The sequence below is a fragment of the Anoplophora glabripennis genome, unplaced genomic scaffold, assembly GCF_000390285.2.
Source record: "Anoplophora glabripennis isolate ALB-LARVAE unplaced genomic scaffold, Agla_2.0 scaffold561, whole genome shotgun sequence".
NCBI lineage: Eukaryota > Metazoa > Arthropoda > Insecta > Coleoptera > Cerambycidae > Anoplophora > Anoplophora glabripennis.
In genome coordinates this window covers 79,272-223,450 of record NW_019416670.1, presented here as the reverse complement: position 1 = coordinate 223,450, position 144,179 = coordinate 79,272, and the positions used below count along the sequence as shown (strand labels likewise).

At 33.2% G+C, this 144,179-nt stretch overlaps 3 protein-coding genes across 3 annotated transcripts in view; all 3 read right to left on the bottom strand.

The window, feature by feature from the left end:
* The window catches only part of LOC108913999, a 23,806-nt gene extending 12,351 nt beyond the window's left edge, over positions 1-11,455 (bottom strand). The window contains exons 1-3 of the mRNA XM_018719690.1: positions 11,390-11,455; positions 9,680-10,380; positions 8,961-9,090 (exon numbers count right to left, since the gene is read on the bottom strand). Coding sequence (XP_018575206.1) covers positions 8,961-9,090; positions 9,680-10,380; positions 11,390-11,394 — 836 coding nt within the window. The 5' untranslated portion in view covers positions 11,395-11,455. The remainder of the gene's footprint in view (positions 1-8,960; positions 9,091-9,679; positions 10,381-11,389) is intronic.
* A 19,680-nt stretch (positions 11,456-31,135) lies between these two features.
* Positions 31,136-47,460, bottom strand: LOC108913992. Its single transcript, XM_018719684.1, has 3 exons — positions 47,442-47,460; positions 44,671-45,054; positions 31,136-31,377 (listed from the first exon to the last, which is right to left on the bottom strand). Exons 1-3 carry the CDS (start codon positions 47,458-47,460, stop codon positions 31,136-31,138), a joined length of 645 nt encoding a protein of 214 aa, XP_018575200.1.
* A 9,450-nt stretch (positions 47,461-56,910) lies between these two features.
* On the bottom strand, positions 56,911-119,033 carry LOC108913995 (guanine nucleotide-binding protein subunit gamma-e). Its single transcript, XM_018719688.1, has 3 exons — positions 118,930-119,033; positions 106,664-106,881; positions 56,911-58,644 (listed from the first exon to the last, which is right to left on the bottom strand). Exons 2-3 carry the CDS (start codon positions 106,774-106,776, stop codon positions 58,539-58,541), a joined length of 219 nt encoding a protein of 72 aa, XP_018575204.1. The 5' UTR covers positions 106,777-106,881; positions 118,930-119,033; the 3' UTR covers positions 56,911-58,538.
* Between the last annotated feature and the right edge of the window lie 25,146 nt (positions 119,034-144,179).

Genomic DNA, 144,179 nt, shown 5'->3' with positions numbered 1-144,179 from the left:
GAATGATGATACATTCACAATAAGGAGAAACAAACATATTTTTACTTCTTATGTTTACCATTACGTTTCCTGAACTATAAAGGCCTGTTGAATATACACATAAAACCGCGTAAGATCATATAAACATAATCACACCACGCAAAATGCTTTTATGAAACTATTAACACATAAATTAACAATAATTATTGAGTATTTTTATAAAATTATCGACAAAACAGGAACGGTACATTCCGATGTTTACATGGGTGCCTATGATCTTTCACAATAAGGCCACTTGAAAGAACAATCCTCACAAAATGCAGAAATATAAAATCGTGGTTATTTCTGCGAGTTGGTCTTTATCGAAAGTGATGTTAGAACAACAAGAATTCTTTGAATTATTACATTATTTAGTGATTTCAATATCAGGCATGTTTTTTTTTTCAATTAATAATATTTAAATATATTATTTTTAATTTTTACTTTGCATAATTATTAATTACAAGCTATTTACTGGGTTTTCCATTGACAGGATTTTTTGAAAATTTATTTGAATTTATTTAAATTATTTTAATACCTTTATAGATTAGGGCGGATCTGTTTTGAGGTGGATGTGAGAGGGGGACAAGCAAATTTTTTCTGGATTACCTTCAGTACAACTCACATAATAAAAATGTAGATCCCTAGATCTAGGCGAGGTCCGGAACATTTTCAAAATTGCAAAAATGTTTAAAAAATTTAAAAAAATACCTATTTTATCTGAGTTTTTTACTTATATCTTGGTACCTAAGCGCTTTGGAAGAATATTGAAGAGGAAAACAGTTTTAGAATTGAATTTTGTAAGTTAAAATTTATTACCGATGTTGCAAAATAGCAAAAATTGATAAAGAAAAGGCAAAATAATAAAGTTTTTTGGATAATCTTTTTAAAATATTTTAATTGCTCCGAGGGCATTTTAATTTTGTTAAAAAAAACTAGAGTATAATAAAACAACACACCAAATTTCATTAAAATCGGTTAGTTAGTTTCCGCAAAAAAATGTTTTGAAAAAAATTTCAAGTATCTAGATGCTTTATTTGAGGCTGTGTAACATTTAGAAAATTTGGAACTTTTTTTCAAAAAATTATTTTGCGAAAACTATCTAACCGATTTTAATGAAATTTGCTGTGTTGTTTTATAATACTCTAAAGTTTTTTTTACCGAAATCAGAATGCACTCGGAGTAATTAAAATATTAAACAAAAATTATCCAAAAAGCTTGATTATTTTGCCTATTTTGCAACATCGGTAATAAATTTAAACATTTCTAACTTACAGTATATTGTGCAAAATTCAATTCTAAAACTTTTTTCCTCTTCAATATTTTTCCAAAATGCATAGGTTCCAAGATTATATGTAAACAACTCGGATAAAATAAGCATTTTTTAAATTTTTTAAACATTTTTGCAATTTTCAAAATTTTCGGACCTCGCCTAGATCTAGGGATCTACACTTTTATTATGTGAATTGTACTGAAGGTATTAGCTTACATCCAAAAAGTGGGATATTTCGACAGATCGTTCCTGGTCTATTAAGTTAAAGAAAATAAGACAATAACAAGAGCTAATAGCTGAATACATTTTAAAAAAATCAATAAGGCAATCAGTAACTTATTAATTTTGACAAACACTTTTACATCTTTCGCAAAAAAGCGTACCAAAACACGAATTTCTAATCCACACGCCGACGCCCGAAAAAGAAACCGAGAGTGCCACTTTCCCTTGCACCTAAACCTACCAAGCCACCAAAATCTCGCGCTCTACTAACCTAAAAACTCCCCAACTTTCCAAAGCTTCAGATGGCGGAGAAGATGCGGTTCGAACTCTTTCACCTCACTATTTCGACTAACGGTTGCGGCCGACGTCCATTCTATAAAAACAATGTTTTTCCACCCCACCCCGGGCGATAGAAACTTCTTCCCACCAGCCGCGGATTTTTTCGGCCCAAACAGCGACGCCTTAATAGAGAAGACGGGCGGCACTTTCTTTTCCACGGCTGACTAGATCTAGTGCGACACGGTGGGTTCGATGGTACAACGCAAGGGACTGAGACCGGATTCTCAGTCTTATGATAGATATTTAGTTTTGGAAGAGTAACATACCGTGTGTTCCAAATTCCCCAGCGTCGTTAAACAAATAGTGACCAAACTTTAGAATATTTTATCAATCCCTGACATAGGTACTATTAGAACGACAGAGAACATTAGAAGAAAAAACGAAATAAAAGTTTTACGGTCATACAATGCAAAGAGATAAACGTATAAACGTTTGGTGTGGAAGACCAAACATCAGAATAAATAGTTCTTTCTTCTTTGAGGGTAATTTGAATACGAATGCGTTTTCAAATTATCTTTTTGGAACGAATTAGATGATTTACCATAAATGAACCTCCTTAATTTAAAGTTGAGTTAGATGGTAATCCTATTTATAATGCTGTTTTGGTAAGAAAATGGTTAAATGAACATTGTTGGATAGGGCGAATAGGTCCTTTGATCGAGTAGCCACGGAACTTTCCAGACTTGCCACCACTAGATTATTTTTGGGGTCTACTGAAAACAAATTTTATAAATCAAGACGACAAACTGTACAAAAATTAAGGTCTAGGATAAAACAAGCCTGCATAGAAATGACTCGAACACCTTTTTTTAATTTAAAAGTACCATTATATTTTCCTCGTTTTTCAGAAAAATTGCGCTCTACCTATATTTTACAAGTGAATTTTTTTTGAAGTTTTTATTTTGGATAATTATTTATTGCTAGCTGTTTACTGGCTATTGGGAGTATAACTCAATGCAGTCAGTGCATGTGGTCCGTCGAGTAGTTGTGTCTCGTAATATCAACAATTACGAATCTTTTGATATATTTTAAGAATAATTTCCATCATTTCTTTTTTAATTTGTTTGAATTAACTTAAGGTAAAAAAGAATTGACAACAATTAAACATATACTTTTCTCGGTGTACCTACTTCAATATTCGACATTTCTGTCCCGGAGGACCTTGGAACAATTCGCGCGAACTTTCAACTCGCGCCTAATTCGCGACCTGCGTGTCGCAACTACTCGGATCTAGGAGATTCCAAAACCTTAACTAGAAATTTCCTGCACACGCAACTCGAGCCAGGAAAGAAAGTCACCGGTGAATTTGCATGGACTGTCGGTTAGGTGGCTGTAATTGCATTTGTCAACAATCCCAGTCTCCATTGAACCGAGCCACACGATTAAAGTACGCAACAAAAAATGATAATGATGAATGGAACCAGGCCGCGTGGATAATCGCGATTTTTCGAAAGAATTGCCACCGGTTGCTGGTACGGCGGCGTACCATCGCGGATTAGAGAGCGGTGGTCGGATGGTTGTCACCTGATTGCCACGAACTAGCCTTGTTAGAGACTGTCAAGCAATAAACAATAATTTCTTAAATTATCTATTGATAATAATAGACCGCCACTTCTCCCACACAAGGCTTTATATATTTTAATCTTATATGCTTGAAATTCAAATTTATTCAACAAACACTATAGTTCATACTACTAAATATTTATGTTAAATGTAGAGCAGTATTAGTGAAACACTTAGCACCATTGGCACAGAATATACAGTTAAATATATAGTGCTTTTCTAAATTGAACCGAAAAATGATATATCCTGTGTATTTTTACCACTCTGCTACTAATATCAAATTTAAACGAGAGGCCTTTTCGAATTTCGCACTTTTTCTCTCTAAAAGAAATCTCTCTCCCAAATTTGAAAGAGGTCTCTCTAAAAAAGAGACCTCTAATGACGCTGCTTTTTTTGATACACTCTATCTTTCAAATTTGAAAGAGATCTCTAATAGAGGGCCGATTTCAAGCTTTGCACTTTTCCTCTTTAAACAAACCTCATAGATTTAGAAATTAAATTATAGTATATTTATAAAAATAAAAAAGGCAAGGAGCGCATTTAAAAAAAATTCTTATGTCAATTCTACTTTGAAATAGTATACCCTCTGTATTTTAAATCCAATTGTTATTAAACTTCTCTACACCTCTCTTAAAAAGAGTATCTAAAATTTGAAAGAGAACTCTCTAAAAAGAGAGCATTTTAAAAACATTTTGATGTTAATTTTTGTTTTGAAATAGCACACCCTCTGTATTTTTAACCCATTTGTTATTAAACTTCTCTATACCTCTTTTAAAAAGAGTATCTAAAATTTGAAAGAGGACTCTCTAAAAAGAGAGACCTCTATCAAATTATGTTCTATTGAAGGTGATATTTTTCAAGTACACTACCAGTGAAGAAAATACAAGAAAAGAGCATACTTTGAAACAGGTTACATTCCAATATTAATTGTATTCTTAAATAACATATCCTGTGTATTGTATTTTTACCCATTTGCTACAAATATACATTTCTAAGAAAGAGGGGTATTTCAAATTAAACGAATTCTTATAAAGGAGAGGCTTATTTTAAAATTTGCGTTTTTCTCTTTTAAAAAGTTTGTCTCAAATTTAAAAGATGCCTCTCTGAAACAGAAAGCTCTAAAGTTGCTGTTGTTTTTTGAAACACTTTATCTTTCAAATTTGAAAGATTCCCTTTAAAAGAGAGTCTCGTTTAAGAATTTATACTTTTCCTCTCTAGAAGAGGCCTCTGAGGCATTTCTTCAATTTGGTACGCCGTATCTTGATTTTATTCAATAAGAATTATAGTTTACAATTTTACTACATGTGTTTCAGTCATTGAGGACGTTGACTAGTTCCATCAATCTCTATAACAAAGGAAAAACGCAAGGCGTTTACTAAAAAGAAATGTTATATTACGTTTTTAAATAGCACATTCTCTCAAAAAGAGGGGCTCCCATCTGACGTCTGCACTTCTCTGATCCAGGTTGAATATGTTTTATTACCAAGGTAAGGGGTTGGTCTATGTTAGGTGATGTAACAACAATTATCTAAGTTTCAAGTCTCTCTCAAATTGGAAAGAGACTTTTCTAAAAAGAAAGACTCATTTGACAAGTTTTGTCACACTCAATAAAAAGATCAGTATCTCTCTTTCCAATTTACAAAATAACTTTTTAAAAAGACAGGCCAATTTCAATTTTCTTTCTGATGCTCTTTGTATCGCTATCAATATGGTGGCATCTTTTATAAAAATGTACATTTGTTGATGTTAACGTGATACTAATAAAAACTTTTTAAAAGTTGTTATAATAAATAACGAAATGTCTATTTCTTACTACAAACTTGATTCATTAATTTAGAAACGCATTGTACGTTTTTTGTACGCACTCAATAATAACCATTGAATCGAAAGGAGAACATTCCTCAGATTCGGTCTGTGTAAATTGGATTCAAATTTGTTTGTATTAGACCAAATATAATTATCTAAGTTCCACATCTAGAGAAATCGGGCCCCGAATTAGCTGGGAGATATCCAATTAATTTTTTATTATTTTAATTAAATCGTTCGCCACAGATGGATTTCATAAAAATTATTATTATGAGGCTATATGCCTCATAATAATAATTTGTCGATTCTATTTATAGGAACTTTGCACCATATCCAAACGAAAGTTTCTAGCCCAAATATTCTCATAATTATTATTTTCTTGAAGAAATATATGCCATCGAAGAAGTCATTGCAAATTTAAGACAAAAAGTTGAAGTTTCGCTTTCTTAGGTACCTTACGGAACACCATTTTAATTATTTGTGTTATCAGTGTGCAGTTTCTTAAACAACAGTTTTACGTTTCTGGACAATCATTGCCTAATTGTAACCCAATTGCTATTGCTATCTAGGCTCCAACGAATTTCCCCATCCACCACGTAGTCCAGATTTGTCTCCACCTGACTGGAGTCTTTCTGAACCTCCCTTGTACTTTAAATTAATTATTATAAAACCTGAGGTCTTAAATTCGTTTTAATAGTGCTGTACGAACCAAATAACAGTTTAAAGAAGTTCATCTCCTCTAATATATAGCGAATCTGTCGCCCAAACGGCCACTAAGACCAGATTTACGTCGAGGCAGTAAAATTTATATCGCTGGGAGGCAGGCTTTATTATCATTGTTAATTAAACGATTAAGATTGTTTACGTACCTTGAAAACCTCGTAAAGACTTAATAATCCCCATTGTGTTTCAGAATTATTGGAGTTTCTAAATGAATATGTAATTTGATGGACCCCGCCTAAGTACACTTAACTGAAATTAAAAACGTGAACATTCATTATGAAATATAATAATCACCTGCTTATTCGTGTCTATGAAGTTCATGAAATCCCTTTTACTACGAATGTCCGTCCATTTTGTCACAATTAAAATATCGACATTGTGACAAAATCGCTTTGCCTAACGACGTTCTCACTATAATTAATCCAGATTCGTCAACTCCCTGGTAGACCGAGCTAACGACTCTTTGTCTTAAATGTGATTCAAAGTACCGTTTGACCCCGTCGCCAGTTGATTGTTTTTTAAATCGATTTCGCTCCAGCTCTAATTGAAGTCGAAGTTGATTATTATTTAATGCAACGCCAGCTGAGGATATTCCCGGAAGACAAGTCCGTTTGTTCTTGTTTAATGAAGTTAAGAGAGCATTTAGAGTTGGAATGATTTGAATGCGGTACTCGCGAATTCCGGTTCAGGTATTTCACCGAAATTAGAACAAAAAAAGTACAAAGCCAGAGGTGAATGTTAAATTTAGGTTTTAAACAGAATTATAATGGGGGAGCTCGAGGATACGGAAGCCTCATATAACAATCACTACCATGATAAACAGTTCAACATTGTAAATAAGTTTTTTAGTAGTCTTCTTGCAATAGGACGATGACATTTTGAATTCCGTTTCCATTTCTTGCTGCAATAACATCGTTCTAGATGCATTTACAGAAACTGAAGTGTTTGCTGATATTTAAGAATAGAAGAATAAAATGACGTTTGGACCGGGTGATATTACTTTTATTGTGAAAGGCTGTGTTGCAATTTTAGCCCTCCCCTATATATAATAATAGTGACAAGTTGAAAACTGTTGAGGAAAAGCGTCTATATTACTCTCTTTGAACTTTGTTAACATCTGCAGAGGAAACTTTGAAGTACAGAAATATTTTCCATTTACATATGCCGTTCATGAATTGATCTCTAAGAAAGAGACGTCTCCTCGACGTCATTTTTTGTACGACTCTTAATAGATTGTCGAGCTTGTTTCTTTTTTAGTTGACGCTTTTTTCAGTACATGAATTTTTATGAATTAAAGAAAAATTGTTCAATAGACGCGTTTTAGACGTTTTCCTGAACAAATTTAAGTACAACGCTTGTCATGCTTCTTGAAAAGTGTTTAATAAATTGAATTCTTAATTAACTGAATTCTTTTAGAAGAAAAAATTTAAAAGGCTCTTATTAACGTCTTCTTAAGATATTTCTTAACTTTCAACTGTCAAGAAAGTTTTCTCTAATGATAAATTATTCAATAGTCGTCTTTTAGACGTCTTCTGAACCAATATACAGGGTGTTCCACCTAAGAGGGATTCTTCCGCAACTCTGCAACTATAAAATTTATAAAAAAATGGTTTTAATAAATGTTGCTTGGAATAATGTGGGCCATGTAAAGAAAATTGCATGCAGAGTTATAGAAGAATCCCTCTTAGATCGAACACCCTGTATATGTTTTACGTCAGTCATAATTTGAAAATTAGATGTCTTTTTGGCGATACTATGTTGAAACATAAATGAACTGTCTCTATTTCGTCTTCTGAGCAATTTTTTGTCTACAGCTATCAAGAATCTGTTCTTTACTGAAAAATCGTCCCGTAGACGTCTTTTATACGTCTCTGTGAAGAAATTATATGAATCTACCTTTTCCGATGTCTTTAAGAATATTTTTTTCTGTTCGTGAAAACTCTTTTTTACTTGCTCGAATCAGCAAAGCCATCAACAATATGTTATTTAGCGAAAAATCGTCTTAAAGACGTCTATTGTACGTCATTATAAAGCAACTGTTTTTCCTGACGTTTTAAGAACGTTTTTTGTGTTCGAAAACGCTTGAAATCAAGCCGTGGTATCTTTGAAGTATTTCCAAACGTTACTTAGACGTCACAACGTCGACGTAAGTCAATTATATGGTAAAATCGTGTTGTTTGTTAATTTCCGAATATCCAGTGTTACTTTTAACGTATCGAAAAGCGTACCTCAGCACTCTGTCCATAAAAGAGACATCGCTGTGACACGGATCCGCTAAAAGGTCTGCGTCGGTTACACGTTTTCGGTATCTGACGGTTGCACAACCCAACGCAGGAAATCATGGCACGTAACGATGATTATCCGTTGCGAAACGGAGTAAAGAACATTACGATCAAATCCGCCGACGACCGTCGAACCAGAAACGCCCGATGTCACGTCTAATTAACGTATCTATTCCGTTCGAACTTCTAACCGCAATGTTTACCAAGCTCTCGTGGAATATGTACGAGAAATAAAGAAACAAACCACAAAAGTCGTCACCTCTATACAACCGCGAACCGTCGAAGACCCAGAGACCAAGGATTTGTGCGGGACGGGGATGGTATATTAATATTTTTATGAAATTAGTAAAAACAATAATAATTTGATAACTCTGTTGGTTTCCTTTGGTGTTATCCAAATAGCTGGTGTCTTTGGCACACGTTGTTTGAAGCAATAAAAGTAAGGAACGGCGCAATGTGGCGCCTGAGGAAATATGTAATTATAATCCATCTGGGGTCATTAACTTCGCCGAAAAAAGGCGTCCCAGTTCAGTTCTCCGTTGCCTTAGCAACGCTATTATTAATATTACTCGCTTTGCGAACCTTTAAATTAGAATGAACTAAAAAAATCAATTAGATTCGTTTGCCGAATAATTGCTTTAACGACAACATGCGGCGCAACTGTCTTTGTCGACTTACTACAGGGTCAGCAAGTACATAAATAGAATAGGTAGTAAGTAAGTAAAGGTACTTACGATTCCGCCATTTTTTTGCTGGCTTCTAAGGTTAGGAATCCGTATTTTGAGACTTCCAAGGCGAAATCGTTTATGGGTTTTCCAAAAGCTGCAACTTTGCTGGCGGGATCGGCTTTGTCCAGGAATAGGCCTGAAACATAAATGTATGCAGGTGTCTACTAGTACTGTAAGAAATCGTATGCAACGAGTCTACTTTGTGACGGTGTGGTGCTTTTATTTTAAAATTGTATGAATTCTTTCTGTATGATTCTTATAAACAACTTATCCAAAAAAAATTGGCAATAGATGCGTAATGAAAAATGGAGTGAATATCGTACAATTTTTTTTTGTAAAATCCTTATAGTTTCCGAGAAAAAAATATTGTTAAGTTGTAGTATTTTCAACCTTTACATCACTGGGCTACTGTAGTTTCTAGCGTCGTTCCGATTTTAGTATTATCGTTGTTGCGATAGTGTTTACATTAGTTTTTCAATTGTCAAAAACGTGCATAGCAACTCGGAGTTGATGGATGTCGTTTTATTTTATGATAAAGCAAGACAACATTTGTGTTATGGCGAAGCAAAGAAAAACTATCACTTTTGGTATGATCGTATATAAAAAAACAAACAAAATTAGATCTCACAAATAATCAAAGTAGCTGCATTTTACAATATAATTTTTTTGTACAAAAAAGAAAACGCAGAGATTGCATTGTACATTTAATGAAAACATTGACTCACCCATGTTGTACCACAATGGTTCCTTCACCCTGATCAAATCCTCCACAGATTGCATCCCAAATTCCACGGCATTGTCCAGTTCCTTTTCTTCCAAATGAATGTGGGTGACCCTAGCTTTGTCATCATCAGTATCTTCATCTATAATTTCCACTACTATCTCCTCGTTCTCTCCCTCTTCATGGAAAACATGTATCTCTTCCACGAATCCCAAATTGTTGTTTATCCCAAATATTTTCTGCTCACGATTGGAGTCGTTAGTACCATTCGTCCTATTTCGGCTTTGATCTAGATCATCGCTGGTGATTTCTTTGTCATCGTTGCGTTGTTGTCTTAGATCTGTACCAGTTTCTTTAGAGTTTCTAGAAGCGTTTCTATTTTTATCTGATCCATCATCAGCAGTCGCTTCAGCATTTTCTCTTTCACTACCGTGGGTACTGTTCACTTTAAAATAATCGTCGTTCTTTTGTTCGTTTAATGATTGCGTCGCACTTTCGTTTTCCTTAATTGTCGGCGTATTCACATCTGTCGCTCTTCCCTCGCTGTTTGCCAATATTTTGCGGTACGTGAGAATATTCCGATCGTCTATTGTTGTTCCTGGGCGTCCGTTAATTGTCTTGTAGCTTTCGTTTGTTTCGTCCGTGGCGTGTGTGGTTAGTAGCGTCGTCAGCAGTAGCATGGTCGTCCATAGTCCGCGCTGGCTCCTGAAACAAAGAGAGCTGCGATAAGTTAAAACCACAAGCAGAGGTCTTTCACTATTTTGAGTAATGGTTTTGACATTCGCCCAAAAATTAATTTAGGAAAATGGTGCAAGCTAAAGTTTAAAAATTGTAACTTGAGCTTCATTGTATTGTACCTGTACGTATAAGTATTAGTGAAGGGAATAGATGTTCCAATCGCATCCTGTATTACACAATTTGATACCAAAATCGTAGTGAAAAGTAGGCGCTGTAAAAACAGTCGATTGATAACAGTTGACGTCTCGATTATTCTAATGGAGAACCAGGAGTCATTGTCCTGACCGTAGACGATTTCTACGTTATGTAAAGAGGCTTTTTTGGCGCAAAAACAGGCGGCAAAAAGCCGCGGGATCGCGGAACGCTTCATGATGGTTTGAGGTTTCACCCGATTCAGGGCAAAAAAGAAAGAAGAAAGATAGTAAGCCTTGCGGTATGACGAAATAATTAATTCATAATTATTCGATTATTCTGTTTGGATTATATAAATAAATGCGTTTTTCGTGGTTTATATAAATAAATATGGTTGGAAGTAGATCATTTAAATGGGATTATATAAATTATTACGCTTTTTTTTTCTAGAATCTGTATTTATTTATTTGCATTAAAATACATTTCTAACGGGAATAGAACTCGCTTCAAAGATAAGTGGTAGTATACAAAAAATTACTCCAAAACAATTTAGAAGTGGCAACCATCATTTTTATTTATCAGTCTACTTTGATTGAAATATGAAATTATATATTTTAAAATGCTAAACGAAAACGAATCGGACCTCTTTCAAAGTTTGTCATAGAGCTTGTAGAACAAACACCCTGTATACCGTTTTTGCTTTCTTATTCGATACTCAAGTCTTTGGAGCCATTGTGGAATTGTGGGGTAATTGTTTAACTGCTCACTAATCGACTAAACAGTAAACAGTTTAGCTATTTTACGGAATACGCTGTGATTTTAACTAAACGTGAAAGAAACATACCTCATTTTGCGAAATTTCCCCCGTTCTCAACACTAGAGCATTATCTGCACGACAACGATGAGAACCTCTCGCACAATTTCTACAGTCACACACGATACTGCCAGAAAGCTAAATTGTTAGTGACCAAGCAGATCTTCTGGAAGAACAGTTATAGCGCTTCGGGGCTCCTAGGGATTTTTTGCGATTCCTTCCAGTTTTTTTGTGAGACGCTCGTTCTCATCATCATGCTAATGGAGCTATCGAACGGCTCTTTTCGGAACCACGGGCAGTTTGGAGATCTTAAGGCAGCGGCGTGGCTTCGAGAGGGGCACCTTCGGATGTGTTTGTCTAAAGTCGGTCGGACTTGCACGAAATTGGAAATAATTCGTAAAAAGGGATTAGAGGGTGCAACAGAGACAGCCAATTTTCTTAAAACGATTGTTGGGAAATATAATCCTTGGAAAACGAAACACAGTAGTATTATAATCTTGTACTTTTAATCATGGTAGAAACGGCCCTTCCAAATATAAAAAAATCCCTATTTACGTCAAAAACATTTTTTTGGACAGTTTGAGCCCCTTCGAATCCCTCCTAATTCTGACGCCACTGGCTTTCTTCAGTCGATACCTACTGCAATGAAACTGCACCGTATCAGTCTTAAAATACATGTCTCACGCATCCAAAATATATATTTGAGGATCTCAGTCGCGGCGAAGCTTTTGCAGGGTCACAACTGAAGATGTCGACAGTGAAGAACGACGGTTCCATCATTAGCGGCCTTAAAACCAACAACAAGAGCGGAAATGAATATTAGGGCGGTAGTAGGGGTCCTGATGGCGGGTCTGCCCCACAGAGCCTCGCCTGAGACCAACAAGGGCGGGTTAAAGATTTCTAGCTAAAGCTAAGAACGTGAGTCTGTAACCATGGCATCATAATCCGAAAAATTATCGCACCTTACAACTAATACTGGTTTATTCTACGATGAAGAGAAAGCAGGGAACTATCTTGTATCAACAATGAATAATGAGCGGTTCACAGTTCACGAATTACTGAACAAAAAAAATAATTAGATCAATTTGAGGTTAATGGTATTAGAAGATTAAAAACTTTTTAGATTGAAGTCTCAAAACTTTGTAACTAATTAGCAAGTACAAAAGGCATACGTCACATCAGAACTGGGATATGATAAGATTTAAAAAGAGATCTTCTGAAATTTTTAAAAATTCGATAGGCTATTGCATGGCTAATAAAGGATTCAACATTTCGGTAATTTAAGATCTTTGGTCGATATTTCTATATTCCTGAAGCTGCGACTAGAAAATCTAGAAACGTATACATGTCATTAATTTCGTAGATCAACTGCTACTTAGCAGATTATGGTGCAGAATTTATTTTACATTTGACTTTTTTTACTTCTACTTTATACATTAATTGAATATTCCACACGATATTACTGTTTATAATATATGTTCAAGTGGCAAAATATATAAATACAGGGTGATTCACAACTTATCCAAAAAAAATCAATATCATAAAAAAATGTTTTGTAAAATCCTTATAGTTTCCGAGACAAAAATTATTGAAGTTGAAGTACTTTCAATCCTTACATAGCTGGGCTATTGTAGTCTCTAGCGTCATTCGCGTTGTGCGCTCTTTCTCTCCACGTGACCCTAGGCGATTCCGAATACTGAATTCCGATTTTAGTATTAACGTTTTCGCGATAGTGTTTACATTAGTTTTTCAAGTGTCAAAAGTGACTTACGTGTACAGCAACTCGGAGTTGATGGATATCGTTTTAATTTATGGTGAAGCAAGATAATATCTGTGTTATGGTGAAGCATTTGTGTTATGGTGAAGCAAGACAACATTTGTGTTATTTCGTAGAAACTGGGTAAATCGGGTCCAAATGTCGTTGGTGGACAAAATTTTGAACAGTTGTTTCATCAGGTATGTCAAATTTCTCTGCAGTACTCGAATTGCTGAATTTTTTGATTTTGGGCCCGCATAATTTTATGGGGGCGGTATTTATATTTATATATGTAACGTCGTAATAATTTTACTTTGGCTTATTTCTAACTGTCTTGAAGCATTTAGTGTGGACTCTTGTGGCCTTTCTACAATAATTTAATAGTTGAATTTACCATTGTAAACCTCGAATGAATATTTTCTTACCTTGAAAATATAGTAATATAGTTACTTAGTTCCAATTGTTTATTTGGAATAATTCTTCGTTTCTGTCTTCCAATTGATTTTGTTTCTCTAAAACGTCGGTCAACGTCGTAAAATGCAGCTCGAGATGGAATTGAAAACCCGGGATTCAAACGAGAATACTCGGCGCGCGCTGCATTCACATTATTATTATTCTTGTAAAATAAACGCATAACTTAAGACATAAATTTCCCTTTTGCTTTTTCAGAAATAGTTTTAAACTGAAATATGTCGAAAAGTCCTGAATCAAACAGGAACATATTATATATTTTTGAAAAGAGAAAAATTTAAAGAAGCTAAATATGCACTAATATATAGGATGTTCCATTAAAAAAATATTTAATTTAGTGATTTCCGTTATTCAATTGTTTTTTCTAATACTGTATTATAAAAAAGCTAAAACTTTTGTATTAAAAACTTATTTGTAATTTCAATAATAAATTCACAATAAGTTGTCAGATTATAGTGACTACCTAACTCTGTACATTCAGTATTTTATTTGGATAAGTTCTGAATCACCCTGTATAATAGAAGAGATAATAGGAAACAATACCACCAAATAAATAACAGCGGCCTACGCCACTGGCCGTGTCAATTTATCACACTTTAAATAAACGATGATTTCTCGCAACTAGACTATAAAAAGAATATATTAAGATAGATTTTAATAAGCCGGATTACAGGGTGATTACACGGAAATTGAAAGTGTTTATCTTTCAATTACCGCCTAGATTATTAAAGCTGAAACAATTAAGAAATCGGTAAATTTCTCACGCCGTTCTTTTCCATTGGCGTTGATTTATAGACCCAATCGATCCTCTATCTAAGCTTGTATTTCGTCGGGTAAATTAGTAAAAAAAATAACGACATGTGCTGAACAAGTTTTGGCGCTGAGGTTCATCTTAACGGTAAAAGACTTGCGTAGACACTACTCTGTTTATACGGTGTGGCCCAAATTGGTCACTTTCACCCGATAGGCTCGTGTAAAATTTTGTCGTAATTTTTTTTGGCGCACCCTGTACACGTTATAATAATAACGATGACGAAACAAGTAATATTTCCAAAATTTCAGTTTCTTCACTGTTTCTTAACACTATTTATGATATAAATAACAAAGTATTTCTAATTCATTGCATCTATTAGTTCTGCATATTTGGCAAAACTGATTTTTACATCATCACCATTTAATATTTCCGTTATCAATTTGATTTATTATATTTTTTTTGTAATTATTATAGTACGCTACTTAAATGAGCTGTTTAGTAAGCAGTTCAATTTGTAATTTCCTGTAGAAATAGGGTATTAGAAGTGATGTTTTGAAAAAGGCAGTCGAAACAATTCGTTTCAAAATCTAAATTATAATCAGTTTCACTGAACACAAAGTTAAGAAATGGTGGCACAATGTAGACAGTACCGAAAGTAATATAACTTATAACAACTCTTCATTAAATGTCAATTTAAACCAAAATTTGGAATCAAAACAAACAAAAGTGTAAAATAACAATAAGTTGCGAATAACTGTAATTCGGTGAATAAGTCAAAATGAAATGGTAGCTCAGACTGTCACGAATAATTTAGGAATACTCCACCGGACTTGCAAGGGGAAGCTAGCAATATTTCTCTGAATTTGTTATCTACAAAGGCAAGACAATGGTACGAAAAGTATTATGAATTGTTCAATAAATGGAAAGGGAATAAAAAAAGTCAAAAACTTGTACTTCTGGCTTACCTACCAGAAAGATCAAAGATTGTAAATTCAGGTACACTATGGTCGGAATTTTCAATGTTGAAAAGCACTTTTAAAGTAAAGGAAAATATTAATTTTGATAATTTTCATAAAGTTTCAGCATTTTTGAACCAGAATTCTGTAAATTACCAACCCAGGAAGTCTAAAAGTTTGACTCAACAACATTGTCTTAAATTTTTTAAGGAAGCACGTGATTCGGAATATCTTACGATGAAAGTAAACTAAGTTGAATTAATTATGTTTTTTTATTAGCATTGAATTATAGGTTTCTCTTATTAAGGGACTAATAGAGGAGACATTTTAATTCTTACAGTTTCACAAACAAAAAATAATATTACAAGAACGTTTACAGTCATTTACAATATACAACAATATGTTTCTCTTAGACTTACTCACACTCTTCAAAATCGCCTGTTGCAAGAATTAAATTACACCAGGAAAATTAGCGAAAATAAAAAAGAAACTCGAAAAAAGTCCTATCCGCGAGATTATTGTAAAATTGTCTAAAGGAACATAATACAAGACAGCTCTCATTTCGTGAGTCAAAAACTTTTATTAGTTAACTTTTCTATTTAAACAAATAAGTGAGGAAAACAGTTTTTTCACTTTGCAGGGAAAATCATCAACTTTAGCGAAAAGTGACTCACAGACAGCTTGTAGGGAGTAAAATTATCTACAAAATGAGACTTGTTAAATTAAAATCGGTTACTAAACGAAAATAATTTGTGAATTTTACATTTAAATCAAATTAAATAACTAACAAAATATTGAAAAAATAAGTTTACTTTGGCTTAATATGAAAAAAAATAAACTTTTTAAATGAACGATACCTTCATTTATTGATTTAATAATAGTAAAATAATTCCAAAATTGAAATTTTAATTAATATTTCGTTTAACAATAATTTTTGTGACATTTTTGTAAATTAAAAAAAATTAAGTATAAAAGATGCATTTTTTCTGGGTTTCATGGATATTCTACGAATTCGTAAATATGCCCATTGTTATGTTTTCGTCAAGCTACCCCAGTTTAAAAATAAGTTTCTACGGTGAATAGAAGCCGAGATATTGCAAAATTTACAGCGCGCATCAATTTGAACTTCGAGCTTCCCCCACCACCACGCCGCCGGCCGCCGAACAGTTTACTTAGCAAGTACCTTCTCTTTAAAGGGCTCGTGAGTCGTTAATTTTCCACATTTTTCAATGTAAATCACGGGAAATCTTAGTTTACGTCTTAAACTTTATTTTGCGAAAAATTCAAGTCTTAATAAACAATTGCGCTACGATTTTAAAAAAAAATTCTTATCTTGGCCCCTGTTGCTTGTTTTTGTCAGCTATACATTGCATCTATTTTCGGTGAGGTAGCATAAATAGCAACAATTTTATTCAAATTGTTTATAAGCGAAAAACGCACGGTTTTTTAATGCACAATTTGAGAATGTTAATGTCAAAAAAAACGGTGATATTTTTTAATAGGTCGCTTAATTACGTATTTAAGATTACAATGACGCTTTCAGAATCAAGTTTGGTTGAAAATTAACGACCGTACAGAGACTTAAAGATCATAACTTTTGGAGCCTCCGTTATAAACAAACTGAATTGTGTGAAAACTATTGCACCTACAGCGCCCACTTTTGGCACACTTTTAAAGTATGACAAAACCCTCAACTTGTCATAGGTTTTTATAAAATTTTAATAATAAATGCGATAGTTATAAACAAATTAAAACATGGGCACTTTCCTTGTTTTTTTTGCAATCACTTTTTTGTTTATTAACCGATTTTAATTTAACAAGTCTCATTTTGTAGATAATTTTACTCCCTATAAGCTGTCTGTGAATCACTTTTCGCTAAAATTGATGGTTTTCCCTGAAAAGTGAAAAAACTGTTTTCCTCTGTTTAAATAGAAAAGTTGGCTAATAAAAGTTTTTGACTCACGAGATGAGAGATGTCCTGTATTATGTTCCTTTAGACAATTTTACAATAATCTCGCGGATAGGACTTTTTTCGAGTAAAAATCTTATTTGCTTGGCAACAGTGCAACCGATCGGAAAAAATGTATCTAGCAAAATTCCAAGCGAAATGGCCGCATTTGTCTCGTTATGTTTGCGTACCACACACGATGGATTTTATTGAACAAATTGCATATTCTAAACTGCAAACTGAACATTTTGAAAGTATCAAGAGAAAATATAATTAATATCCGCTTTAAGGAATTAAGTATTCACGGTAATGAAAACATATCTCATGACAACAGTGGTGATTATTAATAGAAACAGGTGTGTCACTTTCCAAAGCGTAGGTCAATGTCAATGCTACGCAGTTCTGATCTTTCACATTGCAAGTTCTTTGTAGAAAGTCCCACAGAAATTGGTTCAATTGATTTCTAGCGATATTTCTTGTATATTAGCAAAGTTACTTTGATTTTTTTTAGGAAATTTTTGCTTTTCTGTATCTAAAGTTTGTTTTACATGGACCAACCGTTGATTCAGCAAATTGTTAAAAAAATTCACACAATTTCTTTAACCAACTTATTGAGTCAAAAAAATTAATCAATGTAAAACAGGTTTAGAAAACAATGAAATAATACAATATAAATTTCATGGCATACAAAATAAGTTAAAATATACTGTATATTTTGTATATAGTGACAGTAATTCAGTTAATTTGACATTCGATGATATTTTTTTTATTCTAATCAAGCATATTCTGTGTTTGGGAAAAGACATCATTTTGTTTACGCCTAAAAGGAAACTCAACTGCGTCTACCTATTAATAGTTTTTCCACGTTTATTAAAATTCAATAAAAAAGGAGGCTTTTCATTTGGCAGCAATGAAAACAATGAGTTTGTTTGTTAGGCGATTGTTTATAAGCTTTACAAGTGCTGCCATTAAATATTTATGAACAATAAATATTGAATGGAGACGATTTTTATGTTATTTTTAGAAGAAGGAATTAACTATTGATTTTTTTAAATCGTAATAATAGTCGTTATTAATTATTCCAATAAATATCTTCTATAGTTAAGAGAGATTTATTGATTTAATAGAAAAATATACTTTGTTTGTAAACAACGTTTTTATCAGTAATAATGAACTGTTATAGGTTCACATAATGTTCTTTTTGCTTTCAAAGTAAAAATGTGCATTTTGTTTATTAACAAGTGAAGTTTGATAGTTTTCTCTTTTTAATAAGTATTTAATACTAAATTATACAGGGTGTTATTTAAGTACGTGGCCAAACTTCAAGGGGTGATTCTTTGAGTGATTCTAAGTCAAAAAGTTTATATAAACAGGTCCGGTAATGCTTCGTTTTCAGGATATAGTGTATCAAACTTTCTTTAATAAAATCCTTTTTTTGTAAAAATCTTAATAATTCTTTAGACGATTTTGTTGAAATTTGGCAATGTTATTTATGGTAGAAAGTTGCTAATTTAGTCCTAACTGGATTAAAATTATTAACCCCAGTGTCCCTTGGGGCACCTTAACCAATATTTTTGACAAAAAAAATGTGCGCCATCAACTTTTTAATCTTTTATAATTTTTTTCGCATTAATTAACTAAAAATATAACTTATTTGTCTTTTGAATTTTTTTCGCATCTTGCTTCCTTGGTCACAGGTGCACCTCAGTTTTTGATAGTTTGGTAGTTTTAATTTTTTATTATGTTGTCCCAGGGACATCATGATTTTTATTTTTTTCTCCAAAAAGGAAGCAAGACCAGAAAAAAATTCGAGAAACAAAAAAGTTGTATTTTTAGTTGCTTAATGCGGAAAAAGGTATAAAAGTTTTAAAAAAGTCAGTGGCGCGCATTTTTTTGTTATAAATATTGGTTGCCCCCGGGACGTCACTGGACTTAATAATTTTAATCTAGTTAGGGCTAAATTAGCCCCTTTCTACCAAAAATAACACTGCTAAATTTTAACAAAATAATAGTATTCAGATGTATACCTAGAAGAAAATTAAAAAAAAGTAATAGTAGGGATAGTCTTCTCGATCTCAATTGTAGAACCAAGAGGTTGGCAGTATGTATCAGATTCGGTCGCTGACGTAGCAACTCGGCATTGAAATATTTGAATTTAGCCATACCCATAATATACAGGTCTGGTCGCCCAGTTGAAGAATGAGCGCGCTGGCAAACGCGGCACAAACACAGCCGCACTGGGCGACTGGGCAATAAATCTCAGTTGTTGACAAGTGATTGACAAATTGCCTAGCAGTGCAGTGCAACAATGCGGAATTTGGTATGATTCAGGTAATTTTAGTTTATTAAGGCATCTTCTATTCATCATTCATACTACAATTGCAAAAGCGATAAATGAGAGGGATATTTTGTTCACTAATATTATCACATGGCATTTTCGAGACCTTTTGAAACGGAACAAAACGAAATTTACCATCAATATAATAAAATTGTTTGAGGACATAAATAATTAAAATATTTTGTTGGTCAAATGAACATATAATAGAAATTTTTTACATTATATGCAAATTATTATACAATTTTTTTTTAAATCTGTGAGTATAAGTCCATAAAAACGTTACTTTTGAGTGTGCAACCATTATTTTTGCATAACTTTAACTCAAATTCATAGGAAGCTGACCAGGAAACCTGAAAACCCAACCTCAAATCCAAAATAATTAAGTTAAAAATCCACAGAAACAGTATATTTTCTTCAACAAAGGAAATTGAGTATGTTCGCTTTAGGTTAAGATTTATAAATTTGAGGTTATGTTTTTGGTCTAGATTCATGATTTAGGAATATGTTTAATATTTACGATTTTTTTTTGCTTGGCAGCCTTTAGTACATAATTTACCTTTTTTTTTTCATTGTTAGATACCGAATATGTAATACTTCGTATGATTGAGTTTGAGGCTAGAGATTACTCTACTATTTTGAAAAAATTCTAGGAATATGTTCCAATTACTTCACCGGAACTTTATAATACAGGTAATTTCGGAAAGAATAAAAAAATCAGTACTATTTTATTAATTTTTTTTTAGATATTTAAAAATGAAAATAAAAGTACTTTCACAATATTTGAAAGGGTCATGTGATCTTTTAATTGCGCCTATTTTTGAATTCTGCGGAATTCAATCAAGCTTTTTGAGAAGGTTAGGTTTTTAGAAGGTTAAATTTTGGCGTTTATTTCTGGGACGACCTGTATAGGTAGATTGCTGCATCTCTGTATATTGTATCGATTTTAACTTAAGAAAAAGTAGTTCCTTAATTAATTTTTTCTAGATGCCTAGGAAGGCTTTGTCAGTGAAATGTGGTCAAATGTGAAAGTGAGGTTTTTATTTCAACATAATTTGTGATCTCGATACATCCGTCAAAAACGCGCTTTCTTTCAAGTAAACAATTTAATTTCAAATTTCCAATCAGCACGAAAAACAAAATAAACGCGTTTTGGGAAAGGATTGCGTCTTTTTGCGGGTGATTGCAGCGGTTATCCTCGAGCAGCGAAACAGTTATTGCACTGATAACGTTAATTTATTTTACGGCAGAAAAAAGCTTTTACTTTCTACAGCCGGGAACCTACTTTTCTCGCAGAGAAAAATGCCCGCAGTCGTTCTGCCGCGGATGCGGCGTGTCTTTTATCGTAAAATTTTGCTTTCTCTCCGCCATTGGGTCAAGCGGGACTTTCTTCGACACTTTTCCAATCGATCTGGCCTTGATTCCGTGAAACTGACCTTAAATCCGCCTCGGCCCGTAAAAATTAAATGTTTACGCATTTCGCGGGATCCTTGAACTTTCCAGATTCACGACTCGAGGGAGATGCATCGATTTCGAATGCCGTGACGGTGCAATTAACGGGTATAATACACGTGGAGAGCATTGCGGCGCGATTTTTTTTTCGGTCGCGACGCTCGAGGCTGCTCGTTTCGCGTCTCGAAAGTAGGTATCACTTCGAGCTAAATTTGTGCAACATTGTGTGAGAAGACTTTGTAGCGATTTTTTTAAACAGCTGGAAAATTCAGGGAAAGAACGTTGTAGAGTTTTGTACGTTTCAATTATACAGGATGGACCAAATTCAACAAGTTTGGTTGCACTAGAAGAATCAGTTAGGGGTTATTTTGCCCAAAAAAAATCTCATACTGAAAAAAGCTGACAAATAATTATACCAAATAACTATACAGGTTTAATTGTCCACTACAGGTATCTTTTTTATTGTAAGTGATACAGAAATAGTTATAGGCTATTGATTATAGGATTTTAAAAGGAACTATGACGTTCGAGACAGTTTATTACATGAATCGTTCAAATGGTTATTTTAGATGAAAAAACCGCGGAGTGCTATTAAATTAGAGGGTGGAAATTGGAGATAGGGGTGAAAATGCACCCCTTTCAGTTTTTTAATTGTAGCTCGAAAACGAAGCAAAATTTTGCTATAGTTTATAGGAAAAATTATTTAGAGAATTGAATTTCCCATCGAAATGACTTATTTCAAAAATTTAAAAGAAAAATTTTATGCAAAAAATCGTTAAAACAATTTGAAAAAAGCAAAAAATTCGATTTTTTCATTTTTTATTACTTTTTATACTCTAATTTTTGGCTAAAGATAGGCATTGCTTCATAAATAAAAGTAGATAAAATTTCTTTCAAAAAAAGAGGTTGTACAGTATTTTTGGATGAAAATTAACTGATATACTTCGCTTATACGTTTTAATTCTCATTTTTTGCAAAAAACAAGGAAAAGTTCATGAAGAACATTACTTGTTCGAAGGGTCATTAAAAATGAAAAACTGCAGGGTGCTATTAAATTAGAGGGTTGAAATTGAAGATAGGGGTGAAAATGCACTTCTACAGTTTTTTAAATATAGCACGAAAACGAAGAAAAATTTCGGTATTGCTCATAGGAAAAATTTTGTAGATAATTTAATTTCTCATCGAAATGGCTTATTTAAAAAATGTAAAGGGACAATTTATGCAAAAAATCGTTCATTTTTTTATTTTTTTTTACTTTTTTAATAAAATAATTTAGTAAAAACTTGAAAATTTAAGTACAATAAAGTTTATTAATAATGTGTATGCAGTGTGTCCACGGATGGAGTTGACAAGAGGAGAAACTCTTCTGTTTTTGACTTTATCGAAAAATGTCACTCTTTATAAAAAGTTCTGCCCCTCGAAAAAATGAGACTATCATACAAACATCTTAGATTAGATGTACAGGGTGCTCATAAATAAAAAAAACACGAAAATACTCAAGAGAGAACTATTATTTATTATTTTACACAACATTTTTATATAACAAATCTGTTTCTAACCTTAAATAATGTCCTAATAGAAATTTTAAAATAAAAATTTCAATTCTGACTTTTACTTTATATGTATAGCTACTTCCCTCCCCAAAAATTGAAATTTTTATTTTAAAATTTGTAGTAGGACATTTCTTTTATAAAAATATTGTGTAAAATAATAAATAACGGTACTTCTCTCTTGAGTATTTTCGTGTTTTTTTTTAATTTATGAGCACTCTGTACATCTAATCTAAGATATTTGTATAATAGTCTCATTTTTTCGAGGGGAAGAACTTTTTATAAAGAGTGAGATTTTTCGATAAAGTCAAAAACAAAAGAGTTTCTCCTCTTGTCAACTCCATCCGTGGACACACTGTGTTTACATTATTAATAAACTTTATTGTACTTAAATTCTCAAGTTTTTACTAAATTATTTTATTAAAAAAGTAAAAAAAATCAAACTAATAATCTTATTTTTTGCTTTCTTTAAAATTGTCTATTAACAATTTTTTTGCTTAAAATTTTTCTTTTACATTTTTTAAATAAGCCGTTTCGATGAGAAATTAAATTCTCCACAAAATTTTTCCTATGAACTATACCGAAATTTTTCTTCGTTTTCGTGCTACTTATATTTAAAAAACTGCAAAAGTGCATTTTTACCTCTATCTTCAATTTCAACCCTCTAATTTAATAGCACCCTGCGGTTTTTTCATTTTTAATGACCCTTCGAACAAGTTATGTTATGAAACTCCTTGAACTAATCCTTGTTTTTTGCAAAAAATGAGAATTAAAACGTATAAGGGTAAACGAAAATCGAAAAATTGGCGGCCATATATATTCTCATCCAAAAATACTTCTTTTTTTTTTGTAGGAAATTTTATCTTTTTTTCTATGAAGAAATGCCTATACCCATCTTTAATAAAAAAAAACTAAAGGCAAAAAAGCAAAAAAAAATTAACAAATCGAATTTTTTGCCTTTTTTTATCAAATTGTTTATTAACGATTTTTCGCATATAGTTTTCCTTTAAAGTTTTTTAAATAAGTCATTTCGATGGGATATTCAATGAACTATAGCTAAATTTTGCTTCGTTTTCGAGCTACAATTAAAAAACTGAAAGGGGTGCATTTTCACCCTTATCTCCAATTTCCACCCTCTAATTTACTAGCACTCGTTTTTTTCATCTAAAATGACCCTTTGAACGATTCATGTAATAAAATTGCTTGAATGTCATAGTTCCTTTTAATCCTGTATTTTTTGGATATAATCAATAGCCTAATTGAGCAAAAATGTGCAGAATTTTATGCCGATCATGGATTTGTTTTTAAATTTGTAAAATTCCGAATAGTTCCGAAGATGTTCGAAACAAACCGATTTTATGCTATTTCTTTTTCAGTCGTATCTCATTTATTTTTCAAACTTTTAGGATAAAAATGTATAGTCTGACATAAAATGATGCGAGGAATCGATTTTTGCTGTCAGTATTAACGTATCTTTAAAAATGTGTTGACTTTTGGTTTCATTACGGACGCCATATTGAATTTTTGCCTCATTAGAGGAAAAGGGAATTTTTCTTTATAACGATGTATAATTTATGGGGCTTTTATAAATAAATTACCAAAATATTGAATATAATTATAATTTTAATAAAAAAATTCAAGTAGCCATGTGAAACATTTTACTTTTTAACACAGTAATCTTTATTTATGTAACAAAAACAAGAGCAACGAACAGAACAACATAGATAAAGCGAAACAAAATTAAGAAGGATCGAGTCCTTCATCGAAATAAATGCCACGAGTTGTTAAAACAAAGACTCGACAACAGCGCACGAGGTGCTGACTTAATTATTTGTAAGTTGGCAATCCTTGTCATGTATGCAGGAATACGATACTATGTGATCGCTCGCACAGCTGATTACCTTAACCTATAAAATGTCGAATGAAAAAGCAGGAGAAAAGCTGTTGAAGAGAATATTGTTGAGCCAGAACCTCCGCACACCGTTCGAGGGTATCAACTAATCGACATAGTAGATAACAAAGCATGCACTGGTCTTTCTGCACGGATTTTTTTTTTGGTTACATGCATAAGTAGCATACTACTGGATGCACTTATGTGAATACAAATGCTCTTTATAAGACAAGGGTTAAAAGCGATTGCACTTATAAAAGTATAATACAGTTTTATGTACATATATAGTACCTATTATACTGTAATATGTTATTGCAGCCAAAAATATTATACAAAATATACTGAAATCATTGAAATGTTAATGTTAAAATGAAGAATGAAATTAAAAATGTCATAATTTATTTAAATGCATAAGATTTTTGTATGCGCTGTGATGCAAAATATAAATATTTCGTTGTTTATATGCTGCTGTATTTTTTATTTCTTGTATTGAAAGTTTATCGTACTTTATAAATAAAAAAGGTTTCAAGAAATTTGAAAATTTCCCATTTTATTTTATTATTCCAAATTCCAAACGTTTATTTAAATTTCCCGCCACCTATCCTCATTCATACTCTATATTGCGCTGTTGCCGTTACTCCTTCGCGTTTATTACTTGGCGGAGACAAGTCAGAGCTTTTAATGTTTCACAATTTATTTCTCTGCGAAATGTGCGGTAATCTACTTTTTTATTTCTCTCATCTATTAATTAATGATTCAGGTATATTTTTTTCGTCTTACCGTTTGCGTTTTTTTTACCCGTTATTCGATTGTAAGGGTATGAATCATAGTATTTCCCATAAGAATCTATGTTAAATATGTATGTTTTTGGGATTAATTGAAAACAAAAATAATTCGATAAGTAATCCAAGAATAAGAACACAGAATTTGATTTCGCATTACAAAAATAATATATCTCAATAAAACGAAATCGGTTGCATTTTTTCGTAGCACCAGATCCTCCTAAAATGGTAAATTTAAATTTTATCACAAATGTTCGAAGAGCATTCCATTATTTGGCGATCCAGTTACTTGGCCGCTGAGTAGTCCTGATTTGAACATCATGGACTTCTTTTATAGTTATGTTAAGGATCAACTATACACAAGGTGATTCGACAAGGAGAAAGAATTGAGAATAAATATTTCAAGAGCAGAAGTGTATAAATAAAATTAGTGGTAGTATTTATTTAAAAGTTTTTAAAAACTTGTGATGCATTTCTAATACAATTCTTCTTAAATATAAATAAATTGCATTTCATCAGCAGAATTTTTTTCTAGAGGTAATTTTTCCGTCCTCGTATATTATGTAAGACTACCGTCTCAAGCGTGAGAACATTACATGCAAGTAATTAATTATTTTAATTAGCGGCTACTGACGAACTTTTTTCAGCAGCGAGATGCAAATGTCAGCGCTTCTGTGCGGTTTATCTTCGTCGCCCGCGAAGGTTTTAATGAATTAATCGACTTACGAAATGAAAGGAAAAAAAGACGCCAAACGACTCCTTGTTTACTTCATAAGCAGCATTGGCTTTGACGGGGATATATTTGATCGTTGGATTGAAAAATATCTTGACTTTTCTGTAGTTTTTTGCTACTTTGAGATATTTAACCAATATAGATGTACAGGGTGTCTCAGTTTAAAAAAATTGACTGCGCAAAAATCTTGAAAGGCCCTTCAAATACAGTAGTAATCTATATTGTTCACCGGCAATCCAGGCCGACGGGTAGGCATTAAAGTGGCGCTTCATATGTATCGAATAAATTGATCGATGCGAAGCTTCAGAATGGAAGCAGATATGTACATGTTACTGTAAAATGGCGCGGATAGTGAGATTCCTAAAATGTGAAGAAGTTGATGCTTTGCCACCTTACATCTATTAAAAACTTCGACTGCCTTAGAGATGCGCCTGTGACTGTTCATTATTTTCTACAATCGCTTTCCTTATGAGTAGAAAATTATTATTTTGTTAACTTTTCTGATATTTATTGCCTACAGCCAACCCTGTAGATGTCAGATTGCTAAAATTGAATAAAAAAAAATACTGATTTTTGTTGATAGACTCTTTAACTGAAATAGTGCACAGGCTCTTATAAAAGTTTTTTTATATTGGAAAGTATGTAAAAAACTAAATAAATTTGTCTGTGGCCGGATTTCAAGTATGCAAATACGGCCCTATTAATAATTGCCTTTGAGAATCAGGGGAGCTACTTGTATTTATTTTTTATTAAAAAATAACTACATCACTGCCTTCAGCATACATAGTGCCTTTCTGTGCCTTCAGCTGCACCCAGCTGCTTTGGAGGATATTAAAAAATACGTTGATTCAGCTCTTATCTTACGCAACAAAAGGAACAAAACAAAAAACGAAAAAATCGAAAGCTCGACTGTATTCTATTAATATTTCAATCAATTAATACACATAATTTGCCTTCGGCGTTATATAAGTAGTTAATTGGTACAGGTAATAAAAAATACAATTAATAAATTCATATAGATTGTCAGGAGCAATTATTATTATTATTATTTTTATGCATATGTCTGTGTCTAACAGAGCGTTAAATTATGGAAAAGCTTGTCTACGTTTAATGAAATGACAAATGTATAGCAATTTCCTCGTTAATGTATGTTAGGTTTTCACAATACGATCAATTACAGTTTTCTTTTTTCGCAACAAATCACTGCAAATTATTTCATATCAAAAATTGCTAAAAATACTTACCATTTTGTTAGTTCCGTGATAAGCATAATGTTCCTATGATCGTGAAACAGGTCGATTAAAAGCTCTGTACATACAAAGATACAAAAACATAAGTTAAATTCAATTAATTTTTAATTTAAAAAATTGTAGTAGCTTTTTTTTAATCAATGGGTCAGCTTCTTAATGTTAGTAACCAACGTGGTGACTGTTTTAAAAATATATGATACATTTAAAAGGACCAACTTAGTAACGCAACTTAGCTAGTTGTTTTTATGCCACTACTGATGTCGTTGTGTCTTCCTCCTCTTTTTTTAGTTACACCGTTGTATATATTGTCGTATTATAAAAAAAATCTTAAAATAAAACGGAAAAATGTCTGTTTTTAGTTTCATTTTTTTTATTTACTGTTGGTTCATTTATTTTTCATTTGAGCCCTTGTATACAGGGTCGGAAAGTCCCCATGGTTCATCGGCCGTTACGTGAGAGCGATAAAGTAAGTCATAGAAATCCGTACGGTAGAGAAGGATGGCTATAATGAAGGCGTCTCATAGTCACCGCCCGTTTCGCCCTTCCACAAATAAGATCCACTTGTAATTCAGCGACCGGTGATCATCTTTGTTTTCGTCGTTTGGCTTTTCTTTAATAGATGTTACTACTTATACAATTTCGACTTCGGTATTCCGATATGTTAATACCATCCGTTAAAGGTTTTGACGCTTTGAATCCGGCTCCAGAATTGCTCTGTCATGTCAGGTTTTTGAAATATCCTAACCCAAGGTTACATCACTCTCATAAATCTCGTTAGAGCATTTGATAATACCTACTACTCTTTCCTTTCAAAATCCATTTTGAGTCGTTCGGATAGTCTGTTGAATTTGATTAGCTTGTTGTATTCGTCGATTTTCGGAAAATGAGTGGCATCGGAAGAGTCAAGTTACAAACACCTAAATTCCTACTGGTTCTTTAAGTTTTTTCTTCTTTTCTGTCATTTTACATCTGCCATTCTTAATTTTGTAATTCTATCTCGAGATTCGTAATCAGCGACCCTGAAAATTTGTACAATCAATGGGAATTGGGAATGCATCAACTTCTGGATATCGACAAGAAAACTAAACCAATCAAATCAAACAAACTTCTCGGAGAGGGAAAGAGACATTCGAAATGGATTTTGAAGAAGAAGAGCAGTACCTTCAAATACCGTTACGAGTTTTGTAGAGAAAAATTACCTCGTGATGATCTAATTTCAAATATAGTGAAAAAAGTGTTCCACGCACATTTAGGCTAGGATATCTCGGAAACCTGAAGTGATGAAGCATATATGAGGTCTTGTTCCCGATTCCGAAGGTCAGTCATATTTTTAGTCCAATCACTGAAGGCGAAAATAGAGTAAAAGCTCCCATTTTTTTCGGATAGCATGGATTTTCCTGAAAATTTGCATATAAGCTCATCTGACCCCCCACTTCAAAAGTTATGTTGTCTAGATGTGTGCTTTTATCTATTTGTTGGTGAAAACTACCCTTGTACGAAAAAAATGCGAAAATCGCAGATTTACGTATTTTAAAAATTCAATTCATGTTCAAATATGTTGGATAAAGTTTCGTTCATGTTTTTTAATATAATTTATGAAATTTAATTACTTTTCAACCCTTAAAAATCCTTAAAAACTAACCTTCCATGGCCAAAAGAATTGAAATAAAAAATTTTTTAACAGTTTAAAATATTCTTTTGGTGCATTCACAATGTATTGTATTTCTTTTGTTATTCATTAGAAAGCTTACGACTCATTACAAAGTTGCAACCCTTAAAAACTATCCCTTATAATAAAATAAAATATTATTGAAAGCTTGAGATGTTTTAATGGTATGCATATGTTGAATTATAAATTTTTTATTGGTTTTCAAATGATCTATGATATATTGCAACTTTTCAGCCACCCAAAAAATCCTTATGGATGACCTACCCCTTACAGAAAAATCTACTAAAAATTATATGTGAGTATGATGATATAATTATTATTTTTTTTAATTTTATTGAATTTATTTTTAATATTTTTTTATTAAATTTATACAAATAAAAAATTACATTATAAATGGATACGTGTGTGTATGTATATTATTAAAATACTTACTCAAATCAGTTCACAAGTGCTCTAAAATACACAAATATGATGGTAATTTACCCGCACCGAAAATTTTATTAATTTTTTTACTATAACTTTTGTAATTTTAAAGTCATAAATTTACTCAAAGAAACATTTTGTAGGTAGTTTAAAGCACTTTAAGTTCTGCGATTTGCAGTTTTTTGAGCCCTTCGTTTTTTAGATTTGTAAGCTAAAAGGTCTCATTAAAGGCAATCTTGGAGTTTAGTTTTGAGCTTCTAACGGTCATAATTCAGTCAAATTTGGTCCTACAAAAATTTTAAAAAAAGCAAATTGTTCAGTAAGAAAAAAACCTACAATTTCTTATTCTATAATTTTTTTTTGTAATATTTTGAAAAAAGGCGATTTTTAAAAAATTTTAAAAATTTTTTTCAAAGGTAAATGAAATTTTTTTTTAAATTTAGGCTTTTAAAATCGTTCAAATTCCCAGAATCTACTGTTAATACATAAATAAAGTAAATTGCAGAAGGAATACGTTTAATTTTTTTTCCGTCAAGTCATTAATTTTAATACCGATTTTTTTTTTCTCAAAAATCAAAACAATAATTTTATTTTGATTGTAACTTCATTAGTTTTCATGCTAACGACTTCTACCGTCACTCAATTTAAAGGTATTTTCAAGAACTTTAATAGGTGGTATATAAGTTTTCCTCGAAAAACCTTTAATTTTTCCACTACAGGACGTTGAACGTTTCGATTATAGTTTTCTTCGAAATTGACTTCAACTTCTGGAAGTCATACCTCGGATTCTATACCATCTACAAAAATTAAAAAAAGCAATCTCTTTGCTACTTAATTACCTTCATTTTTGCTTATGATTATTTTATTGATAAAACTTGTAGTTTCTGAGACATTCGCGAAAAATGGCTCAAAAACATGCATTATTTGGGCTAAAAACGAACATGTTTATGCGCAAATAACTCAAAAAGTATTGACTGTACAAAAAATTCTTATAGGACATTTTTTTGCTTAGAATCGTGAGGTTATTTTTAATAAAAAAAATTCCCACCCTCCAGAAGGGGTGGCATCCAATCCTAGAGTAAAAGCACACATCGGCACTATATAACTTTTGTTTCTTGAGCTATTCCCTAGCTACAGTTCAAACTTCACGTCAATCCATTCCATCCTAAAAAATTGGTAGCCAAAATGCTTCAGTGATTGGACTATTTGTCGGCCTGTGTTATTGGAAGAAAAATTCTTTCTAAAACCATAATTAAGATTGTTCCCTATTTGGTGCCAATTTTATGGTGGCCAGTATACAATATTCGGAATAACCAAACTTTTAAAAATCTACCTGGGAGATAAAAAAGAAATTTTAATGACCGAAAAATAGAAACTAATAGAGTAATCTTCGCAAAATTGGAAAATTGGGAAAAAAATAAAAAAAACACACAGAAAACCTGGAAATGGAAGGAATTTTTTTGCTCAAAATTTATTACACCCCCTGACACTGGCAAACGAAATAATTTTGGCCAAATTTTTCAAGACTATCGTAAAATTAAAAATTACTAAAATAGTAAGATCAAGGTTATATTAAAACACAACGTTCTGTTTCCAATATCTGTGATTGGTATAATTTTTCACGAGATACTATTCAATCATTCAGAGATCGAACGTAACGTAACAGTTTGTCATTGTTCATTGTAAACGAATCATTAATGTGGCTTGTAAACATTTATAAAGGCTCTGAATGTGCTTCATAGTTCTCGCCCTCTTTTTTTGGCTCACCCAGCGAAAAAGAAAGAAAACTAAAAACTAATCCTCACCCTATATCCTCTTATTCTCCCTGGCGGCCTTCTCCTCCTGCTTGAGCCTGTTGATGGCCTGCACGGACCCGAACAGCACCTTAGCCGTGACTTGGATGTTCCGCTGCTTGGGGGCCCCTGGGGGCCGGCCGCCCCTGTCGGCGGGGACGGCGCTCGCGGGGACGGTGTAGGTGTTATTGTTGGCGTCGCGCAAGGTGATTGATTTGCAGTTCTCGGGCATCGTTGGGGATGGGAAGTGTCGAGCTGCGAAAAGAAAAATATCGGGTGAGTGGGCGCGAGGCGACAACGGCGTTTGATCATAGATGAATTTCATGCATAAAATGTTTATTTTTTATTGTTGCGACGTATCGCTTTGTATTCGAGATTGGAGATTATTCCGAGTGCAAAAGAGTGAAAAACCGTTCGAGAAAATATTTGTTCGATAAACGCTTCGAAATATTGCTGGAACTGGCGGAAAATGGGATTGATATTTAGTATTTACGATAAATTAATTTGATATTTATACCACAACTGTGCAATGTAAAAAAGTTAAATGAAATTACACTCAACTTACGCCCATTAATGTGTCAATTAGCGAAAAAAAAGAGAAACTCGAAAAAATTCCTATCCGCGATATTATTGTAAAATTGTCTAAAAGAACATAACACAAGACATCTCTCATCTCCTGAGTCAAAAAATTTTAATAGCTAACTTTTCTATTTAAACAAATAAGTGAGGAAAACAGTTTTTTCACTTTGCAGGGAAAACCAACAATTTTAGCGAAAAGTGAAAGCTTGTAGGGAATAAAATTATCTACAAAATGAGACTTGTTAAATTAAAATCGGTTAATAAACAAAAAAGTTATTGCAAAAAAACAAGAAATGTGCCCATTTTTTAATTTGTTTATAACTATCGCATTTATTGTTAAAATTTTATAAAACCAACCACAAGTTGAGGGTTTTGTCATACTTTAAAAGTGTGCCAAAAGTAGGCGCTGTAGGTGCAATAGTTTTCGCGCAATTCAATTTGTTTATAGCGTAGGCTTCAAAAGTTACGAACTTTAAGCCTCTGTACAGGCTTTTCAACCAAACATGATTCTGAAAGCGTCATTGTAACCTTAAAGACGTAATTAAGCGACCTATTAAAAAATATCACCGTTTTTTTGATATTAACATTCTCAAATTGTTGCTATTTATGTTACCTCACCGAAAATAGATGCAATGGATAGCTGGCAAAAAAATATAAATTTTAAAAAAAAACACCCTCTACGACCAACAGGAGTCAAGATAAGATTTATTTTTTAAATCGTAGAGCAATTGTTTATAAACATTAAGACTTTTTTCGCAAAATAAAGTTTACGACGTAAACTACGATTTCTCGTGAATTGCATTGAAAAATTTGGGAAATTAACGACTCACGAGCCCTTTAAAGAGAAGGTACTTGCTAAGTAAACTATCCAGCGCGGCGTGGTGATGGGGGAAGCTCATCCAAGCTAGTCGCGCGCGCGTGAAAAGTTCAAATTGATGCGCGCTGTAAAATTTTGCAATATCTCGGCTTCTATTCATCGTACAAACTTCTTTTTTCTTGAACTGGGATAGCTTGACGAAAAAATAACAATGGGCATATTTACGAATTCGTAGAATAGCCCTAAACCTCAGAAAAAATGCATCTTTTACACTGATTTTTTTTTTAATTTACAAAAATGTCACAAAAATTGTTATTAAAGGAAATATTAATTAAAATTTCAATTTTGGAATTATTTTACTATTATTAAATAAATAAATGAAGCTATCGTTCATTTAAAAAGTTATTTTTTTACATATTAAGTAAAAATGATGCAAAATAGGTGAAAAATTCCTCCAAATATGCACAAAAACAGCCAAGCGCGCCTATGCGGTCGAGTAGTGGAGGAAGTTTAGGAGATGAGGGGCAATGGATATACAGGGAGTCCCGTTCATGTTTCAAAAAAATGTGTGTGCAAGTTCCTCATGGGAAAATGACAGGAGTAGTTCATGTAAAGTTTTTTTTCTTAGACGCTCTGTTTTCGAGATACAGGGTGTTGAAGTTGTTACTTTACAAAAGGTTTTTCTTAATTATCTTTAAATCGGCTAAAGATAAAAATGTCACAATTTGTACACGAGTAAACATCAACTGGATGTTAAGAATAATGTGCAAACAGTCTCTTTCTGAAAAGCAGTGTCGCCGTTACAGGTAGTTGCAGGGATACAATCGAAAAAAAATATGTTAAAATTCAAAATTTGTTATATTTCTAAACGGTTTTGTGAACTCTAAAGGATAGTGCAAAAAAAGGTATATTTGTCGAAATTCGGTAGCATCTACCATTTTCGAGAAAAATGAAGTTGCATTTTTTTTGTGCACATAAAGCGGTACAAGTACATTAACAAAATATTAAATTGAAAGAGGACCTTACCATTGAATGAGCTGAAGACATTTATCTACCAACAGTATTTGCATTTAAGACTATAATTTTCTTTCTTACGTATCACAAGAAACAGCTAAATTGTAAAACATTCTATTAAATAAATAAAAAAAAAATTAAAATTTATTTTGTTTCAGTTTAAAAAAAAATTTATAAAAGTAAATCAAAATAAACAGATTATGGTAATTAAGTATCTATTATAAACTAATTTTAGATTTTGTAAACTACCACACTACCATTACTAAAATAAACAATTAATTGTTGAATGGACTGAATTGTTGGTGGATATGAATGCTTAAAAAAGTGATAAAAGCAGAAAAATATTAGGAAACAGACTCGGAGACATACAGAACAATTGCTGCACAATTAAATAAATGTACAAACTCGAAATACATACTACAGTAGATACTGAAATTGTCCCCCATTTCCTTCTATGCAACTTCATTTTTCTCGAAAATATCGAATTTCGACAAGTATACCTTTTTTTGCTTTAGAGTTTACAGAACCGTTTAGAAATGTAATAAATTTTGACTTTTAACATATATTTTTTTTCGATTGTACCCCTCCAATTACCTGTATGGGCGACACTGCTTTTCAGAAAGAAACCGTTTGCAAATTATTCTTAACGCACAGTTGATTTTTACTAGTGTACAAATTTTGACGTTTTTATCTTTAGCCGATTTAAAGATAATTAAAATTTCCTTAACAAGGACACCCAAATATGTCTATTATTTGGACCAGAAAAGTACATTTTGTAAGAAAACATTGAAATTCACGTTTGATGTCAAGATTTCGCGTAAATGTCAAAAAATGCAGGAATAAAACAAGGAATGTCCACAGGTTCTACATCATTGTGATTCTGTGTATTGGTATTATTTATTGCTATATGTTACCCCTTAGAATAATATTAAACTATAATTAACAATATTAAACTATAATAAACAATAATCAAAATTGTATACCTAGGTAGGTCGTTCATCTTCCTACCTTCCCCCACTACAAGTACGCTCGGACGTTTTTTGAGCATGTTCGGAGGAATTTTTCACCTATTTTGCATCATTTTATAGGAAAATTAGTATATACTTTTTGTAGTACTATACCTCTACTTTTAAAATCCGGATGAAAAATTAAAATCGAACCACCTAATGGTCTAATAATAAAATGTCTCTTCATCCACATTTAGATCATAAATGTGATCATGAACAGAACCGTATGAAAGTATGTGCACCTTGCGGAAAAAAAATGTTTTTCAAAATAAGCCATCTAAACATTTATTATTAAATAAAAAATATGTTGCATTAATTAAAAATAATATTAGTGATCAATTTGATGTTTATAATGAGAAATTCATTTGTATTAGTTGCAGATTAACTATTAGTGAACTAGAAAAACATGGTAATTCGAAAAGACCTTCCTTCTATGCCTAATTACGAGGATATAAAGTTGGTAAAAGCAACCAGCCAGATGGCGATTTGCGACTGATTACATTTGCCTAACAGCTCGAAGTATTAATCATCCAACAGTAAAACAAGATAGAGGTTTTATTCGGCAGGTTTCCACTAAAATTAATATTAAATAAGGGTCCTGAAAACACTTTGCAAACTGCTTCTTCAAAAACAAATAAAAATAAAGAGAGAACCTCCTTAGAAATTCGTTACCCTTGTTTTCAAGAAATTGTAAAGGTCCTTGTTTCTCAAGTGCTCGTGACAATATTCTCAATTTAGTGGAAAAACTACCTGATAAACAGCAAAATCAAATCGTAACTGGTTTTTTAAGAAGAAAAATTAAGGCTAATATCAATGACATTGATGAGCTCCTTTTGAATAATACAGCAGGTAAGAAATTTCGAATATCTGTTAATAAAAAAAAGAATCTGAAATAATCTTCTCTGTGGAAAGTTTAAATAACTTTTAAGCAACAACAGCTTCATGAACGAATTATATGAAAAACGCCTGTGAATGAGTGGCCCTCACACACAATGATATGCCTAGCCTTATTTATATTCTTTGAATATTTTATACTAAATATATAGTTTTTCATAGTTTAATTCATTATTTATTGAAAATTTGGCATAAAAAAGTTTTTAACCATCTTGATTCTTAAATATTGTATATACCACAAATTCTTGCTATAAAAAACGAAAAATTTGAATAACTTACAAACAAGAGCAGCTAGGATTTCAATTCACTCATTTTGAATCTATTTTCAAGTACAAATGCATGGCCGTTTTCAGTTTTTGTCGTAATTTTTAAGCGATATAAAGTTGCTTCCTGCCCACCGTAAACTCTCTATTGATTGGCCTACTAGTCAAAGTTACTACGAAAATAAAACAGAGGCACATTTTTTAACATTTTCCAATTTATTTATTCCTCAAAAACATTTTTTTTTTGTAAAACAGAATCCAAGATATAAACAAAACGGGATACTTACACTGCACTTGCAGATAAATAACTTCTTTTAGACACAGTAAAATAAAAATAGCAAACAAACGAATGCCACCGTACGCGCAAAGTGGTGGTTTTACGAACCGAACCCTACCATTGGCCAACGCCGTACTACTGAACCAATCATAGAAGAACTGGAGTCGAGGTACCTAGGAAAAGTTGGCCGTTCTTCGTGATGTGCGTTACCTTGAAAAAAGCATCGCTCGCCATGGGACTCCAATAAAAAGTTCGCTATAAATCAAATTAAGCGAAGAGCCTGTTCCCATCCTTGATATTTGTTTTAAATTTATTTATGTAACGTGGTGGAATAACTGTACGATGGCTACGTCGGAGGTGTACAGGGTGGCCTGAATCAAACTGGCCAAACGCGTGAACCCTTGGACATTTTCAGAGTAAAGGAAAATACAAGTAGACCTCTCGAGACTCAGTTGTTTAACAGTTGAAAGAGAACAAAACACCTGCAAGTGGACAGAAATAATAATGAAGATGTCTTCTTGTACATTTGGAACGAAAATGTGACGGGAGTTGTACTTGCTTTAATACTTTTTATACTCCACTGATTCAACTTCATTGTAGACTTTGGTATACTTAACCCCAGTTGAAGTAAACTAAAATAACTCTTGAAAAGACAGAATAAAATAGCTATTTTAGAAGAAGGCCTCCCAAAGTTCAATTGTTTAACAGTTGAAACTAAGAAAAGCAGAAGGTACAAATAATGATTTCTAATCTATTTAGAATTAAAATATTATAATAGCAGCACCTAGAGAAACTAGAAACCTTTTAAGACATTACTGATTTAGTGTTAGTGTAGATTCATGGACATTTTAGGATAGAGGATAGTCAGAGTGTGCTGACTTAGCAAAAGAAGCATTATTAACCTCACATCTTGATCCCTGAAAGTGTGTTTAACCACAATATGAAGTCAAATAAAGGAATCATCGAAAGATAAAATAAAATAACCAGATTTAAATGGGAAGGACTATCCTAAAAGTAAATTGACCAAAACTCAATTGTTTAACAGTTGACAGTGAAGAGAAACCCTCAAGCAGAAGATTCTTGTAGAAATAATGATCAAGACGACTTCCTACTTACAGAATCATAATCTGACAGTACCAGTACCTACATAAACTAAATCAACTGATTCCGTTTTATTGTAGATTCATGGACACTTTGGAACAGATGATAAGAAACGTGTGAAACGCTAACAAAAGAAGTTAGAAATAATGATCTAGACGACTTCCTACCTATAGAATCAGAATCTGAGAGTAACAGTACCTACAGGAACTAAATCAACTGATTCAGTTTTATTATAGATTCATGCACACTTTGGAACAGATGATAATAAAAGTGTGATGAGATTGCAAAAGAAGTTGGAAATAATGATCAAGACGACTTCCTACCTATAGAATCAGAATCTGACAATAACAGTTCCTAAAGAAAGTAGAGACCGTATTAAAATCAGCCGATTCAGTTTTATTTTAGATTCATGGACATTTTGGGGTAGAGGATAATCAGAGTGTGATGAGTTAGCAAAAGAAGCATTATTAACTTCACTGTATGGGGTCAAATAAAGGAATCATCAAAAGATCAAATAAAGTGACCATATTTAAATGGGAAGGACTATCCTAAAAGTAAATTGACCAAAACTCAATTGTTTAACAGTTGACAGTGAAGAGAAACCCTCAAGCAGAAGATTCTTGTAGAAATAATGATTAACACGACTTCCTACCTACAATCATAATCTGACAGTAGCAGTACCTACAGAAACTAAATCAACTGATTCCGTTTTATTGTAGATTCATGGACACTTTAGAACAGATGATAAGAAACGTGTGATGAGCTAGCAAAAGAAGTTAGAAATAATGATCAAGACGACTTTCTACCTACAGAATCAGAATGGACACTTTGGAACAGATTATAACAAAAGTGTGATGAGTTGGTAAAATAAGTTAGAAATAATGATCAACACGACTTCCTACCTACACAATCACAATCTGACAATAGCAGTACCTACAGAAACTAGAGACCGTATTAAAATCGGCCGATTCAGTTTTATTTTAGATTCATGGACATTTTGGGGGTAGAGGATAATCAGAGTGTGATGATATAGCAAAAGAAGCATTATTAACTTCACGGTATGGGGTCAAATAAAGGAATCATCAAAAGATAAAATAAAGTGACCATATTTAAATGGGAAGGACTATCCTAAAAGTAAATTGACTAAAACTCAATTGTTTAACAGTTGACAGTGAAAAGAAACCCTCAAGCAGAAGATTCTTGTAGAAATAATGATTAAGACGACTTCCTACCTATAGGATCAGAACTTGACAATAGCAGTACCTAGAGAAACTAGGAACCGTTTTAAACCTACTGATTCAGTTTTATTGTAGATTCATGGACATTTTGGAACAGACGATAGCTAAAGTCTGATGATGCATGTTAGCAAAAGGAGCATTATTAACTTCACATGTTGACCCGAAGAAGGATATTGTCTCTGGAAGAGCTATCTCAAAGTGAATGATTCATTATTACAAAGAGCTAGTGATGGTAAGTATGTTGCTACATCTTTGGAACTTAAATGTGTAACTGCATAGAACAGATCGATATTGCAAAGCTAAAAATAACCCTAGTCTTCTGAGAGAATGAAGCTTTTGATTAATATAGTTTCCTCTCAATCAAAATTTGATTGAGAGGAAGAATGTATGACTCAACAGTAGATCGCAAATTGAGTCTATAAGAATTCTGAGATGAGAATAATGTCTATAATAGCACTTTTAATGGACTGTATTACCTCTAGATTGTAGATACGGGTTCCGAACTACTTTTAGTATTCCTCTACATTCTCTTGATGATCCAGGCGACCTACGTGTGTCAAATAAAAAAGAAAATTGAAACGATACTTTAAAATTTTAATTTTATGCATATGGTAGCAGGCTAACGCCTTGACATTTCAATATAAAATAAAAATTAACGCGTTAATTATGACAAACGATAACGAAAAAAGTCTGTGTGGGTGTCTGCGACATTATCAAAATTATGTAACTGCGGTAATATATACGAGAGGGTATTGATTATTCAACTTTTACATATTTTAGAATAATATTTATGGTGACATGTTATTAAATTGATTTGTCGTTAATAAATCAAATGACAAAACATGTTTTCAAGAAAATCTCCACGTTTTAGTACCATGTTGTAAGAGTACTGAGTATCATCACCAGTATTTTCGATCTAAATATGTGCTTTTGGATGTTACTATCCCCCCCTCAAAAATTTTCCTGGGGTTTTCCTTGAAATCCTAACATTCTACCACATTCAAATTCTTAGTACCAAATTTCAGCCAATCGCGAAAGCTAGGAAAATTTTACAAGAAAATTCTGCTAATCATTTCACAATTGGTTCATAGGTGCGTTCCTTCTACCGAATATTCCATGTAATTTGCGCACAGTCTCAACTACACACTCTCCGTCGGTATTAAAAAACAAGTGAAAGTTCCCAGAGCGAAGAAAGATATAAGGAATTTTCGAAACGCTTGCATCTGTCAAATTTTTTGTAAAATGACGATTACCTCGGAAACGGTTAGATTTAGGTACAGGAAAGCCATAACATTTTTGACTTATTTTTAATTTATTTTGCCGATAATGCAATAATATATAGGGTGTTCCATTTAAAATAACGAAGTTGACAGCTACTTCCGGTATAACCGGAAGTGCTACGTTGATGGCATTATTTTCATTGAAGAGAACATATCTGATAACCCCCGTAAACACAATTTCAGAGTCATGTTGTCTTTGGTTCTTCTGAAACGTCTAATAGGCCAATTACCGTGAAGAACCCTGTATATTCTCTGTTAAATTTACATATTAATGGTGTCTTATTGTCTGCAGATAATATAGTCTTATTTCTTAAAGATGCAACTTGAGAAAATGCAAGAGATAAGGGGGGTAATTAAAGGGTTAGGAAAAAAATAAGGTTCGGATTGTCCATTAGTAAGTTAACAATTTAGTAAAACTTCGAATTTTTACTTATACAAATACATCAGTTTTTACCCACTACTTGCTACCAAGTCGATGAACCAAATTGAGACTAAAATGGGTATACCAAATTTGTACATTTTTAAAACAATCAGAATCCACGCGGTTTACTCTACATAACGGCTTCTATCTTTTTACGCGAAGATCTAGTTGGCGGGCGAAGCAACTGTAGCATCTTAACCGATTGCTTTGGACAAAAACAATTGGTTCTTCGGCGAAATACCGTCGATAACATGCAACACTAAGCCTAACCTAAATTGCTAAAGTAGGTTAGGTGATTCGACCATTTTGATGATTAATATGCTGACAGAAAAACACACGAACGGTTTCTAGTCCGAAGGTAAGACAATCTCGGCTGTTTTTGTACGCGCCTTGTTAATTTTGGACCGTACGATTGTCTAGGCTCAACAGTTCCGCACAGTTCCACAATTTTTTTTATCGGGAAGTTGTCGTTACTGTAAAGTTTCATTATAATAACGTAGACGTTGGTTTTGTCGTTCTGCTTCTACAGTTGATACTTAATTGCCACAAAAATAATAGAAGCAAATGTAAAAGAATCTAATAACGGTATTACGGTTAAAAGGTGCGGTGTTGCCAACTTTTCGTTTTTTAGGTAAATACAGGGTGTCACCTAACGAATGTTACATACTTCAAGGGTATCATCTAGAACCCAAATGGTGTCGATTTAACCAATTTGTTCGACCGAGCATAATTTCGATTTTTGATAGGTATACATTTTTTGTTCTCTACCTATCTCTGATAGTTGCGAGTAAAAATTGAAACGTACAAAAAATTTACAGAAGAATATTCACAAAGGGTTGTAGTAAAATGAACGCCCTGTATGATTTAACCTAATTGGAACGTAATCACTTCATATTTCATGAAGAAGAACTAAGCAACAGCAAATTTTGCTCAAATCGGTGAACTGGGTTCTGAGTTAAGGAGAAAACAAGAAATAAAGAAAGAAATTTTAACACCCTGTAACTTTTTTGCGGCATTTTTCGTTTAAGCAAGTTTGGTTCAATCGACCCTTGAAGTATGTAACATTCATTAGGTAACACCCTGTATAATATAAAATGAAATTTCTTTGAAGAAAATTATGTCATTACTCAAAAATAATTCAAAAACTAAAAAAAAATAATGTTTCCCTTTACTTTTTCCAGTTGACCACGCTGTTGCCCAGATTTGACATATATTTAGTTTTATTTTAACTTGATCCTAAGAAAAAATTAAAGTGCATTGTGAAAGTTACTCTATGTTTTACAATGATAATATATCTGTCAAACCTTTCGTATAAAAAAGCTAAAATATTGATTTGCGTTGAATGTCAATAAAGTAAAAATGTGTTATTATTAACAGAGACATGTTTTTTTTTTTACTTTGGCTGACGGTATATTTTATGTATGTCGTCACGAAAAAGCATATAAATTTGAAAATTATACTTAATATAAACAAATATTCGTCTGAGCAAATCAATGAGTTGAGAGGTTCATATATCTTCATAAAAAAACTTGTCCCTATGCAATTTTTTACAAAACAAAATTTACATTTTTAATTGTCTAGTTCTAGAAATATATACATAATTTTATATGCAAAAATATATATCTTTTGTATAGATTGTGAGTAGGTTAATGTAAGTTATAAGACCTATTTTTTATTTTGTCTTACGTATATGATGGGCAATTAGTAAATTATGCTGATGTATGCAACATGAAGACACTTGCGGTTACTGACATCCTTTTAAATCAAGAATGTCATGAAGGCATACAGTGCTGCAGGTGATTGCACCGAGAAATATAATTGGTGGTTAGATTTTTCATTGGTATACTATACACTGTGTCCACCTAGTGCACGTAAGTTCAATATCTGGGTTAATAAAAGATGTAACTTAATTTTTTTTTCTACAGAGTTACCTACTTTCCCGAGCTGCACAAAATGAAAATATATATACAGGGTGTTCTGTTTTTGCTGGGCAGTTACCAACTAATTTTTTTTTAATTGGAACCTATATGTTTTATGGCATTATCGAATTCTACGTGAAAAATTAATGGGACTTTGTGTTATGATCCCTATTAAAATATTGATAGTTTTCGAGATAATCGATTTTTAATTTTTTTTCTTATGTTTCGTAACTTCTAGTAGTTGACATAATTATGATTGTATGACAGCTACAAATTTTTTTTTTTTCAGGAACTGTAGAGTGAAGATGGCCCTTTCAAAAAACGTATCAAAAGTTGACCTGCGATATACAGGGGGCAAAAAAAATCGTGCCAAACCTGATAATTTAAAATTTGAAAAATCTCGACTTTTTTAAATAGAACACCATGTGTTTTATGATTTCATTAGATACCTTTCTGTAGACCCTACAATTCTTTAATAGCATTCCCTATACTTAAGTTGCGTAGTTTTTGAAAAAAAAAAACAACATTTTTATGTAAAATACCGGATTTGCGCCCGTTCCTTTGTCGGGAAAAATATTGTAAGCGTATTTATTTTTATTAAATTTATTAATTGTCTAGCTACACTATTTAAAATAAAAATTAATAACTGAAAAACTTTGATATTTTGTTCTCTAACCTGAAAGATAAATGGGTAATAGGAAAAGTATAATAAAATAAAATAATCACATTACAGCCAAAGGAACGGGTGCAAATCCGGTATTTTACATAAAAATGTTTTTTTTGCAAAAACTACGCAACTTAGGTATAGGGAAAGCTATTAAAAATTGTAGGGTCTACAGAAAGGCATATAATGAAATCATAAAACACAGGGTGTTCTATTTGAAAAAGTCGAGATTTTTCAAATTTTAAATTATCAGGTTTGGCACGATTTTTTTTGCCCCTTGTATATCGCTGGCCAACTTTTGATACGTTTTTTGAAAGAGCCATCTTCACTCTACAGTTCCTGAAAAAAAATAATTTCTAGCTGTCATACAATCATAATTATGTTAACTACTAGAAGTGACGAAACATAAGAAAAAAAAATTAAAAGTCGATTATCTCGAAAATTATCAATATTTTAATAGTGATCATAACACAAAGTCCCGTTAATTTTTCACGTAGAATTCGGTAATGCCATAAAAAATATAGGTTTCCATTTAAAAAAATTAAGTTGGTACCTGCCCAGGAAAAACTGAACACCCTGGTATATGCAAATATATTTTCATTTTGTGTAGCTTTGACACGGTGTATAGTGTTTTTTCTACAGTTGTATATCACACGATGAGACAGATGATTATTATGTAAACACCGTATATTATCTATTTAGCAATACAAATTAAAATACATATATTCATATATTATACATCCCAGACAATTTTTTAAAGAGAACACAAATAGTTCAAGATTATACTGATTTTTATATCGCACTGTCAGATGTTTTAGAGAAGAAATGTGTCAACTGAAGTGCCAGAAATTCTACAACTTTTTTCTTGGCGGGAATACATTGTTACACAAGAGTTGTTAGGTTAGGTTAGGTAATTTTAATATTATAATTTTAATTATATTTAAATATCAAGTTCTGCAAACACCTGATGTCCCTGATACTTAATTTTATGCGTCTGGTTACGGTTACTTTAAAATATTAAAGGCAAGTAAAAAAAATATATAAACTTCTCCTTTTGTACTTGAAGAACTGTTCATGTGGTTTTAATTTTTTTTAATCAATTAAAATGCGTAATGAAGGTGCATTAATTATCCCAATGCCCTATAATTTGTCCACCTTCAAGGGTTAAAACCAGCTACAGCGCCATCTACTGCTGTTGGTTGTCAATGTAAGTTTGCAACCATCACACAGATGGCGCTAGCAAGTTTGAGGTTAACTCTTCAAAATTTTCTAATATTGAATGATGAGGAAAAAATGATTTGACTTATATTTTTATAACAAATCGTATATTAATGTATGATGAATGTCTATTATTTATCTATTTCATCGGTATAAATTTTGTGTTAAGAAATGACAATAGTTCAAATTTCTAGTACAAACCAGCACCATCTGTTGTTTTTCGCCGTCAATATAAGCTCGCTGCAGATGGCGCTAGCAACTTTGAGGTTAACTCTCTCCAACACTGTGAAATATTCAAATGGGAGGATGATATTCGGCGACAAAAAGAAAAGATAAATGCACTTTGATAATACAAATGTAGGAGGCAAGTGATTGGTATGCATACCTCGAGAAAGGCTCTTAGGGAAAGGAAGTTACGGGATTGTCACATCCGGAGGAATCTAGTAGCTATTGTTTCTCGTTTTGGGAAAGTCATGGTCTAGACAGTTCCACAAGAGATGGGGAATGATAAGGTAAGGCAAAATTCCACACAAAAGAATTGTGTGTAACAAACGAAAAGCGTGATCTAATTCTTAACTTTGTGGTGACGTAATTCCTTCAGAAGCTGCAGCAAAACGAATCTTACATATGAAGTACATCCGGTAACTGATTTTGGATTCCAGTTCCAGGATTGGGCCAAAATTCTTACTGGAATCGGCCCAATATTTACTGAAAGTTCTGTCTGCTGCTACCTGGTGGTATATTTCGTAAATTTGGAAATAGATTTGCAAATTCTATCTCAAAATAGTGGTTTTACTGATTTTTAGCTACGCTTGTGGTTAAAAAAGGTTGTTAAATCAAAACTAGCAGGACTTACCTTTCAGATCCTGGTGGTCATTCCCGTACTGGAGCCCGCGACAACAACAAGAGCATATCCTGGTTCTCTCGAAGCAGGTTACGTGCTGAACACACCGACACACTGACTGACTGAACCGGTGGTTACCTTTGCCGTGGTGTCGAAATGTACTCTCTCCGGCACTCCGGCAGTCGGTCAGTCCAGTCGGTTGCTCGCCGCGACCGAGGTTCTGACTCCTCCGCGAGGAATCAGCAGGTGAAAGGTTCAGCTGGCACCGGGTTACGAGGGTACGGCTGTTAAGAGGCCTACGGACGAAGGCTGGACCGCCCACGGACGACGAGAAAGGATACTGCGTCACGGAGGGCGTGAGGCAGACAAAGGCAAGGGTTTCTGGTGGTCGTGCAACTGGAAAAGTGATTTTTTTGAGAAAATTGTCATGAAATTTTGATATTTTGATTGTTTTTTTTTAATTTAACAACTCAAAGTAACTAACTGTCATTGAGGTTTCCCAGTCATGGTGGCAAGGCAAACTCTTAGGTAAGCCATAGCAGCTCCGGTTATGATGTGAATATAATCAGAAACTTCAAATCATTTTGAAGCTATTCTATTTGGTTTTTGGATTTTATTCTCAATAGAGCCTTCAATGTTCCATTCCGCCACCGAAGTAGACTTCCAACCCCCATGTATTTTGATGGAGGTAATGTAATAAAAATGACGCCCGTCCTTATGGGTTTTGATTAATGGGACAAAAACAAATCGAAAATCAAGAGTGGAAAATGTTCCGATTGTTTTTCTTTGCCGAGTTATTCAAAAAATTATTCAAAAAAAACATTTGGACTGGGTTATTAAATATTTATGTGGTTCAAAGCTGTATTTGTTGCAGCTGTATGTTTTTAAATGAAAACTTACCATTGCCATTGCTGCATGACGTTCCGTTAGCAGTTAGACTAAATTATTGGTTTCAACATGATGTAGCTCCATCACATTATGGTTTACGAATATAAAATTATCTGAATCAAAACTTCAGAGACAGATGGATTGGAAGAGGAGAACCATGGCCTCCTGGATCACCAGATCTGAATCTCCTAGATTTTTCTTTTGGGGTTATTTAAAAGAAAAGATTTATAATCCGTATATTCGCTGCTGTCGCGTGAATAGACCAAGAGATGCTAGAAAGAGTTCATGCTTCAATGTTGAATCGTGATAATCTTTGTCTTGAAGTAGAAGGCAACTTATTTGAATACCTTTTGTAAAAACAATTTCTATTATTTATGCACATTATGGTTTTAGTTTAATGTTTTATTATTAAAATGTTTTTCTCTATCCTTTTCAGGTTCCTTACACCCAGGTACAACCGACAATCGAAAACTATACTTATCTACTGTTGGTTATAAATTATATGTCTTGTTCGCCATAAGCACAGACCTGTTTTGAGACAAAAAAACTGGATTTTCACTTTTTTTAGTTTTTTGAATATTTTTGAATAACTCAACAATGGAAAACAATCGGAAAATTTCCCAGTCTTGATTGTCAATTCGTTTTTGTCTCCGTAATCAAATCTCAAAAGGACGGGCGTCACTTTTGGGGCACTCTGTATTGTATACATCTGAAATGACAAATATCTTCTGAGTATTGTCTTGCTGTCAGGAATGTTTACGATAACCATCAGTCTTATTTATTTATTTATTTATTTATTTATTTATTTATTTATTTAGAAGTTACAATATCCAACGGGACAAAGTCCCAATTATAGGATAAGGTAAAACAGAAAATCTTAACTAAATTAAAAAAAAAAAGACAAACTAACATTAAATATGTATAAAAGTATAAATATTATATAATATAGAGCTATCAAAATATAAAATCCAGACAAAGAACTTAAGGATAAACAATAAAAGACAAATAAAACAAATAAGCTAACTAACATATACAAGATAAGGATTACATTTACTAGACAAACAATTTTTTTATGTCACTCATACAATGAAAAAATATATCAGTCTTGTATACCCTTATACTATCATAGTTTACTATTTAATGTTAAATAACCTCAAAGGAAATAGCATAATTAGAGAAACAAGTATGTTCTAATACACCGAGCGATCCAGAATAATTGAAGCTGACGTCACATGTAAATGTACCAAAGGTATTAAAATTTACTTCCATTTGATCAAAATTACTTTCCGTTTTAATAGATTTCCGACCGACACAATCTGTCAATTCAGATACGTCTGTGTTTTCAGTATATGTTTTCATTTGAATTTATCGTTAATCTTCTAAATAATCAGTGTTTTTCAACGCAAATCGTCTGTTAACTGTTAGTTTTGTGGTAAGGAAGCAAATACTGATGGTTTCTTAGACATAAAGTACTCGAACTGTTTTTGGTTAGAAAATGGTATTTTCGTTAGAAGACGATAAATTTATTGTAGAGGCCTACTTTCGGAGTTGTCAACGAGATGAAAATGGATGGAATTATTCAATCCATTCATGTCTTTTGCAATTCCAAGAAAAGTTTCCAAATTATGAAGGCGCAGATTTTAACATTTTTGCTCAGCATGTTCGACATTTGATGACAAGATTCAGAAATACTGGCAGTGTTTGTAAAAAGAAGTCACTTGGAAGAAAGTCAGTTTTAACTGAAAATAAACTGGAGGATGTTAGAGAGCGTTTAGAAGCAGCTCAGGCGGGTAAATGTAAATATTTATAAAAAGTTAAATATCAGTATATAAAAATATTAATTATAGGAATTTTATATGGTTCAGTATACAGACCTGTAAGAAAATTACATTTACATCCATATAAGGTCTCCATAGTACAAGAACTGTTACCATCAGATAATGAAAAAAGAGTGAACTATTGTAACTGGTTTAACAACAACTTAAACGATGATAATCTTTCAGAGATAACTTTTTTTACCGATGAGGCATCAGTTCGTCTTAGTGGACACATAAATTCACAAAATTATCGTATATGGTCCGGAGAATCCACACGTATTGATGGAAACGACTTTACATCCTGTTAAAATGTAATGTATTTAGGTGAAAAATGATCGTATCTGGAATTAAAAAAGCATTTTGAAGCTCCAATATTCCAGTTTTTAGATCTTTCGGTCGAAATTTTAGGAGCTACAGTTATCATGCAATTTTAAGAAATAGCGCGACAAAAAAATTTTGCAAATTTTTTTTCACGGACCTGAAAAATTTTGTTCAGTTAAGCCATTACATGGACCAGATTGTTTATTCAGCTTCAATTTCTTTTGTCTTCAATCGTCGATATCTCGGTGACAAATGGTCGTACAGAGAATTGAAGGGCAGTTTCAGAAACTGGAATAAATTTCCTATAACATGATGATTTTCTCACATTTTTTATCGCAAATAACGTTTGATGAAAAAAAAATTTTCGAAAGTTGTTTTCTGTTTTTTTGGAAAACCTTCCGGACACTGAAGGAAACAAAATCCAACTGTTTCCATCACGATTCGGCTTTTCCGTCCTATTATCCTTCTGTTCACCAACTTTTAATTAAATTAAAATTAATTAATGTTTCGACTCCGATTCGTACCGGTTTTTGAGACAAATTTTTAATTAATTTTTCTGCAGTCTGTAATCATTTAAAAAATAGTTTTTCAAAATTACCCTTTTTCTTTAAAAAAAAATTTTTTGAATTTTTTTCCATCAATTTAAACGTCATTTGCGGTAAAAATGTGAGAAAACCTCAGACAAATTTTTTTCCATTTTAATCATAATTATGAAGTGACCCTTTAATTTTTTTAAAAGTTTGTTTGAAACAAAGAAACGGTTCGCTAGATCGAGATGAAACTTCACAGGGTTCTTCTGGGTATATCGAACTGTAAAAGTCACGCTTAACATTAGTCATTTCGTGAATATTTCTAATTTAGCCGTCAATTGTCTAAAAAACTATAAATTATCCTTTTTTTCGTTTTTTAAATTCGTGTAAAAGATGAAAAAAAAAAAATCCTAAATGTTGCAGCAGTATGTTATAGGAAACTTATTCCAGCTTTCGAAACTGTCGAATTTGCAAAATTTTATTGTCTCGCTATTCAAAATGCTTTTTTTTTATTCCCTATACGACCATTTTTCAACTAAATACAGTCTGTAAAAAATCACGGAAAAATTTCGAAAATTCTTTTCACCCTTTAATTTTTTGCATTACTTTATTCACTTAAGTTAACTTTAACCCAATAAAGCAATTATTTTAAAAATTTTTATAGGTAACATGTTCTTTTTATGTTAGAATTTAAGAAATTTCAAATCGATTTTTTATTCGTATTTCTAAATGATGAAAGTAAACGTAAATTCATTTAAAAATTGTTGCTCTTACGTTGAAGTTCGCATAAAAAAACAAGATAGATAAAGAATTGTTAAAAATTGATTCTTATGTTAGTTTTGAGGTTAATAATAATAATAATATCTAAATCATTTTTATTTAATTCATTCCTTTAACAAATTAATAAACCCCTGCTCAGATTAAATAATGCCAACATTCTGCTTTTTGTGTTATATTTCTGTGATTAAAATGAATATATGACCCTATTGCCACTACAATTAACCCGCCACTGAACGAAGTATATCACTGATACTGTTGCCAACTAGGAAGAGTGAAAATAATATGAGAGCGGCACATATATTTAACATTTACAAGAACTGATTTAGTTCTGCAAACTGACAATATGAAAGATTGAAAGATTGAAGATTGAGAGTCTTACTAGAATTTAAAGATCTAAGATAAAATGTTTCTTTATTACATTCACGCGGGTATTAACCAACCAGTTGTTCAATAAATAATGACTTTTTAATCTCAGATCTTAAATGACTTTTAAGACTTCCGAGCAGATTTAAAAAAGTTCTCTCGAAGCACTCACTTATTTACTAATACTGGTTGAATCATTTTGATGATATAATATGCATGGCTTCCAACTTGGTTCAAACCACAACACAAAATTGAAACTTCTACAATTTCATTTACAAAATTTATTTCTAAACATTTTCTAGACGTTACGAAACGACAGGAGTCTCCTTCTTCACTACAAAATTCCTCAAAACGAACACCCCTTCCAACGACTTGGGTATAACCTTGGGTTTCTTTCTCGTACTCTTCATAATCTCGAAAGTTGTGTAGTTGCAAAACTTGGTGATCTTGGTGATGGCGTACCGGACCTTGACACATTCAGCTTCAACATCGCCCACTGGAGAAGCTGCAGATTTGTTCGATTCATCAGAAACTACAGGACTGGAGACGGGAGTAGGGGGCGCAGGGGGCGTAGGACTGCAGTCACAGCACAGCATGCCGTGTTCTTTTTTAGACGGCATGGTGAGAGAATTCCTGAAAGACGAAAAATAGTAGCACAAGGAGATGTGTTATTGGTTGGTGGATATTGATTTATTTACCTGCTGCTAAATGAGCCACATTTGCATTTGGTGGCCTTGAGGCATGATTTCTTAACTGCAGGTCTTGTACAATTACTCTTTACTTTACAGCGACAGCAAGGACATGTGGCGGGATCCTTCCCATTGCTCGTAGCACCACCGCATTGAGAACATGGATAGCAAATACAATTGGGATAACTTTTATTTTCTGCCGATTGTTCAATCCTGTCGGATTGGTTCGTTGGGCTTGTCCTCGCAGTAGATCCGCCCGCCTTTAATCTGGAGTGTGTTTGTGACTCTGCGTCCGATATTGAAATCTGCGAGGTCTGAGAGCTGCCCGCCTCGAGAGAGGATCCGACAGTTTGGGAATACGAGGTACCGGTGCTTCCTGTTTGGGAATCATCGTCTCTCATACTGGGATCGGTTTGAGACTGTTGACTAGAAGCCGAGCTGGCTGTTTGGAACTCGGAAGAATTTTTCGAAGGTGAGTTCGTTTGGGATTCCCCAGTCCGACCGCTGGCACCTTCAGATTCACTATTTTCTTCTTCTTCATTCGTATCTTCCTCTTGTTCTTCCTGAACTTCACTAACTTCACCGTTGTTTATCAAAGATTGTTCCTTTTCAGATTCATTTTCTTCAGGTTCCTCTTCTATTGGTGATTCCATTGAGAAAGCCTCAAATGTTTTGTTTACAGAATAAGCTTTTGATGATTCCTTCGATATCTCCTTAACGGAATATTCTCTTGAAGAGGGACTTTTTCCGGACAATTCTTTGATATACGATTCTTGTACAGATGGTTCTTTGATAGAAGAATCCTTTACTGATGGTTCTTTTAGAGACGATTCTTTTATGGATGGTTCTTTAAGAGAAGAAGCCTGTATGGATGGTTCTTTAAGAGAAGAAGCCTGTATGGATGGGTTTTTAAGAGAAGAAGCTTGTATGGATGGTTCTTTAAGAGAATATTCCTTTACAGACAGTTCTTTGACGGAAGAGGGACTTTTTCCGGACAATTTTTTGATAGATGATTCTTGTACAGATGGTCCTCTGATAGAAGAATCCTTTACTGATGGTTCTTTTAGAGACGATTCTTTTATGGATGGTTCTTTAAGAGAAGAAGCCTGTATGGATGGTTCTTTAAGATATGATTCCTTTACAGACAGTTCTTTGACGGAAGAGGGATTTTTTCCGGTTAATTTTTTGATGGATGATTCTTGTACAGATGGTCCTTTGATAGAAGAATCCTTTACTGATGGTTCTTTTAGAGACGATTCTTTTATGGATGGTTCTTTAAGATAAGAAGCCTGTATGGATGGTTCTTTAAGAGAAGATTCCTTTACAGACAGTTCTTTGACGGAAGATTCTTTTATAGATGGCTCCTTGATTGGAGATTCCCTTATAGAAGGCTCCTTGGGAGGAAAACTCTCTATATCTGGCTCATCGATTGGTGATTCTTTAATAGACACACTTCTTGTAGAAGACTCTCTCACAGGTTCTTCATCTAGATCTACATTGGATACTAATTCCTCTTTCTCAGGTGTGTCTGTTGCGGATTGATCTTCTAGGTATAAGTTGTTTTCGGATGCTTGCCCGTCAGTGTTAGTTGGTGTAGAATCTTTAGTAGACAAGCCCGTTCCACTATCTACGAGAAGACTTTCCTGGTCGGGACGCTCTTGGCAGAACTTCATGAAGGTTTCCAAGCCTACCAGGATAGTTTCATCAGCTGTGGGTCCTAAAACGTGGGCGTAAAAGTCTGGACCGCCCACGCAAGGGTCATTTTTCGTCGAAACCCTCTTTAAACTGGATTTTTTACTTAGGATTACACTTTCTTCTTTGCTTTTCTTGGTAGGGACTTTGGGCTTGGATTTCTTTGTTGGTAGAGCGCTCTTGCTTCGTTTTTTGGACGAAGATCTGGACAAGGACTTTTGGGATTTTTTCTTTCTGCTAGATTTGCTCGAGGACTTTTCTGCGGATTTGGACTTACTTGAACTACTCGCTTGTCTTTTAGAGTCCTTTTCTACTGGTCTACTTCTTGAGCTCATGTTGTTCGATGAAACTGAATCGTATATATTATTGAGAGATCTGAAAAATTGAAAAACATTAGATGTGAGTTTATCTCTTTGCCGTACTTACCTGGATGTGATGAATTGAAGATACTACAATTTTTAGACTTGCTTTGCTTGTGGCTCAAAAACTTTTTGGTTATCAAATTTGACAAGGACATCGTTGTCAGAAGTTGTGTTTTTCTGACAGCTTGTCTCGTGTTACTATTTTATATTCGTTTTTTATTCTAATAAAGTTTAAGACAATCGTATAATATTTTTCAGCTGTGAGGGAATGGAATTTTTGAAAGTGACTGTATAGAACTTCACCCGCTCAGTAAATTCCAGATCGTAACCTTAGGTTGAATTATAATTTGTGCTTGGTCAGCCTGCAATTCTATCTGTCTATTAATAGAACAGCAATTGGTGCCAGAGATATGACCTATTAATATACAATTTTTTTTGTCACTGTAATAATTGTGCACACATCGTAATGAACACTAATTTTTGTCCGTTTGTCGAATACAAGAAAGATAAACATAGACGATACTGAATTTTCCTCAACGCGTCTACATTACTTCGTCTTCAATTAATAATTTGTTTTCGACAGTGTCTTTTATTATTATATACATCTCTTTTAATAAACATAAGAACTACTTTGTAATAAATTTAGTGTAGATACTATAGAAACAGTTTACTAATTACTACTGCATCTTCAACAGTTAATATCTAAATAACATCCTACATATATCAGAATAAAATAATTTATGTCAGCTTTTACTAGTAAGACTTTAACAGGTTACTATTAAATTTTTTAGTAGGTGTTCCAAGAAATTTCGCAATGTTCTACCACACATATTAAATTCTGTAGTCTAGTGGTGGTATTGAGATATTCGAATCGTCTTTCTCTAACAACTTTGCGGTTGCATTTGTTAAATTAGAAAAAGGTTGGATTAAATTGCTCAGATAAATCAAAGCAAGGTAATTACTTGAAAGGTCATCCGCATAGCTAGCATCGCGGATAGATTCACATCTATGGGATGGGTAATTAGAAAACTGACCAAACTTACTCAAAAATTGTTGGATCGGGGTCAGTTACGTCACGCAGGTATACATTCAAGAGTTTCTTGCAAGTATTTATTTTAAAATAAGCATATATTTTTGTGTAATATCATATTTTGTACTATGCAGCAATATTTTTCACTAATTTTAGCCTTTAGAGTTTTAAAATTGCTTTGTAACACAAATTCAGTCGGTGGAGGTCCAAAATATCGTGACTGTGGTCGTTTTCTATAAACCCCAACATTTTTCCACAAATCTACTACAAATATTGAGAAATTCTTACAAGAGGTACTAGATGAATGCTTCTTATTAATGAAGGTGAGTCATAATAATTCATTAGAAATTATATAGATTTGTTAATAATTTACTTATATTGTTTCGGGTTATTTTAATATTTGGCATATACAGGGTGTTAAAAAAGAGTGTATTTCAGGAGGTAATAGTATAAACCAAAATAAGCAGAAAAGTCTTAATAAACATAGGTCCGCAAAGTAACGGTTGCGGAGATATGGACCACTATTCGTTTGTCAAACATTTTATTTTATTAGGAATAAACCGACAAAGGAAGCTTTTAACAAACAAAAAACAAAGTTACACAAGATGTTCAAAGTGCCCTTCGTCCATTTCCAAGCAGGCACGACATCTTCGTCTCAACGATATTCGAACTCTTTCGAAAACTCCCTCCTTGGTTTGGATTTCTTGGCACTTTTGATTAATCCGTAGCTGCAGCTCTTCCAGGCTATTTACAGGAGTACCATACACTAATGTCTTCAAATATTCCCAAACAAAGAAATCTAGAGGGTTCAGATCAGGCGATCTTGGAGGCCATAAAACAGGTCCGGCCCTTCCTACCCATCTATGTGGAAAAGTTTGGTGTAAATGCTCTCTGACGGCCATGGAAAATGAGCTGGAGCACCACCATGCTGGAACCACATTTGTTGCCTCTGATTCAAAGGAATATCTTCCAAAAACTCATACAGTGTGTTCTGCAGAAAGTTGAAATAAGCAGCGCCTGTTAATCGGTTCTCCGCACACTCGTACCTGGATTCTGCTCTACCAGTGCTAGAATTTCTTCTTCTGCTCTAGGAGTGGATACCGACCTTGGTCTTCCGGATAAATGGCACTGTTTGCTCAAGGAACCGGTATCACGCAATCTTTGGTAAATTCTTCCAAACATGCGTTGTGAAGGAATCTGGCGATTTGGATAAGCGTCAACATAATGACGTCACGCTTCGGTGGCGTTCCCATTAGCACGACCATACATGAAATGCATGTCTGTTAATTCTGCGTTAGAGTAACCAGCCATAGCGAAAGAAAACTTGTGACTGAGAACAACTGTCAAATACGTACCGTTTATTTCACTAAACATCAACCAACTATTATAAGAAAATACACAACGTTTTTGCAAAATAAAAAAAAGGGCTAAAAAACATAAAACATTCCATATCTCCGCAACCGTTACTTTGCGGACCCATGTTTATTTATTTTGGTTCATACTATTACCTCCTTAAATATTGTACACTCTTTTTTTAACACCCTGTATATGGGGCATGAACAAGAAGAGAAAGATTGAATTTAACAATAGATGATATTGAGGATAAGAACAGTTTTCGAAAAGCTTAGTTTTCTGCATATAAATTTGATTTTCTTTTAGTTCTATTTGGATTCTATAGATTTTGAAAGAGCATGATGTAAAAAGTAAAACATTTTATCCTGAACCCTTATTGGACTAAAATCGTGTTTTAAAATAACCAATGTCTTAAACTACCTTTATCCAAGTCAAATTCAGAATTACTATAATTTTTTTTCAGGATGCCTGGAACATTTATTATACAGGGCGTTTTTGCAACTAGGATTTTAATATTAAAGAAATGCCAAAGCAATGCGTTTCACAAAAAATCACTCCAATAAAAGTTTATTAATAACATATAGATTTAGATTTGAAGTTAATTAAATTACGGCAAGAAAATAAATCAGTGCTTGATATCATTTCTAATGGCTTTGTGACGTTTTAATAATACTCAAAATAAGATTTCCTGTTCAGAACCGTCTAAGGCATCATAAGACAGCTTCATTTTGAAGTACATAAAAATATACAGGTAGACTATATAATTATTGAAATATAGTACACAAAATGTGAAAAAAAGCAATAGGTGCAGTACCAAGCTTACGTTTTAACACTGTTTTTAGAAATATGGAGAGAGCTATGAGGTCACCATCGTTAAGTAGTCAACTGACCATCCTGTGCAATTATCGAATCCATTTTTAAGAGTAAACAAGTCGAGTGACATAAAATAGACATTATTTTGATATTCGCATTAATAATATAAATTTAATTGGCATCGTTTCCCATATTCTCTAATTGGCAACAAATTAAATTAGCAGACAGGTGCAGACTAATAATAATTTAAACCCACTGACACGGTTTGTTTGTGTGTACATTTTTGATACATGAAAATATGTTTTCTCAAAATATATTTTACCGGTTGGACAGAATAGAGCGCTATACTAGAGATGAGCCAGTGAAGATTGTGAAAAGTCATTACAAGTACGGAGAGTATGTAGCTGAGACTGTGCGCAAATTACGTGGAATATTCTAACCATCAGAAATTAAAAAACAACCGTTTTCATGAATGAAACATTCAAACACAATGTCTTTCTTATTTTAATTTCAAATATAACCACTTTTTTAATACGGAAGTAGCAATAAAAATTGTGAAAAAACTGAATATCTCGCAAACTATAAGAGACAAACTCCTACTAGACGGACTACGTGTGTCAAAAAAAAAATCTAAATGTTCACGATAGCACTATTTACTTTTTAGTTCTGTAGTTATTATTTTTTTGTTTGAAGTTAATGAATATGAAGACGAAACGTGTTTTCATGTTAAACGAATGGTGGACAGTGGTGGTTGGGTTATGATATTTAGTTTTGGAGATATTTGATATTTAAGAATGTAAATGCCATAAAAAAATATTGAAACGATATGACTGATATCCAATAAGTGTTTATCAAAGTAGGCCTTAAATTCAAATTGAATTCGAAAAATGTGATAATGTACAAATAGGACACCCTGTACAATAGATAATAGTAGAGATCTTTTTAGTAGTGACGATACATACGCCAAATAATAGGCAACGCCAAAGTGCACATTGTCATGAAGAATTTCTCAATATTTTTACTAGATCGATTTTCGACCTATGTGCTTTGGACATAAGTGTCAAAAAATGGCTTCTTTGTCATGACCTTATTGATTGATGATTACATTTACTTGTTTTGACAGTTTGCGCAATATTTTGGTTGATATATTGCCTCTACACAAAGGGAAAGATCGTCATGGAACAGATCTTACCTCCATGTAGTTCTTTCTATGGCAGATTCTCAAAGATGAATGAAACAAAGAACCAAGAAAGAATATATTGGACAAAGATAATACTATCATTGAGGTGAATAGCAAGACTATAAAAAAAATTGCTTGTCTTAAACTGGATGAACTAGTATTACAAAACACCTTTTATAATAAGATAGTGAATTTAAAGATTCGAAGTTAAGTCGATTTTGTAATGTCTTGGCTCCATAGCAATCTTCAATCAGAAAAAGAAATTCAAAAAACGACAAAAGTACAAACATAAGTTTGCTTCTTTAAGATCAGAAGGAAATTTCCTAAAACTTTGATCTTTACCAATTTTCTCCTAGATAAGAAGACAAAAAAGATAGGTATGTAATACCTATATAATAATAATTATTATCTTTAGGCAGAATTAAAACAGAAAACTAATTTTACTATAATTTATTATCTCAATATTACGACGTTTACAATGTTAAAATTACATACTTGAATATTACTTACATTACTTATAAAATAAAAGAATACCCAGTGTCCCCCAACAGAACCCAATCCGGGTCCAACAGAGTTAATCGTCACAATCGGGCGTAGTTCTGAATTACAGAAATCGTCAAATCCTTTTTTTTTCGATAATATTGTTATGTTTAACTTTAACTTGTACTTTTTTTTATCTCCTACATATAATAACAACTTTATATATTATATAGATATACGCTTTTAAAGTGCCCCGCAATGGTACAAGTTACGGGGTCGATTTTAGAACATCTTTCAAAACTATTCTACTTAATAAGATACATAACTACTCTACGGCTCGATTATTTATGCCTGGGACATCGATAGGGAGATGCCAGGTAAGCTTAGACGCTATATTAGTTAAAACTCTTAAGGTTATGTCAGATGCCACTTTGACGTGAATAAATTGTTGTAGGCTTCAATTTTCCTGGTCCAAGCGGCATCCCTTCAAGCTCAAAGCAAAATAAAGCTATCGTAAGTTAAATATTGAGTTAAGATCTTCGTCGTTGTTGCCGGGTGACAGTCATCTATCTCTCTTAATGTTTATTCTTTTTGTTTAAGTATCGTTTTTAGCGAGGGGTGTCCAAAACGAAGTCTCCTTCTAGACAGACACCGGGGACAAGTCTTTTAGCGCGGCTGCACCGCAAAATTTAAACATATTTAAATGGAATTTAAATACTTCTTCGTTTTATACTGTCACTCTAACGCTGGATGTGTCTGTCAAAGTTGGACGAGGCGGGATTTTCGAAAATATCAACGCTTTGGTGGTAGGAGGAAGTTGCTGCTTTATTTCCGTGTTATTTCCGAAAACCGCGTTTGCTCTCAGTCCAAATCTGAAAAATAACGGGGTCTTTATATGACAAATAAAACGGCTAGGATATATTTTAATCTTAACGTCGCGTCAGAGGGTTGTCGGCACGAGCTGGGTTCTGTTAAGAGTTCTGGATATCTTTCTGACTAGACTACACCTATATAAATACAATTTGGAATAAGTCTGCGTGAAACAATGCTAACAAAAGTCTTGGTAAACGCTTAAAATTAACGAAAACTGTACAAAACTAACAGAAAAATCACTAGAAAGGTCCTGTTGCTTCCCCCGAACATTAACAGTGACTGCAATACTTCTATTTCGGTCCAACATCACCGCAATGCTAGTTAGTGAGAGATATGAAGAGAGGGATCGCAACAGGACGTTCCGGAGTCTCTACACACCTAATTTAAGTACTGAAACATACGAACATCCTGTATATTAACATTCAAAATTGTTCTGATTGTTGTCTCATAGGAATAAAAAATCCACATTAAAAGACATGCACAATACGAATGATTTAAACTACATAACAATGTTTGTCTGTAACAATTTCGTACAGTCCCGCGAGGTGTGCCTCGGGGAGGCCGACTAGGGCCCCGACGGGATGACCTTGGAGAGTTCGAAGGTGAGTACTGCGAGACTGTCTAACAACAAACTGCTGAACTGAAGGTAAACGAGGGTTAGTAGTGGGAAGATAATAATGATGAAACTGAGGAGCAGCCGGGGAAAATTCTACATGATGACGCACTTGCCCTTCTCCGCCCACGGGTTGTTCTTCTTGTCGGGCGCGTGGATCAGGGGGTCGTTCTTCTCGTTCTCCTCCACGTACTCCCTCATCCTGGAAGGAAAAATTGAGAATTAGTAAGAGAACAGTAAAAAAAAACTGTAATCATGTTTAAAAAGTGTTTCTATACAGGGTGTGGCGTGTATAATCTATAAAAATTAAACTACAGCTTCCTGATGATATTTGTAATACGAGACAGTTCTATCTTCGCGTTTTTTTGTAAATTAAATTTCATATATTCAACGAAAATAAAGGCCGACCCTGTGTTATTTATTAAAAACTTTGAAAAAATAGTAAAATAACGTTAGGTCACATTGTTAATAAATTTTTGCGGTCAACTGATTTTGTATTTGTATTGAAATCCTTATTCGCTTAATTATTAAATATTAAGCATCGTCCGTCGACCCATCAGTGTTAAAAAGTTGCAGATTCCAGACAAAAGTTTTTATTTTGTAATTCCACCATAGTGACAGTGTAATTTTTATAAAGAAGTAAAAAATAAGAATAGCGTGCCGATTGCTTAATTTTTTAGTTTGTGCACAAACTAGTTTTACAATGAACCGAGAAAACAACGCATTTACTATTTCCGAACGTGTCGATATGGTGTTAGTGTTTGGTGCAGCCGGAGAAAATGCGCTGACAACGTCACCCCCCATATGCAAAAACAATCCTACAGTGCGTTCAGCGGCTGCGAGATACGGGAAGTGTCATTTCTCGAGGAGACGGACGTGGTCAGCAAGTGAACCTTAATGTTGAAGATGCAGTGTTGGAAAATCTTGGCAAAGACCCCACAATTAGTACTCGACGACTCGCGCAGCAAGTAGAAACCTCATCTCGTACATCGTATCGTTAGGCGCCAGCTGTTCATCATCTGCAACCAGTTCAACAGATTTTACCCCCGGATTGTGAACAACGAATGCGTTTTTGCAGATATTTTTTACGGCAATGTGCCGATCAAGTAGACTTTCCTGCTTATGTTTGTGTAACAGATGAGGCGAAATTTACCCGTGATGAAGTAAATTTCCATAATATGCACATATGGGCCGATGAAAAGCCTCAGCGATGGATTGGACGCTTTGGTCCTGTGCCGTGGCCACCTCGGTCACCCGATCTAACTCCAATGGACTTTTATCTTTGGAAGAATTGCGAAACCATATACTTGAGGCTGCTGACACAATTAGGGGAATACCTGGCATTTGGGAAAATATTCGCCAAAATTGGGTGGGTCGGTGCCATGCCTGTATCCGCGCTAATGGGGATCAATTTCAACATTTTCTCTAGAAACGGTAAGTTTTCTTTCATTTTGTTCTATATGTATTTTAATGGAGTAGTGAACGCAGTTGGCAACTACAGATGCTTACGGATGTGTTTTTGCTTGCGAACTCTTGCAGTAACAGCATTTAAGATAGAATTACTATTAATTATTATAATAAGAAAATATCAGTTTTTTTGAAATATCTATTTTTCTTAGTTTGTACCCTTGCATTGAAAAAAGCAAAAATAGAACTTTTTCGTATAAGACTTTTCTATTACAAATATCGGTAGGAAGCTGTAGTTTAATTTTTATAGATTGTACACGCTACACCCTGTATAAATCTACAAAAAAGTGTATTGTTTTATTGTAGTAAAATTTAATTGAATGTTACAAATTATGTCTATCTTCGTAGTTGTGACAAAAAATCGTATACAGGGTGTTCCAAAAACACCAGAATACTCCGATAACTTTTAGGATTGAGTCCCACAAAAAAAGTTCAACTTGAAAATACTCTATTTTTTTATACCAGCAATCGACATAGCGCCAAATTTTACATCCGAAAATGAGATAAAAAAATGTTTCCTCTTTGCTTTTGGAGATCATTTAGAGGAACGGGTAGTGGTGATGCAGAATATTATTGCCATTTATCAGCTGATTAGATATCCGCCTCCAGACTTTCATCTTTCATCAAATTTTAATTAAACAACCCCACAATTTTTTTTTCTGTACATCGGACTAGACCACTATAATCCTTATGTTTTCGAGGTCAGTGAGTCCGAGTTCGATGTTCGTTTGACCTTGTCTGGTCAAGTTAAAGGTTATTTCAAGGTCAAACCGAGAAAAATCCCCTATGGTGGGGACAACCATGGTTATTATATGTTTTTGGGGTCGCCGAGTTCGATTTCGAGGTCTGTTTGGCCTTGTTAAGTGAGGTTCAAGGTCATTATAAGGTCAATCCAAGGTCAAACTGAGAAAAATCCATTTGATCTTGTTGCATCAGGGTCAATGTTATTTGAAAGCTACCTAATTTTAAAACCTATTAGTTGCCTCGCTCATCTATAATGGACCTAAATACTCTCAACATTCAGGAAGAAAGGTTCTGCATAGTTGCCGTGCTTGAAGTTGAGGGAGAACTTTGGTAGACAGTTGAGTATTATATGGTACATGTCAACAATATAGTAATATTCGTTTCGCATTCTATGGTGAAAGTTGAGTATTCACATTCCATTAACGATAATTTTTTTTATAACGTACGTAATGAAATTTAGACTGCTCGGATATCTCTGCATTAATGGACATAAAATATCTTTACTGACAAGCCTAACTCCATTAAAATATTAATCATATTAAAATTATCAATCATCTAAGTAAAAGCCTCATTTCTATGATGGTTCTAATAGAGCCTTTACAATTCTGCTATCGTGAAGGATACTGGAAACAATGACAACTGCTCTGAAAGGAGATGTGTAGAATGATTAACTCGATATAGTACGGTGTAAAAATGTCTTATTTATTGGTATTCGTTAGTTGCAAAATGTCAGTGACATGTAAAGAGATCCAAATTCGTTCGTTGACTGGACTTGAATACTGTTTATGTCCTACAATTACATGTGCTGAATTTGTAACTTCAGTTAAAAATGTGTGTGTATTGCAAAGATTCTATGTACATTTTGTACAACTTTTGCAAAATTCTGTACGTTTTATTTAGTTTTATGTGTACCACAGTTAGTAAATATATTCTAAGTCAACCTACTACAGTTTTTTTGTCGCTTCCAATATAGCGCGACATGTCCCTATTTAAATCTCAATGTTGACACAACAAACAACCCCTTTCTATCAAAACACCCGACAGTACAGCATGTTGGGAGAGCATGGACCGGGATTAAAACCAAATCCATGAAACTCTAAACTCGCCCGAAATATTTCAATCAAAGTTGCACTAGAATCTCACCCACCACCACAAGCTGTTGGGGACGCTAGGCAGTAAATCCGGGGCAGGTGCCAGTGGCGCAGCTACGAGGGGTAGTATGGGAGTAGATTTTGTGCATTCTGTATTATTGCAGATGTGTGGAAGTGTTCAAATTTTGTGAATCAACGGTTCATATACAAATCAAACTAAATATTTTTGCGCAGATTCAGTGCGTTGCGTTAATATTATTTTAAATAAAGTCACTATATTTAACCCTGAGAGGTCACACTTGGGGTGGGCCATCTTAAAGGTCCCACTAGTGCCAATTGTTATTCATTTGTTAAGGAAAACAACGTATTTATATCAAAACTGGGGTAAAATTATCCGAAAAATGGAATGCGGTGATTAGTTCTGAAAAAAAAAATTTGTTAATAAAAATATACGATTGAAAAATTTTTTTTCGAAATATGACTTTAATTTTGGCTCATTTTCTGTAAATTGATGTTTATTTTGCGCTCTTTTGTATAAAAATATTAATTTAAAGAATATTATCCATAAATATTGACAAATACAAGTACTAGTATTATTGAAATAATATGTCCAATTAAATTAATAACAAAAATGTTATTTCATCACAGTTTTTGAAAAAATAATTTTGCGTTAACTATAATTGAAATGCGTGATATAGCGATGTGCATTTTTTATTTGTTTTTGCTTTTTTCATCGTGAAACTTTTGGTTAGGCAAAAATAGTTGAGCAAAAATGACCCCTTATTGAATTTACTTAATTATTTTTCGCCTCGTCGTACCCCCGTCGGCGCACGCCACTGGACGGTGTGTCTCGGCAGGAGTTTGGTTTGGCGAAAAGCCAAAAGGCAGCATCCGCGCGGTGGATTTTTCTTATTCTGTGTCACGCAGCTTATGGGGGATGCAGCCCACATCGTAAATATTTAGGACACCTCGAAGAGGGATCTTATTAAAAATAGACGTGTAGTATCAGGGGATGTCGCGACTCTGTCCCCGAGGATATTAACACAAGATTTCATACCCGTAATCGAGCTGACAGGAGGCGATCGGCGGGAAGAAGAAGGTCTGGGAGGAATATTTTAGCGACGCCGCTAAGTAAATGTTAGATGAGGTGGTTGCGCTGTTTTTAAAAGGGAGGTGGCTTAGAAAGTTAAATTTTCGTATTCCGCCTAGTTAAAAATTACTATATAAAAATTAGTTTTAAAACAAATTTATTTCTCAAATTTTCAATTACTGAAAAATTACTTGTCAAGAAACTACAGTGCCTTTGTTTTGGCGCTCAGTAAATTTGATTTTCTTAAGGAGGTATATCGGCGTCCGAGGGAAGTGAGAAGCGCAGGGGGAGTCCTATGCTTTTCTTATGGGACTAAAGGCCGCTGCCAACTTGAAAAAAATAGATTCTATTGAAATTATTTGCGATAAACATTATCTATATAGCAAAAAAATCTACTCATATGCACATAGCATACATACTGACTAATTAACAATATAAAAATATCATATTTAAGTAGTTTTAAATTATATTTAATGAACGCATAAAGACTATGTAGATGTGGCAACAGCGCTAATAATTGACTAGCAGTTGTACACACTGCGCACCTACAGACCTCGGACATCGGAGATATTGCGCGTCAAATTCGGGTAAAGATGCGTACGCGTTCAAAAATGTATTGTGTGTAATCTATGTAAAATAATTATTATATATAGCAAATATATCGTATTATCCTCGAGAAGATTTGTATCCTTGATTTAAAATCCGTAAATCATGTGAACTGGTAAAACAACGAGAATTATATTAATTTAGTTCTAAAGAAATGAAATGAAATCGTTTGAGTCAAAGAAACTGTTGGATGCAATTTTGAAGGTTCTGTGATAGAAATTACATTATTATTCACTTTCTTAATCTCTATTTTAGTAATGTTACAAAAGTTTTGCAACTATAACTAATTTTTTAGACATAAAGTTTGCTGAGAAATATTTATGTTTCTTTGTTATTCCGTACAAACGCTTTTATCTCAAGTAGGTATTACTAATTACATTAATCAAGTAAAGAAAACTTTATGTAACCCTAAATATTGCTGGGTAATGATTACGATGTTTTTATAAACCATTAAATATATTAAAAGGATTTATCAACTGTATTTTTTACTCCAATAAATATGTCACAGCTTCCTAGTTTTTTTAATTAATCTAGTTTTTTAAAAACATTACAAAAAATCATCTGTTGTGGATAATTTATTGTTGATAACAATGTACATGGGATTTAGGAAAAATGTATATGTTTGAAATCAATTTCGTTTTTATCAAGTCTTTCAAATGTATTCCCTCCTTGCTGCCAGCTGATTGCGACGTTGCCACACTAATCCTTAAGTCAGACAGAAATGCAATTATGGGTTTCTGTTTCTAATTAATACAGCTGTACTATGTTCAAAACTTATATTAGTTTTACATCAAAAATAAGATAATACTCTGTACTATCTATGGAAAAGTTTTGTTTCACAATTTCTACATCTTTTTCTCAGTTATGGGCAGAAAAGAGCCGCACCGTCCATCTTCGCCATATAAACCTATGTTAAAATGAACAACTTTCAACAACAATATCTCACAATCTAGATTCAAAAAAAATTCAAAAAATATGACGCACAGAGGGAGCACTGGGTAATACGCTATATAAATTTCAAGTACATCTGTGCATTGAGTAAACCCGATATACCTAAGTTGGTGTTTCAGAAATTGCCAAGGAAACATTTTAAGTAAAGCAATTTACAAAAGAAAGTCAATATGACATGATATATTGGTGGTATGATTGTTTGGATATTAAATGGGGGATGATGTATTTGTATTGATCACACAGCTGCGCGAATATTAAACATACATATTATTTTTTTCTTTGATTTATTTCAAAATTTAACAAAATATTGCCAGACTTTTCATATTCGGAGTTAGATGAATGGGCCATTATTAATCCAACATTGTGTCGAGCATTACAAGAAGCAATATTTTTAAAGGATATTTTGGTTCATTTCAATTCGTTTAAAGATACAAATACGAAAAAAAAAATACGTTTCATTGAAATCTCATTTCATCCGAGCCAGGCGAAAAACGTAGTATTAAAGGGTGCTGTTGCTTCTTGATTTTATTGTAAGATGCGTGAATGGGAGCAGGTTCTCTTTCCGACAGTCGTTTTCAATTATCCTAACATTATGTTACATGTAGTGACGTAATGCAATTATCGTGAAGAACGGAGCTTTTAGCTAGAATCCCATTAGCGACGTAGCTCCATTGAAAGCATCAGAATCAGCTCCACATGATCCTGTGATATTTTCGGAGGAGATAACCTAATTTCGTCTTTTTATAAGGGAATATAATTCAATCCGTTATTGTTAGATTTAAATCTATTGTTACCGTTATTGTTGTATAACGTACTAATTCATGTTTATACCTATCCATACAGGGTGTCACAACAATTCGTGTACAGTAATTTATTCGATAACAGAAACAAAACAGTTTGCAGTAGACTTCTCTCAAAATAACTGTTCGATATGACCACAGTTTTCAATAATACTAAACTAATTTTAGGCAAAAAATTAAAATGCACCCTTCTCATATTCTTTCATTCTGAAAGTCGTGAACAGCATCCTCAAACTTGTTTCACAGTTCTCCCTCAATATCAATACATGCAGCGTACATTTCCTGTTATAAAACTCCTCAAATAAAAAAATACAGGAATTTAAGTCAGGTGAATGTAGTGCCCAGTGAACTAGAACATTGTGTCCCCTGCCTATCCATCTGCCTGGGTATTGATCATTTAAATGTGAGGTGATGCCCCGTCAAGCATGAAATACATGCAATTAAAACTTTGTCCAAGTTTCTACAAGCACATTAAGTTTTACAAATATCTCCCGTAGTTTAAAACATTAGATACATGAATGTAATAAACGAAAATTATGATATTCATGAATACATCGCCATCAACAGTTTGAACTTTAATTAGATAGCATTAAATTGGTACTATTTGTACACTTAAAAAAGAACATTCTGTGACGCAACAGCTTCTTAGTTGTCACCAACACTTTGAGAGGTTTGTGCATTTCTTAAACCAAATGGCATTCTAAGAAATTCACAAAGACCCAAAGGTGTTATATCTGTCTTAAAAATATTTTCAGTGCTGTGCTTGTTCTCTACTGGTCTATAACATTCCTAGAAATGATACCTAAAATAATGTTTTTCTTAATCAATACTTTGATTTAATGGACAAATACATACAGGGTGTTTCACCTATACTCCGCGGTCGAAATTATAGAGAGTGACTCATCGCTAGCTTTTGGACTAGTAAGGGGGATGAAGCGTGCCGAGAACGAAAATCCATTGGCGTGTCTACGTAAAAGGCAACAAAATATAGAAAATATTGAAAAAAGATAATAAAATATAACATCTAATATTTTTTTACGGTTTGCTATAACCGGCACTTTGATCCATTTTAATTATTACAGCAATTTAAAACGTCCCAGTTGTGTTTTTTTAATTTATAAATTTATTATAGTCATGGAATTAGACACCTCGTCTACGCTTATGCTATGATGTTTCTCAGGACGGGCAAATCAAGTCCGTTTACACCCACTAAAAAAACATTTCCCTATTCCCTACCAAGTGTAAAAGACAGAGATAGAATATAGATCGACGTTCAGTGTAACTCAGTCTATAGACGATTATAGATTCTATCGATGTGCGTAGAGAGCTGCACAAAGATAAATAATATTGAACCATATAAAAATCATTTTATATTTTATACGCATTATGGTAATGGTGTTTTTATATTATGTCTGAGTCACTCTCTATAATTTCGACTGCGGAGTATAGTTGATTAATAGCGAAATATATTCAATTGAAATAAACAAACGATAAAAAATAAGTAACAGCTTATGACAAAGACTCTCCATTTGAAACGTTTGCAGTATCTTGAACAAAAGGAGAAGGAAAAAAAACAGTGCGACTCAAACCTTCCCCGTATTTAAATTCTGACGATTTTTCATCAGCAGTTCGTAATCCGCGCCATCATTCCCCGACGAAGCTTTATTTAAAACATCTCTCCGGGACCCTTAATTAAAAGTGGGCGTCATGTTTCTTTCACGCCATTATATGCCATTTTTCTTCGGGAAAAAAATTTTCACGCTTGCTGTTTTCACATCGCATCGTACCATTACCGCAGAAAAATGAACCTTAATTACGGTTTTCGGATGTAAATTTTCCTGGTCGATGATTTCCGTCGACCAGAACATGCACTTTCATATTCGGGGCAACTTTTTCGTCGCGTAACCAACTTCCGAAATAATTAACCCGATTCATTAATCAGGCAGGGGCTGCAGCAACGCCCTCTATAAGCGGGATAGGGTTGGAATTAATGAGTCTGCGAGGGGTAGTTGGATTTTTTACCTGTCGAAAATTTCCCGTTTAAATCAAGTTAGCCGTGCAAACGAGTGTAATATGGTACAGGGGTTCACTTCACTGTGCTCCGATGAGAAGCATTTTCAAATTATGTTTAAAATACAGGGTGCAACTAGATTATTTGGTCAAACTTTAATAGTATATTGTACGAAAAAAAAATTTTTGTAAGGTATATTAAGCGACTATTGTTAGTGCAGTTTGAAATTTCTCTTAAGAAATAAATACTAGCTAAAAATATTAAGTCCTCTCTCGAAACCAAGTCCCCGTATGTAAGAAAAACTGCCATATTATATACAGGGTGTTAAAAAAAGAGTGTAAAATATTTAAGGAGGTAATAGTATGAACCAAAATAAGCAGAAAAGTCTCAATAAACATGGGTCCGCAAAGTAACGGTTGCGGAGATATGGAATGTTTTATGTTTTTTAGCCCCATTTTTTATTTTGCAAAAACGTTGTGTATTTCCTTATAATAGTTGGTTGATGTTTAGTGAAATAAACAGTACGTATTTGACAGTTGTTCTCAGTGCACAAGTTTTCTTTCACTATGGCTGGTTACTCTAACGCAGAATTAACAGACACGCATTTCATGTATGGTCGTGCTAATGGGAACGCCACCGAAGCGCGACGTCTTTATGTTGACGCTTATCCAAATCGCCAGATTCCTTCACAACGCATGTTTGGAAGAATTCACCAAAGATTGCGTGATACCGGTTCCTTGAGCAAACAGTGCCATTTATCCGGAAGACCAAGGTCGGTATCCACTCCTACAGCAGAAGAAGAAATTCTAGCACTGGTAGAGCAGAATCCCAGGTACGAGTGTGCGGAGAATATCAGTCGAGGTAGGAATTAGTGGTCCTCTTGTTTGGAGAATCCTTCACGAGCAACTGCTTTATCCATACCATGTGCAATGAGTACAGGCCTTAAATCCAATAAATGATCATCAAGCACGTTCGGTTTTTTGCCGCTGGTTTCTACGTCATGATGCTGAAGAAATGGAGTGTTTAATTTTCACAAAACGCATATTTGTGCCGACGAAAATCCTCATGCTCTAATAGAATCTGGACATCAGGCACGTTTTTCATTAAACATTTGGATGGGTATTGTAGGTGACAGGTTTCTAGGTCCTGTTGTTTTACTAAACCGAATAACAGGCGCTGCTTACCTCAACTTTCTGCAGAACACACTGTATGAGTTTTTGGAAGACATTCCTTTGAATCAGAGGCAACAAATGTGGTTCCAGCATGATGGTGCTCCAGCTCATTTTTCCATGGCCGTTAGAGAGCATTTACACCAAACTTTTCCACATAGATGGGTAGGAAGGGCCGGACCTGTTTTATGGCCTCCAAGATCGCCTGATCTGAACCCTCTAGATTTCTTTGTTTGGGGATATTTGAAGACATTAGTGTATGGTACTCCTGTAAATAGCCTGGAAGAGCTGCAGCTACGGATTAATCAAAAGTGTCAAGAAATCCAAACCAAGGAGGGTGTTTTCGAAAGAGTTCGAATATCGTTGAGACGAAGATGTCGTGACTGCTTGGAAATGGACGGAGGGCACTTTGAACATCTTCTGTAACTGTGTTTTTTGTTTGTTAAAAGCTTCCTTTGTCGGTTTATTCCTAATAAAATAAAATGTTTGAAAAACGAATAGTGGTCCATATCTCCGCAACCGTTACTTTGCGGACCAATGTTTATTAAGACTTTTCTGCTTATTTTGGTTCATACTATTATCTCCTGAAATATTTTACACTTTTTTTTAACACCCTGTATAACATTTGAAGTGGGGGGGGGGGGGTCAGATGAGCTTGTATGCAAATTTTCAGGAAAATCCATGCTATCCGAAAAAATTGGGAGCTTTTACCTTACTTTCGCCTTCAGTGACTGGACTATTAAAGCAAAGAGTATTAAATGCGTTTAATAACGAGGAGAGTCAGGCAGACATTGCACGTCGCGTCGGTTTGAAGTGGACAGATACAAAGTTTCGAGGATATTGTCCAAATTTGAAAAAAGAGGACATTTAAATAATATGCCGAAGTCGGGCAGACCTAGAAAAATGACAGCAAATTACGACAGATTGATTAAACGCGTTTGTCGCGCGGATCCATGGAAGTCAGGTCCCAGAATTATGGCGGATTTTGGAAATTTAAACATCTGTGAGGCCACAGTTCATAGAAGGTTAGTCGAGGGGAAGCTTTTTAGTAGAAGGCCGGCCAAGAAACAGTTAATTTCTGCAAGGAATAGAGTTGCCAGAGCTCATTTGACTTGAACTGAAAATGACTGGAAAAAAGTATTATTTAGCGATGAAATACGTTACAATATTTTCTATTCTGATGGTATGCCTCGCTTAAGAAGATCCGTAAATCAGATTCAATCCTGCTTATGTAACACCAACTGTTAAGCATGGCGGTGGAACTGTATTTTTATGGGGATATTTTTCTTTAAACGGAATAGGTCCTATCCATTTCATTGATGGAATTATGGATCGTTTTGTGTATAGAGATACCCTTCAGAACGTTATGATGCCATATGCAGAAGAATAATTCAAAACCATCAAATGAAATTTTCCGCAGATTAGCAATTTCAAAAATATTTTCATACACTATGAATAGGACAGATAATTTTAAAGGGAAATTGTTGTTGCTACGTTATTCGGCGTCATAGTTTATTTATATAAGTAGAGATTAATTTATTTATATAACGATTAAAAGGGAAAGCTAAATAAAATTATAATCGTCTTATAAATAGGACTTAATACAAATAATTGAATTGCTCTTATCGCCAAATTATCTCCAAAGAATTGATAATACTCATTTCGAATGGCTTATAGCGGTAAAATTTCATTACTAATATTTATCATTTAATGAATTATAACATATAGACTAGGCGGTATCTGTTTTGGTTTGGGTGAATCGTATATCCATTGGCTTTCAAATATCACTAGAAATAAAAAATTTTGCGCATAAAAAAAACGTGGGCTTAACTTTTGGCGGCACAATATGTCAAAAAAATTCGAAAAATGTCATATTTTTCTTCCTATTTCATTATGTCTATTATATCTTTTCAAGAGTTGATTTTAGGCGAAAATGGAAGAGGAAAAAAATTTTCGTAATTAAATTTTACAAAATATGACTAGTTACAAATCGAATGAATCATGATCATTATTGTGAAAATCGAAAAAATCGTCAAAAATGGGGTTAAAAAACATTACTTTTTAGGGAATTTTTTGGGGTCTTTAAATTGGGTATAGGACCTTCATACTCGGCCCAAGAAAAGTTCATGTTATGTAGAATCATCACACCAAATTTCATCAAAATCGGTTGGATAGATTTTGCATAATAAATTTGCAATCCAGATTTTGAAAAAGAAGTTGCAAATTTTCAAAATTTTGCACAGCAAAACCCAAGGCCCTTAAATACTTGAAAATTTAATCACATATAGAAGGGCTCTCAAGCTTTCAAAAGATTTTTGAAAAATTCGAATCCGTCAATTAGGAGAGGTCTGGCGCTTGTTTAAACATTGGTCGAATTTTTGTTCTTATAAACAATTACAATAACTTTGTGAATATTCAATCAAATCAAATTTTTTAAAGCAGGTTTTAAAAGTTATTGGAAAGACACTTTTTAAAAAAAAAACAGATCGATTAATCAATTAGTTACGTAGTTATCGCCGATCAAAGTTAACCGTGATTTACACTAAATATACTGCGACATCTGGGCTAATTTTTCGAAAACTTCCTTTAATTATCAACTTTATTTTTTTAATGTATCAAAGGTAAGTGCATAAACTTATATACTTTTATCAAATATCAAAAACAAATTTATTTAAATATTCTAAAATTGTTTAAACAACAATTATTTTCGAAATATGTCGAAAATTAGTAACTAATTAATTAATTAATTATTAATTTAATCACCATTTCTTTTGTGATTAAAATATAATTCAAATGTTATTTACTGTTTAAAATATAAGCAAATGAGAAATTAACTCATTATATTACAAAAATACAAAATTATAGTACAAAAATTCGACCAATGTTTAAACAAGCGCCAGAGCTGTCCTAATTGACGGATTCGAATTTTTCAAAAAGCGTTTGAAAGCTTGAAAGCCCTTCTATATGTGATTAAATTTTCAAGTATCTAAGGATCTTGGTTTTTGTTGTGCAAAATTTTGAAAATTTGCAATTTTTTTTCAAAATCTGGATTGCAAAAATATTGTGCAAAATCTATAAAACCGATTTTGATGAAATTTGATGTGATGATTCTACATAACATGAACTTTTCTTGAGCCAAGTATGAACGTCCTACACCTAACTTAAAGATCCCAAAAAAAAATCCCTAAAAAGTAATGTTTTGTAACCCCATTTTTGACGATTTTTTCAATTTTTACAATAATAATCATGATTCATTCGATTTGTAACTAGTCATATTTTGTAAAAAATTTAATTACAAACATTTTTTTCCTCTTCCATTTTCGCCTAAAATCAATTCTTGAAAAGATACATAATTAAAGAGGAAGAAAAATATGACATTTTCCGAATTTTTTAAAAATAATGTGCCAACAAAAGTTAAACCCACGTTTTTTTTACGCGCATAAAAAATTTTCATTTCTAGTGATATTTGAAAGCCAAAAAGCCAAAAATCTCCGTGGATATACGATACACCCAAATATGGACTCTTTGAAACAGATACCGTCTGGACTAATAAGCTAGATGTGACTAGGATAAAACTAAATTTATACGATCAATCCCTAGATTAATCCTTAGGGCGCAAGTATTAATAAAAATTCTTGTTTTCGGTGCGAAAGAAATACCCAGTAATGCTTAGTATGGTGCACCTTCAAAACTACTCCGCTAACATCATTTTTAAAACAACTCTATAAGCAAAATTTATCTTTGTCGCAGCTTTACGACTTCAGTATTTTTAAAAAATTCATCCATCCCAGTTAAGCTCTCGACAGATCCCAACGATAATCGCTAAAAACTTCAACTTTCGAAAGAGTACTAACTTCTCCAGTCGTTCCCAACTTCCCGTCACGTCTGCAGATTTCGCCCACTCATCAAATTAACAATCGAAATTGTTCGCGTAGTGGAAAGCCCTGGCCGAGATTTTCAGCGCTTCCCGTTCTATTTCAGTTAATTTTTCAGCGATGTATCAACCCAGCAAAACGCGCGAGGCGTTTTAATCATCCGCGTTTGCGGAGACGGGAAATACGGAGGTCTGGCGAGACGTGAGGAAGAGTTCGCGCAGCTGTATTCCTAGTTGGCCATGCATGGGGAAAAGGGGAATTTATTGGAAAGGGGTGCTAGACATGAACAAAGAGGCTTGCATTTATTCATGTCGCTGTTTATTATGTTGGTGTGTGACGGATAGGGATCTTGGGGTCGTACGTTTTAATAAAATAAGTGTTTAATGTTCGAGGTACGTGGTTTGTTGTAATTAATGTTACACTTTTTAAACCAGTGCTACACTCTAGAGGACGTAAAGCCGTTGGTCCCTTGTCTACGATGGTAGGCAAGTAAGAGATCCCTACCCCACGACAAAATGGGGGTTTGGCAGAGTAGCAGGAATAGGTCGACTTAAAATAGCCAAAAGCAAAAACGCAATTATTATAGCGAGCCATATAGAATGGCTGAAGCTGACGTCACACATAAATGTTACCGACAAACACAAAAGACCTAGACACCAACTTTTTAATCCTGGGTGACCACCCCAACGACACCCCCCCCCCCCCCTGCCCGCTAACCTTTTCTGTTTCAGAGGCAGCCAGGATCAAGAAACGAAGACAACGACACACACACACACATACACACCCCCCATACCCTCCTTACCCCTCCCCTCCCGCGCTAGCCTAACGGCCACCTTAGCAAAGCGCATCCCAGGCTGCATAGCCGCACTGCCCTACCCAACCATACCACACATAAATATGACACAACCCCCGGGGTTTACACAGACGAGCCGGCGAAGCAAGAAGAGCGCCAGAAGAAAGGACCCTAGCCGGAGGGGCCCAGCCAGGACAAAAGGAGGTCCCACAAAGCGCCTACACCGACCGCATTTGCGGTCGGGGTAGACGACGGATGGGGCCCACCTACGAAGGCTGTCCAGGCCTACACGAGATGAGGTAGGATAAAGAGGGATAATCCCCCTCGATCCCAAATCATTGAGGCCAATTTCTAGCCATGGAATAATGGCGCACACATAAATATTGCCAAAAACATTAAAATTTACTTCCATTTGATCAAAATTACTTTCACTTTTCTTAGATTTCCGACCGACACGATCTGTCAATTCAGAGACGTCCCTGTATCCCGTGTGTTCTTGCTGTTGTATTTATTTCTGTTCGCCGATTGCGTTTTTATTTGTATTTATCGTTAATCTTATAAATAATCAGTGTTTTTCAACGCTAATCATCTATTAACTGTTAGTTTTGCAGTAAGGAAGCAAATACTGATGGTTTTTTCGATATAAAGTACGCGAACTGTTTTAGGTTAGGAAATGTCTTTTCGTTATAAGACGATAAATTTACTGTAGACGCCTACTGTCCGAGTGGTCAACGTCAATCCATTCATGTTTTCTGCAATTGCAGAAAGAGTTTCCAAACCATTGTAAAATGGTTACTTTCAACAAGATGGGGCAACAGCACACACAGCTAACACAACACTGGAGTTCCTAATAGAATTTTATGACGATCGCATTATTAGTTGAGGCTTATGGCCTCCAAGATTTCCGGACTTAAATCCCCTTAGATTATTATCTCTTTGGAACATTAAAGAAGTCCATATATAAACCGTTTAAACACAGTGGATTAATAAAGGACGCCATAACGAATAAATTAGCTAATATTACAGAAAATGAATTAAATAGTGTATTTAACAGTTTAAGAAGACGAGTAAATCTATCTATACAGAACTGAGACAGTCATTCTGAACATACATTATAAATAAATTATGATTAACAATATTAAATATTTTTATCCTTCATTTCAATGTTTAAATAGTTGTTAGAAATTATAACAAATTAATTACAAAAATTATTGTTACTTGTAGGGACAGTTTTGGTCAAAATTAAATTACATATTCACTTTTTTAACTTTATACCAATAAAAGCATTTATTATTTTAAATTTTCTTGTAGGTAACATGTTCTTTTTATGTTAGAATTTAAGAAATTTAAATCAATTTTTTTCGTATTTCTAAATGAGGAATGTAAACGTAAATTCATTTAAAAATTGTTGATTTTACTTTTAAGTTTGCATAAAAAAGACAAGATAGATAAATAATGGTTAAAAATCGATTCTTAGTTAGTTTTGAGATTAATATTAATAATATCAAAGTCATTTTTATTTAATCCATTCCTTTAACAATAGCTTGTTTATTCATCTGTTATTTCCTTTTTTTAAATTTCGATACGAACATTTTTCATCGAAATATCGGACTTTTAATGGAAAAGGATCTTTTTGTCTTCAATTATCGATATCTTGGTGACAAAATAAATGGTAGTACAGAATTGTAGGGCAGTTTCGAAACATGCTGCCACAAGTTTTCGAAAATTTTTTTTTTCATCTTTTACACGAATTTTAAAAAACAGGAAAAAAGGGTATATATTCACGAAATGACTAATGTTAAGCATGACTTTTACAGTTCGACATACCCAGAAGAACCCTCTGAAGTTTCATCTCGATCTAGCGAGCCGTTTCTATGTTTTAAACAGTCAAACTTTTGTTGAAAAAAATTAAATCATATTTTTTCAGTTTAAACACTTCATAATCATGATTAAAATGGAAAAAAACTGAGGTTTTCTCACATTTTTACAGCAAATAACGTTTAAATTTATGAAAAAAGAAAATCTGAAAAATTTTCTAATATTTTCGAAATTTTTGATTTTTTTTTGGAAAATTTTTCGAATATTTTTTTTTTCATAAATTTAAACGATATTTGCGGTAAAAATGTGACAAAACCTCAAATTTTTTTTTTCCATTTTTATCATGATTATGAAGTGTTTAAGCTCAAAAAACGTGATTTAATTTTTTTCAACAAAAGTTTGACTGTTTCAAACAAAGAAACGGTTCGTTAGATCGAGATGAAACTTCACAGGGTTGTTCTGGGTATATCGAACTGTAAAAGTCATGTTTAATACTAGTCATTTCGTATTTCGAATATTTCTAAATTAGCCGTCAATTTTCTAAAAAACCATAAATTATCCGTTTTTCCTGTTTTTTAAAATTCGTGAAACAAATTTTTTTCCGAAAAGTTGCGGCAACATGTTATAAGAAATTTATTCCACTTTTCGAAACTGCCCTTCAATTGTCTGTACAACCATTCAAAGTCCGATATTTCGATGAAAAATGGATCGAAATTTAAAAAAAAAGGAAATTGAAGCTGAATAAATAAGCTATCTGGTCCATGCAATGGGATAGCTGAAAAAATATTTTCCAAGTCCGTGGACTTTTTTTGTCGCGAAATTTCTTAGAATTGCATGATAACTGCAGCTCCTAAAAAATATCAACCGAAAGATCTAAAAACTAGAATCTTAGAGCTTCAAAATGCTTTTATTTAATTCCCGATACGACTATTTTTCACCTAAATACAGTCTGTCAAGAATCACGGAAAAATTTCGGAAATTCTTTTGACACTTTAATTTTTTGTATTAGTGTACTTGAATACCCATATCGATCCAGTCTAAATCTTGAATCACGTGTTTGACACCTCGACTACTCCAGCTCCTATTACTGCGTTACTGCTTTTCAGAATATAACTTTACCTCACATAATTGTCTTACATTTAATGCTAAAGTCATTTTGACTTATATTGCTGCTGTATCCATAGAACAAGCTAGTTGTAGTCCAATATTTTTTCCTAATCTTGGCTTTCTGTTTGTCTGCGAATCTTCGACGTGTCCTTCAGCCATTTTGTCGCTTTTCCAACTCCCAAAACACTTCAAAGTAGTGCTGTCTGCGCCACAATCTGCTGCTGATCTGCGCGATATGTGGTTCTGAATTTACTAATTTCAGGAATCTGTCAATATTTGTTTCTTTTTGAAGTTTAAACCGTACATTTTCCGTGTCGGTAGTTTAAAATCGCAAGCCCCATCGATAACTCGAGCAAAATTTAATTGTTGTGGTATTTTAGATTAAATACGTCAAAATTAAATAATTACATAAACATGGATTTAAAATTCCCCAAAACCAGTGGCTCTAGATCATTGGTTTATTCGAGCTTTAGTGTAAAATGACCCCAGCAACAGCCTTCCGAAGTTCTGACACTAATAGGGTATCTTACTATCGATTCGTGGGCTCCATAGCTGCAACCCCGATTTGAATGCCGTCGGGGCAATAAATTAACGGGAAAATACGCACCAAAAAGCGCCAAGAGGCAACATTCATCGCCGGGCACACTTCGATCTGTCGCAAACAACACATCCTGTACGTGCATCCCACGACATGTAGCATAAAAGGCCCGGTATCGATCGCTCCACATTACCGTCAAGCCGTCTGTTTACAAATGAGGTCCCCACAAAAGGGCTCCGATATTGAAAGCGGTAATGGGTCTCATACACCAGGCTGCAGATGCCCAGATGGAGGATCGTCGTGCCTTTTTACCATGTACTTAAAAAAAAGTGATGACAAATTGGGGTGCTCGTGTTTCGCTAGGCTTAGGACCCTCTTAACGTTAAGTTTTAGGTTTGATGGCTTCGCATCAGTCGAGAACATTCGTAAGGGTTGTGAGTTTTCTTAAAACGCCACTCTTCTTAGTTTTATAGTGTCGAAAATGAATGGGATTATACTTCAAGGGTAGCAGATTTGGGTGGAAATAAACCGATTCAAGTTAATGTTCCCGAATAAAAAGGCTTTAAAATATTCGTTTTTGTTTAATTATTTCTTCTCATTTAAGGACGGGATTTTGTACAAAAAATATCGCCCAGCGTGAGTCACGAAACGGGACCCCGGCAGGTGCTGTTCTAGCGGCCAACGCTTCAAGTCTAATAATTCCGCTGCACCGGATATTCGTCCGATTTTTCAGGAACGGCTCCAATTTGTGTACATACAATCTTATAAGGAAAGAGAGTAAATATTTTATTAATCAGTAATAGATTATCGAGGACAATAATATTTTTTTATTGAGTAGGCAATAATTTTTAGTTAATAAGCTTAAACAATCTTATAATTACTATTCCTTCATTATAAAAACAGAAATACGGTTTTTAAAATTACATGTAGTTTCTTCTTCAAAAGTGACGTTAAAACACGTATAACATGGAATAGTCAACAGTCTAATGTTTATATTTTCACATTAACAATCCGATAATGTAAATTAACTGCTATTTTCAGTAAAAAAAATATATACCTAACCTGAAATATTTTTTTACTTTGACGAGTCGTTTTAACTTAAAAACACTGCTTAATTACTAAAATATATAGAATCTTGCTACTAATTGCGTTTGGAGAATAATATGTATAGGCATAAAATATATATATAATATTACTGTATGTATTTAGTCCATTGAAATGAAGGCTGAACCTCCATTTTTTCCTCTGTCGATCAAACCTGGGCGCAAATATGTTTTCGACCCTCAGGAATCCGAATCCGCAAACATTTTTGACCTAGGTGATCAGGCAAGGGGTCAAAAGGTCAAAAAACCCGTAAAAAATAAGGTTTTTCGCAAATATCTCGTAAACTACGGCAAGTAGCAAAAAAATAATTGCACCATCGTGTTCCCAGGGAAATTACGATTATAAACAATTAAAAAATTTATTTAAGAAAAATTTTTGTTTTTAAAAAACAGATTACCAAGACAATAAAATGGCAAAAAAAATGTTTCAAAAATATTAAACTTGTCCATTTGTTTATAACAAATTTATAAACAAATAACGTTAAAAAGTTTTTAGCTAAGCTAATAAACGCAATATATTAATAGAAAAACAACTAAAATCAAACATTTGGTAAAAAAAAAATTTATAACATTTCCCGGATTTTTCATTTTTTGTTAACTTTAAAAAATCATTATAAACAAATGAAAAAACTTTTATAAACTTTTACAACGGAATCTTGTTTATTATGTATATAAAAAGACCTCCCAGAAAGAAAAAAAATTTTAGATACATTATTTAAAGTTTTACAACAAGTTTTATGAAAGATTAGGACCACGAAAAATTAGTTCATTAACAATTGAATAACTTTAACATAAGTCAAGTTAAAAATTATTTTCCAACTGGGCTGTGTTCCTTCAAGTGTCTAGATGACACTATAATTTATTTAGATTTTTAAATTAATATTGAATACTATAAAAAAATTATTTTGTGTTGCACACTTTGCTTGGCGGCGACGCGACGACGCGGAAACCGCCGCCGCCGCGCGGAGCTATATTTTCAACGTCAAATTAAAATTATAAATAATGGAGCTACAATTCCTGACTTATTTTGCTGAAATTTTCTCCTCTTTCAGGATCTTTTTTGAAATTTCAGCTATCTTCAATATTTTTTTAGTTATAGTTAAAAAACGGAGACTCCCTTTTTTCTCTTCGTTTTTTGTTTATAACAATTGCTATTTTTAATTGCGGATAAATTAAAAAATACTTCTTTCTCTGAATTTAATTCCGAATCCAATGTACTAACAACCATATTTTTAGGATTACAATAACTATTTTTCGCAGAAAACTCACTTCTCGACTAGACTAGTGGTTTCCTTCTTATCGGTAAGTAGCTACTGATTTGTAGATTGAAACAGAAATCTACCTGAGCCAGACCAATTTTTAAGCTGTAAATTTATTTTGAAACTACCAAGGCTACAACATAAATAACGATTTTATGTGGGACACCCTGTACGTAAAATTTAATCTTTATTCTTAATAAAGAAAAATTAGTACATATTATTGGTTTTTTATGCGTTATATTTTCGTACTACTTAAGCTTTACAAAATCTTATTACTTAGGTACCTACCTACTTTTAAAATATTACCCATATTTATATATCAAAGATAATATCAGACCATTATGGGTCCCATATTCTGTAAATAGTGTTTTCCGCAAAGACAAATAATTTCAAACATTTAATAACTGAATAATCTAAAGCTTATCAAATAATAGGAATGTTATGTCATGCCACCTGAGTATTTTCAAAGACGCCGGCCGCAGTAAAACGAATAAACAGGTGCAAAAAACGATCAAACCATTAAGGTTTTAGGTACTGAAATCTACGAAAATACTATCTTTTTTATATATAATTCCACATGTAAATATTCTTATAACATTTACTTGCTTAGTCCTACATATAAAATTGTTTACTTTTTATAAGTACGTGAAAATAATTGTTAAAATGTGGGGTTAGGATAATAGCAAACGCATGTTTTGCAAACGCTTTTTTTTAGTTATTATTTTATTTGGGTAAATTTAAACGGTAACCATGAATAAACAAAACATCAAGGATTTTATTTTTGTGCTTACCCCTACTTTTGTTCTACACGTTTTACTTTTAAAGATTTCAGTACCTAAAAACGCCAGAAATTTCACTATTTCTCGGCCAATACAATTTACAATAAACCAACTCTGTGTTTTCGCTTTCATTTTCAAGGGTAGCGACACCTGTGACAGAGTACACAAACTAATTTTATTTAGAAATTCTTGTAGAAGATAGAAACCGCTAAAATTCTGGTTTAAATATATAATATAATATAATATAACATGGAGTCGTGTGTAAAATGTTGTCATCTTACTTGAGGACACAAATTATAGAATTGTTAATAAATATTAATCTGAAAATTAAATACAAATGATCCTAAGTGTCCGTTCTAGTGAGTGAAGTAGTTTGGTTATTGTGCCTGACCTAGTTCCGTCGTAAATCCAATATATTGGCAGACTAACAGTATGGTTAAAATTGAGGTACTTTGGCATTTATTTAAATTATTCTTCTGTTCTCATGAGCATTGAAATTTATTTCACTCACTAGCGGGAACCATTGCGAATACATTGATATATAATAATATTCAATTATGTTAGTTTCTTCGATGATTTGTGTCCTCATCTGAAGCTTTGTTACATGGTAAAAATATACATACTAAATCGCCCCCTTAAGGAAGACCGCGTTCTTCATCGGGGGGTGAAGCAGGACTCAGGGGCCCTATACTTACCGTGTAAAATAATCACTGCTGCCAATGCAAAGAAAAATATTCTTTACGACTAGAAAGTAAGTGGATTGAGATACTTAATAATTTCCATGTCCTAATTATTATTTTTTACCCAATATGCATAAATAAATGCCACGAGTTGCAACATATACTTTTCAACAGTGTACGAGTATGCTGAGTTTATTACTTATAAGTTGGTAGTCCTTCATGTATTTAGGTATGCTATGTGATCGCTCGCACAACTTATTGCTTTAACTTATAAAATGTCGCATAAAGAACAGAGTCGGTAGGAAGGAAATTTTGTGACCAAAAGAAAATATGAATGCATGGCAAAGTTTTACCTTAAATTCTCGAAAATTATGAGTGCTGGTGTAAAACTGGCACCATATTCGTGTTCAGCGGGCCCGAATATATGGGGATAAGGATTGTTAATCATATTCGCAAATAACCCAATATTTGGGGATATGAACAGGGGGCTAAAAATCCACATGAAAGAGCGGGAAGATTTTTTTATTATACTTCTTTGAAAACATCTTATTTTCATGTGTATTAATAATAATGTAGAATGAATGGGCTTTTTCGGGCTAGCGCACGGATAAAGTTTTCCCGATCTCCGATTCTTTCCGTGCGCTGAATAAAAATACCGAATATACGGCTTTAAAATAAAAATATACAGCAGTAAACTAAATTTAAGAAAGTCCTATATGCTATCTGATACTTAACATGTACTTATTTTGTATTTTAATTCGTAAATGTTTGAATATTTAGATACATTTCTGTAATATTTTTTGACGTTTTGTCCACCTCATCAGACATAGACTAATTTAAAACAAATCACCTTTGAAATTTGAGAGTAAGCAAATAAAAAATAAAATGTACTGAAGAAAATCCCGACATTTCCGATAACATCCTAGAGCAAGCGGCACAAGCGGACGCGAATTTATTACCAGTAAAATCCAGGTCCAGATATGAACACGAATATCAAATTTTTACTGAATTGCGAAATCTGAACAAAATGAAAACTGTAAGTGACGACATTTTTCTAGTTTACTTTGTCAAGAAAGCTAAGTCTATGAAATCTTCCACGTTATGGAGTCGATTCTCAATGCTAAGGCATTGTTTGGTCATAAAAGAAAATGCTAACATCAACAAATATCCAAAAACTATTGCTTTCTTGAAGCGTCAAGCTGGATATACAGGGTGGCCAAATGAAAACGAAACAGAGCAATTTTCAGGAACTGCGTCAAGATTGGAGAAAAACGTTCAGACCCGTCGATTTTAGATTAAAGGGGGACATTCTTTGCTGGTATTTTTGACTCCGTCACTTTCACCCCCAAGCAAGGGTAAGCATCACCCTAAAATATTTAAATGGCATTGGGGGTTGAGTAATATTTCTTTTGAAAGCTCTTGCAATTCTCTTTACAACAGACTTTAAATTTTATAATTCCGCCAAATACTTATTAAGAATTTTGATTTTAAAGTTGAAATTTATGTACAAGCAATAATTGGTAACGGTAAAAATGTCAGTCATTCGAGTTAAGTACGCCAATGGTACAAATTTAGTATTTCTTGCATTACATTGGTTTTTGGTGATTTGTTATCACTTTCGTAAAAAAAAAACACAATTGTAAAAACAGAAATGAATGCTATACACACACAATGAACGTAAAGTTTGTAGATTCCAAATTATTTTCTATTATTTGGAAGCGTTGGTTGGTAGTTTATTTAATTTTGAGTTAATAAAAAATTTCAAGTTACATTGGTTTTTGGCGATTTGTTTGGCTTTCGTAAAAAAACACAATTGTAAAAAACAGAAACGAATGCTATACACACACAGTGAACGTAAAATTAGTGGATTCCAAATTACTTTCTAGTATTATTTGGATGCCTTCGTTGGTAGTTTATTTAATTGTGTTTTTGATTAAAACTATGGTTTATTCCATTGCGGAAAGGGTAGATATCATTTCGTTTTACTTTATGAACAATAAATGTGAGAATAGAACAGCTCAGCTATTTAATGAACAACAAAATCGACATGTCAGGAGGAAGTATGTTCTAGAGTTAGTAAAAAATTTTCAAGAGACAGGGAACGTAGCCAATAAAAAACGAGAAATTGAAAAACCTATAGTTAATGAAGCTAGTGAAGTTACAGTTTTGGGACAAGTTCATCTTGATCCTACATTAAGTACGAGGCAACTGGCATCTGTGTCTGGGATCAATCGAACTAGCATACAAACCATTTTGAAGAAGAATAAATTCAATCCATACAAAATACATTTAGTCTAGGAATTTCATGAGGATGATTATGACCGCCGTTTGCAATTTTGCGAAATAATGAGTGAGAGAGCAAGGAACGATCCACAGTTCCTTTTTAACATCTGTTTTTCTGATGAATGCAGTTTTTTCTTGAACGGGACGGTAAATTGTCACAATTGCCGCTATTGGTCCGATTCAAACCCAAGAGTTTTTCACGAGGTGCATACACAGTAACGGGAAAAATTAAATGTATGGGCTGGAATTTTCGGTGACCGGCTGGTGAGTCCTTTTTTTCTACCTGGTAATTTGACTGGCCAAATGTATTTGCAATTACTGGAAGACGCTATTGACCCTGCCTTAACTGATATTATTGAAAATGTTCCAGAGTATGATGAAGATCATTTGATTTTCAACAGGACGGTGCTCCTCCGCATTATGCGTTAATTGTCCGTCAGTATTTGGACCAACATTTTCTACGGAATTGGATTGGGAAAGAGGCAGCATTGAGTGGCCTCCACGATCATCGGATTTATCGCCCCTTGATTTCTTTTTGTGGGGATACCTAAAAAGTAAGATCTGTAAAACACAGCCAGCGTCGCTGGAAGATTTGCGTCAAAGAATCGTCGACGAATGCCGTCGAATCACTTCGGAAATGCTTCGGAATGTGCGCGAATGTTTCGAACAAAATCTCTTTATTCTTGTATGGAAGCGGGCGGTCATCAGTTTGAACATTTAATCAACTAAATAGTAAGTAAGCAACTAAACATAATTTAAATTTTAATATGTAATTTTTTATTCAAAGTATTGGGCGGAATTATAAAATTTAAAGTCTGTGGTAAAGAGATTTGTAAGAGCTTTCAAAAGAAATTTTGGTTACCCTTGCTTGGGGGTGAAAGTGGCGGAGTCAAAAATACCAGCAAAGAATGTCCCCCTTTAATCTAAAATCGATGGGTCTGAGCGTTTTTCTACAATCTAGACGCAATTACTGAAAATGGCTCGTTTCGTTTTCATTTGGCCACCCTGTATATATACCACTATAAAGAAAACTTAAAAGTTCGCGTATGATCTTTTTCCGTTAGAATTAGCTCAAATTAAATGTAATTAAATGGGGGTGCTAATTTTAGTAGACTTTTTAATATGACACAGACCTTTATTGAAAGGGTCTTGTAAACACGTCTCAGAGATTAGTAAAAAAAGCACAAGCAAAGCGGAAAAGGCGCCGATCTACTAATCCATCCTGACGTTCGGAACTGCCGTTAATTGAGCCGTAACTAGAACGCTAGACGGGGGAGATAATGGAATTTATGAAAACTAAGATGATTGACTATTCGGCGAGACCTTACGAGCCGTTTGGAATTCAGGTAGCAACAGCGATCGATGATGGCATAATTTATTGTTGGCGAAGCTCACGAAACGTCAGAATTAACGCCCAAATTATCAGATCGAGCGCTTTTAATGTTTGCGGGGTTCAGGATTTATTAACAATTCCGGGGCAGCTCTTTTTTTAATGGGTAGGTAAAGTGGTTTGGACCTTTTTTAAGCACCTTTCGGGGATGATTTACAGAGGGAAACAGTTTACAAACAGGGCGTGATGTTTAGTCTTTGCATGTTGTCGTACCAGTGTCGTCACCGTAAAAAAAAACTAGGTAAAATAATAAAATACATTTTTTTCGATTTTTTTTTTTCAATAATAATGCTGATGATTGTGTACAGGCTGGTCCATTTTCGATGGGAATTCAGGGTATTTTAGAAACCACTAAAGATATGATAAATCTGACGCGACAATCTCGAGCTGGATTTTCATGGCAAACTCGATTGTTAAATCAGAAATTTGCGATCTTCATTTGTTTCTGAGTTACAGGGCCTTCCTTGTTATCGTCACTTTTTTGAACGTGTCTGTATCTCAGCTGTTAAATAAGTTAGAATTAAAGTGAAAACTGCTCAAGACTAATTCTTTGGCGTAGAATTCAATGCCAGTATTAGATTTTTAGTAGATCTTAAGATATCGGAGTTATGACCCAAAGTTATATTTTTTTTAAATGGAAATCGTAGCTGACCATGGCCTAAAAGAATAGAGATTATTTTTTGCTTTTTAGCAATATGTCACATACTATAGTTACATATTTTAACAAACACAGGAGATACGGGGTGTTTTATATATAAATTATATATGTTTTTCCTTTTTAATATGGCTGGCTATGAAAATACATATAAAACTATAATTCCTACTTTTACAAAACTCATATCTGTTGTAAAAATATGACGTTTATGTTAAATGCACAACATATACTCGTATGATAATATAATACTAACGAAGTTTTAGGAGATAGGTGGATAGGAACAAACGGACCGATCAGATGGCCATCTAGGTAACGTGATTTGAGTCCGTTGGATTTTTTCCTTTGGGGTTTTCTAAAAGACATTATATTTAAAATTCCTTTTTGCTCTATCGAGGAACTTCGACGAAATGTTGAAAATTCTTTTAATAATATTTCTAATATACATTTAATGAATGCTACCTGAAGCGTTGCCAGAAGATGCGCGAAATGTGTGACAGTTGAGGGACGGCAATTGAAGATTTAGATGATGCTGTAGGTACTTACTATTGTTTAATCTACGTTTAATATTGTAACTTGAGTTGAAGTGGAATAAAAATTTGAAAACTATCTTTTCTTATCTGTAATATATATTTTAAATAAACTTCATATTTTTACAACAGATATGAGTTTTGTAAAAGTAAGAATTATAGTTTTATATGTATTTTCATAGCCAGCCATATTAAAATGTAAAAAAGGATCGAATTTATATATAAAACACCCCGTATCATTTGTGTTTGTAAAAATAACTCTAGCATGTGATATATTGCTGAAAAGCAAAAAAGAAAATCTCCATTTTTTTAGGTTATGACCAGCTACGATTTCCATTTAAAAAAATATAACTGGGTCATAACTCTGGAATCTTAAGACCTACTAAAAATCTAATACCGGCATTCAATTCTACGCCAAAGAATTAGTCTTGAGCAGTTTTCTCTTTAACTCTATCTTATTTAACAGCTGAGATACAGACATATTCAAAAGTGTCACAATAACGAGTAACGCCCTGTAACTCAGAAACAAATGAAGATTGCAAATTTCTGATTTGACAATTGAGTTTGCCATGAAAATCGAGCTCGAGAACGTGGTGTCAGATTTATCATATCTTTAGTAGTTTCTGAAATACCCTGAAATCCCACCGAAAATGGACCAGCCTGTACAATCATTAAAAAAATATATATTTTTCAAATGTACAGAAAAGGGTTTTAGAGAAAACTGTTTTTTTAATTGATATTTGAAAACAAGAGGAAATTACGGTAAAAAAGGACAATTTTATTTGACGACTGTGTAGCATTATGAATATTGTCAAAAAATCGAAAACAATTTTTTTTAAAATTTTTTGATATTTACCATTTTTTGATGAAAAAAGTAAACTAGAAACTTCATGCTTCAATTTGCTTTTGGCTTTTTTCATTGCTCTACGATCGTTTTTCGCCAAATTACAACTTTTTGAAGATCTCCTAAAAATTTTGGAAAAAAACTCGTCTAGCAAACAATTTTCATTTTGAAGCGTACCTACTTGACTTTAACTCCTATAATTTTTAAAATAAACAACCACAGAAATTAGTTTTAATGAAATATAAATTATCACAGAAACTATCTCAACATAATGACATTATTTTAGTCTAGGGCAAACATTTTTTCTAAGACGCTTGATGCTAATCGTCAGACTCTCGTAAAAGTGCAGTAAAATCAGGTTTATTACATCCATTTGTAAACACCAATATAACAAACAACGGGCAATAAAAACCCTATAGATGCTTTAATGAGAAGGTTCGATTTTATAGATTTGGGAGAGACTAGTTTATATACAGGGTGATTTACAACTTATCCAAAAAAAATTGGGAGTAGATGCTCATGAAAAATTGAGTTAATATCATAAAAAAAATATTGAAGTTGTAGTATTTAAAACCCTTACATCGCTGCGCTACTATAATCTCCAACGTCATTCGTGTTGTGCGCTGTACGCAATTCGCTTTCCCTCTCTCTCTCTCTCTCTCTCTCTCCACGTGACCCCAGGCCTGTATACTGCAATCCGATTTTAGTACTAACGTTTTTGCGATAGTGTTTACATTAGTTTTTCAAGTGTCAAGAATGGCTTACGTATATCGTTTTAATTTATGGTGATATTTAATACACTCTTTCCACCTCCAATTCGAATCCCGTTAACGTAGCGACTAACTCCTAATTTATCCACGATGGCAACAGCTCCAAAGCACACTTGTTTACCCAAAACTGTAACAAAGCGGACCGTTACCTCCATCCGCAAATTTGTCTAATGCAGACCTCCCCTTCCCCATATATCCCGGGGGTATCAATTACACAAGTTTAATTGGTGGCCGCAAAGTTTTGCGGGTCCGCAGCCCACAGCAAACAGCCCGCGAATGCCTGGAATGTATAACCGGAATGCATAAACAAATTAAAACCCTATATCCGGCGGATAGAGCTGGCCTAGGTACAGGGCGATCCGCAAGTTTGGGGCGTTCTGTTTAAATTGGTGATGTTGCGGGAAATAACTACTCTGCGGACTAATATTTCGACCATTATTCACTGGCCGAACCCGAAATTATATCTATTTCTTATTGTCAAAGCCCGCGAATTATTCTGTATGGAAACGATTTCTTTGAGCGAACTTGTACGTCGTTCAAATTCAATCGAGACTTTTCCTGTCCCTCCTACATCTTATATTGGATTTGTGGGAGACTGATTCGGCACAGTGATATATTTGAACGGTTAAATTACATTATTGTTTGTACAGATAACAACGAATGGTCGGAATGAAAAGAAAACAATTAATGGGCAGGGCTATTGAAACATCGGGGAGATATATTGCTTCACGGTCGATTGTCCCGTGATCAGATTGTTGGATCTGTTTAAAGCGGATGGCGTTGCATTTTCCTGTTAAATTCATACGTGAAAACGTTTCAACACGTTAGGGAAGGTCGGTAAAAAAATGGCTGGACTTTTTCGAAAATACTTGGATTTTCGGGTACTCGGTAGTATTGGCAACACCGCAATGGTATACATTGAGAGTTTCAACCTCCCAAGGAAATTATTTCTTAAAATTGCTGAATACTTATATACTTAATACAAGAAAATCGGTTTTACAAACAGAATATAACGTTTTGTCTTTGGAATTTGTTACTCCAATACACTTTTTCTATAAAAGAACTTGTAAAAACGACAGTTTTCTTAACAGTAAATTACGGAAGGTAGTTTTTGTATATAATTGTTTTTTAGTAAACGATTTTCTCACGTATAGAAAATACCTATATTATCGGAATTTTCGTAGGCACTGGCAGCACCGCAATGATATACTTTGTATTTCTTAAGGGTTTAAAAGAATAAAGGAAACACGGTTTACAAATTTGGACAGTTTTCCTAATAACAAACCCTAAAGCTGTATTTAAAATATTGTCTTTCAGTGAACAATTTTCGGAGCTTTAGAAAATACCTATATTATCGGAATTTTCTTAGGTACCGGCAGCACCGCAATGATACACATTCAGTGACGACTGGGGCATCCACCCCCTGGGAATTTTCATAGTAAAAAAAAATAATTTAGTCAATCAATTTAACACGACTTGCAAAATTCGTTTGCAAAACTGAATACCTGGGCTCCTCATAGCTCGCCTCTACATCTGTAGTGTTTACAGCGGTGGTCATGGTTACCGTCGTGCAGCGGAGCACGGAGTGGGACCAAATAGTAGGTATGCACGGCTTTCTTTCTTATTAAACGCAATTTGTTCAGATGTGATGTAAAAATTTGTTCTTGGTGTGTTTTTTAAAAGATTGTAAAAGTTTAAATTGATTGTAAAAACAGACTAACAGCACTTACAATGAAATCTATTGAAAAATCAGTGGTGCGAGAAAAACCAAATTTTAAATGAAAAAGTAATTGAAAAGTTTATTTCGGACAGAAACAGAGAAATGGAATTTTACTACAAAAAATTGCGTCGAGCACATTTTCACTATATTTCAATAGTACTTAAAGATGTGTGGAGACTGTGTAGATTGTTTTCCATAAGGGTTTAAAAAATACAAGAGAAACAGTTTACAACTTTGGATTTTGCAGTGGCAGTGTACCTTTTTTAAAAAATAAAACTGTAAAAATTACAGTTTTCCTAATAATAAATCTTAAAGTTATTAAAGTTGTATTATATTTAAAATATTGTATTCAGTCAACAAATTGCGTATCTTTCGAAAATACCTATATTATCGGATTAATCCGAGCCACTGGCAACACCGAAATAACATAGGTTGATTTATTATCGGTTTCGCGACAGCCTCAACTAAGTAAACAACAAATAAATAATTACTTTTTTTTATTTAGGGCTTACTTTAATATTACAGGGAAAAAATATCGAAAAACGAGTAATTTTTCGCTCTTTTTGTATGTTTGTTTTTCCCCTGAATTTAGCAATGGATTTTTGGAATAGGCAAACACGGATTCTTATTTTACATGATATTTGGGATTTTTCTCTACAACAAAGTAGATGACTTCAAACAAAAACTCCAAAGCCTACTTTTACTGCTCTAGCGCCTGAGCTGCTATATTATCGGACATTTTAATGATAGCTTCAATTTCTCAAAAACCGTTTATACGAACAGAGCAAAAAAAATATATTTGAATTTTGTTGTGCCAATGTACTTTCCCTAAATTAAAATTGTAAAAAAAAAGTTTTAATAAGAATAAAATAGATTTTTTTTATTTAAATGCTTGCAATCGTGTAAATAATTTTCGCACCTTTAGAAAATGCCTATATGATCTGAAATTTCGAAGACATTGGCAACACCACAATGATATAGATTGAACTATTTTCGGTTTGAGGAGGTATATCGGGGTCCGAGGGAAGTGAGGATCGCAGGGGGGTCCTATGCTTTTCTTATGGGACTAAAACCCTCTGCCAACTTGAAAAAAATTAAATTCTATTGAAATTATTTGCGATAAACATAATCTATATAGCAAAGAAATCTACTCAATGTGCACATAGCATACATATTGAAAATTAACAACATAAAAATATCATATTTAAGTAGTTTTAAATTATATTTAATGAACGCATAAACACTATGTAGATGTGGCAACAGCGCTAATAATCGAATGCAGTTGTAGAGGTCTTTTAATATCTCATGAGCCGCGAAATGCGCGAAAGGCGTGGCGTATCCCCATAATTCTTCTAATAAGCACGTTGTGAAAACATTGACTCAGAACTAGACCATGTGCATCATTACAAGTAGTCATGAACTAAGGCGCTCGGGCATCAATAAAGTCAACTGGCGAACGTTCGTTATATATATTTTTATTGCTTAAATTATATTTTTATTGTTTAAATTATATATTTTTATTGTTTAAATTAAAATAGGGCATTTTATTATGATATTTGTAATCGGATCAAAGGCTTGTTTACGCTAGAGCTCGAGAGAGACTGTGAATAATAGGTGTAATGTTTTAGGACGTAGAATAATTTAGGCGACGGTCGGAATTATGTTTCTGTGCATATGAAGGTCAAAGCTCATAAGATTTTAAAACATCTCTACACACTGTGAACCTACAGACCTCGGACATCGGAGATATTGCGCGTCAAATTCGGGTAAAGATGAGTACGCGTTCAAAAATGTATTGTGTATAAACTATGTAAAATATAATTATTATTTATAGCAAATATATCGTATTATCCTCGCGAAGATTTGTATCCTTTATTTAAAATCCGTAAATCATGTGAACTGGTAAAACAACGAGAAAATAATTATGATAATTTAGTTGTAAAGAAATGAAATGACAATCGCGCCCATCTCTCGTCCAAGTCAAAGAAAATGTTGGATGCAATTTTGAAGGTTCTGTGATATAAATTACATTATTACTCACTGTTCGTGTTTTTCAACTCTATTTTAGTAATGTTACAAAAGTTTCGCAACTATAACTATATTTGTACTTGGGATTTAGGAAAAATGTATATGTTTGAAATCAATTTCGTATTTATCAAGTCTTTCAAATGTATTCCCTCCTTGCTGTCAGCTGATTGTGACGTTGCCACATTAATCCTCAAGTCAGACAGAAATGCAATTATTGGTTCCTGTTTCTAATTAATACAGCTGTACTATGTTCAAAATTTACATTAGTTTTACATCAGCAATAATCTATGGACAAGTTTTGTTTCACAATTCTCAGTTATGGGCAAAAAAAGAGTCGCACCGTCCATCTTCGCCATATAAACCTATGTTAAAATGAACAACTTTCAACAACAATATCTCAAAATCTAGAATCAAAAAAAATTTCAAATAAATATGACGCACAGAGGGAGCACTGGGTAATACGCTATATAAATTTCAAGTACATCTGTGCAATTGAGTAAACCCGATATACCTCCTTAATGAGAATTTGAACCTATTTCTCAAAGAAGTTAAATGTTTATTATAAAAAATACAGGAAAACGGTTTACAAACAGAATGTAATGTTTAAACTTTAGATTTTGACGCGCTAAAGTATTTCTTCTCAAAAAAATTAAACAAAAATAACAATTTTCCTATTTAATATATCATGAATGTTCATGTTTTGTTTATAAAATTATATTCCAGTACACAATTGATGCAACTTTGGAAAAAATATGTTATTAACCAATATTATCGGAAATTCCTACAGCATAGGCAACACCGCAATAATATAGATTGGATTTTCAGCTCTCCCAGGGATGTTATTCCTTAAAGGTACTAACTTATTCATGCAGTTTACACTCCAGGGTTTAAGAATTGAATAGCAGTTAATTCGACTAATGCGTTTAGAGAAACATTTATTTACATAAATATCTAAATGTGTACATAAACTGAATTAAAATCGTTCTATCCACCACAGTGCCGTCTCAGGGATATGACTATAATTTAATACACAACTTCACTTTGCCGTTATGGAGAAAGGCTATAAGGCAAAACTTTTTAGTTTCCTTCGCTCCCTAATCAAATTTGTGAACTCAGTCACCTGTGAAGTTGTATAAAAGGGCAGACCGGCAACGGTTGGGGCTCAAAGGTGCCCCAATGCCACTAGAAGTTCCATTCCAGAGGCGTACAATTGGATTTTAGTACAATTTCCTTTTTAAGAAAATGTAAAAAATATTACAGTTTTATAAACGATGTAAATAAAGAAAATTCAGTTGTGAAATCTAATACGAACTCTTAATGTCAACGCCACTGGAGAATTGTTCAGACATCCACCGCTTACTCATAAAAAAAGTGAGCAACCGTGGCATAAAAGATCACAGGGAAAAATATATGAATAACAAAACCTCATTACAGTAAAAAAATGTCAACAAACGGTTTGTTTTGTATTTTGTACCTCCTCTAGAAATTCCGTAAGAACGATAAGAACGTAGGACAGGATATAACGGGGATTTATTTAGGTTTATACGGAAATCTACTGATATCGTTGTTATCGGTTAATTGTTTGTTAAACTTTTATAAATTATTTATTGCCAGTTCTCTGAACATCTAAGAAATTGAACACCGTAGTGAACACAATAAAAAATTAATATAAATTATGTATACACTGTAGTTTTCAACATTATTTAGTGTTTCGGTAAAGTGTGGAAAGGACAAACGTTATCTACAGAAAAATATGTACATATGAATCAATTTTTTTTGACATAATTTAACAAAGCCTCTTTCGGCTCATATTACAGAAGCCATATTTTGTCAAGGAGAATAAAGAAAGTGCCCCTTCTTTATTCTTAGACCTATTATGCGAAATCAATACGGTGCTCGTGAATTTCTATAAGCCGAGCAAACATACCGCATATTGGCGCGCTCATCGTTAATAAATTTCGCATAAACGAATAATCACAATTAGTCCGTTGATTGCACACGAACGAGAAATTCCATCATTTTTAGTGCTGAAAATTATGAGAATCGACCGCAGATAAAATTATTTAAAAACAATTACATCATTTGTAATTGTTTAAGGCTTGCGGGAAGATAATTTACTAAATGTGTGGATAAAAGAGCGAATCCGTTTAAGTTTTTAAGGTAAATAAAATTTGCGAGTCTTTATGTATAATTTTTTTTTATAAAACGGTGTTTAGTATATAGGGTGTTAAAAAAAGAGTGTAAAATATTTCAGGAGGTAATAGTATGAACCAAAATAAGCAGAAAAGTCTTAATAAACATGGGTCCGCAAAGTAACGGCTGCGGAGATATGGACCACTATTCGTTTTTCAAACATTTTATTTTATTAGGAATAAACCGACAAAGGAAGCTTTTAACAAACAAAAAACAAAGTTACAGAAGATGTTCAAAGTGCCCTCCGTCCATGCAGGCACGATATCTTCGTCTCAACGATAGTCGAACTCTTTCGAAAACACCCTCCTTGGTTTGAATTTCTTGACACTTTTGATTAATCCGTAGCTGCAGCTCTTCCAGGCTATTTACAGGAGTACCATACACAAATGTCTTCAAATATCAAATTGGAAATGGACGGAAGGGTACTTTGAACATCTGTAACTCAAACTTCTTACACTGTGGATGTTGGTTGTAGAGCCACTTATATACAATTAATATCCGATTTTTTCATGCCAAAATTAAGTTCAGTAAACAAACACACGCAAAAATTAGGAAAAATCCAGTAGAATTGAACGAACTGCTTTATCTCATGTAAATGCATTACTGTATGATTAATTGAAACTTAAAATAATATATTTTTTTCGAAAAGCTCAATTTTTGCAAAAACTATTTGCAATTATACAAAAACGCACTTGCCAAGCACTACATATTCTAAAAGTTTCGTAAAAAAATCTTTTTTCGTTTTAAAGATACAAAAGTATTTTAAAAATGCGATATTTAGCCGTTTTTTATCAATTGACATCAGACTAGGCTCAAAATTTTTGTTATAAAAAGTTCTACAACTTTTGTCTAAAACATTTTTCTCTAAAATGTTTAGTTTTTTCTTAAATGAAAAAAACTTTGGACGCCGTTTTGAAAATGAAGCCCTAACATTGAGCTGGGGTAATGTGGTTCAATCAATTCTACGGAATTTTGCCTAATTTTTACGTGTCGTTGTTTACTGAACTAAATTTTGGCAAAAAATTACAATTTGCAGGGTTTGCATACATTGTACATGATAAGGATTAAGAAGACTGCTCCCGTAACACATATAACACACATATAACACAGTAGTATTTGAAAGACCCATTTTACGTGAAATAGCGCGGGTACTGCGGCTCAGGTCCTCCTTGACAGAGGTTTGATTCCCTATTAAAGTTAAGTCGCGTCTTTTTCCCCCGATTTTCATATGTTGGCTTTATGCTACCCGTAGCCTTTGAACAGCGTTTCGCACTATTCTGGGTTTCGGTTAAACATGTCATTTAAATCATATTCACACTCCCCATATCCGCTACTAGCTAATGTGAATAAGGTATTTTGAAATAAACAAGGTAAATCAATCTACCGACGACAAGAGCAAGCAAGACACGTACACACCCGCCCCGTGCAAATAACCACAATGATCTTGACCGAGTCACTGCATTGTAAACAGTTGATCACTTGATTAAGTGAGTCGATGCAAGCCCGCCTAAGTTTCACGTAACAATTTTTTATCAATTTCTGGATAAATACTAATGAACTGTTAGTTTAATAAAAAAAAAGCATTGAAAAAATAATATTTGAAGTGGCAATGTTAAAAGTTTATGACTAGATTAATACGAATTATTTTTTACCTGACCAATATTTCCTGTTTTTACAAAATAATTTATTTTATTATTAGCTTTAATTATTTTAAATGTATTTCAATTGTCTTGCAAATAAAATAAAGGCGCAATAGCTTATAATAAAATTTATTGCTTACAAACCTTCTAATAGACTCAAAAACTAATTCCCGATTGCGTTGCTACGCTCGCGTCCCTAACCCAGCCAACTAAGGTTCCCTACCACCCCAGAGGACGCCGACGGCACCGTCTACGCCACATGCATTATTTATCTCTTTTCCCTCGCGCTTAATTACCTCGATAAAAGTTATATTCCGCCGCGAGAGACTTAAAATGAGAGTTCTGGTACTAATTTCCTTTTTGTTGGGGCACCCCCGCCTTGGAAGTCGCTTTGTTTGTTTTTAAGAAGCTTAACTTCTGCCCGGTAAGGCCAAACAAGGAGAAGGAAATTAAATTCGACATGTAACAGCGAAATCTGAGAAATGGTCAGATATACACGGTGTTAGAAGTTTGACTGCCTTAATTTTAACAGTCGATAGAATACATTAAAATAATAAAAAAAAACTTTGTATGACATGGGTCCTAAACTCAACCATTTCCGAGAAAAAAATCACACAGCTCCATAAAAAAAGTATCGGACTGGTATTCAGACCCATGTATTTCCATGTATTTTTTCTGCTGAATCCGAATCTGCCTTCAGATTTGGCCCGACGGGTCTGAGTTTTCGGGAAAATCAAAAAACAGGGCAACATTCACAAAAAACGTCAATTACGATCGACGAAAGTGATAAAGAGTCAAATTATTCTACCAGCTCACTAGACGTATGATTTTTCACTCGTTTAATTCCAAATTATCATCATAGAGTCAGACAAGCTGGTCCAGTTTCATTCAAAAACAGAAAATAGACCAAAATGCTTAAAAACGCCATTTTCATGGCATAATTCGTGTTGCAGAGTTCTGGATCCGTCTTTTTATCCACCCACCCATTTATGAATTCATACATCTTTCTATCGCATGATTTTAGATTATTCTAAGGCAAACATATCTCCATCAGAAGACATGGGGGTTGGAAGTTTTATTTTGTTATCTGTATTTCTGGAGATTTTACATTTGATCAGTTAAAGCGCTATTTCAGTTTTACACTTTAGTCGTTTATTATAGCAAATAAAGATTTATAGGTTTTGTGTAAATTGTTTGGGGGGAATTATGCAATGGTTAATGGGGTCCACTTTGAATATTTGCTGTAACAAAATAGAAAGTAGTACTAAATTATTATTGTTTTCATTCAATTCCTCCATTTTTTGACAACTATGACAAAAAACTAGGTATAACCTTATATTGCAGAATTCATCTTTAGAAGGGCTATCTATTTATACTAACGAGCGTTCAAATAAAAACGTGGTCGAAGTTGGCTCTGACACATTGGATGTAGGGAGTAGCTTATAGCGACCAACTTAACCTCATTTCTCAACGAGCTGTATAGCAGCTGTCAGTTTCAATAACGTTAATGACTATATAACTTTATTTTAAAGAATAATCGTGATAACAATAACAAACAATTAAAGGAGCTGCGGAAAGTGTCCCCCTCCTTGTTATAACAATAAATTAAAGCAGCTGCTGAAAGTGTCCCCCTCCTTGTTCCAAGCACTTTTCACACCTGTTCCTCAAAGAATTAAAGACATTTTCTAAGATGCTCGGGGTATTGTTAATTTCACGAATCTTGTCTATAAGTCGAGCCTGCAGATGGTTTAAATCAGGAATAGGCAGTTCAAAAATAGTGTTTTTAAGGTAAGGCCACAAAAAGAAATCACACGGCGTAATATCACATGACCTCGGTGGAAATTCATGTTCAGCATTGAGACTTATTAGTCGATTTTGGAAAACTTCCCTCAACATATTCATCGTCTCGCCTGCCGTATGTGCCCTTGCGCCATCTTGTTGAAAGTAAAAGTTTGTAATTTCGTTTTCTTCCAGCTGGTTAACAAAAGGAGCGATAATTTCTTCTCTATACCTTTGCGCAGTAAGAGTACCATTAAAAAAAATAGGTCCATAAATCCTCCTTCGATTGAGAGCACACCAAACTCCAATTTTTTGAGCGTGTAGAGGGCCCTCGACAAAAAAGTTATCTGGTTTTTCAGAAGACCACATTCTCATATTCTGTGAGTTTACGTAACCACTTAAATGAAACCAGGCTTCATCAGAAAAAAAGGTGATATTATGAAGTTCACCGTAGTTGTTTAAAAACCATTCACAAAATACAGCCCGTCGCGGAAAATCAACTTCATGAAGTTCTTGCTGACAAGTTAAACGATAGGAGAACAAACGCAAATCTTTTTTTAACACTGTGTGGCAGGTACCGACTGATACTCCCACCATTTGTGATAAAACACGTACAGAAGTTCTTGGCGCATTTTCCATTATTTGTTGGACATTTTCTTTTAATTCTTCAGTCCGCTTTTTAGGTCGGCCGCTTCCTTCTTTTCTTGTTACACTGCCCGTTTCACGAAAAACATTAACACAACGCTGAACTGCACTTTGAAAAATTTTGTACTCAACAACGCCGGGAAATTGATTTTGAAATTCTATGAAACATTCCTCAATAGAATACTTCCATATTCCATCAATCTTGCGTCCATTTCTAAAGTAGGACTCTATGATAAACACTTTTTGTTCTTGAGAAAACACCATTTTAAACGCTTTTTAAAACGAAAATATTCAAATTGATAGCGGCGATATAGCGCTTTGACAGATGACGTTTAAGTTCATTTGCTATACGCTACGCCCTACGTCCAAATTTTCAGAACCAACTTGACCACGTTTTTATTTGAACGCTCGTTATAAAATATAGAGCGTCTTATAAAAAAAATGTCGGTAATGTTATTGGCCTGTTAAACAAGCTCAAAAATATAAATTATTGCTGAAAAAATGACAATTTATATTTACTAATTAACCTGTTTCAGCGATTTATTTAAATTTCAACCGGAAAAAATATGAATTTTGTTCCGTTTTGGGACACAGTATATATGTTTCCTGTCCTTTTCTCCTATACATAATTTTAAATTTTATGAACTAGAGTGTTATTTCAATTCACAAAATAACTTTAGTTATTTTTAGTGTCTCAGTTTGCACTTTAGTCCGTTATATACAAAGTAATTTCGTGTTTTATTTTATTTATCATCACCAGTTAAAGACATGTACACAGAAAATTCCCGTTCATATTCATATTTCTCGTAAAACATAATACGCAACACATCCTGTATAACACGTCGCACAGAATATTAGGCGTTACCCGTTGCTTCACTGGTTTTAGTCATTCATGCTGTGGTTACTCAATATCGATTAAAGTAAATAGAAGCTGGGACTTAATTTTAAAGCGTCACCATCGATCTTTGACCTGGTTTTGTTGGTCGAGGTTAGTCGGAAAATGAAGCGTTTTCGCGATGAAAACGAAACCGCCAATTCGCGTCGTCACTTATTTCACAATATTATTCACAAAATAAATGCATTTCTAAAAAAATATATTCGAAAGATACGTTAATTTTAAGAAATGAAAGAACGATTGTCAGAATAGTTTAACAGTATACAGAGTGTTGTAAAAATAATAGTTCGTGCTTTGGCAGGTGATATCACAGTTAAAAAATAACAATCATGTACAGGGGTGTTTCGATTTATACGTATACAGATCGTTGTTGTATTAAGTAAAAATCAAATATTTTATTTTAAATATAAACTATAATTTCCTCATAATTGCATATCTTAAGCCTTTTTTTGGTGCAAATGCCAAATTTACTAACTCGATATTATTTTATTAATTTATTTACTTTCAAAATTTTATATACGGGGTGTAACATTAAGTCTTGTGCAGTTTTCTAGGAGTAATAGTACATATTTCTCAGAATACTAATCTACAATTATTACTCTTTTCAAATCAAATAATTAGTAGAGCTTTCGTTTTTAAACTGCACTTAAACTTTTATCCACGCCGCCACTGGACAACACCTGGATCCAGATGCATCAGTACGCTTATCAGTTGTACATTTTCAAACCAATTGCATGAAACTAACTGAGTGGCAGAGAGCGAAACTACAATGAAAAATAATTTTGTAAAAGCATATAGTTTTTGTACAACTTTCCTCGAATTATTTTAAAATCCCTACATCTTTTAAAAGGAATATTAAAACAAAATTTATGTTAAAAATAAAAATATTTTTTATATGATTTGTTAAATGTTAAATAATATTGCTAAATGGATATTCATTACGTTATCAATTGCAACTAAAAAAATGATCAATCTTACGGTTTTATAAAATAAAAAGTAATAAAATTCCAAAGAAAATACAATGTTTTCACTCCTTTTTAGTATGCAGCCACTTCATCAGCTATATTAGTGATAGACCTCTTAAATTAATCCAAAACAACATACAACAGCAACAAAATTAAACCGCAAATGATACGCACGAAATGAAATATACGTTCTGAAGTACACCGTTCGGTCTGTCGACCATAGTTTCGTAGCTACATGTTTGATCATTGCTTAAACGATCAGAATATAAGGTCACACATGATTTATTTGATGGAACAATTGGGCATTTATTTTAATTTTCAGTTTATCGGGAAAAAAATGACAATACACCAAGCCAAAAAGTCTAGAATATATTAAGACAATTTAAATAAAGTATCATTCAAAAAATTTGTGACATTTTTCTATTTTTGGGAAGTTGTAATTTCGAAAGACATAATATTTAGATTATTCAGGATTACAATGATATAATATGTGATACATAATAAGGACGATATGGCTAAAACAAGAGACTAGCAATAACCTCTTTAGCTTACCTTAGCTATATCTCTATTATTATTAGAGATTGACCCGTCAAATCTTATTTCACTAGTGTTAAGGAACTCACTAAATGAAAATATGTAAAAATATACATGGTGTTTTATCAAAAAAACAAATATTACCTCGGGCTGAATCTTCAAAATGCAACATTCAATTGTTTTTTGTCTATACTAGTTTTCTCCGAGTATGAAAGAAAAAAAATAATAAATCTATAAATTGGGACAACCTGTATAGATACTCAAACAATAAACAGAACCTAGAAAAAAAAATAATAAAAATAATAAGCTGTGTTCTCTGTCACATCAGATTATCCATTTATTCCAGGTTGGCATTGATTACATTCGACACCTTTCAAATAACAACTAGATAGCTCTGGAAAATTGCGGTTTCATTATTTGATACCTCGTTATTTTATCAGTGCGGTTTCCTTTTATTTTCCGTTACACGATTGCAAATATTTCGCATCCTATTGTGTTGTTGCACACCACTAATTCAGAATTTTATTTTCATTAAAAGTTCTTACATTCGTCTTATATCTCCCGGCATGTGTACTGGTAATTTTCCGTCTTTATTACCGTATACCCTTCTGTGAACACGCCTATGACCAGGCAGGTGTTTCTCTGAAGTATGCAGGTAATAAGCAAATCGATAAACAAGGAAATTATATACTAACTACGGGTATACATAAGTTCATTTGGCATGTAATTACTACGAGCAGAAGAGCCTTGTTAGTTTTGTGTATCTGCATAGTAGTTAAACAATATACTCTTCGTTGGTTTTATAAAATACCGTATTCATTAGATTAGAGAGGTAGATTAGATTAGACGAAACGTTTTGTTTATTATGAACTGCCAACAAATCAGGTTCGTATTTGAACTTGGAAATGCTGAATTGGTTATTGTGATTCGAGAATACGAGCCTTGTTTTTAGAAAAAAAGTTTAGTCTAAGTGCAATAGTGCATTTTACAAGGATATTGGTAGTAAAAGTTTTTTCTCTCTCTGTCTTTAGTAAAGAAATAACTACAAAATGACTGTTTCTCTAATGGCTTTGGTTCTTAGAATCCAAAGACAGCTTCCAACAGATAAGGGTTTATACATAAATATTAAAATCTTGTTTTTGCCTAACCAGAAGTATCTCATTCTGGAAAAGTAAAAAAATGGTTTGTGATTTCACTAAAGACACAAGTTAACTTTTTGAAAAGAAAAATTAATTATTGTATAAGTGTTTTAAGTAGCATTTTATTCACGCAAGAATTATTTGTTAAACAGTTCTATCTGAATTTGGTAAAAATGCAAGAAAGTAATTGTGTTCCTGTGGCTGTTTTTTGAAGAAGCTCAAGAAGCAATTTTCCATTTATTGTCAGCGAAATCCAGGCAACAACAACGAAAAAATGTTCGCCGAATAAATGAAGAAGTCATGCTATCGTATTTTTTTTAAGAAAAAATATGCAATTTCATCTATGTGGTCGATGATGAAAGCTATTATAAAAGTTTACAAAAATATAGACATTGGAAAATATAACAAGCTCACTGCTTATTTGAAGAATGAATCGAGAGGATGCAAAGCAAAAAAAGCTGCAGTATTGGAAAGAGCACATATTGAACAATTTTTGACTGGGGCTTCCGATAAAGAATATTTAATGATTAAGGTAATATCTCTTTACCTTTTACATGTTGTTAGGTATATAGTGAACTATTTTCTGTTTCTAGTGCCTGTTGATGCTGCGAATTGATAAATTTGATTCGCTTAACACAAGACAGATTCTTTTTAAGATACATCAATCAAAAATGTACTTCTCAACCTGTTGGAACCAATATATTGGCGAAAGTATATACTGGCCATTGTATGAGGCGCACTTCAACAACATTATTGGCCAATAAAGGTGCTGATCTTACAACCATCAAACGGCATTGGTGGATGAAAGAGCTCTTCAGTAGCAGAAATGATGAGGAGTCTATATCTAAAAAGGAAAGGATATATCTTGCAAGGAAAATTCAAGGAAATATAACTGTTCCTTACAAGAAGAGACATCCGCAACTTGTCAAATTATTCACATCTTCACAACTTTGGCATTTTGTTATGGAAAGGAAGTTAAATGTGATAAAACAAATAACGAAATGTCTATTACTATAAATGTAAATGTTAATATTAATAAGTAAATAAATTAAATTTGATTTGTTATAGGTTTATTGTTCTTTCATTATTCTTATACTAGTGGATAAAGAAAGTATCACCTTAGACGGTTCATACGTGTGGATAAAAATGTGATTATAAGGTGATGGTGGATAAAATATGTAAATGAAAGTTAAATGAAGCACTTTTTTCACACAATGTCACAAATATATTATTTAAATAATGTTAAATTCATTCATAATTTTATTGTCTGTGTGTTTGGAGTTATGTCTTAAATTTTATCACCGCCTACAAATCCCTAAAATCCTCAAAGTTGAGATAAGCAATAATAAAATAAATATTATATGATTCTCTCTTGTCTATTTGAGATATTATTACCTTACTTTAAAGTTAAGTTCTAAAAACTTTTGTAAAATTTAGTTTGAATTAGTTTCATCTTCATGTTATTAAAGCAAAGTGAAATTATAAGGGCTCATAACAAAAATATGTAATTTTAAAGAGAGTTTGTGTTATTTAAATTAAAAATTGAATCCTTCCGACTTACAACTAATAAATTTGCAAGACAAAAGTTGTCACTTGTTACAAATCAAAATATGTTGTAAGAACAAAAATATACTTGGTTCTATTTCATTGGAATTTAAGATACTCTTTCAATAATGCAAATCCTTTTTACCCGCCACTGGAGAATAACCGAAACACTTATTGTTAGTCGAGTTATATAATAAGCAACGCGAACGATAAACATGGAAATTAATTAACTTAGTTGGCACAAAATGTAAATGTAGTGAATTATTCGCATAGGGTACTTTAATATTTCTTATAATCATAGGCAGCTCGTTGACGTTATTTTAATAGGCACAAAGTAACGTACAAAGTGTGATTTTTCAAAAAAAATGGTCAGACAAAGGTTGTAGCTGTTGATGGGTTAAAAAATACGCGGCTGAAATTTTGGCATCTCTTTCTAGAATACCCTGTATAATATATCACCAAAACAAACAGGTGTATTAAATCATGCTTTAGATATAGTAAAAATAAAATTGTACATGCAAATAAATTTGGAACTATTACATATTCTAAATATCGTCAAAATTGAACAGTAATTTATTACACTTGTTTTTATTATATGTACCAATATAATTTAATCGTTAAATGCAGCTTTATAGATGAATAAGAATTTTCAAAACACTAAAAATATTAAAAAAACAAAACGAAAATGCAAATATTTAAAACCTGATTCGTTGTATTGCATTGGAATTCTATATAATTGGTTTTGAGACAAAATCTGTGACAGTTTTTTTAGTACTTACTCAACTGACGTCTTTATGTGTTAAAATATATATACAGTGTGTCCCAGATTGTGTCCCAGAGCGGAAAAATTAATTTATTTATAGTTTTATTAGAAAATAAAAGTTTCTGCTTCTCAAAATTTTTTAAAATGTTACATCTTTCTTGATTTTATATTTATATTTTGTGACCTTGAATCCTCGTTGGCTACAAATTTTAATAGATGAAGTAAGTAATAATAGAGTAAACATCAAATCTAACATTTAACTATGGAAAGGGGCAAAAACAAACAAAAACTGTTAAAAATAATTAAAATTGTTATTATAAATTCGGAAGACGAAGACAGATTTAAGAAACGTTAACAACTTTTTAAAGTGAACGATATAGAGGGTGTCCCATAAGTAACGGTACATAGAGCAACAGCGGATTCTATACAGTAAAATATTACAATTTAACAAACTTACCTTAGTGCAAAAATTGATACCGGGTGTGAAAGTGAACATTTTGTTTTCATTATTTTTAAATAACCAACGGATTCAAATCCTATCATAATTTTGTTGTTACTTACTAGAGGGCGCAACTTGCGGCGCATTGCTTCTCTCTAAAATGTCATAATTTTTCTGTTTCTCGATATATCCGCCCTTTTAATATATATTTTTTATTTTTCTGTCTTTTCTACGGAAAAAAATATACTTTGCAAGTGTCGCTACAAGTAACCATTTTGGAGATATTCATCATTAAAGTTTATGCAATGCAATGAATTTAAATAATTTGGTATAGGGATGGATGTATACTTTTCCAAGGTAGGCTTTGAAAAACAAAATTAATTAATTAAATTATATTTTTTTAATTATTAAATTTAAATGATGACATAATTGAAAGGAAACATACTTTTAAGTAAAAAACAATAAAATACGAACTAAATAACAACAAATAAATAATCAACAATTATTAAAAAAGGCGATCCATTTTCTGTAATTGTTGAAAGTGGTTTCCATTTATTTCGAAATTTTAAAAGTGAATATCTCGAAAATGGTTGCTCGTAGCGATATTTACCAGGTATATCTTTGTTATGTAAACAGGAACCTCCGATTCCCAATACATGTCCAACATCTGTAATTTTTAGTCCAATTAAATGGGCCTTTGAATCGAAATTTGATCAACTTACCTGAATTTTTGATATAAGTTAGTTTGAGGTATATAATAACAATAAGTAGCAGTAATTTTTTTCAACCCCTGGCCAGGGGTGAAAAAAGATAAAATAAAGTGGTTTTTCAAAATAACTCAAAAGGGGTAAGTGCTAGAAAAAAAGTTTCTTATAAAAATTGTAGACCATAAAATTCTACATAAAAACGGTCCATTGACTTTCTTGTAGTATTAAAATTAACAGAGTTAGGGTGGCTAGAAGTTAAGGGATGATATCAGAAATCAGATATCAAGGAGAAAAATGAATTAATTTTATAATTTTTTTTTCAATCTACTCTAAAAAATATAAACTTTCTTTTCAGAAAAATAGATACAGGGTGGGCCATTAGTGTGAGAAAGTAAAATAACTCAATTGTTATTCATAATACAGAAAAAAAGTTTATATAAAAGTTGTACAAAATCAAAAAACCTAAAGGAGAAAATTAATTTGAAACACACAGGGTGATGAGTAGAAACGGGATGCGCCAAATATTACATTTTTTAAATAGAACACCCTGTATATTTTTAAACATATGGATTTCCCAGAAAATTGTGTATATGGCAATATAAACAGTTTAACATTTTAGTGCAGGGTTGCCATGTAGAAAATTCTTCGAATTTTGGAAAAAACATGACCTCGAGGAAGTTGTATTAACTTTCAGTTACCAACACTTGGAGCAAAAATATTTGACAGAGTTATAGGCAAATGTTAGGCAAAGACTCCTATATTAGCTAATATCGATATTTTATACAGGGCATTTTTTAAAATACAATCATTTTTAGAAAGTTCATACTTGATTTTCTAAAATTTTCAAATGGAACTCCTTATATTTTATTGTTCTATTTTATTCACATATCAGTCCACTTCAACTTTTATTAAGTATGTTCTACACCTAAAGTTGTTAGTTTTTAAGACATGGCAACATTTCTGAAAAAATATAATTTTTATTATTTTCGGTCGCATCAAATGGCTTTGGAAAAAACTGTTACATTGGGTCAACTTGTTAGTTCATAATTTATCATTCCATTTTAAGTTAATTTTATTAGCTAATATTTATTTACAGTATTCTATAAAATAATAAAAATTAAGTTTTTTCAGAAATGTTGCTATATCTTAAAAACTAACAACTTTAAGTGTAGAACATACTTAATAAAAGTTGAAGTGGACTGATGTGTGAATAAAACAGAACAATAAAATACAGGGTGTTCCATTTGAAAAATTTTAGAAAATCAAGTTTAAACTTTTTAAAAATGATCGTATTATACAAAGTGCCCTGTATAAAATATCGATATTAGCTAATATAGAAGTCTTTGCCTAAAATTTGCCTATAACTCAACTCAAATATTTTTGCCCCGAGTGTTAGTAGCTGAAAGTTAATACAACTTCTTCGAGGTCATGTTTTTTCCAAAACTCGAAGAATTTTGTACATAACTTGGCAACCACGCACTAAAATGATAAACTGTTTATATTGCCATATATAGAATTTTTTCGGAATCCATATGTTTAAAAATATGTAGTGTTCCATTAAAAAAAAATTAATATTTTGCGTGTCCCGTTTTTACTCATCGCCCTATATGTATCAGTTAATTTTGTAGTTCAGGTTTCTTGATTCTGTATAACTTTTATATAAACTTTTTTTCTTTATTATGAGTAACAGGGGAGTTATTTTACTTTCTCCCTGTATGTTTTAATTTTTAATAAAGAAGTTTAACAATTTCAATTTTTTAATCATTATTTTTTATAATTTAATACTAAAACTATTTTTTTCTATGCCATTTGATTGGTTATTTAAAATCATGAATCATGTTTTACAACAAAGAAAAAATTACGTTCGCTTTGTGAAACTTTTTTATTAAAAATTAAAAAATATATCTATTTCTCTGAAAAGAAAGTTTACATTTTTTAGAGTAGATTGAAAAAAAATTATAAAATTTATTAATTTTTCTGCTTATGACTTTTTAAATTTCTAAAATCATCCCTTAACTTCTAGACTCCCTAACTCTGTTAATTTTAATAGTACAAGAAAAAGTCAATGGACCATTTTTATGTAGAATTTTATGTCGTACAACTTTTATATGAAACTTTTTTTTCTAGCTCTTACCTCTTTTGAGTTATCTTGAAAAACCCCTTTAATTTATATTTTTCCACCGCTGGCCGGGGGTTGAAAACAAAATTACTGTCACTTATTGTTATTATATACCTCAAACTAACATATAAAAAATTTAGGCAAGTTGACCAAAACTTTAATTTAATTTAATTGGACTATTTTGAAAAGGTTATTTAAAAACTATGAAAACAAAATTTTCACTTTGACGTCGCGTATCTCTTCAAGTATCAACTTTTGGACTAAGGTAAGTTTGGTTAAATAGTAATATTACAGTATGTAGAATCCGCTGTTGCTTCATGTTGCTCTATTACTCATGGGACACCATGTATAATGTTTTTTGTATTTGCCTGCTTTTTTCAGCGCGAGATTTTGATTAAGCGAACAAATTTTCACAAAAATAACCCTTGACTGGTCTTTTTAGCGTAAGGATTTATTTCATAAAATTTTTTAAATTTTTTTTACAGGCAAATACTGGCACAAATAAACGATCCAAAAGATACGCGAGGATTATTTGGTCCACCTCGTACGACACCACCCCCTTTTCCGCGACTGTCGCCAAACCCTCGGACACCCCGTACACGCAGCACGCACCTTTCTCGCCCACGGGCCCAGACTATACCTCCCGCCACGAACTGTCACCAGCGGACGCTCGATAGATCTCAGGCGGCCGCGACACCAAACAAACGAACATCACCCCGGCCTACTTAAATCTAACGTAAAACAAATGAGTGGTACTCACGCTGCGATGGACTTCGACAGGGGCCAGCGCTCCATCGACGCCTGGTACTTCATGTTCTCTATCTGCTTCTTCAACGCATCCTTGTCCATGGTTGCGAGCGTACTGGCGTCCATGGGCTCGGGCGCGGTTGCACGGCGTCCCTATTCACGCAGGCGTCCAACGGCGGTTGGGTGGGGGGCCGGCAGATGGCGCTGGCGGCGCGGCTCGGCGTTCGGCGGCTGCGGAAGGTAAGGGGTTAGTGTTTGGGGTGAGAAAGACGCGGGGGTGGAGGCAGGGGCGCCGCGGAAAGGGTGCTGAAGGGTACGCAGTCCTGAATTGAACAGGACTAATAAAAATGAAATAAAAGAGATGTCTAACAATTTAGAAAAAGATCGCGAAGTCGTAATAAAGTTATAACTATTCAAATTAATATCTTCAGTCACATATTACTAACCATATGCGACAGCTCTTTGATGTGGTAAATTTTGCCGTGATGACCTTGGACCTTTAACTGGGATGCACAGCGTTGCCAAGTGAGATAAAATGATTCAGTATTGAGGAAAATACATACTGATTCCTTATTACCTCGTTAAGTTTTGATAAAATTGTGGAGAAAGTAATTCAGTTTAATTAATTTCAAGATAATTTGGAAAAATGTAATGCAAAAATTTCTTGGTTCATTGTCAATTGAAAGATGATTTTTTTTTCAAAAATAATGAAAGTGTAATTAAAACTAAATTTGTTTACATTTTTATTGTTAACAAAAGTACATGTCGCTTATTTATATATGAATTAAAATAAACATGGTGATTTTCAGCATTTATTTTCATTTTTTGTTTCATATTTATAATGGTAGCCTACTAATAACAGTATATAATAATAAAATAATGTATTACAGTATAATNTCTTATTTATAATGGTAGCCTACTAATAACAGTATATAATAATAAAATATTGTATTACAGTATAATTATAAAATAAATACATATTATAATACAAAATACTCTATATTAAATAAATATATTTAAAAAAATTAAAATATAATTTGATCCAAATAAATCAAAATTCGTTTCGACTATTCCTATATCAAGGAATTCATACACTAAACGACTGTTTTATGTTAAAATATATAATATTCTCAGAGGAAAAAACTATAACTGTTACTGGATGTTTCGATAGATATGACTGAAAAACATTCACTCACACACGTAAATAAACAATAATAAACAAAAAAATCAAATCAAATAAATAATAACTCACATTTGCATTTGCGGTCTTGCTGTGGAAAGTAACACAGAAAGATCTCCTATTCGACAATACAGGAATAGTGATGTAAAGTAGCAGAAGATGAGCGAAGCGTTCTTTTCTTACATGTATTTCGTCTTAGCATCCCGGGGATTTAACTGGAATGCATCTCCTTCTTTGTCCTACAATATATTTCCCTCTCTTTCACTGTCGCATATGGTTGGTAATATGTGCTTCAGTATTATTATACAGGGTGTAACATAAGTACATTAAAATATTTAAGTGGGGTATTCCCCAGTTAATTCTAAGAAAAAAAGTAATAGAAACCTTTGTCTTCAAATGCTTCGCTTCCGAGATACAGGGTGGTGAAATTAAAATTAAACAAAATCATTAGTACTACAACAGCTGCTGAAAGTGGCTATCCCCGACATTAATACAATAGGACAGGACCTATAGAGTTGGGCACGATTTTTTGTTTCGACAAGCTGAATTTATCACTATAGATGCTAAATATTATGTACAAAAACATATTAGTTTCCACAGTCATAAACATGAGGGAATATTGTTTACAGGCTGGTTAATTGTATAATTTTTACGTAAATTCACGTTTTTCGCTTATAACTTTTTTCCGTTAATTTCCACGAGAAAACAGTAAAGTACTTTTTTTCGGCCTCAAAAGACCTACAAAACTAGCCCTCAAGCGTCAAAAAATATTGATTGGATCAAAAGTTATCAACAGGTGAAGTTTATTTATGACTTTTGAATTAAACATTTATAATCTGCGTTATTATTACCAGAACGTTTTTGCATCGCATCCTCTCATTCCTTATCACTGTCTAATTCACACGAAATCTTGAATCGGTAAGCTGAATAGTTTACAAGTTATGGCCTTATAAACAAATTTACTAATTATTAGTCTGGACGATCCCGAGGATCTTCCACAATCACACTGATTTTTTTCATGGTAGATTTGATGATAATACATTAAAATCTATAATTTTTTTAAATTTCAAATTTGCAACCTGGATTTTTTTTAAATTTTAGTCATAGTTGCAAAATTAAATATACGACGCACGAGCGTGATATAGTTATATATACATATTCAGAAAGCTTATGAAAAGAGCTTTAAGTTAAAAAATAAATCGTCAAGGTTCGTTGAAAAACAACGGAGTCACAGACTGTCAAATATATTATTTACAAGCGAATTTCGCTTATTTAACGGCAGCACTATGAATATTATTGTCATTTTCTTGGGACTCGCTGTCGTTCGCTTCCCCCACACTTCCGCCGCGCCACGGCTCGCCCAAAAATCAAGCGAGCCACTGACTTTATTTATTATGCAATTAACATACTTCCGCAAATAAAATATTTTTATCTGGGAAAGTACTCGGGTTGCCGGTTATGACAGTATTTTTTTTTGCCGCTACCTAATTTGTTGACAATAGGCCGTCAACTTTGACAGTCTGTAAGTCCGTTGTTTTTCAACGAATCTTGACGATTTTTTTTTAACTTAAAGCCCTTTTCATAAGTTTTAATTTTTTAATTAAAAAAATTATAGATTTCAATGTATTTTTATGAAATCTACCATGAAAAAAAATCAGTGCGATTGTGGAAGATCCTCGGGATCGTTCAGACTAATAATAATTAGTTAATTTGTTTATAAGGCCATAACTTGTAAACTATTCAACTTACCGATTCCAGATTTCGTCTAAGACAGTGATAAGGAATGAGAGGATGCGATGCCAGAACGTTCTGGTAATAATAACGCAGTTTATAAATGTTTAATTCAAAAGTTATAAATAAACTTCTTCTGTTTATAACTTTTGATCTAATAAATATTTTTTGACGCTCGAGGGCTAGTTCTGTAGATTTTTTGAAGGCGAAAAAAAAAGTACTTTACTGTTTTCTCGTGGAAATTAACGGAAAAAAGTTATAAGCGAAAAACGTGAATTTACGTAAAAACTATACAATTAACCAGCCTGTAAACAATCTTCCCCCCATTTTTATGACTGTGGAAACTAATAATGTTATTGTACATAATATTTAGCATCTATAGTGATAAATTCAGCTTGCCGAAACAAAAAGTCGCGAAATAGTCATTTCACAGCTTATTTTCCTGGCCTAACAAGCTTCTGGCCTCCTCACCAAAGAATCCATAGCCTACTTTTGAACAAAAGTAACAACATTCTCAACAATTTCATTTAACGCCTAAGGGACTTGGCAAAATGCATTTGCAAATTTCTCAAAAACGGTGGCTTCTAGCGTTATTATGAAAGTGTACCTTTTTAGGTAGAAAAAAGGTGTAGAAATATGGTTTATTCGTAAAAAATCGCAGAAGTCTTCTGTTAAAATGGTGATGGCAAATTAAAATTAATAATGGTAGCGTACGTAGCGCCCTCTAAGTGATGCACAAAAATTAATACTAAAATATGATTTCTCACCTCAAAAAACCCCGGGTTACCAAATTTTGTGCGAAAAATATTTGTCTTTCATAAAAGTTATTTGACAAAATCGAAATTTAAATTTCTATTTCAACACCCTGTATCTCAGAAACGAAGCATTTGCGGACAAAGGATTATATAATTTTTTTTTCTTAGAATTAACTTAGGAATACCCCGCGTAAATATTTTAACGTAGGTTACACCCTGTATGTTTATCACGATTATTGCATATTTAATTACGCCTTTATAAAAGTAAAATATTTTTATTACAACCCTGATCAACGCTTCTCCATCCAAGGACACCAAAAACGCCTAAATGAAGTCAAAGTGCCCACTGCTGCCCTACATATAGCTGTGGTGAAAAATTTATTTCTAATCTTTTCTAAGATATAGAGAGTTAAAAAAAGATCTTCGGAAGGAATGGCCAGTAAACTGCTTCGGATCTGGCAATATTAAAAATGTTGCAATATTATTAGGAATCTTCCCAAAAGTAAGTAAGTGTCGTTAACGTAATTTAGACAGTGTAAGCTAGTCTTTTCTGTTAACCAGCAGAGTGTCTTCAAAATCGTAACTTTACTCCCCTTACACTCCTGTTTACTACAGTTTTTTTGTGGATTCCTTCCACATACCAGTTTGAAACACGTTTAATAAATGAACAACATAAAATTTTTAAAATTACATAATGTTAAAAAAAATCTCTTTGGAAGCGATTAGGAATAATTTGAAATTTGGTAGTGATGTAAATCTTAACACGTCTTTCAAAAAAATTAAATAACAATAAATAAAATAAACTAGGATTACAAATTAAAAAAACTCATTCATGACACAATATTTCTTTGTCAAAACCCCCCCATAAATATATTTAATTTTATAAAAAAAGTACGTATCTTATAATAAATAGACGTATTTGAGTATTTATCTAAACGGTTTTTTATTTGATATACTGAACGAAAAATACTTTTTTGTTACAGGAAAAAAAGTCTTTTTCATACAGCTATTACTTATCATTATATTAATAAATTGCTTCAATCATAATATGACTACTCATGATTGAAGTGGTTCTAGTTTACTTCAGACGTGAAATAGTCTTTTAAGATCATATCTTGATTTAAAACAAGGATATAAGAATTTTTTCGATAAATTTTGGTCTGATCGAATCACTTTCTAAGATGCTTCACTTGAAATTTGAATTTTTTTCGTACTGAAGACGCCAATGTAAGTTTCCGCCACTGAAGTAGACTTCCAACCCCCTTGTCTTTTGATGGAGGTAAAGTCTGACTCAGAATCAGTTAAAATCGTTCCAGAAAACCGTCTGAACCGCCCGTATAGCCTTTCGGAAGCGACAATTTCAAATAAGCATAGCTAATGAAAAATATACATATTTAACAAACGTAAGACGTATTTTCGATATAATGTAATATGAAATATAAGAGTGTATCTAAATAACACCGAAAAAATGTAAGGGGCGATTTTTTGATGAAAATTAATAGAGGTTTCTAGAATAAAATTTTTGTAAAAAACTCTCTCCTGAAAAAACGCCCCTCCAAAAATTTCTAAAAAAAAATCGTTTTTATTTTTTATCTTCCATGTATATCAAGCTAAACAAACCAAACCTGGTGATCATTATCTGTCAAAAAAACTACACTTTTTGAAATTTTTTCAGCACTGAAGTATTTTTGTAAGGGGTTGAAATAATCAATTCCTATAACATTTTTTCTTATATATTTTTTCGATATTATTTGTTTTCTTTTAAAAATATGTCTAAAAGGCCTAATTCATTTACTAACTCTTTGATCTCTTCAAGTTTTTTTGAAAAATCTAGAGTTTTTGTCGCAAGAACATTGGTTTTGATAAGCTAAAGCTTATCATTATTATGCAAATATCTCTATGAATGTTGAAGACGAGTATTTAAAAAAAAAACTGATGATCCGCCCATTATTTTCGGAGTAATAGCCCGTTAAAGTTAACCCTTATTTACAGCAAAACTATAAGAGTATAAGGGCTGTTTTTTGAACTAATAGGTTTGTCATTCCCCGAGTACTTTCCAGATATAAATTTTCAAAATTTGCAATCACGGACGTCCCATTTAATATGTCAATAAGGTATCAGTGGTGGGGGAGCAAACACACAGGTATTCCGATTTGAATTCTCGAGTTCACAGCTGCCACGCTTTTTTAAATACTCGTCTTTCCGAGTATTTTCAAACCATATTTTAAAATAAAAAAAAATTTGAAAAAAACTAAATTATTGCAATTGTTTATAAGCGTGAAAATTGCGAAAATGTTTAAACAATCACTACGGCTCACCTAATCGTCCGATTTGAATTTTTCAAAAACCATTTTAAAGCTTGAGAGCTTTTCTTTTTGTGGTGAAATTTTCAAGTATTCAAAGGCTTTAGATTTTTAGAAATTTGATTTTGAAAATTTTTTAATTTAAGAAAAAATTAAACAATTAGGTATTATGTAAAAACTATCGAACCGAATTGGATGAAATTTGGTGTGATGATTCTATACACTAAGAAGTTTAATTGGGAAAAGTATGGAGATCCTAGGTATTATTAATCCAAGTGTCTGAAAAAAATTGACAAATAAACTAGCATTTTTTGCAATTTTTAAAAGATTTTTCCGATTTTTGCAATAACAATAATTATTTTTTCGCATGCAACTAACTCTATCTTGTTCAAAATTTAATTACAAAACTTTTGTCATATTCCATTTTTGTCTAAAATGAAAAGTTGTCGATGAGAAATCCAAGAAAAAAATGATTTTTTTTGCTTGGATGCTGCTTTTTATTTGCATAGAAAAATTATCATTTCTGATGTTATTTAGAAGTCGTTAAAGCAAAAATCTCCGATCATATGCGATTTACTGGACTATAAATTAAATCCGGGACACTGTATCGACTGAAACCGATCACCCTGTGAGCAGCTCTTTCTGCAAAATCCCACACACTCATCGAAATTCACCATAACGATTATCTAAAAACGCCTAGCATATCGCAAATATTTCACACCCCGACTCCATTTCGCTCTCAGCGTAATTAGATTTTTATATAACGGGAATTTCGGTACCGAAGCTTTGCCGCTGTTGCGCCACAAATGATGTAATCGCATCCACTTTGGGCCACACCGGGCGAAATCGATATTATTTTGTTGCGAAATAAGGGTCCCATTGTCCCATTCCCCTTAATAAATATTTCAGGGTATTGTGCCTCTCGGCAGATGGGCAATAAGCTAAAAGCTGAGGGGTATACGGGGGCGCGTCGATAAGTATATTACCGCGAAAGATCTGCAAGGTTTCTTCTGAAGAAGAGAGCGGTACGTTTCTTGAAGAGCTGAGAAATTTAGACCAGACGACAAGCCAAAATAAAAACGCAACAGCGCTGAAAATGTAGGAAAGACTCGAAAAAAACAACATGTGTCAGAATGATACACTTTTTCATGGAAATTACATCAAAAGCTAGTTTTTTTATGTATTTAAACCCATAGAAGAAAGATGTTGAGAATTAAAACGGGAACCGAGTGTACATAGAAAGAAAATAATAAAAAGAATGTTAGAAACGTAAATAAATAATCGAGTTTGTTTTTTTTGCTTCGTTTTGTCTTGTCATTATTTTTATGATAAAATTTATTTTCTGTAAAACTATTAAAAAATAAAAACTCGTTTTTTTAATCGAAGAAATAGCATTTTTCATTATAATTACAGTCCACAAAACTTTTATGTTTTTATAAACAATAGAAAAATAGTATTTTCATTATTAAAAATTTGGCAGACAGAAAATGCGGAAAATGCAAACAAATCCGGAAGAAGTATTCTTCTCGAATTTTTTACAAAATCAAATTCAATCAATTAGAAGATCATCAAAATAAATAAGTTGTCGACTACGCAATGTAGACTCAATGTTTAATGCTCAAATCTACAGTTGGAAGACTACAAATTGACATGAAGACATTTGCAAATATCACAAATTGACTGCTGTTCATTTTTGGGGGTTGGGAACAAAGTAGCTGAAGTATACAGGGTGTATCTTAAGTCTATGTCATAAATTAAGGGAGTGATTTCTTGGGTCATTTAAAGCTCAACAGCCTTAATAAACCAGGCCCCTAAAGTTAATGGTTTCCAAGATAGAGGGCGTTAAAGCTTTTGAAAAATATCACATTTTTCAATTCTCTGAAGTTGTTTGACGTAGACTGACGAATCTTGGGGATGATGTAACTAATTAAAAGTAATAATTCGGTATATTTCTACATAAATCTCTTAACCAGGGGAGCTTTGCCATTAAAACCCTCAGAAAAACTACGCCACTGGATTTTCAGAAAAATTAATGGGTGCGTTTAATTTACTGTCATATTTTTAATAAAAAAAGGTCTCTTTCATTTTCTTTACACAATAAACCATTTTCGAGTTATAATTTTTTTTGTTCATATTTTTAATAGTTTATTTACACCATTTTGCTGGTTTTGAATTATTATTTCTAAATGAGTGATTTTCAAATATAAAGTGCAACAAATGCTGCCTGAGAATTTTTATTCCCCGAGAAGTCGAAAGTGTACTACGGACGAGCACATAGAAATTTCAAAGGATGGTGCCAGAACAAAACAACTGGTGTTTCTGAAACATCACTGCTAGCATATTTCATGGAGAAATCAAGAACTTTAAAGTTACCGGCGGGTTTGTGGAGTGAATACTCAATGATTGAGTCAACTATTTTCATAGAGTAGAATGTGCATATATCAAAATACCCCAAAAGAATGACGGCTACACACCTAAAAAGTTAAACGTTTTTACAAGAAAACAAGTGAACGATTTTCTCGTTCAGGCACCCGATAACACACATTTGCTAATTAAGGTAGTGACGGTCTTAGGCATTGCAGGAGCATGCCGTTCTGATGAGTTATGCAAACTTACTTTGGACAACGCCAATTTCAAAAATTTCGATGACATTATTGTAGTTACAATTCCACATTCTAAAAATGGTGTGTCACGTACGTTTACAATTACTTCACGTCTGGGTTCTGTTTCTCACCTAGAAATTCTCAAGAAATATATCAAGATTAAATTGGAAATTAAATTTCACGCTTTTTTATGCGCATCAAGCAAATAGATGTTACAACCAACCAGTAGGCAAGAATACCCTTTCTATGATTCCTAATAAGATAGCACAGTTTTTTGAAACTAGAACATCCTGAAACTTATACAGGCCATTCATTCCGAAGAACAATGGCAACGTTATCTACTGGCTAATACAGGAGTTGATATATTAGCAACCAAGAGACATGCTGGGTGGAAATCAGCCACAATTGCAGAAAGTTAGTTGCTGGCACTTTAAGTAACAAAAATGAAATAGCCAACAGGATTCTTTACAATGACACTTCAACTCCAGGTTCTAGTAGTACGTCACATCATGATGTTTTAATGGATCAGTCGGATAATATTGAGCCTTCGGTGACTGAAATAGAGCGTCAAATCATTTTAAGAAAAATGTGACAATTGGTAAACGCGAGGGGAATAATTACGCAGGCCGACAATTTTCAGAACCAGAAACCGGACCTAGTGTGCCCGAAGGATTTTGGTGCGCGGGTTACGAATCCGAGCTGAGAATTGTTCCATCTCCCTAGGTTCTCGAGATATTCTAACCAAGTGCAAAAATCGCTGTTTTTCGCTATATTTGGGGTAAAATTACAACGTGAATTAATTTTTTTTCTAAAATCGCGTTAAACCATCTTAAAGCACCACTCTTACCCTTCTAAGCGCACTTATATTTTTTTGAAAATCTTTTTTTTTTCCATAGAGATATGATAGATTGAAGTTTAGTAGTACTAAACCTTAGTAAGGTTCAGCGCTCGCAGGTTACTGCGCATTTAGGTTAACCTGATGTAGGTTTAACCCTCGCTGGTTATTGCGCATTTAGGTTAACGTGTGGTAGGTTATAGCGCATTACGATGAACCTGTCATGAGCTTAGCATCCGAATGTAACAGTGTGTATACATAGGTATCTACTTAAAGGTTAGAAAATCTTGCAATATTGAGGTTATGGAGCAGGTCCGCCGGTGTTTTCAAATTCAGCGACTCAAGAAACATATAAGCACTTTATATCTCTTTTTTGGATAAATTTTGTTTATTTCCATGTTGTAACGAAACCGCTGAAGTACTAAACTTGAATCTATTATATCTCTAAATCGAATTGCGCTTAGAAGGGTAAGAATGATACTAAAGATGGTTTAACGCGATTTTAGAAAAAAAAATTAATTCACGTTGTAATCTGTGCAAAACCGTACTTATCTTATCAACTTCGACGTCACCTGTTACATGAGTGTTGCACAACAATGAAAAAGTAATATTAACGGTCGATAGAAGGAAGCACAAAAAACAGGCACTTAGGTAGGAAATTCTGGAAGGAAGCCTAAATAGTTGAAGATAGTCAGTTGAAGTGCGAACAGTGTGGAGATCGGCAGTAAGACGATCGGCGGGCAGTGTGTCAAAGTAGTGAAAAGTTAATTGGTTAAAGTGTCATTAGTTAGCAGGTAATATTCTTTAAGTACTTTGTTGTTAATTGTTCTGTGTAATCTTATGATTGTAATGTTTATAGATGTTTCATGATAATAATTCTTTGTATGTTTAGCTTCCGTCGCTTTATGCTCAAGGGCATATATTTTTCTAAGGTAAAATTGTTATACTGTTATATTATTAACGATTGCTCATTATTTATTTCATGTTAAAATATGTATATCGTCGTGGGCGCCCCCGACTTTACAATAATGACTCCTTTGTTTTACAGCTAACTTGTTTTTGTAATGATGACGTTGTTCGTAAAATATAGATGTCTCATGATAATAATTCTGTATATGTTTAACCTTCATTGTCTTACGCTTAGGGGCGTATATGTATTTCTCTAAGATAAAATTGTTACAATTATTATTATAGATTGCTCATTATTTATTACATGTTAAAATATGTATGTATATTGTCGTGACTGCCCAAATATTGCATTAACGACCTCTTTGTTTCACATTTAACTTGTTTTAAACAAGATCAGGTTGTTCTTTGATTTCTTGTGCTCACTTTATGTCGTACGTACGTATATTTTTCTAATATAAAATTGTTACAATTATTATTTAAGATTGTTCATTATTTATGACATGTTCAAATAAGTATTTTGTCGAGACCGCCCAGATAGTACAATAACGACTTCTTTATTTCACATTTAACTTGTTTTAAACAAGATCAGGTTGTTCTTTGATTTCTTGTGTCCACTTTATGTCACACGTCTATACGAGCCTTGTTGAGTTTACTAACATTTTCGCCCGTGCGGAACGAATCTGGATTAAGCTCGATTGCCTCCCGTATGGGACTCCAGTGTTATGAAGGATCTTCCGAAATCTCAACTATAGCTGGATTGCCCCCGGATGGGACTCCAGTACCTTCCGGCTCTGCCGGCTAACTAACACCAAACCTCTTCAGTTTTACTTGGAAGTGTGTATGACTAATATGAGGTAACAGATGACATTTAGTGACACATTAAATGAGACAGGTCTTATTTATCATTAGCAAAGGTTCTTAATTTATACCTTTGGTTAGCGGTTGTTTTGTATTTATATTTGGGTGGTAAGAGCAACGATTGTGGGTTTCTCTGCCATGCTCTTTCCCCGCAGGAGCTCTAGGTGAGCCTGGCACTCTCCTTTTATGTTTAATGGTTGTTAATGTTTTGTTGTTCTTTCTATTTGTCACATGTTTAATTTGAATTGTATGTAAATAAAGATTAGGTGTATTTACTCTGCTTTTGTTTTATATAATTAAACCATACATCCCCTCTACAAAGTTAGTAGCCAGTGCCTTCCGGTCAATTAAAAATGTCTACACACAACGTAGGGATTCCTTATGACGATCACATATTTTTGGCCACAACTACGTTTACTTATTTTTTGTCGAACCTAGGGTTGTTATATTCCAAATCTGAACTCGAATATAACGAAAAATCGCGATTTTTGCATTTTTAGGTTAGAATATCTCGAGAACTTAGGGTGATGGATCAATGTTACTAAATATAATAACAAACTGTACAATTACTAAAAATATTCATCCATAATAATTAATAAAATGTAATGTTCATCAAGTATTTCTATTTATTTATTCATAAAATACACTTATAACTCGAAATCGCTCTTTTCCCTAGGAAGGTAAGTTATCTCACTTACCCTCCGTTGTCCATAGCAACTTTCACTTCTACGGTAAAATCCACTTACCTCCTTAAAAACAATGTATTAATAGTCTATCTACTGTACTGGGAGCAGATAAAGTAATTTCTAATAGGTGTTTCATGGTTTAAAAAACGTAGAAATATTTCGGAGGTAAGAAAAGCGTACCGGTAAATCTGGTCAACAACACGAAATTAGAAACAGGTACTTTCAAGTTTTCCTCTCAAATCGACCCAGGCGAATTAAAAGTAAGAGCAGCAATCATCGGGCAATAGAAAAATAAACGAATCTAAAAAAATATCGCGTTTAATCTGGCAGAGACGGATCGCCGCCTTTCGTTATCGAGGAGAGGGATTTATTTTTACCCGCGGGTTAAAAAATGCACGTTAAAAATAGAATAGACTTACGCGATCTTAGATGGTCTGCCTGGAGGCTACGGCTTATGAAATATTGATATCGCACTCGGATAGGCCAAGGAACCACAGCGAAACCGTCTTGACAAGTCATAAACGGAAAACTAAGTCAAAGAATATTTTTAATATATCGGACAGGTATCAGGACTCTAAGTGGAAGGTAATTTCGATAAGAAAGATAACGCTTTACAGCCGGACGTGCGGTAATTCCCCCGGGTTTTACATTTTTTTAGAAAGGAAAAAAATTGAACCTATTCCAAATTTACACAGTTGTAGCACTATTAACTATAATGTCTACACTTCTGTTTCTTCACAAAACTCTAGAACTAATAACAAATAAATAGTTACAAAACTGACAAAAAAAAATAGTTATTTTTGTACCTAGAATGGGAAATGGTACCTTTGCGTTCAAGAATGGAAGTTATTTTGCCGAGCCTAGCCTAGCGAAAAGTAGAAAGTAGTAAAAGTAGTGTCAGAATTATACAGGGTCGGAAAATCCCCATGGTTCATCGGCCGTTACGTGAGAGAGATAAAGTAAGTGCGATAGAGAAGGATGGCTATAATGAAGGCGTCTCATAGTCACCGCCCGTTTCGCCCTTCCACAAATAAGATCCACTTCCACTTGTAATTCAGCGACCGGTGGTCATCTTTGTTTTCGTCGTTTGGCTTTTCTTTAATAGATGTCACTACTTATACAATTTCGACTTCGGTATTCCGATGTGTTAACAGAGGGCAGCACAACGCGTAACAAAGAAAACTTTTTATAGTAGCTATTAGAAACCTCTGTTTGTAAATCTAGTGACCTTGTTTCCCCTACTGAGAAGTTATTCAAATGGAGTATAGTGCTCAGCTGCAATTAAAGTTCATTTAGTTGTTATTTAAGTATACTTTTTAAAATGACTTAAAAATCCCAAGAAGTAAAGCAAAATTCCCTATTTCCCCAATTCCAAAAAAATCTGTAGATCTGGCATCACTCTTTCTAGGGCTGCACATCACCTTAGACAAATTGTACTTCTTATTTTGATCGCAGGCAATTGTGATAGCTCCATCTACACCGAATATTGGGACACCTCGTAGTTATAAAAAACGACTGATTAGAATTTGTGTCACACATAACCAGCAAATTGTAGTTAAAGTGTTATATACAGGGTGTTAAACGTGTGGTGAAAGTGTAACTCTAAATATGGTTTTCCTTTAATAACGAGCGTTCAAATAAAACCGTGGTCAAGTTGGTTCTGAAAATTTGGACGTAGGGCGTAGCCTATAGCAAATGAACTTAAACGTCATCTGTCAAAGCGCTATATCGCCGCTATCAATTTGAATATTTTCGTTTTAAAAAGCGTCTAAAATGGTGTTTTCTCAAGAACAAAAAGTGTTTATCATAGAGTCCTACTTTAGAAATGGACGCAAGATTGATGGAATATGGAAGTATTCTATTGAGGAATGTTTCATAGAATTTCAAAATCAATTTCCCGGCGTTGTTGAATACAAAATTTTTCAAAGTGCAGTTCAGCGTTGTGTTAATGTTTTTCGTGAAACGGGCAGTGTAACAAGAAAAGAAGGAAGCGGCCGACCTAAAAAGCGGACTGAAGAATTAAAAGAAAATGTCCAACAAATAATGGAAAATGCGCCAAGAACTTCAGTACGTGTTTTATCACAAATGGTGGGAGTATCAGTCGGTACCTGCCACACAGTGTTAAAAAAAGATTTGCGTTTGTTTTCCTATCGTTTAACTTGTCAGCAAGAACTTCATGAAGTTGATTTTCCGCGACGGGCTGTATTTTGTGAATGGTTTTTAAACAACTACGGTGAACTTCATAATATCACCTTTTTTTCTGATGAAGCCTGGTTTCATTTAAGTGGTTACGTAAACTCACAGAATATGAGAATGTGGTCTTCTGAAAAACCAGATAACTTTTTTGTCGAGGGCCCTCTACACGCTCAAAAAATTGGAGTTTGGTGTGCTCTCAATCGAAGGAGGATTTATGGACCTATTTTTTAAAATGGTACTCTTACTGCGCAAAGGTATAGAGAAGAAATTATCGCTCCTTTTGTTAACCAGCTGGAAGAAAACGAAATTACAAACTTTTACTTTCAACAAGATGGCGCAAGGGCACATACGGCAGGCGAGACGATGAATATGTTGAGGGAAGTTTTCCAAAATCGACTAATAAGTCTCAATGCTGAACATGAATTTCCACAGAGGTCATGTGATATTACGCCGTGTGATTTCTTTTTGTGGCTTTACCTTAAAAACACTATTTTTGAACTGCCTACTCCTGATTTAAATCATCTGCAGGCTCGACTTATAGACAAGATTCGTGAAATTAACAATACCCCGAGCATCTTAGAAAATGTCTTTAATTCTTTGAGGAACAGGTGTGAAAAGTGCTTGGAACAAGGAGGGAGACACTTTCAGCAGCTGCTTTAATTTATTGTTATAACAAGGAGGGGGACACTTTCCGCAGCTCCTTTAATTGTTTGTTATTTTTATCACGATTATTCTTTAAAATAAAGTTATATAGTCATTAACGTTATTGAAACTGACAGCTGCTATACAGCTCGTTGAGAAATGAGGTTAAGTTGGTCGCTATAAGCTACTCCCTACGTCCAATGTGTCAGAGCCAACTTCGACCACGTTTTTATTTTAACGCTCGTTATTTTCGAAACGTTTTAAGATACCGAAATAAAATTTTCCACATTTTTTAAACTTTTCATGTCTTATAATGTAAAATTAGAGTAAATTACCAAAAATCATCATAGGCGGGTTAAAATGGGGGCTGTGGGGTAAATAATGTAAACACAGTTTTGCCCCTACATTTGAGGTTCTCTGACTCTTCTCCTTCAAAAGTAGTAGCATCAAGTGAAGATATGAAAAAAAAGTAGCAATTAAATTACAAACACGGAAATTATCTCGAGTTCTTCTGGTTTGCTGAGTCGCTGATTACGAATATGAAATCTAAAATCTGTAACACGGGAAACTGAAATGGTAGAATTACTTGCATGATTTTGTAAATATTACATGCCATTATCCTATAATATTTCCTGAAGCTGAAGAAAAATATTTTTGTTATCTTTATTTAATCATATACCAGTAACAAAAATGATGTTTGTAAGACATTTTTCCGTGTAATTTGTGCAACACTAACCATTTATGGAAATGACGCTTAATTAATGAAGAAATCCACAAGTTTGGAGGATTATATAACTTTAGTAGTCCCACAGGGTTGTGTTCCTGGTCCACTACTATTTATTTAACATCTGTTTATCCCTGGATACCTAATATTTTGTGTCTGACATTTTACAGAATTAGAAAACCGACTGCTGAGTAAGATCACAAAATGTGTACCACTTTTTCTTCAAACCGGAAGAAAACTGAAGAACTGGAACAACAAAGGAGAGAAGGGGAGATAGATATGTCTCGGGATGGTTAAAATCTTACATTTTCCAGTATTAACGTTTCCTATCGATGAGGGCAATTGACAATCTCCTTTTTCTGGTGTAAGTGGTTACTTGATTAACTACAGTTTCTAATATTTGTGCTTTGCGCTTATCACATGACGAGTCTTGGTAAATATACTCAACGAATAACGAAGTTATCGGTATAAAACCTACAATTATCACATTCACGTTTGGTATGTAGACATAAATATTAAAAAAAAACATTCGAGTTTAATGTACAGGCAATTATTGGTTGCGTTATTGAGATGTATAGTAGGGGAATATAAACATTATTTTCCCGAGATATTTCATGCAACACATGTGTGGAATTTACATCGATTGTTTCTGGAATATATTTTTTTTGTATACGGGGTGTAAATAAGTAAGTGCCAAAAAGTTAACGACGAAATATTTTATTTTTTTCGACAGGTTGATCCAAGATTCCTGAAGAATATTCAATTAAAAATAATATTTTTATAGGATATTTGGATGTTTAAAAATAGGTTAAATATTAACAAGATTTTTTATATACAGGCTGTTACAAATTCGCTTCTCACTACAGGGAAGTAGCTTAAATGGGGGCAAAGTAGCGTAATCAAGGGTCCAACATTATGCCTCTAAAAAATCATGGCTAACATGATTAATTTTCGAAATATTTGAAAAAAAAAACGAAATTTTGGAAATCCGTTTTTGTTTAGTTTCAGCCTTATTTGAGGTGATATTGAAAAAAGAAGAACACTTTCTCATGGCCAATTTTTGCCCTCTATCGAATGGCATAATCAATTTTTATATGTAACGTTTCGTCTCTCCAGGACCATCATCAACTTCATTTTTTTAAATACGACCCTAGAAATTTTATTACATTTTTTGCAATCCTTCATTACCTCCAGTACTGTACTGCCTCAACCCGGACCAGATTCAGACATTTTGTCTCGAAAAATTCATCTTCAGTGTATTCGTTCCAAATTTATCTAAATTCCTTATTTAGATTTCTTTTAATAATGGTGGTCATGAAGGCTTACAAAAAAGATAATAAAATTTCTAGAGTAGTATTTAAAAAAATGAAGTTGATAATGGTCCTGGTGAGACGAAACGTTACATATAAAAATTGATTTTGCGATAGAGGACAAAAAGTGGCCATGAGAAAGTGTCCTTCTTTTTTCAATATCACCTCAAATAAGGCCGGAATGAAACAAAAACGGATTTCCAAAATTTCGTTTTTTTTTCAATTATTTCGAAAACTAATCACGTTAGCCTTGATTTTTTAGAGGCATAATATTGGTCCCCTGAATACGCAACTTTGCCCCCATTTAAGCTACTTCGTATCTCTTACCGTTTCCGAGATCCCTGTAGTGAGAAGCGAATTTGTAACAGCCTGTATAAATATAAACTGTAAGTATCTAAAATTCTAAATGTAATTCATTTGAAATTTTAAATGCAATCGCTTGAAATACGACAGAAAAGTTTCCTTGTTTCCTAGATTAAACTCCTGTACATACCATTTAAATTTCAATCAGCCTCTATGTTTTCCTCTATTGCAGAATTTATGACGTTCTAAACTATGAAAGCGGCAAAAATTGAAGTGCTTTTCGCATAACTCTGTTCTTTATATGATTCTTATTCATTTTTATGAGGAAATGGATATACACAAAGCAGTTAAAATTGAGATAAACTGCTATGTGAAGATTTATGTACTACAGACGCTGTTATTCCACAACAGTCTTTGCGAAATCTAGCTGTTTATGAAACAAATACAGGGTGAATCGGTATAGAACATGAAAAATTAATACTTGTTCTTAACGGTGATAAAATATATATTTTTTTTATTTGATTTACGTGAGAGCGATAATGTAAGTCATAGAAATCCATGCAATAGAGAAGGATGGCTATAATGAAGGCGTCTTATAGTCACCGCCCGATGCGCCCTTCCACAAATAAGATCCACTTCCACTTGTAATTCAGCGACCGGTGGTCATCTTTGTTTTCGTCGTTTGCCTTTTCTGTAATAGATGTCACTACTTATACAATTCCGACTTCGTATTCCGATATGTTAATACAATCCGTTAACAGAGGGCAGCACAATTTCTCTAAGGTGAGATTTTTTGGAATTGAGGAAATAGGGAATTTTGCTTTATTTCTTGGAATAATAAAAGTATACTTAAATAACAACTAAATGAATTTTAAATGCAGCTGAGCACTATACTCCATTTGAATAACTTCTCAGTAGAGGAAACAAGGTCACTAGATTTACAAACCGAGGTATCTACTAGCTACTGTAAAAAGTTTTCTTTGTTACGCGTTGTGCTGCCCTCTGTTAATGAATGGTATTAACATATCGGAATACCGAAGTCGAAATTGTATAATTAGTAACATCTATTAAAGAAAAGCCAAACGACGAAAACAAAGATGATCACCGGTCGCTGAATTACAAGTGGAAGTGGATCTTATTTGTGGAAAGGCGAAACGGGCGGTGACTATGAGACTCCTTCATTATAGCCATCCTTGTCTATCGCACGGATTTCTATGACTTATAGCTGTTTTACATTGACAATTTATTGATCAATTAATTGATGAAGTCGCTTCATCAAGAAATTGGACAAGTGTAATGCACCAAATCAGCTGTCAAATAACTTCATCAATTTATTCATCAAGTTCTTGACGAATTAGAGCATGTTCTAATTTTCGTCAATTTCTTCGTGAAGTTCGGAAGTACCAACCCAACAGATTTCCAGCCTCAGATCAGTAATAAAGTTATGTTATTGGAATATGTAAATAATTGTGTGGCGTCGTGCTAGTTTTGCATTGTTTTTACTGATTTGTTATTTACAAAAACTAATATTTATATAATATGTGTCACAACGGTACCGCTGTTGTATCACTACAATTATGAATGGAAAGGTGACATTTTTGAAATTTATTTGCTTCTTTGATTCATTGGAGGGCTGATTCATACGTCAAAAAACTTGACAAAGTCTGTAGCAGTGTAAAACCACACTGTTTACCAATAAATTCGTGAATTAATTGATGAAGAACTTCGTCAATTTATTCATCAATAAATTGTCAATGTAAAACAGCTATTACTTTATCGCTCTCACGTAACGGCCGATGAACCATAGGGACTTTCCGACCCTGTATAAAATTGTTGTTAAACTCCCTAAGTTTATAAAGTGCCATTTGTTGCGCTTCTTAACGTACAATATTCCAGAAGCAAATAATGATGGCGTTTATGATTTTTTGAGGTTAAGTATATTTTTTTTGGAGTATATATTTTTTTACAAGTTTTATTATTTGAGTCCTGTCGCCGTCCTTTATTGTTGAGATTCGAACAGACGCGACATCAAAATTGCTTTCCAGAAATCCTTAATAAGTGGATGTAATACGGTTTCATGTGAACTAAACTTTTACGGCTTTGTTCGTGTAAATTTAGTCTTTGATGAGCATTTCAAACAGTTGCCCTCGAAGGCATCGACACGGGAATCAGAACTACTACACGTGGACAGTCAACGATACTTTCCTGAAATGCGAGATCGGATCGTTTTTCTTTTGTAGTAAATCATACTTCGTTTGCTGAAAACAGTTGCACTTATAATAAAACCCGTTGACTGAATACTATGTTTTAAAAGAAATTTAAAACAAACAGTATTTTCTATAACCTAGTAATACTCAAAGCAGAATTTGTCATTAAAATTGATAGGACGTTAAAAATCAGATGTGTGGCAAGGAATATATTCTAAATGCAATGCAATAATGATTTGTTGGTTGCCTATAGTACAAAGTCGGTGTTCTTTTGAACAGACTCTGTTATTGTTATACACCAGTCGAATTACTCCAGTTTGAAAGTGAAAAAATTATTAGTACTTTTTTTTACTGCCTACGAAAACATAGACGACCTAGCGGAACATTAATTATTTTATGTTGCAGTAGTAAATAGTGAAAAAATTGGAAAAAGTTCAATTTTTTCCCTTATTTTCAGCACTGTTCAAAAACTATTCATTTTAGAGAGAAATTGAAGAGGAAAAAACGATTCGTAATTAAATTTTACACCTACTTTCAAATAAAAAAATACAACATAATTATTGCAAATATAGCAAAAGCAATAAAGAAAAGTGAAAAAAATTACAATATCTTTGCTATTTTTTTTAAAGTACTTATATTATAGGTAGGATCTTCATACATGGCCAAAAAAATCTTTTTGATATAATAAAACATCACACCAATTTTCGTTAAAATAGGTCCGATAGTTTTCGAGTAATAATTTTGCAATTCAGATTTAAAAAAAAAATTGAAACTTTTGCAAATTTAACTGAGCCTAAATTAAGACTTCTAGATACTTGAAAATTTTATTACATAAAAAAGGGCACTCAACCTTTAAAATGCGTCCAGAAAAATGGAAATCCGTTAATTAGGAGAGCCGTGGTAATTGTTTAAAAATATGAATAATTTTTGTGCTTATAAACAAATAGAATAACTTTATAAATTCATTCTAATTATTTTTTTAAGGAGCGTCTTTCCGAGTACTTTAAAAGCATAATTAAAAAATAGTAATTATAATGAATTTATAAAGTTATTTTATTTGTATATAAGCGCAAAAATTACGCATATCTTTAAACAATTACTATGGCTCTCCTAATTAACGAATTTCAATTTTTCTGGACGCATTTTAAAGTTTGAGTGCCCTTTTGTATGTGATAAAGTTTTCAAGTATCTAGAAGTCTTAATTTAGGCTCGGTTATATTTCAATTTTTTTCAAAAATCTAGTCGAAAACTATACTACCGATTTTAACGAAAATTGGTGTGATGTTTTATTATATCAAAACATTTTTTGGCCAAGTACCTATAATATGAGTACTTTTAAAAAAATCGCAAAAATTATAATTTTTTTCACTTTTCTATGTTGTTTTAGTTATATTTGCAATAATTATGTTGTATTTTTTTATTTGAAAATAAGTATATCATGTGTAAAATTTAATTACGAATCTTTTTTTCTTTTTCAATATTTCTCTAAAATGTGTTGAAAAAAAGAGAACAAATTTTTCCAATTATGTTTTTTTATATCATTTTAGTGCCATTAAAGCAAAAATTAGCGATACCTACTATACAGGGTGGCCCATCGAAAACGTACCGCAAGGCATTACAGGGTAGTAAAGAACTTTTCGGCAAAATCCAAAAACAGGTCTTTGTTTCTGAGGGGGACAACATTTGGCTCAAAAAGCATACCAAAATCTTCAACCCCCTAAGTGGGGGTGCTATCCCCTAAATTTTTTCAAATGAGAATGGGGGCCAAGTGTGGGGTCACTAGAAAGGGCTTTTAATTCTCTATACATCGATTCTTACTTTTTGAAAATCGATTCATTATTTTAGAAAACATGCAGCTTTGAAAATACGAACAATATTTTGACGAGAAATGCGAAAATCGATTTAATTTTACTTCAAAACTTACGGTATTAGTCAAGTAAATGCTTAAAATGTTGTCCGCCAACTTGCATACAATGGTACAGGTTGTCTTCAAACCGTTGTCGAACATTCTGGAGCACTTGCAGTGTTACTTCGCGACATACATTAATGATTCGTCCTCGCAGATCTTCCAAAGTATCAGGTGGAGTGTAACTTTGTTTTTAATGTGCCCCCAGAGAAAGAAATCTAAAGGATTTAAGTCGGGTGACCGAGGAGGCCACTCAATTGCATCTCTTCGTCCTATCCAGCGTCCTGAAACGTCTCATTTAGGTAATTGCGCACATTGAGCGAGTAATGTGGAGGAGCTCCGTCTTGCTGGAAAATCAGTTCGTGTTCATTGTAAGCAGGGTCGTCCTCTATGATATTTGTTAGAGCTGGGTCGATGACATTTTGTAGTAAATCCAAGTACATATCGCCTGTCAAATTTCCAGGAAGGAAAAAAGGACCTACAATGGAATTTCCAAAAATACCTGCCCATACATTCAACTTCTGGGGGTGTTGGGAGTGTGTCTCATGGAAAATCCTTGGATTGGTATCAGCCCAGTAACGACAATTATGGCGATTCACTAAACCATTCAAGAAGAACGTACACTCGTCCGAAAAACACACATTAAAGAGGAAATTATCGTTTATCGCTCGTTCAGTCATTATTTCGCAAAATTGCAAACGACGATCAAAATCGTCTTCATTTAGCTCTTGCACTAGCCGAATCTTATAAGGATGGAATTTGTATTTTTTTAATATTCGTTGGACACTTGTACGACTCACTCCTGTCGCAGTAGCCAATTGCATTGTACTCAGCGTACTATCCATTGCCACTTGCCCCAATACCGCTATTTCCGTAGGTTCATTTAGTACCGGATTTTCAACCTGCCTCTTTTTGTTATGAACGGAGCCAGTTTCGCGAAATTTGGCCACCAATTCGCGAACAATTTTTCCAGACGCATGTTTCTCAGGATGCCGTTGGTTGAACAGTTCGGCGACCCGATTTCCGCATTCATTGTTTTTGAAAAAAAGCTCAATAATTTCTACTCTTTCTGGAATTGAGTACACCATAATTAATCAATTTAAAAGACTCGGCAGTATTGGTACTCTTCAACTACAAGTCACAAGACAGTTATCTAGCAACTTCTTGTGGCCTATCTAAATACGAAACAAAAAGCGGACAATTTTTTGCTCACCAAAATCAGGCTAAAGAATTCGCAAATCAGAAAAAAAAAAACAGCGAATTCTTTTGAAGGAATTTACCAAGCTAATACCGTAAGTTTTGAAGTAAAATTAAATCGATTTTCGCATTTCTCGTCAAAAATATTGTTCGTATTTTCAAAGCTGCATATTTTCTAAAATAATGGATCGATTTTCAAAAAGTAAGAATCGATGTATAGAAAATTAAAAGCCCTTTCTAATGACCCCCCACTTGACCCCCATTCCCATTTAAAAAAAATTGGGGGATGGCACCCCCACTTAGGGGGTTGAAGATTTTGCTATGCTTTTTGCGCCAAAAGTTGTCCCCCTCAGAAGCAAACTTTACCCGTTTTTGGATTTTGCCGAAAAGTTCATTACTACCCTGTAATAACTTGCGGTACGTTTTCGATGGGCTACCCTGTATAAAACATCCATACATGGGTGTTTTGAAACAGATCCCGCCTGGTCTATACAAGAGAAGGCAACAATTGTGTATCATCCCCAACATCAATTTGCTATTAAAATATATGGACTGGAATCATCGATGATAGTTTATTACGACCTGTTGAACTGCCGTCGAATTTAAATGGCGTTCAGTATTTAAATATCTTAGAATATATTTTACTCGACCTTCTAATAGAATATTGGAAGAGACCCATAGTATATGCATGATGGTGCATCATCGCTTTACACACAAGCTGTGCGCCAGTTCCTTATAACCAGTTTGCTGGGCGATGGGTTGGACGTGGTCAAGATGCAGCTGTAAATTGGCCTGCTAGGTCACCCGATCTAAATCTCCTAGATTTTTATATTTAACGTTCAAGAAAGGCGAAGTTTATGCTGCACCAATAGAAATTCATCAGGAACTACGGCGAATTGTTTAGTTTAGGGTTTGTCAATCATTTCCTCGACGTATAATCGTATGCATACAAGAAAGTGCAAATTTATTTATGAAAGGATTATTGGTTAATTTTAACAGACTGTTAGAATTACAAAGTTGATTTTTAAGAATTTAAGAAATCTACAATTAATAATTAATCAAGATTAGCTGCATTTGATTTTTTTCAATGTTAAACACAACAACTTCAACACTGTACCTCGCAAACGCAACGTTAGTGAGAAAAACGTTACATGTACAATCCCCACTACTTTCCTCGAAAAATTCACCTCCCAGGTTTTTTGAATTATCAACGGCACACCCTGTATGTTTCCTTTATCGCTTAACGTTGGATATTTCAACACCCACACTTGAAATTTAACTTCGATATCGGCCTTTACAAATGTCTATCTGTAACCGGAGGCTTTGCGACAGCATTCTTCGCCCACCCTGTACATTGACATGACCGTAAACGTGTATTTGGTAACAGGTGTCCGAGAACCAGGGTATGGAATGGGGTATGAATGAACCAAGACGCGGGACAATGTAGCCAGGAAACACAGAGGCGGGACACCTCACAAAAGAGAAACGATTTCATTGATTATCGTAATTAAAATGTAATTGAGTTATAATAACTGTGAAATAAATAAATACAGTATGCGAAAATGCGTAATATAAAGAAAAGTAAGGAACAAATCTAGAATATTACAGAAACATTCAATTCGAATACAAAATTTAAACCGTCGCACTGTGACGCGCGGCAGCTTCGACATCGTGCAGCTGGCTGTGCGACATATTTTTTTTTGTTAGCGCATCTCTCTCGATTGCCAACTAACATCTAGATTTTCGTGAATAACTTTAAATATCCACTAAAAAATATTGAATATTACATAATTGATACAAAAATTTTGTCGCCATCATCTCAAATGTCCACAACTAAATTGGAATTTAATATTTAATTCTCATTGATAACTACAAACAACCTCTACGCAATCGGCAGTATATTCAGCTTTTTAGGAAACATTTTCCCAAAAGTCAAAATTCAAGAAGTTACACCTTTAAACCCTTAGACCACTTTCATGAGAACAAATTTTCCAAAAGTATGTTTTTTAGCGTTTAATTATAATTAAATTCTTGGCAAAATTAAATCATGTTTTCTTTTTACGTTTCCCCTTATTGTGCTCTTCCCCACGCCTCTGTGTTCGCGTTGCTGGTTACCTTTAAGTCTGTATTGCTCACACTTTCACTATGCACTTTCACTACGCGTAGACTTACTGTAAACCTGGTAAAAACCTGTCGCCAATTTTTGTCGGAAACTCGTCGGCAGATTTAAAAGTCATGTCACACGGACATGCAGATTGAGTCTACACAGTCATAGGCGCAGATGAAAGAAGTCTTATTAAAAAATGTGCATAATGTTGAATATAATTTATGTAGAAAATACAACTAACCACAATTTATGTCACACGGCATCATCAAATTGTACTTAAAGTGTTGCATTTAACTTTACAATAATTTTGTTAAGCGCAATTTTATATGCGCAATTTTTTTGTCCGGTATTTTATAAAATCTAAGCAAGTTGAGACAATATCTCTTCACTGCACTAGTTATACTTTCCCTTCATATTTAAAAAGTTACAAGTTAAAAACAAGACTCTAGTAAAGCAGCATTAATCCGTAAAAAGCACCTTGCATGTAAAATCTAGATCTTGTGCTATTTGATATCGAAACCACTGACAAAATTCCACACGGGGCTGAAAATCATTGTTATCTAATGCTTCAAGCATTAGTACACGCATTAGTACACGTAGTATACGCCACACGGTACAGTTAGTTTTATACGCTGGCTAAAATAATATTGGAACACACAACGCATGTGCACAAGATGCACAGGGTTGACTTACATTTATGGTTAATTTTCTTAATTAATTTTCTCGAAAACTGAAGTATTTAGATCATCAGTTGCTTAATAAAAGTTGTTCATTTCCGTGCCCTTTATCGCCCTTTTCGCACTTATAGGAATGCACTTATTTCAGAAACACCCGGTATAACATTCTTATACTTCCCATAATGAACGCGCAACTCGTAGTCACAGGTTTGTTGGTTATTATTAGGTATATTACTGTCATAATATAATACGTTATTTGGGTGAAAGACGGAAAAGGCACCTTTCCTCTTGCAATATTATACACAACATGGCTATGTAATACGAATTTCTCGCGTCTGCGTGTCAACTATGATTACTACGCTTTAAAAAATCTCTAGCTACTGTTATAAAATTTTTATTTTGATTCTTGTAGCCGCAGGTAAATTATTTATAACAGTTAATAAATAGGCCTCAACTAAAATCAAAAATCTAGTGAAATAAATTATCTTGTTAACTTTGATGTCAACTTGTCAACAGCGCTTAACCTAATGCTATACAGCCGGTGCATACCACGAGTGCAAGTGGCAGACTTGTCCTACGGAATAACAAAAATGTATGAAACTATTATTGTGAAACATTTAGTAAATTTCAATACAATTGTTTTCCAGTTTTTAAATGAAATAAAATGTATCGATTTTGTAGTACGACGATACAGTTGTATTTAAATGTTAAATTGAATTTTAGTAATTATGAATTTCTTAAAACAGGAACTTAACTTTTAATCAAATTATGAATTTGAAAAATATGTGATTAAAGTACCTAAAGATTCACGTCATCCAAATAATCATATGTATTAAAAATAATTTAGGTCTTACTAAAAAGCAAAATTCAGTAATTTTTAAACTCGCAAACTACAACATATGCTCAAAATGTCCACCACCATTTTCGATGCACATACTACACCTTCGAATCCAATTTTCGCGCACTTGCTAGAAACACCTCAAGAAAATGAAATAATGGACGCAAAAACACTCAGACACGGTCCAATTCCAGATACCAACTGAATTGCGTATTGCTGGACAGTTACCCTGTTACCCTGTTATAACCTCCTGTTATCCGCCGCGAAGTTGTCACATTGCTCGACATGAATTTTACGAATTTTAAATTTATTACAACGATAATTATTTTTTAGAATTAAGCATAAAGAAGTTAAAAAAAGTGATAAACATTGTATTTTATGGTATTCTATGCACGCAGTTATGTCAATATTCCTTAATTAATTGAACTTTTGTACATCAAGTGAGATATTTTGATAATTTTTTTCTCGGAAATGGTTGAGTTTAGAACCCATGTCGTATTAGGGTTTTTTGTTTATTTTAATGTATTCTATCGTCTGTTAAAATTAAGAAGGCAAATTTCTAACACCCTATATACAAAAAATTAAATTAACAAGCGAGGGATACTCAAATTGTCCAAATTATAGGTATCTTCATTTTTAAAGACTAATTGTAAGTAATTGAATCAAACTAAATGCATGTAGTTATGGCAAAAAAATCACTTATTATTGTCTAAAAAGTCACTTATTTAAAATACAAAAAAATATATTTGCTGGTCTTGTCATAAAACTCGCTTCCCGAACATAAAAGTCTTGCAGCCACAATGAAACTTTTTGCTGGGTTAGAAGATTATACTATATTGTAACAAGCAACAGGTATTGCAACAGCAAATACATGTAAATTTATCAAATAACTTTCTAACAAATAGTAGGTTTCTCTAGCAAAACGTATTTTGTCACAACAACTTTCTGGGACCTATTTAATGTAGATATTTAGTTAGGATTAATCAATGTCTATTTACTCGTCAAATATATTATTTCCCTCACTGTACCATTATAATATACTTCTAATAGTTTTTTCCATGTTATGACTGACAAAAATATTTGATTCTTACACTATAATCTAGAAGATTATTGTTAAAATTAAATTAATTAAATTCAAATTAAAATAAGACAAAGTAGGCGAATATTGAAAGTTTTTAAAAATTTCGTAGCTGTTTTCATTTTACTGTTGCCGATATGTGATGAAATAACTTTTGATCATAATTAGAGTTTTTTTATATGAACATTTTTCTGCAAAATTATCTTAGAGAAACAGGATGTTGGATTCAACTACTATTTTTAATTTTTTTCTTATAAAATGTATTTATAGGTAAAGAGATGGCAACAGCGAATACTTGTGTAGTGTCATTCCCTTAAAACTTCAGAAGTCCTCAACATGTTCATACTTTATTGTTTGTTTATTTTATTTTAATTTTTTTGCGCCTTATGATTTAAAAATAACAGCACGTAATTCTAAATGATTTCCATACATATACTGCGTATATACAAATGTTCATCTTTTAGATAGCATAATCTAGGACACCGAAGAAACAAACGAAGTGCATCCGACTTTCCATGTACCTCTAAAGCAGACCACCCTGTACAAGTCATACTAGTTAGGCTTCGTCGGCTTACACACATTCCCATCGTTTACTGGGTTAACAAACCACTGATCTACTTAACGGCTTGAAAGACCAGTGCATTGGTATTCAGTGTTTTTTTTGTTTTCCTCCGCTAATTCGATTATTAAATTGTTCCCTGCCTACCGCGATTTCTTACGCAGGTCACGCCGCTAGCCGCTAGAGAAAGTGTCGACGATTAATTTTCGTCAGTTATTGGCAGCATCGACCAATATCGATGACTCGGTGGGAACGAGGATGTTGAATGAAAAAAATTATTTAGCAAAAGTGGCAGCGAGGAGCTTGGAATGCGTATGGAAATTTGTACTTACTGACCAATTCTAACAGGGTTGAATAACTTTTGGTTTCATTTTCGTACAAATTTGATGAAAGGTACTAACACTATTATAATTTGTTTCACAATATTGCGAGCTAGCAAGAAATTTGCTAGGCTAATGCTAAGGTTAGACATTTAAACTAAAAAAGAAGTTAGTTTTATTCAATACCAATGCAGTGCAATAGTGGCAAAACATTTTGAATAATGCGAATCTGCTATTAAATAGAAAAATCTCGTCTTAATCACGGTATAGTAAGGTTAACTAAGTATTAAACAAGATGAGATATTTTGCAATCTGTAGGAGGAAGAGGAAGCTTATCTGACCAGGGTACTAACTAAAACCAAAATTATTACGTGATAGTGTTAATTAAAAAAATGTAATTAGCGGGAATATTATATCGGTACTTTTAACGATTCCTAATAGCTCTGGTGTCGGCTAACAGCGAATCGTTACTTGTATGTAATAAATAAAAAAGTATTTTCACTACTTTCCCTTTTTTTCTGTAAAGTAGGTAGTGGTGTATGCAAAATTGTCGTTAACGTGTTATCCAATGATTGAAACCAATCGTAAGTACGTGAGAATGATAATTTCTATTATATATTTCCTTACATAAAAAATGTACAATTTACTTCAGTTGCTTCAAACTATTCATCAATAATGGACACTAGGTTTTCATATAAAAATATATTTATATAACCAGTGACGTACATAGATAAAGGCCTTAGAGGGTTTAATTCCTCCTAAACTGTTCCCTAAGAATTTTCCAAGCAAGAGGGTGACTAATTGCTTCTGGAGCCACAATCCGGCTAACGTCAATTCCAAGATTTTTTTCTACCTCTTCTAAAATATCCACTTCAATTTCAGGAACAGAAGTTTCGGACCATGTCGATGAAGTATGGTGAATATTCTAGCAAAAGAAACTGGAATAAGATAAGCTTCAGCATGCAACGAGCATCAAATCCATTACCATTAACATGTCCATGCATAAAACGCATGCCTACTATTTCTGCATTGATGTACAGTGACATTATTTATGTTTCATTAAATAAGTTTACAAACAAAGCAAAGAATGGAAATAAAATTGCGTTTAATTCTTTACATATTAATAATGAAATTATTTGAATATTCATAAAAACAGAAACATTTTGCAATAGCAATTTCGAAAATGATTTGTCATATAGAAAAAATGGGTCTTTTTTAATTTACCCTCATCTTTCAATAACTGCTAGTAGTTTTCTGCAGGGATTTCAGTAGTGTAGAAAAAATTGCTCAAAAACCAGTCACAATTTAAAGGATGCAAAAAATTCCTAAATTTTTATTTGAAAAAGCAAAGTTGAAAGCTTGAAGTTTTTAGTTTCATGATCTGATAGTACATTTAATATCGCCATATTCACTGGTAGGAAATTGAGTGCAAACCTCTCTAAAGCAAAAAGTCTAATTACATCACTGTATATGATACTCTGTATCTCTGTATAAAGAAGAATTAAATGTGAAACTAGCTCTTAGTTCCAACAATTACTGTAAATGGTTGCTATACTTTGCTTATTAATAATTATTTGATGGATCGAATCTAGGTGAATGCGCTCATTAAAATCTAGATTCAATTTTTTATCAACTTTTTTTTAAATAATTAAGTGGGCCACTGATACTTAAAGAATAACCATCTCTATGAATGTTTGTTTATGTGGGTACATAATAAGAAAGTTGCCGATGTCGGATTGCAAAACAAAAATTATGTAATTTTCATACATTGGCGAATGCAATTAATAATTAGGGAAGATTCTTGGTACACGGTGATAGTTGATGATAAACGATTTGTAGAGATGACGTAAAACGTTGTTTATTATGTACTGACTCTATAAAGAATGCCGATTATTTATAAAGACATATTTTGTAACATTTGCGTATATAAATATAAACATTAAAAATTAGAAAAACAAATAAATAAGTATGACGACATTGACTGTACATAGGGTACCTCAAAATGAGGTAAGTGCGACGTGACTTATGAAATTGCAGATACCAGAACCAAAATACGAAATGTAGACTCTGATACAAAAATAGCAAAAAGCAGCAACCATTAATAGTATTTTTCTAAGCTGATATATGGCAAAAGGTCAAAACCAAAGGTCAAGTCAAAGGCCAAAGGTCATTGATCAAATATCAAAGGACAAAAATCAAAGAATAACAAGGGAGGTCAAATATTACAAGTCGATGATTGGAACTCAAAGGTCAAGACCTGAGGCCAAGGGTCAATTACCGAAGGTCAATGATCGAAGACTGAAAGTCAATAACCCTAGGCCAGGGGTCGGCAAACTTTTAAGCCGGAAGAGCCATCTGCAATAGAAATATCAATTTCATGAATTTCAAAGAGCCACGAATTTTTATTTCTGCTTTTACATTTTATTTCAAATTTAAATCGGATACGGAAGTTTATACGCATCTTTATGTGTACTTGTGTGCTGCTTGTCTGTCCGCTTTAACTTTTAATTTTTAGAGGAACTTGAAGAGCAGCAATTGTCTCTTGAAAGAGCCGCATGCAGCTCGCGAGCCGCTGTTTGCCGACCCCTGCCCTAGGTCAAAGATAATAGCGAGTCAAAGATATATCTGTAATGACTGGGGATCAAAGGTCAATGATTAGTAAAAGATCAGTGACTGGCAGTCAACGATAATTGGTTAATGATCGAAGATCAAAGGTATGAACAAAGATATAAGGTCAATGACCAAAGGTCAAAGAAAATCAAGTGTTTTTATGTATTTCGATTTTCGAAATAATCGGTGTGATTCGAAATATTTCTAGATATTTTGGGATTATTTCATGCATTTAGATTTTCGATGACTTTTAAGGTATTTCGATGTAATTATACAGCGAGGGGTTTTGAAATATTGGGATATAAATATTTCTAACTGTAGTTTTAATATATTGACAAAGTATGAGAATTATATTGATATTTTCAAAGGTATTCTGAGGTATTTAGTCATTCTTGAGATGTTTGAATCCATTTTAAAGCTTCTTCAATTCTATGTATTTCAACATATGTATTTCACAGCCGTTTTGATGTTTTATTTTTTAATTTTAAACACATTTGGATACATTTTGAATCCATTTTGATGCATGGCATTTTTTTTAATAAACAAACATAAAAATCTACCCGAGATATAACCTACACGACAAATAATTTCTATTAATTTTTTAGGTCTTTACGATCGAGACCCGCATTCGGTGTCTTAGTTACGGATATGCTAATTAATGTTTAAATAACACGAACTTTCGATTCGAGAGGTGAATGTACCTGTTTCGCGATATATTGATTATTTTTTTAGCAATTCCGATAATAATTCTCGTTCTGATTACAATTCGTCTACAGGGTGTTAAAAAAAGAGTGTAAAATATTTCAGGAGGTAATAGTAAGGACCAAAATATACAGAAAAGTCTTAATAAACATGGGTCCGCAAAGTAACGGTTGCGGAGATATGGACCACTATTCGTTTTTCAAACATTTTAATTTATTAGGAATAAACCGACAAAGGAAGCTTTTAACAAACAAAAAACAAAGTTACAGAAGATGTTCAAAGTACCCTCCGTCCATTTCCAAGCAGGCACGACATCTTCGTCTCAACGATATTCGAACTCTTTCGAAAACACCCTCCTTGGTTTGGATTTATTGGCACTTTTGATTAATCCGTAGCTGCAGCTCTTCCAGGCTACTTACAGGAGTACCATACACTAATGTCTTCAAATATCCCCAAACAAAGAAATCTAGAGGGTTCAGATCAGGCGATCTTGGAGGCCCTTCCTACCCATCTATGTGGAAAAGTTTGGTGTAAATGCTCTCTAACGGCCATGGAAAAATGAGCTGAAACACCATCATGCTGGAACCACATTTGTTGCCTCTGATTCAAAGGAATGTCTTCCAAAAACTCATACAGTGTGTTCTGCAGAAAGTTGAGGTAAGCAGCGGCTGTTAATCGGTTTGGTAAAACAACAGGACCTATAAACCTGTCACCTACAATACCCATCCAAATGTTTAATGAAAAACGAGCCTGATGTCCAGATTCTATTAGAGCATGAGGATTTTCGTGGGCCCAAATATGCGTATTGTGAAAATTAAACACTCCATTTCTTGTGAACCCGGCCTCATCAGTAAACAGAATGTTTGCAAGAAAACGAGGGTCTTCAGCATCATGACGTAGAAACCAGCGGCAAAAAACAAACGTGCTTGATGATCATTTATTGGATTTAAAGCCTGTACTCGCTGCACATGGTATGGATAAAGCAGTTGCTCGTGAAGGATTCTCCAAACAAGAGGATCACTAATTCCTACCTCGGCTGATATTCTCCGCACACTCGTACCTGGATTCTGCTCTACCAGTGCTAGAATTTCTTCTTCTGCTCTAGGAGTGGATACCGACCTTGGTCTTCGAGATAAATTGCACTGTTTTCTCAAGGAACCGGTATCACGCAATCTTTGGTGAATTCTTCCAAACATGCGTTGTAAAGGAATCTGGCGATTTGGATAAGCGTCAACATAAAGACGTCGCGCTTCGGTGGCGTTCCCATTAGCACGACCATACATGAAATGCATGTCTGTTAATTCTGCGTTAGAGTAACCAGCCAATGCGAAAGAAAACTTGTGTACTGAGAACAACTACGTACTGTTTATTTCACTAAACATCAACCAACTATTATAAGAAAATACACAACGTTTTTGCAAAATAAAAAAAGGGGCTAAAAAACATAAAACAATCCATATCTCCGCAACCGTTACTTTGCGGACCCATGTTTATTGATACTTTTCTGCTTATTTTAGTTCATACTATTACCTCCTTAAATATTTTATACTCTTTTCTTAACACCCTGTATAATACATCACATTCTTGGGTAATAATTGCTTTTTTAACTAAATATCTTTTGGAATGCTTGTTTTTACCCAAACTGAAGAGTCCAAGGAAGGTCGAAATTGTAAGTACCGACCATTTCGTCTTTTGATGCCGCAACTTCGTCTGCAATTGTAGGGGTTACGACCCAACTTTTCGCAATGCAGGACATAATCGACCTAATAATTTGTACTAGGTAAGTGTAATTTCTAAATTATTACATAAAATATACTTACGTCACGTTTCTGTCGATTGCTATTCTGTATGTATTATAATATTTCATATTTACAGTCGGAGCACGCTTCTGTTGTAACAGTAAATGATAACGACATCGAAAATCATATCCCTTTGCAATGACTGATACTATGTAATTGCTCAAGGATATACAGTTTTCTAGTATCTATATCTATGGAATAATAACTCCGTATGGCTTGTCCATATGTTAACGATTTTATTTGCATTTCTGATACGCAAGAATGTTTCGACTATTCATATTAGATATCGATTAAGAATGCATAAAGTTTTCATAAAAGTCGACGGGCAGTAGCTTTGGGTAATGGGGGTGATAGGGGCAAATATATATGGGACATTCCATGTCAACCGAACCGCCTCCCTGCCCAAAATTTATTACATCCAAAAAGGTCAACGAGGTACTTACCAACATTTTGGTTGAAATGTCTTCTTTTGAATGCTATTCAAAAGACCCCAAAATGGCGACAATATGGCGGCTGTACGCTGAAAAAACATGGTAAATTTTAAAAATATAATTACTAATATTCGAGTTTACAAAGCATAAAAAATAAACAAAAAACGCTTTGTAAAGTAAGTGTTAAGGGTACCAATGATTATTTTTTGAAATACGTAACATGGCGGATCAAATATGGCGTATAAAATAGGAAATATTCCATACAATATCAAAAATGGCCAATTTTGCCATGTTTATAATAATAATAATAATAATAATAATAATAATAATAATAATAATATTTATTATCTCCAATTTAAATAACAACGGCATAACATTTTACAGATATTACTTTAGGAAATAAAAGGTTAATATGTCAGCTTACTGATTTGGAAAATCAGGAGCTGTTAAAACCTATACAATTCAAAAATATTAGATACTTTTAAGACGGCTGAGATAAACAAAATATATGTGCATATATGATAATGGTGAAAGGAAAGAAAAAGAGAATAGAAAAATGGAATAAAAATAATAATAAAATAGAAAATTTTGAAGAAAAAGTTGTAATAATAACAGTAATAATTTAACAATATGGGGTCATTGTGCAGATAACAGTTTTAATTGCAATTTTGCTTTAAATAAATTGCAGGACAGAGAATAATCAATAACGTTCTGCTTATTAATACATGAAACTATATTATAACTAAAAGAGCGTTTAAAAATTTGCTTGCGATGATAAGGTATGTTTAATATATGTTTTCTGCGAATGTTTAAATTATGAACGTCGGTCCTGAATTTTATTTTCCTATATAAATATGGAGGGGCTTTAAATTTCAAAATCTTGTAACAGAAACAGGTTAGATGCAAGCATCTTCTATTGTACATATTGAGCCAAGATAATTCCTTTAGTTTGTGTGAAATTCTTTGTGTGCGTCTGATTCCAAATATAAATCTAAGACACGAGTTTTGCAATTTTTGTAAACGTTTAGAATCGACATTATCCAAGCACGGACCATACACATTATCGCAGTAATTACATATGGATAGAATCAGGGAATCACATAACGTTTTTTTTATATCTCTGTTCAGATAGTGTCTGTGCGAATATATCATTTTCAACACAGAATATGCTTTCGCAAGTATACTAGTTACATGCTCTTTAAATCTAAGATTATAATCAATAACAAGACCTAAATTTTTTGCCGAATCTTTAAACTCTATATTGTCATCATTAATTTTTATCATCAGTCTGTCCAATAAGTTAGCTCTAATATTGTTACCACAGAAAAGCAAAGCAGCAGATTTCTTTGGGTTTATTTTTAACAAATGATTTTTAGACGCAGATGCTAAGTTACATAAATCATTATTAATCTTAAAGTTAGCATGGACTACTTCAGAGGGATTAAAAGAATAGTAAAGCTGTGTATCATCCGCATACATATGATATTTACAATAAACCAGCGATTTAATAACATTTAGTGTGTAGATAGAATACAGCAACGGCCCTAATATACTTCCCTGTGGCACACCAGACAGCATGATAAGAGGTTGTGAAAACTTATTGTCGAGTGACACTCGCTGCTTCCTATCACAAAGAAATGAGGTTATTAGCGATGATGCGGTATTCGTAAAACCTATATAATGAAGAATTGATTTGAGTATATCGTAATTAAGAGTGTCAAACGCCTTACTATAATCTAACAAGACCAGTACCATAGCTTCACTATTATCTCTTGACTTAAAAATATCATCTGTCAAATCAGAAAGAGCAGTTGAACAGCTATATCCACGCCTAAAACCAGATTGTTTTTCCGGAAGGACATTGTTGGCATTTAGAAATGCAGTAATTTGCATTTCCATAACTTTTTCAAGAATCTTGCTCAATGCGGGTAAAATTGAGATCGATCGAAGATGGGTAGGCTCTGTTGGATTGTTAACCTTAGGAAGAGGAATGACGTTTGCACATTTCCAGGATTTAGGAAAGTAAGACTGATCTATACATGTATTTATAATATGCGTAATAAAAGGAATAATATACGGGCAACATATAAGTATAAGTGTTATATTTAAATTATCACATCCAAATGCTTTAGATTTCATATTTTTAATTATATGCATTATCAAATTATCAGTTATAGTGTCAAAACTAAACGAATTATCAACTATTTTATTATTTTTATAAAAATTTATTAGTTCAACGTCCGGCGCAACAGTATTGCATGATGATTCAATGAAATATTTATTTAACTTATCAACATCCCTTAAATTTTCAGGTATATTTATATATTTTCTTTTGCATTTATTTAATTTTCTCAATTCATCCCATTTGTCTTTAGCATTAGAGTTTTGAAATTTGTAAGTAAGGTACGCTCTTTTTGTCTGTAGTAAATTACCACTCTTCTGCTGAATTACATTTGCTGATGCATAGGATGATACAATTTAATGAAAATTTGAAAATTTTTAAATACGGCCGATTCAAGATGGCGCCTTAAAATAGGTTAACCACGCTAATTTTATAAATATCTTATTTACTGATTCAAGAAGATGTCAATTTATAGCAAGAGAAAACATACGATGTACCTTTTATTCAATAAATCAACAAATTCAACATAGAATGCATGTCATAAGCGTACAAGTGAAAAAAATTCCATTTTCGCATACCACAACTAATGCTTAAGTAGTGCCAGATTAAATTTGCTACGCTCTATATTGTTCCATTAAAGTTTTATTAAAAACTAGTAAAAGATAAACTTATCTCCACACTTGCCCCGGTTACCCCCACTAGGCGCGGTTCTAATCAGGCTTCCGGTGAAAGGGTGTCACAATTGCAGTATTTTGCAGTATTATTGTTATACCTACACACACTTGTGGTGCGGCGTAAGGTAAACCGCTTCGGCTGAGGCAAAAATCCGCTAATGGTTTGCTCTACATCATAGTTTTTGGTGTTAACAATTGGAAAGGGAAGTCACCTTGGCTATTTCATGGTGATGGAGTAACTAATGAAGGAAACGATCATGTCGTGATCCGTTAGAGACCTTCGGAGGTGTCGATTATTTTGGGTATATGCATATTCGTTAATTACAGTTTGGAAATAATTTTTATCTGTAGCTAATTTGGTAGAATTTGGTTTTCAGGAAATGTTAATAGACTATTTACAACTGTTAGTGTACAGGACGGTCTGTTTTGAGTGGGATAAAGTTAACACTAATTATATGCAATTTTATTGTCTTTAGAGTTTACACTTGTAGAACATTGAGGGTTATAAAAATTGCATTAATTTTGCATGCAAGAAGGATTGGTCAAAAGAATAATTATAATGCAATTAAAAACTTAGCAGTTAATTACAGTTAAAATAATATCAAACTATAATTGCTGCATGCATATTTACAATAATTTATAATAAATGTTTTATACTTCAGGAAAAAAGAATGAGGAAGTAAACAATAAGCTTCAGGGTATATGAGACATAAATAAACAATCGTTATATTAGCTGCTTTGTTAGGTGGCATAAAGGTACTATTAAAACAAATATTTTTAGCCACAATCACCTTATAATCGGACTTTTATCCACACATATGAACCGTTTAAAGTGATACTTTATCCACTAGAGGAATGAAGTGATTTTATTTCACTAGTAGAATAATCAAAAAATAATAAACCTATACTCGACGGCCGAAATTATAGATAGTGATTAATCGCTAGCTCTTGGACTAGTAAGGAGGATGAGGCGTGCGGAAATCGAAAATTCATAGGCGTGTATACGTAAAAGGCAACAAGATGTAGAAAATATGGAAAAAATATAATAAAACATAACATCTATTATTTTTAGAGGTTTTATCGAGAAAACTTCAAAAATATTTTAGTAACATTTTGTTTTTAAATTTTAAATGTTTTCTATAAAACGATGCCCTCTTGGGCATCGATAACCCACCCGCAAAATATTGTAATGTTTACTATTAATATATTTATTTAAGTAGGTACTTACATATTTTATAATAATTATTTCACGAATATTATCACTTTC

What these genes read in the sequence shown, in the direction of transcription:
- LOC108913992 (XM_018719684.1), bottom strand. An exon ending in TGACCACCAGGATCTGAAAG is followed by an intron (nt 31,378 to 44,670) that starts GTAAGTCCTGCT and finishes TTCTTTTCGCAG; the next exon opens with CTCGACACTTCCCATCCCCA.
- LOC108913995 (XM_018719688.1), bottom strand. Translation starts at nt 106,776, where the DNA reads ATGGACGCCAGTACGCTCGCAACCATGGACAAGGATGCGTTGAAGAAG. An exon ending in CTGTCGAAGTCCATCGCAGC is followed by an intron (nt 58,645 to 106,663) that starts GTGAGTACCACT and finishes TTTTCCTTCCAG; the next exon opens with GATGAGGGAGTACGTGGAGG.